Source organism: Trachurus japonicus, chromosome 19 (assembly GCF_045865225.1).
Source record: "Trachurus japonicus isolate A0001 chromosome 19, Traja_1.0".
NCBI classification, from domain to species: domain Eukaryota; kingdom Metazoa; phylum Chordata; class Actinopteri; order Carangiformes; family Carangidae; genus Trachurus; species Trachurus japonicus.
In genome coordinates this window covers 18,171,110-18,315,288 of record NC_140925.1, presented here as the reverse complement: position 1 = coordinate 18,315,288, position 144,179 = coordinate 18,171,110, and the positions used below count along the sequence as shown (strand labels likewise).

The following is a 144,179-nucleotide window of genomic DNA, read 5'->3' as shown; positions in this document are numbered from 1 at the left end:
TAACCACAAAGCCAAAAAAGATACTTTAAACTGACCCTGCACTCCACAAAACTCACTCAACCTTTCCCCCAAATCCTCTCTCAAGTGAAAAATTAGTGGAAATGAAGACAAATCCCTTACGAGCCCCTTTAACCATCCCCTCCACCCACCCCCTCACTTCTGGGCTGCTTTTTGCGATCACAAAACACGCACTCTTGTACTCTGTGGCTACACATCAGTACTTAACACCTCTAGCCTCTCCTGTGTATCCACACTGCCCTGACTCTCCTGTGTGTCTTTTCACCCAGTGAACGGAGATGCAAACCGCTGTGGGCCAAAAACACCCCGTTAGCTGAGAGAGAGTGAGCGACGGAGAGATAGAGAGACAGGGAGGAGAGGCTAATTGCTCTGGGTGAACAACTGTCTGGTAATACTCAACATTAAATTTTAAAGCCTGTAATAACTCTCTTCCTCCCCTGCTGTTTCTTGCGTTGAAAAACACTTGCTCGTGGGGTTACAGAGGGTCACGCTGGCCGATCAGCTGGAACAGACAAAGGAGATGCTGAGGGGAGACAGATTGAACTTTAAATGGTAATTCTACTTATTACAACTTGGCTCCTACACAGTGTTGGCCATCATTTCTAGTCAGTATGATAACACTGTATTAAAATGATTGCTGTGATCTGAGAACACAGAGTCATAGCGTAACGAAGACTGACATGTGCGGTTTGATTATTAAACAGGTGGTAAATAGGGCCAAGAGTTTGCTCAGATTTTCTGAGATGCTTTATGTTGAGGTAAAACTGAAATTGAGCATGGGAAAAACACAAAGGTCATTTTTGTTTTCGCATCACAGCTGTGGCACAAGATCAGTTAGAAGTTATCTTAAATGATGGTACATGAACTTCACTTTATAGCTACTTGGAGCTTTTCTAGTTGTATTGACCACTTGGAACGCTTTACAGGGGAAACCACCTTTGCTTATTCCAAAAACACTTCAGACCAACACTTTAGAACATATTAGATAGTTCATTTAGATTCCATGCAGATTTGCCAGGAATCGAACCACTGAGCATCTGATCTTATTTTCATTGTCATCACAATATTAAAGGGATAGTTCAATATTTTGGCAAATTGGCCCATTGCCATAATCCCTATAGTCATAGCAGTAGGTTCATTACCTTTAATTGTCGGTGCAAGTTATTTTTAGAACGGTGGGGCCGAGCCATGAGCTGCTCAGAGCTATGCTACGGAGGCTAATGGGATTTCTTCGTTTCCCTCATCAAATACACAATCCAACAACTCCAAAACGCTCTCGTGGACAAGTTGTGACCTGCACATTCACCACACTATGAGATAATAACGGAACGTTATGAGACAGAGTTGTTTTCGAGGCAATGCAGAGACTAGTTGCCGAAAAACTGCCCTCGACAGGAACAACTCATACTCGTAACGTTCCATTATTATCTCATAGCGTGGTGAATGTGCAGGTCACAACTTGTCCACGAGAGTGTTTTGGAGTTGTTGGATTGTGTATTTGACGAGTTTGATGAGGGAAACCAAGATGAGCCTCCATAGTGTAGCTCCAAGTAGCTCGCGGCTCTGCTCCGCCATTCTAGAAATAGCTTGCACCGACAATTAAAGGTAACAAACTACTCCTCAGACTATAGGGATTATGGCAATGGGCCAATGTTGAAGGCAAGGCAAGGCAAGGCAATTTTATTTGTATAGCCCGTTTTTACAAACAGTTTGTCTCAAAGGGCTTTACATGGCATCGTAACAACATCCTCTGTCCTTAGACCCTCACATCGACTGAGGAAAAACTCCATGGAAACCCTTTTAACAGGGAAAAGTCGGAGAAACCTCAGGGTGAGCAACAGAGGAGGGATCCCTCACCCAGGACGGACAGACGTGCAATAGATGTTGTTACAGACAAGAAAACAGTTTACAGTTTGTCACAGAATGAATTGAACTATCCCTTTAACATGCACGATAAGCACATTGCAAAAAGTTGCCTGAAATGCGATGAAAAAGTTTTATGTACCTGTAACCTGAGCCACACCGCTGGACTTAACATATCAACAACAATGGCAGACTTCCATTGGGTCCCTTGGCCGCACCTGAAATGCATCCATGCGGCATCGATCAGCTATTTGTACTGGCAGAACTTCTCCTTTTTAGTCGACTTAAAATGTTTGGAGTTTGTTTACAGTGTGCACGCTTTCTACTTTTTTTGGTGTATTTGTCTGGCAGCGTTACAGCGCCACTACAGGCCTGGTGTATGTACTACAGCTTATTGTGTTGTTCTCAAAAAGACATAGGAACTGTAAAGTTAATATGCACACCTGGATTCCTATCGTCATCGCAATATTGAACATGTCATTGCTCTTTGGATATTTTGCTGATATTGTGCAGACCTACATGATGAGTGGATGATCTGTACATTCTATAAAATGCTTTGGTTTGACATGTTTCATCACATCATACTCAGGCCTACAGAGATCATGATGAATCACAATGGCTTATAAATACACCAAAATAATTTATTTCTTTCTATCATCACAATATTTTCTGTTCAGTCCACTTAACAAAGAATGTCAGTAAATTTAACACATCCTGATTATCCATCTGAAACCAGTTGCTCTTCCCTTCATTTTCTCTTCAGAATAAGTCATTTTCTCTTCAGAATAAGTTTGGGACTTAACTACTTTTCAACAATGCCAGCGTCTTCAGTCATTGGTGATTACTCTGAGTGTAATGCTGTTAATGATACAAACCATGACTACAACTATGCAAAAAGACCTATTTTGTTACAACCCTTGAGATTCATTCTTAATCGGGTTGGTTTTCCACAGGCCTCCACAGGAGTTTTGTAGAAAATGCAGGGCTGACACTAAGTGCAGAGTCGGGTGATCACTCTGTGGGCTGATCACCATGAACAACTCCTTTCACATCGCCCACAGTCATTTGTTACTGCGTTAAAATAAACATATCTATCAGTCCAGCTTGAAGGCTTGTAACTGTGCGTATGTCTTTACAGCCAAAACAGCACAGCAGCTAATTCCAGTAATTTGTTTTCCCCATTCCCATAAAAAAAAAAAAAAAAAAAAAAGTGTAGTTATCGGAGAAATCAGCAGCTTGTTTGGAATGAAAATGTCCTCACTCTCTGAACATTTGGCACATGCTTGATTATCACCGCCACGCGTAATCAATCCACTCGTACCTTTTTATGATCCCCAAATGAACCCTTAACTTTTTCAGCTTTGTGCAAGACACTGGCAGAGAGCTGAGGGTTACACTGAGAAGGAAAACAAGCCGCTGTGGTTATCCCCCGAGGCGCAAACAAGCAGAGCGGGAGATTTCAAGGCAACCTTAGACAATTAAGATCCTCTTACTGATAAAATAAAAAGGGAACTCGGGTGGACATCATCTTAATTCCACAGAGTAAAATCAAACAGAAAAGAAAAGAACACTTTAAAATAGTGTGTGTTGGTGTGTATGCATCCCCCGTGCACTCGTGTCCACCAGGGACTCAGTGTGTGTCCACATGGATATTATCCGCTCCACTGACTACCCTCTCTCTCTCTCTGCTAAAATGTTGTTTCACAGTCCAACGGATGATCGAGTTTCCGAGCTCCAATCTGTGGTGAACAATGCGTTGCCAATAATAGCGTTCGCTTGAGCCTTGATACTAGCCCCCGTGAGTGCCAATGCCTAATTTTAATTACGGGAAACCTCTCGCTTCGCCAGCAGCTTTATCGTTTCTAATTGGCGAGGTTTCGAAACTAAGTTGTCTCCGCGTTGAGCAACACTTGAGGGTTTTTTGGAAGGTGCGCTGATAGATGTTTGGGAGCTTATCCTTAGCGTGTCCTGCGTGAATATTCCATGTCATTTCCAACGATAACTACGACAGGACGAGTTTTTATTTTTCCAAACATTGGATGGAAAGGATGAAGAAGAACTGCAAGGGTAGTTTCACTAGAGAAAAAAAAAAGAGATGCTGAGCGCAGGGAAGAAACTCATGATCATTAAGTGGACGCAGTGAATGCAGCATTATCTGAGGAGCGTGGAGTATAATGAATGACTGATACAGCGGAGAAGATGAGACCCCATGGGAGAGGGGAGAGAAGGGCCTGGGGATGAGAAGACAGGAAAATAGATTATGGAGAAAGAGTCTGAAGAAGGAAATATAGGAAAATACCAGAGGGTGAAAGGTGGAAAAACAGCCGAGAGAAGCAGAGGATACGGTGTCCTTTGGAAGGTCAAGAAAAGAAACGTTGATACGCTTTGCAGAAAGCTCTCCCTGAAATATCATCTGCTCCTGAATCTAAAGGCAGCGAGGATAAGAAGTCAAGAGAAATAAAAAGTGTGTTTCTGGACCCGCAGCTGCAGCGTCTTACACATGTCCGGCTACCAAAAGCCTACTGAAGCCTCGCTATAACAAGCGCCCAGATGATGAGGTGCCTATGAGGTAGAGGTGGAGAGAAGGAAAGAAGGAGAGGAAGGGCTGGATAAGACGACGGGATCAAAGTCAGATTCAAACCGGATAGCTCTCCTTAAACCCTCCCCGTCACATTAGGTCACCCTGTGAGCTTTCTCACCTTATGAATTCTCGTGGAGCGTTTTATGATTTTCTATGAATTCCACTCCGTGCCATAGCCACACCCTGACACAGCGTGCTGCAGCTTCAAATAGAATTTTTTTTTTTTTTGGAGCGTATGTCAAAGTTAGTATACATGCGTAACACCCATATAACTTCCACGCTCTCGGTTTGCTTTGTGTTGCCTTTAAATGAAAGCCCTCATATTTCCCAAAGGTGAGCTGCACTACGAAAGCCGGCACATATTAAGGTCTGATCCTCCTGGTAGCTCATGGACCCTGACGCTGACCCTTGCCCACCCTCCAGGACCGTGGGGATGAAGTTTGTCCGCGTTTGGGTATGTGATGGGGTGTAAAGCCTGCTAACCATAGAGCAAAGTTGGTCCCTTTATAGCCCTATACACTGAAGCCTTATAACTACATATTATAGTCTACTGCAGGAATTCCCACACATGTCTAGTGAGTTAAGAACAGAGTTAAACCCAAGTAGAGCTATTAGTTAGAAGACATGGTAACACTTTACTTGATGCCTATCTCTATAATGCATTATAGCCATACTTATGAGTTATAATGCAGTTATAGCACTGTATAACTATAGTTATAAACACTCAAATGATGATAATGGTTTATGACATGAATCATAACACACTATAAAGCATTGTATCGTGATTTATAAGGTCAGGTAACTCGCTGACAATGCCCACATCGATAATGCATTATAAATATAGTTACAATGTGTTATAATTGGCTTATAGATGTGTAAAACTACCATTATAAACACTCACAAATTATCATAAGGCTTATAAGCATAACAGATTATAGAGCATTATAACTCTATTATAATACTTGATCTTATAAGCCATTATAAAATGCTCTATAATGTGTTATGCTTATTGTTATAAAGCCTTATGGTAATTTAAGAGTGTTTATAATGATAGTTATACACATCTATAAGCCAATTATAACACATTATAACTATATTTATAATGCATTATCGATGTGGGCATTGTTAGCGAGTTACTAACAATTATAATGTATTATAATACCTGACCTTATAAGTCATGATAAAATGCTTTATAGTGTGTTATGATTATTGTTATAAAGCATTATGATAATTTGAGTGTTTGTAACTATAGTTATACAGTGCTATAACTGCATTATAACTCATTATAAGTATAGTTATAATGTGTTATAGAGATAGGCGTCAAATATAGTGTTACCAAAGACATAACTACATTACATTTTAAAGAAAGTGGGTGATATATATATGAGCAATGATAATATAATCAAATTAGGTTACCAGGCATACACACAGGTATATACTGTATAGGCTAGTTGTATTCATTGGCTTTGACATCTGGAAACTGTGTCTTCATATCTGACACTCAAGGATCATATTAAAAAATATTTCATGAGAAGTGTAATTGTTTGAAATAGTCAGGCTCTATCTCTCTCATGTCTCTCAGGTCTTGTTTTATAGTGTTATGTAATTGTTGCAGATACAGTGCAGTATGTTCTTATGCAACCGTAACACTTAATACATGCCGCCATTAGGCCTGTGTCTTGTTTAAGAGAGTAAAGGGGAGGTTTCTCCAGAGATTTCATGGTTGACTAAGGAAACAACTTTATATATTAGAATGATAGCATTAGCACGTAGTTAAATGCATTGCTGTGTTTAGTAAAGGCCTAACACCGTTGTTAACACTGCTGTGGTCCTGTCTTGTTTTAAATTACTGGGTTGTTTAGGTTCACACTGCCTAAATGCAACTGAACCAGGACATGTAAACAAAAATCACATGGACTCGCAAGTAACTCAGTTATTGGCCAGAGTTTTGTCATGTGTCATCCTGCAAAGAGTACACGTTCTGGCAGTGGGAGAAAACAAAACAAACTATCCCGATCACTATAAGTTTATTCCATGACAAACGAGCGATCCTGCGCTTCTGTTGTTGATCAGCTAACGTCTCCTTTGGTGCCATCCTGGATTCGCATTCAATTAGCGCTATACCTGCTCGCATAGGCCAAGCTATTTCTAATAAAAGACACTGCGAAAGCACTAGTAACCTTTTCCCCCCGTTGGAAGTGTGCTCGCAGATGAAGCCATCAGACGTGGAGTTGGAAGAAGACCTACAACATCTGGTGGACATTTTGTCAAGAGTCATGGCCCCTCTCCCTCTCCTTCTATTTGTTGGTTTTCTCCTCCTCCTCCTCCACCTCCTCCTCTCCAACCATTCTACCCGCTTTGGTCATGGGTTGCGCTGCTCCGTACCTCGCTGTTTGCGCAAGGAACCAAAGGGGAGAAGCTGGACTAGAACCTAAATGTGTGTAAGAAGGTCAAATAAATTGTGTCAAGGGTGTGTGCGTGTGTGTGCGTACGTATTGCCATGTTTTTGTGCGGTTGCTGTAGATGGCTGGCTTCACGCACCGTTCATTCATCACTATCCTTTTGACCCCTGAAAGAGGAATAAAATTATTTCTGACAAAGCGTACTCTTGAGGATGGAGCAAAAGTGCAGCGAGCTCAGCAAGCCTGTAGTAAAAAGGAAGGTTTCTTAAATAGCTACATATGTTCCTGCGTCATATCTGTGGATTAATAAGACATGAGCTGGATACCACTTAGAGCTGAGGCGGCGTAGGACACTTAACCCCTCGTCCCTGTTCTTACAAGTTGATCTCATTTTACCCCCACGGCCCCGGTGGTTTTGGATCAGCTTTATAGACCCGGCCCAGTTTAGCGAGGATTCATCTGAGAGGCACTGGCTTCTTTAGTCAGGACTGAGCACCATATATACTGAGAGTAATTAGGCTGAAATAAGTTTGTGAATATGTGACCATGTAAATATAAAGTAGTATGTTGGAGCATTAGGCTCAGTTGTGTAAAACTGATAATCAGCTGATTAAAAACATAACTACATCATAGTGTGCAATTACAGGACAAGGTTAAGTGTCCCTTCAGCTGTCTTCACTCATCAGAGCAGTAATCAATTACAGAACTGCAGAATTAATGACATTAAAGTACAAGGTGTTCTAAAAAATAATTATGTCCAGTATAGTATGACAGTACACCTCATTAATATATACCGGTAGACTTCTTTATCAATCAATATCCATCTCTCGTCATCAACTTAACCTGAGCTGTCAACCTGTCTCGTTGACTCTTTCCCTGTGAGGCTGTTCAAAGGATGCTACACTTTATTACTTCTCCCATGTCAGACTTGATAAATAAATCAGCCTCTTAACAGGCCTCATAGCTCAAACTTTGGAGTTTACAGTAATGAAACATCTACCTAAAAAGCTACTCCAGATGTTTCAGACAGCTGTAAACATGTACACCCCAACCTCCGCTTTATTTCTACGGTCTATCTGGGGTATCTGATCATTTAAACAGGAATGGTTTGGAGGAAGATCAACTCAATCATAGCAACAAGCTGTGTGACAGAGCTCGAGTACAACAGCATACCGCTCTTTCCTGCTCTCTCTCTCTCTCTCTCTACCGCCCACTCCACACATTTCTTCCTCAAAGTGCTTGCTCATGATAGGGACTATAGGGTTTCTCTCTAGCACATTGTATAATCTGGAACTTACTCTGTAAAAAGCCTTAAGATAAGGTATGGTTTGGTGCTACACAAATAGAATTGAACTGAATTTAACCTCAGTCATTTTTTCATTCATTTCATTAATTAATTAATGTACTGTATTCAATCTGAAATTCACCAATTTGAGCATGCAACAACAACAAAAACAACTCACAACTGGGGAAAGTTTCTTATATAGGACACTGTAGTTGGTCATGGTCACTATACGCGCGCACACACTCGCAGACACACACAAACGCAAACTAATCAAGCTTTCCGCTGCCTCACAGCAGCACCAATATCCTTGCAATAACAACGATGACCAATCCACAGCAAGTGCCCTCATAAAAAGCATCTTGACGTGTGACTGCTGATGGAAACTCTCTGTTCTCCTAATAGTCCTGGAACAGAACGCAGTGTCCCGTCCACCCTGAGGAGGAAAAGTCAGCGGAGGAACCTTTAAAGGTGCCTCGCAAAGAGGTTCCACAAAGGTTCCTCAGAGATGCTCGTTTAAAACATGGACCCTGAGTCACAGTCACGGGACCTTTTATACAGGAGCCTTAAAAATGTGTGTTGTTCTCCACTAAAACCTTGTTGTGGTGATGGAGGGTGAGGTGTTTATTAGCTTCCTCATTAAACACTCCCCTCTCCCACGCTCCCCAAACCAAATCCTGCGCACATCTCAGCCCGGTCCCTGCAGAATTGCCTCTATCTTCAGCCATAAACATCCTATTTCATGAGTGGGTGGGTGGGTGGGTGGGTGTGGTTGAAAAACTGAGAGTGGTGAGTGTTGCTTGGCTCAGTGTCGTATTTTCCAGTGTGAAGAAAACAAGTCTATTTGTGAAGTCGCCACAGGAGCAGAATGTACCTTTGCTACGGGAGCGCGTGCCGAGTCCCCATGTGTGTGCCTCTGTTGAGTGTGATGGCGTGTGTGTGTGTGTGTGTGTGTGTGTGTGTGTGTGTGTGCTTTTTCAGCAGCCTACTCAGTTGCTGGTGAGCGGTGGTGTTATTATTATTATTATTATTACTAAAGTTTGGTCACACAGACCTAACCAAAAATGTGTCATAATGTACACAACAGCTTCCAAGAATTTTTAGTGATTGAGTTGCTTCTTTTTACAAACTCAAATTAAACAAGACAAGTCATAAAAGGTGTTGAAATGAGTAATAGCATCCTCTCTTCCTTTTGCTCTGAACTCTTTCCTCACATATTGTGTGCGTGTGTGTGTGGGAGGAGGATAATGAAACAGAGAAGCCATAATTTAGTGAAACCATGAGATTGCAGGGATATCGACACGGCAGAAAAGAAAATCAAATGTCAGAGTCACAACGTCTCTCTCTCTCCCTCTTTCTCAGCCACTTTTCCATCAGAGGTATAGTTAGTACCGTGGGTATTATCCTGTGGCCACATCCCACAGCCATAACTTTGAGGTCCAGGGGCTGCTGTTTAAAATCGGACCAAATGGCACCAGAACCTAACGAGGCCAAGACCTATCAAAAAAAATTTTCCACTGCAGCTCCCGGGTCAATGAAGTCCAGTCAAGTAGCAAATAAATGTGTTCTGTTTGCTGAGAAAACTTTAATGACATAACGACAAACCTAACATGAAAGCACTTTAATATTTCATCAGGCTCCCTAAGTGTTTGCCCTCTGGTCGAGTTAAACAAAGTGGATTTAAGTTTTGTGATGATGTGTCATATCAAATGCCAAGTACTGTAATGTGAACTTCACAATGACACCTTACACTGATTTACAGTGGTTCCCCACCCATTATGCACACACTAACGCCATTAGAACACAGCAACAAAGTGTTCCTGGTATTAATCCCAAAACCTAACCAATTAATTTTTTGTCCTTGAGTTTTACGCAACACACCACAACATTGTCACATCATTAAAGAAAAAAAAAATCACTGACTTTTCATCTGCAAATGAAATGGGGCTGGAAGTGATGGTGTGTCGGTCTGAGTCAACATACCAGGGCCGATTTTTCCTCCACCCGCGATCGTACTGATAAGAGCATTGGATCAGAGGGAGCTTCTATGTGTCGTCCAAGAAGGTCTGGACAGACTAAATATTTTGTTATTTAATTTGGAGGACTTCTTGACTATGCAAACAGTAGTGCCAGGGGAGCAACAGACCGTGCCTTGTCTGAATGTACCATTGGAGAAGAGTTTAAAAGCAGCCTAGTATCACTTACAGCTATGTCCGTGCTGGATGATTCCTCACCTGAAGATTTACGTCATACACCGATGGTCAGTGCCAGTACAGGAAGTAGTGTGCTCCTTTCTCAAGCAAGCTAATGACTATGGGTTGGAGTGATGGATGGCCATGGATCTTGATGGACTTTCTTGCAGGAGACTGGAGTTTACTGGCCAATACAGCCCCAAATTTAATGTTGGGCTTTTCATGAACAGTTATGAGCTCGAAGATATTCACCTTGTCTTAACCATGGGATTTATATACTTATAATCCAAACCATGCTATGACCAGGGATTCACAAATTCTTATTGGTGCCAATACTGACCTGATTAGGTACTGTACATCAGGTATCACAAGTGATCCCCATTGGTATCAAATTTTTACTTGCGGTTTTACTTGAGGTGTAGGAATTTATTATTATGTGGCGCGTGGGAAAAAAAGCCCAGTCCATCCCTAACCTTAAAGGGATAGTTCAACATTTTGGCAAACTGGCCCATTGTCATAATCCCAACAGTTTTAGGAGTAGATTCGTTACCTTTAATTGTTGGTGCAAGCTATTTTTTAGATCAGCGGAGCAGAGCCACGAGCTGCTCAGAGCTACGCTATGGAGGCTAATGGAATTTCTTGGTTTCCCTCATCAAACTCATCAAATACACAATCCAACAACTCCAAAAATCTTGTGGACAAGTTGTGACCTGCACATTCACCACGCTATGAGATAATAACGGAACGTTACGAGATAGAGTTGTTTTTGAGGCAAATGCAGAGACTGCTTGCTGAAAAAAAACTGAGTTTGATGAGGTAAACCAACAAACCCCATGAGCCTCTGTGGCGTAGCTCAGAGCAGCTCACAGCTCGGCTCGGCCGTTCTAAAAACATCTTACATGGACAATTAAAGGTAACGAACCTACTCCTAAAACTATAGGGTATATGGCATTGGGCCAATTTGTCAAAATGTTGAACTAACCCTTTAAAGTACTGGTCATGCACAGATGATTGAGGTGAGAAAGTAAAGCACACGGTGAGAAAATGTTGCTACTATAAACAAAAAAATGTGGTCAATGACCATAATCAGGGGGTTTTCATAATCGTCCAATATCAGCATTCTTGTCTGGTGATAGGGTTGTTGCAATAACAGCCCTATATTAATGTGTAACAGTAGCCCACATTTGGAAAGCCTTGGAAGCTTGCCGGTTAGATTTATGATATAAATCCAAAGCCTGTAAAAAGCCCTGAAGGGCCGCTAATTAACCTACTTTGAAGGTTCTTAAAATTCAGCTGATGTTGACTCGACTATATTAAAGCAAGAGGGAAAACTTCCCATCATCCGTGATTTGACCAAAACAGTCACCGCAGTCTGCTCTATCAGGTTGCTGAGCTCCGGGACATTAACACTGGGATCACAGAGGATGGGTCATGACAGGCAAAAGTGACTCAAGAGCAACTGGGACGTGAGAAAAGCCCTGGAACAATTGAGCTGAAGTGAGGTCATTGATACGCTCCTATATGGTTGTAGGTTATGACCAGTGTGTGAGTAAAGTAATTGCAGACGTTGCAGTACATTACAAAGAAAAACTTATCAGTTTACATTACAAAAGGAAACTACATCACAATATGAGTCCTCACTCATGTTTAGTGCTGTTGACAGTCGTGCTGAAGGCCGCATTGTAAAACCATTAGTATATTCTAAATCAGTTATCCGCCTAAACAAGGCAAATCTGGAAAACACAAACTACACAATCCTGCTACCGAAGAGAAAATTAAACCCTTGATTCTGTTACAGGGGTTTGTCATTGGTTCAAACCCGAGACACCCCCTCAATCTGCCATGCGTCACTTCAAGGTCAAGCTGTCAAAAGTGACATCAGATGATAACCAAACATCGCATGCTGAATATGAATCATAGTGTTTAGTGTCCAAGGTGGAAAATCCTCTAGCACTAGTTTTGTGAAAATAAAGGTTCACCAAAAAAAAAAGAAAAAAGAAACATGGTCACTACCAAATTAAAATACATCCAAAGTGTGAGAAGAAATAGAGTGAGCAGAAAAAAACAGACATGTGATACAACATGCAGAATTACTGAAACCAAAAGGCTGCAAGACTCTTAAGTTTGACATATTCTGTCATCACATGCGGTCAGCGACAATGACCTCCCAAAGCAATTCACCAGGATTACTTCATGCATGTTTAGCAACAAAGTTGTTGCAGAAAAACCCGACACTTGAGCCCGAGCAGCAGGGGTGTGTGCACTATGGGGAAGCCAGGAGGGCAAATGCCTCTTCCTGTTTTGTTGGGGGGTCCTTTAATCACCATCCACAGTGACTGTCAACACAGTCTAGGCTGTGGGTATTCAGGGCTACGTTCTGACCCTACCATCTGCTGCCTCAGTACTGATCCAGATTCACCAGAGAAGGGAATGCTTTTCCTGTCCAGTTTTTACTGAGTGTGTGCCCACACTGCTGCTGCCTTCAGACTTCTGTTCTTGGCTGACAGAAGTGAAAACAAATGTGATCTTCCATCTCCGTATTCAATGTGTTGTGTATTCTGAAGTGCTATTCTGGCGATCAATCTTGTAAAGAGGGGTTAGCTGAGTTAGCGTAGCCTTTCTGTCAGGGGCGTTGTGCTATGATTTCTCACATCAACAAGGTGTCTCCTATTATTATTTCTGATGTTTAATATGAACATTAAAGGGATAGTTCAACATTTTGGCAAATTGGCCCATTGCCATAATTCCTATAGTCATAGCAGTAGGTTTGTTACCTTTATTTGTTGGTGCAAGCTATTTTTAGAACGGTGGAGCAGAGCCGCGAGCTGCTCAGAGCTACGCTATGGAGGTTAATGGGATTTCTTGGTTTCTCCCATCAAACTCATCAAATATGCAATCCAACAACTCCAAAACGCTCTCATAGACAAGTTGTGACATGCACATTCACCACGCTATGAGATAATAATGGAACGTTACAAGACAGAGTTGTTTTTGAGGTAAATGCAGAGACTGCTTGCCGAAAAACTGCCCGGTTTTGCATGAATTTACCTTGAAAACAACACTGTCTCGTAACGTTCCGTTATTATCTCATAGTGTGGTGAATGTGCAGGTCACAACTACTGTAACAGACAGATCTTTACAATGTCTGAGTCTTGGTTCATACAATTTACTTTTAATGGCCTTTATACAGTACGATGTGTCTGTATCCAAAGGAGACACTGGGCCCCTATGTGCTCAAGTCTGTGGCCTCTCCAGCCGTTTCCAAATATCCAACGTCACTCAAGTCTGCTAATTATTAACATCAATCTCCTTCACCATCAACCTGCAATTGAGAAAGCCATTACCTGCCAGTACTGATGCCATCCTGAACATTTCACAACTAGAAACTTTGACTAGCTTTCGGACAGTATGGGAAACCGTATTTGTCTGTTTTTACTCAGGCAATTTGCTGACAGCCTCATAATTTATATATCTGTGTGTTGTGGCCTTTGCTGTTCTATTTGTGCTGGCCGCCTTTAAGAGAAATGAATCCAAAAGCAGCTACACAAAAACAACATTCAACCTGTCATGTAGAAGTGCGCGATTGAGGGAAAATTCTGTGATGTGTGATTTGACTGAAATAGTAAATTGCCTTAAGCAGTCATTTTTCACCCACCTTGTTGATCCCTAGGACTTAAACTATTGGACTGGCAGAGGTGGGTCACGACCGGCTGTGACTCAGTGCCATTGTTCCTAGGGTGGGAAAGAGGAATAAGTGAGACACGGAGTGGAAAACAAATGGAAACTTTCTTTTTCGAGAGCCTTTTTCATCCTCATCCTATTCATCTTCCTCTTTCAGCCTGCTGCGGAGAGGCGTCTCATATATCTTAATGATGAGTATGAATTTGTTTGTGGAGCTACGTGGAGGTTTGTGGCCAAGTGGCGCTGCGGACTGACAGCGAGACTGACCCACTCAGACAGCTAGACAGATAGTCATCCTGCCCTGCCAATCTCACCTTGTCCTTTGAGAGGCTAAGGTTTCTGGGAAAATCCCACTCCGCTTGCTGCCCTGTCAGTTCCTTACAGCTGGCACGGGCATATGGATGGATGACAGAGTGAGGGAAAATGGGATCCAATGAGTTGGTAAGACAATGAGAGTGGGAAGGATGTGGGTGAAAGAGTGGATATGGTTTACTCCATGGGTGACTCTGTGATTGGGTATAAATTCCCATCTTTGGTTCCTTCTCACCTCCTCTAATTGCATGTTTTTTTCCCCCCTTTCCTGGATGTATATGACACAGACACAGAAACTCAATTAAAGCAGCTCAGACACTTCCCTGGCAAACCACAGCTCCTGAATGTCACTGTCTCTCACCAACACTTAAATCACCACAAGTGCAGGGGTCCAAGGACAAAAAAAAACACTTTACAACAGGATGCAAGCCCGGGAAAGCAAGGTGGCTGGAGAAAGCACTCGTGTTTCAGATTTCGCTTTACAATGATTTCTCTCGACTTCCGTACAAATTAGGTGCCATTATTGGGCTGACAAACCTGGGCATTCGCTCCAAAGGGGAGGGTCGGACTTGGACGGGCTGTCTAAACAAACGCAACAATGGTTTTTTATTGTCGCACTGGCTCAAACTCACCCACACGCCCCTGGCAGAGAGCGCACACAGCTTTCAGTGGAGCAGCCTGTCAGTAAGTATAAACTTGATCTGGCTGATTATGAACTTGAGCGGTGCTTTTACTGAGACGTGGTTGCACTTTTTCTCTCCTTTTCTTTCCCCTCCAGCGTGTTCTCAGCTTTGTTTGGAGAGGAGATAAAGCAAAAAGAAAGTGGCTGTCAATGACACAAAAGCGGTGGAAAAGGGCAGTTTTTCTGTTTATTGTTGAGCGCGTTCCAACAGTGTTTTCCTTAATATTACTCACATAATAGAGTTTCTTGGAGCTGCCCAGTCCTCTTTTTTTTGCCTTTTATATGTGTGAACAATGAATATCGGTGGCTGCCCAGCTATAACACGGCCCTCCCGGCTGGCACCATACATCCATCACAGCGCTGGCAAGTGGCTGTTTAAAGTGCAGCATGGTCGGTGCTGGAAAGCCTCTGGTTGTTAGTGGTTAACCCAGGCCTCCCCACGGGGCTTGCTGCTCACTCGTCATCCTGCCAGCCTCCCAGCAAATTGCATAAAGTTTCCGGTGTTAATGACGTAGGAGTGATCATTCAAAAATATAGGATGGCATATACACTTAATGGTGAGAAAGGGCCGTATTTTCCATGTTTTGATATTACTAGAAAAAAGAAGAAAAAAAAGATTTTCATGTTACATAGCAAAGTTTCCTCATGCAAAGACCCTGTAGTATTGTGGGAATTTCTCCCTCCAATGAAAATCAAATTTTTAACCTTATTGAAATTGGTAACTTGTTAATTTGTGGCGTTTCTATGTTGCACAAGACGTCTCATGAGTGAAAAAAGCACTCAACACCATGACTGCATGTTTCCACCTTGGAACAGCAGTGAACCAATGATATAAAAATTATGATTCAGACAGCTGGGGCTTCATGTCACAAACAGGAGGAACCAATCCCATCAACTTTAGAGAGAGCAGCCAAAATAAACCCCAAAACCTTGTCATGAACCACCTTGTACTCAATGTTTATCAAAACCTTGTCAGAGAACAAGAGTTTGCATTAGAGCAACCACTGACAGTTACAAGCTAATGGATGACATAACCAAATAGCTACACTAACCATGGTGATACATCTTCTAATCGCAGATATTGCTGCACATACAACTTCTGATTCTGACTGGGGCTCAAGATTCAAGATTCAAAGTGTTCATTGTAATTTGCACATTAGGAAACATGTTGCCCTGTTCAATGAAATTATTTATTACAATTAAAGAGCAATAATGATAAAACAAAATACAAAACTAAAAGCTAAACGCAGATAAGGGTAGAGGGGGAACAGTTGTAAGCAGTAGTAGAGAATGTTTTGTATGTGCAATATGCATATATTAATAAATAAATGACATACAGCAAAGCATATCCCGCTGGTGTTTTCTCTGCTTAACCAGCAGGATTCTATCTGCTCTTTCACCTGCCAATCAAGCACTAGCAGTGGTAGTGAGTGGAGCATGAGGCAGATCTAGAATTTCTCCATGAGAAAGCAGCACAGATCCAATGCTAGATTTCTATTTTTAACTAAAAGGTTAAAACCTCTTACCACTCCTATAAATTCTGTAATATTCGCCTATCCAAGGCGTACCCAAAGTAAATTGAATGCTGTTCTTGAACTGTTTGGAGAATATGGATGGGCTTGGTCTCTTTTGAAAGGTAACACTCTGAAGTTTTTCCCCAAACTGAAATAATCACTATAAGTGCTATTATCATTGAGTAATCTAAGTTGGAACACACTGAATTAGAATGTTTTTATTCTCGCCTGAATTTTTTTGTTGCAATCAGATGCCTGAAGATGAGTGTAGCTGAGAATTTTAGCTGGAAAACACAATGGGACCACAGCATGAAGCCTTACCTGGCCCCAGTTCAAATTTGATAACAATCCTGCTAAAAATTAGTATTTTACACATGTTTTTCTAAGTGTATATCTAGGCGTTTTCCTAAAATTGCCATTGAGAAACAATACATGCGCCAAAGTGCAGCTTTTGCAAAGTTACGCATGAAAATGGCAGTGCTGCCTTTTCCCAGGGACCGTGAATGCAGCACATCGTTTTTTTCGGAATTTCATTGGCTATTCAATGCATCAGTGCCATCGGGATCGGTTTCTATTGGCTGAAACCATTCAGCGCTGTCGGAGGGGATGTTCCTCATCAGACACAGCCACTCATTCGCTATTGCAGGCGGCAGCCGGGGACAGGGAGCTTGTGATTGGTCGAGTGAGCTGTCAATCGAAAGGTCAGAGCGCAGCGCCATTTTGTGAAGTGAAATAAACATTGTTTTCATGTAAACGCCGGACTTATGAGGAGAAATAAACGGATTTACTGGATATACAATGCGTAATTTCATAAGATGCAGCAGCGGGATGAGGCTATCTACCGGTACAACCGTGTGTTTTGGACTAAATACTTTACTGGATTGGATTTACTGGACTTTTCTGAATGTAACGACACTAAGTTTGTGGGGAAACCCTGTGATCCTGAGCCTGCCCTGACACAAATCGTGAGTTATATCGGCTTTTTACGAACTTTGTTAGCATGTTTATAGTCTGATTCGAGTGTTGCTGTGATGATTATATTTAGGAATGGTCGGCATATCTTTAATCACAAGAGTTTTAGCTTTCCAACGATATGTGGCATGACTATTTCAAGTGACTGGTGACATCCTCTATGACACCTCCCTGTTTAAAACCCCCCCGGGGGCCCGCGGGCGGGCCGTTGGAATGGTAACAACTGGAAATGGTGTGCAACAGGTGTTTATTAGATTATTCAAAAAGAACCAATTTCTATTATTTGCAATCCATGCATCCTGGTGCTATAAGGAATGATGGCGATTGCCTCTTGATAAAAGCTATAGCCACCATTGTCTTTATAATACAAGAGTGATTACATTAAAGGAGTGCACAGTGCAGTAATGACACAACTCCTTCAGTAAAGACTATATTACACTGTGATGTTTAACTTTTGGATGAAATTTCAGAATGCACCTAAAATGCACTATAACCTTTACAGGTGAACTTAATTTAACCTTATCTAAACTTTTGAATGCACATGTCCATTATTGTTCAATGTTTCAGTACTTCTTGAATAACATGCTGTTCTCTAACAAGGTGATTAACCACAAAAATCACAAGCACCGTCTGATTTAGTTCTGGTTCAATGACAATTTGCATACAGTCCTCTTCCCTCTCCCTCTCCTCTCCACATCATGAGACCAAGACAAGGCTTTGATCAAACTGATCAAGTTATTGAGACGTTGAGATTTTTGTTGTGCTACTGTATAGCCACCACTGTTGTTAGCTTTTGTTTGAGATAAAGAAATTGCCATTGCATCCTTCTACTTAAAAGGCCTGCTTTCATGATAGAATATCACTGTACATAGCATGAACTTTTTATACTGTAGGTATATTCTTGTCAAATATCCCTAACTTTTTGTGAGTAGTGTATGTACCACAATGAGAAACAAGTGGTGTTGATGACAGTGAAAGTGAAAGGCAAGTGAGAGGTGAGGGAGGCTGACTACTGCCCTGGATAAGATCACATGTCAAAGTTACACAACCTCCGTCTTCCTGACGAACAGATATTAGTGCTTCCTCTCCTTCTATCTGCCTGTCCTTGACTCCGTTTGGACTTCTCTCCCTGCACTCCTTTTTCCTGACTGAGCTCCTTTATCTGTTGTTTTCCTCCGGTTAGGTGTTTTGTGTGTGTGTGTGTGTGTGTGTGTGTGTGTATGTCCTGCCTTTTGTCTGCCAGCTGTGGACAGGAGCTTAGATGACTGACATTTACTACAGCGATTAGATACTCACTTGAGGAGGAAGGTTATGGAGTAGATGTGTACCCACGCACATGTGAATACAGTCATAATACACCTGACTAGAGAAGCCCTGCGATGCAAACACACACACACAGAGAATGTAAGATGCTCTGTTAACCACATGGAACCCACAAATTGTGCCACAGAGAACTGCAGAGTACCAGTTAAAATCCTAACGTACCACAAGGTATTGTACCCAGAATCCCCAAAGTGCTACACTTATTATGACCCACATGCACAACAATGTAACAGCACTAGCGGTTGTTGCAGTTTGCGGTACCTAATGGTTCTTTGTAAAAGTTTATGTTGATCGAGAGAGAAAACACACAGGGAAAACTTCTATCCCATCAGGAAGTATGAAGGCTCTACATACACACATCTTATCACCGGGATCCGACCCAGTGATGCTACGTCAAGCTCAGATGCTCAGTGAATTTATTTTCAGGGCCTATACCTCAGCCGCAACCACAAGTCCTGGCTGCAACACCGGACTTCGGTTTTATTACTTCTCTCATCTCCTCCAATTCCCTCTTCTTTTCCTCTGATGATTATTTCTCCATGCCACTCTCCTGCATGTGTCTGCTCTTGGGTATCAGCCTTTTTTCTTTTTTTCCCCCTGGGTTTTGGCTCACACGGGGCAGAGGGGTAAATGTTGCATGGTGTTTTTGTTACTGTGGCAAAGATGCCATTTAGCACTTGAGCAGCTATATTTCAAAACGCTCCATGTCCATCCTGGGGAAAGAATCATTACGCGAAGGACGGCATGCCGTATTTCTTAATTATTGATGATTCGGTTTGCATAAGTGTTTGCCATTCTATAAATCCAGGACTTACAGTAAGTTACTGAACAAGTGCCATTTTGTGTTTTAATTATGTGCTATCAATCATTGTGTTAGAGTGTGTGTTGCTTTTTGCCAGTGGTGTGTATCTCCTTCTCTCTCTCTCTCGCTCGCCGTCTCTCTCTCTCTCCGTGTCTCAGAAGAGCTGCCATCAAACATCGCAGCAGAGGTAGATTGTCTAAAGGGCACGACTCCCAAAACCACAGCGCCATCAGAGGAGAAAACCACAGGCGCAGCTGTTCAGACAGAACAGAGCGGAGGATATGTTTCTCTCACTCTCCTCCTCTGTCTCTCATTTTTAAAGACGGGCCTCATTAAATGGAAGCAAGGCCGCTCAGGTCCAAAACCAGAGAGAGAGTCATGCCCCTCGAGAGCGCTACGCTGCTAACCATAGCGTTGGCACGGCGCGATGTGGAAAACAAGTGAATCAAATGCAGCCACTGAGCTACAGCGAGCGTACGGAGACATAATATTACATGGTATTACGTGGGTTCAGTAACAAGGGATCAGCTGTAGCAACAGCAGGACTGCTTCACAAAACAGTGGCGAAACACTGCGTTACACTGGATTTTTTTTTTTAAACCACTGGGGTAAGTAGCAACCTGTGGAAGCACACAGTCAGGGAGAGGGAGTAATGAAGTCGCCTCGGTCTCACTTTCTTTTTCCAGAAACACAAGCAGTGGGACTTCTACAACTCGACTCATCAGTCCATCACTGTGGTTCAGGCTGAAACATCTCAACACCTCGATATCACCAAGAGGCAGTGTTGTCTTTTGTATGTATTTTGCAGACAGACCTGATTGATTGAGGTTACAGCTATTTAAAAAAAAAAAAAAAGATCATAGTACTCGAGTCTATCATTCATGAAAAACTAATGTCAGGATCAGACTACTACACCAATTCAGGCCGATTTTGACACAATTTTGTCGTGGTCAACAAATTTCCAGCGTTGGGCCCCAGTATGAAAATCGGAGACAACAAACAGATGTAACATAAATGATGAACAGCGATTTTTCGTCTAGGATGCTCCAACAAAAAGTCTAGCATGTTAGAATCTTTTGCAATTCTTCACCTAGTTTGACATCTCCTACGACGTGCACCTTGATATTGACCAATAGGATGACTGACCACTCTGACGCATTATTTACACAGTGAAAAAGTGAAAAAAATCGTGCAGTCTGAACCTGGCATAAAATGAACACACTTTTTTGACTTTTTTGCAGACCAGAGGTCACTGATGGTTCTACTAACTATACACTTTTACCTTACAGAATGCTTCTGTTTGTGATGCACAGCGAGGTAGGTCTGCATACACGGGTGGGAGACAAGAAGACGGCCAGCATCATGGAAATAAGTGAGGGAGCGGGATGTAAAGGAAAAGACGGTGAAGCGGTTCAACTGTAAAGCTTCTGTGTTCTAAACTATGAATATTCAATGAATATAGAATAGAGAATATACGAATTTAATTGATAACTTTCTAAAGCATTACAAGCAGAGGTGCAAATGGTTTGTACGTAAAAGGTCTCCTGAACTATTTCTGCAGAATGTAATAGTAGAGACTGGGACTGAATACGTTGCCTGCATCCTTGCTCTTTGTCACTCCCAACATCTTTCCTTTGTTGTGCATCAATCACAACAGTTCCTAGAGGTGCACTCTGCATCATGGGATCCCTCATCTGCCCTGAGTGACATCATGCCCTCTAAGTTTTCTGGAAATATGAGATGGAAAGGATGGCCTTTACATCAAGGGGGAAATTACAGTCAGAGATTCTTGTATGTGGCTGCACAAGTAGATACTCAAGTTAATCAAACCCCAGCACCTCTTTCAAACTATAATGATAATGAGCGGAGTAATTTACCATCCATCATGAATAAAAAGAAAATTCATTCTTAATTTTGAGGTTTTTCTTCAACTCCAAATCAGAAATGTGATGGCGTCATTATTATCTTTATTATTATTATTTGCATCATTAGTATGAGATCATAACCTCAACTGCTCAATAGCTGTAACCATGGCAAACTATAATATAAACCTTACATCATTTATTTGAGTTAGTTGTGACATTGGCATGACATACTATGGCTGTGTTAACTGCCTTAATGTGAAGGACATGGAGACATAACAGAGAGACTTGACTTTTTTTTCTTGTACCACAATGTAGTAGTGGAACAGTGCTTTGTGTTACTTTATACTTTGGGTATGCTGTGTGGTTTGTATTGAAAGACTTCACTGTAATCTGTGCTTGTATGTTGCCCAACTGGGAAAAACAAACATTTTATTTTTCTTCATTATTTCAAGGGCCTGTCAGTTATTGTTATTCAGATGTCGGTTCTATCTTTCAGTACATGCTGTCACTGATCAGGCATGAGCAGCAGTTTAGAGCCGAGTGTGTAGTCCTGTGATGTGGATGTAGAGAGGCACTGACCAGCTGAGACTGGGCGCAGGGGAAGGAGGGAGAGAGATAAAAAGACAGAGAGGGAGAAAGGAATGTGGTTAAGAGTCTGTTTGGTCACGCTCCATAACCAACAGCTTTAAACAAACATTCACTCTGCTCCTTCTCTAAACCATGGCTACCTGAGTCTGCAGGTCCTTTATGCAGCAAACCCTCTCTGTTTAAACTTCTGTTCAACATCTACATACACATGTCTAATGAGTTTTTAAATTTTTTTTTTTTACCTGTCTTCTCAAAGCATTGACTAACGTGTACCCATCAATAGTACCTTATCAAGCAGTGGAACAGATAACGTGTAAGTGTAAGACTTTTCGGTTACGTTATTGTGGTACACTTCTTCATATATGATAGGCTCAGATTGTTGAGAAACATAACTATACTTAACTTCCCATATTTCACACATTTCCTAGTGTTTATTTTAAAGGGATAGTTCAACATTTGGGCAAATTGGCCCATGGCCATAATCCATATAGTCTTAGGAGTAGGTTCGTTACCTTTAATTGTCGGTGCAAGTTATTTTTAGAATGGCGGAGCAGAGCCGCAAGCTGCTCAGCGCTATGCTATGGAGGCTGATGGGATTTCTTGGTTTCCCTCATCAAACTCATCAAATACACAAGTGGACAAGTTGTGACCTGCACATTTATGTATTATCAGATAACAATGGAACGTTACAATACAGAGTTGTTTTCAAGGCAAATGCAGAGACTGCTTCCCGAAAAACTGCGCCCGACGGAAACGCGCATCAGCGGTTTTGCATGAATTTACAACTCTGTCTCGTAACGTTCTGTTATTATTTCATAGCGTGGTGAATGTGCAGGTCACAACTTGTCCACAAGAGCGTTTTGGAGTTGTTGGATTGTGTATTTGATGAAGGAAACCAAGAAATTCCATGAGCCTCTGTAGCGTAGCTCTGAGCAGCTTGCGGCCGTTCTGAAAAAAAATGCACCTTGAGCTAAACGCTTAAAGCAGAATGCTGAAGGTCTTTGTCATCTGACAGGTCATTGGTTATGTAATGCCCTAATACTTAATCTCATCGTACTCCTAAAGGGTTTACCAGAAAGTCAGAAAGAGGCATTTTTTCTGCTTCAAAACGCTGATGAGCACTGCATGAAGGAAAAATCACCAAATGATCTGCATACATAAGGTGGTTAATGAGAGAATTACAACCATGCATCCTGTGTGACTGAATATCAATTTAACTGCAATGACAAATCATAAAAAAAGGCATGGAGGATAAAATACCACCATGTTGTTCACATTGGACAGATTAGATAATGTATATCACAGAAAACCAGTGGTTGTTGAAATATTAAACTTATTTCAAAGCGATCACACAGCGCTGCCATTAATAGAACCGTGTCTTGCTTTAAAAGTAAAATTCACAATAAATGGAGTTTGATTGCCGACATAAATAATGACATAGTGAGAGTCGGGCTGATCTTGGCGAGCTTGTGATCTTTTCTCAGTCCAAAATGTAGTTTCCACCTAATTTCCCTTAGATCTCAAGCAGTGAATTTCATTTCCATATTGCCATCCTCAATCTTTTTATGTTACCCTTTATTTCACAAATATGACAGTGTTAAGAAAATAATACACTGTAGCTGGCAATGCACCCATTCCTCGCAGACACCGAGTCCTCCCCGTGTGTGGTTGGGATACTTCAGTCGAGCTGAACAGCATTCCGCCCTGCACCGCAGATTGAGATCAGATAACGTCTGAGTGGCTGGTTAACGCAGCCTGTTTGGCTTCTCCTGCAAACAGGGGATCGGGTTTACATGTGGATGTTCCATCGCACGACTCCCTCGACAGGTTTGTTTGGTCACCGCGCTGCCCCCACGCACAAATATCTGGGAGAGGACAAGCACGTACACACAGACCATCTGCAACACGGGCATGCACCCACACACGTGTACACACACTCTGTAGCAACAAAGAAAGCAAAAAAAAAAGCTGGAAACCCACAATGTTGTCTTTAATGAAAACATCTCCGGATTGTCATGGCAACAGCCGTCGTCAGCCAAGGAAACTCAAACCACAGATTTCGCCATCTATCCCGTAAAGATGACAACTATTTATCTTGTCCCACATTCAACAGCAAAATGATACGGTATCAAATCTGGTCCACAAGTACTTAAAAGACTCAGAAACCTCAGCTAAGCTGCTCTCAAACACATAATGTCATAGCGGGTGGAAAATCAATTTTCGTTCACCCCTTAAATAAATCCTAGGGTTTTACAGCAGTGGTTCCAGTGTACAGGTAAAAGTGACTACAGGGAAATGTAGTTTCTGTAAAAATATGAATCCAGCAGTCATGTAATCACTTCTGTTGCATGTTTTCCCACTCATGTCTCTGAGGCTTGCACAGCTGACGCATTCTAGCAAAAGTTTGGTCTACCAGTGTGATCTCCTGGTGTACGTCCATGTCATGTCAGAGTTCACCTTTGTTTAACTTTGTTTTTCGAGTCCACGCAGTCGGCCAACACAAACATCGGTGCGCTGTGTCTGAGAGCTGGGAAGTCATTATTGAAAGGGATGAGTCATCATTACAAAATGCAACTTTGCTCTCATACACTTTTGGTGGTCACTCTGCTCCCTTTATTTATTTATTTGGCCATGTGACATCATGCAACATCCTTTTCCTGGACTAATTCCGGAACACCAGCCAGTGTGACCGAACGTAATCAAAGTGATGTTCACTACAGTTAATCACTGAAACCTCATTTATTGACTTGTCTGAACAGTAGGGACATGTAGAGCAGTGGAGATTGGAATTAAATGTGAAAACGTAAGTGCACATCGGCCGTGAAAGCCTAAAGCTTCTCATCTATCTGACAATGCGTGCCCATTGCCCTGCAAAAAGTCACACCTACATACTGTAAATTCAGAAAACATCTTAATTTATTTGACGACACATGCGCTGCAAACTGCACCTCACAATGCAACAAGATAATTTCCAGGGACACAAAAAGACTAAGATAGTGTTAGAAATACATTTCAGCTGTTTTGTGTCTTCCAATGTATTTTTCTTGAGTCACAGTGAATTTTACATGTTTCCATATGAATTGACATTTCATTTAATGTCCTCTTAAGCTGCAATGAGACAGTGTCTTGGCCACACCTTGCTCAGTGCCAGCACCTTCACAATTGTTGAAGTGTCTTCGACTTATATGTTACAGATGATGCAAACATATAAAGCCTCAGTTTTGTTTTGTTTTGTTTTTTAACTTGGTGTATGTTCTCACTATAGGGGTTAATATCGACATTTTAAATGGAACACAGATTGAAATAGTATCCTTTCATAAATACCTTGGGTTCTGGATAAATGACAGGCTATGTTTCAAACCTATTGATGAGATGACTAAGTCTTTAAAAGCAAAACTGGCATTCTTTAATAGAAAAAAGACTTATGTATTCCCAGAAATTACAGAAAGTTTTTGTTTTGTTTTTTTTAGTTATGAATTATGGTGATGTAATTTATATGCACTCCTCCTCTCCTGCCTCTACCCTTAATCTCTAAATGCAGTTCATCATTCCACTCTTCATTTCATAACTGGGGACTTAATACATTCAAAAAAGTTTTTCATATAGGGTGGCACGGTGGTGCAGTGGTTAGCACTGTCGCCTCACAGCAAGAGGGTTCTGGGTTAGAACCCACTGGCCAGCAGGGGACCTCTGTGTGGCGTTTGCATGTTCGCCCTGTCCAAAGACATGCAGGTTAGGTTAATTAGCAACTCTAAATTGCCCGGTGTACGTGTAAATGGTTGTCTATCACAGGGCTAACAGGGGTGAGATAGGTTTTCCTGCGACCCTAGTGAGGTTAAGCAATACAGAGGATGAATGAATGTTTTTAATATTGTATATTTTGTTTCATGGCCTGCTTGCAAAAGACAGGTTTGTCTCAATGCCCTTCCCTGTATAGATAAGGGGAGGTGGGGGGTTACCTTTCATTGTCGGTGCCATCTTTTTTTTTAGAGCAACGGAGCCGAGTCGTGAGCTGCTCAGAGCTACGCTACAGAGGCTAATGGGATTTCTTGGTTTTCCTCATCAAATACACAATCCCACAACTCCAAAAGCGCTCTCGTGGACAAGTTGTGACTAGCCCCCGACAGGAACGCGCATCAGCAGTTTTGCATGAATTTACCTCGAAAACAACTCTCGTAATGTGCCGTTATTATCTCATAGTGTGACGAATGTGCAGGTCATAACTTGTCCACAAGAGCGTTTTGGAGTTGTTGGATTGTGTATTTGATGAGGGAAACAAATAAATACCATTAGCCTCCGTAGCAAAGCTCTGAGCAGCTTGCGGCTCTGCTCCGCCGTTCTTCACCGACAATTAAAGGTAACAAACCTCCTAAAACTGTAGGGATTATGGCAATGGGCCAATTTGCCAAAATGTTGAACTATCCCTTTAATTATCAGAAAAGCTCAGCGCAGCAGAGAGAAAAGTAGTAGTGTTCGACAAATTGCAAATTAAATGTAGCTTGCCTGTTGTTATTCGTCATTTGAGTGAAGTGCTCAACAGTTGTGTAGTCATTTGTTACAGTCACATCATCTCTGAGCACAAATCAGTCAACATTGCTGTCATAAGCTGTCACTAGACATACAGCACAGCACCAGTCCAGTGACATGAGTTATAAACCCTTCGGCTCACTCATCTCAACGCTGGGTAAAAATGTGTTTTTCCCCCCTCAGATATAAAAGAAGTAGTTTGCATCACTGCACAGGAGTAGTGACACCATAGGGACCGAGGAATTATATAAACAACCGACCGTTCACACCTTTGTGCACCATACACAACACACTTGCGTCATCCGTTTATTAACAAAATGCAGTAGCAGCAGCATTTTTGGAAAGGACACACACTCCGGTGTTCAAACCCCATGCCATGCAGGTGAAAATTTGCCAGTAAAAGATATGAGCCCTCATTAACTTTAACAGGGCAACAACCCCCTACCCAGGGTCCCGCCCCCGCAACAGCGAGGGTGGGATTTTACTGGCCTGTTAACGTGACTGACAGCTCAACAAGGTCCGTCTGTTTGTCTGCTGCGATGCAACGGCTTCCATACTTCATAAAGGAGCATGACGACAGCGGGGTCAGTAGTGCCAGTGAATTACTGGCTGCAGATTATTACAGCATACACGTCGGTGCCAGCTGGTTGGCTATAAGCTCTGCGGTCATTAGACACGCATAGCTCACTCTCTCCCTTCTATCATCCGCCATGCTTGTTAAGTAGTGACGAAAAAGAAAACCAGTCGGCCATCACATAGACAAACAGCTAATGAAGTTACGTTCACAGCGTGGTGCCAAACCAAACTCACTTCTCTCATCTTTTCCTTCATAACAATCAATTCTTGAAAAAAATAATTGACGGTTGCTTCACGGTACAACTGCGTTGGCCACATCTGCATCATGAAGGTTTTTTAGTCACGTCCCACACTTGTAAGTCTCATAGGACACTGGACATTCCAAAACTGTGAAACTGTTTACAACATGTTGACAATTTGATCGACGAAAGAAACACTCCAAAGGTAAATTACGACCTTTTCCCTTTATTTATGTATTTATTTTCCTTTTTATATGCATACAGTAGTAATAAGATATAAGGTTTCTGTTTTTGTCAAATCACGTTGGCCATGTTTGGTTTGGTTCCTGGTCTTCAGGTATCCATCTCACAATTTAATGCCATCCAATACAGAAAAAGGTTCTGTCATATATGTGTGTGTAACCTTATTCCCTTATGTATCTATTTTCCTTTTTATATGCAGTAGTAATATGATATAATGTTTCTGTTTTTGTCAAATCATGTTTGCCATGTTTGGTTTGGTTCCTGGTCTTCAGGTATCAATCTCACAATTTAATGCGGTCCGATACAGAAAAAGGTTCTGTCATATATGTGTGTGTACTGCACATGTACATGTATTTTTAAATGTGTGCAGACTGCGGATCAAGGCTTCCATACTTGATACTTTAATGCCAAATGATTGAATATGAAATAATGTCCATAAATAGAAGCTGTTGTTGATTTGTGTCTAACTGCAGCTGTTTAGGATCTCTGTCTTCTTTCTTTGTGGTACATTTTTGTCTCATGCTTGTCATTTAATTGACCGTCTAACAAGGCGTGACGTCCAACAACAGTCACTTTATTTGAATGTTCTTATTTAGCAAGACAACTATCGATCACCTTCTTACTCTGGTGAGGGGGGCTATCAGCTCCCGGACGGGGCTCAGCCACAGACCCGTCTGTACGGTACGTTCCTGGCAAAGATTTTCCTCCTCCTTTACACACAAATGCCATTAAATATAGATTAACATACTCTGTTGCACTGTGCACCATGGGGATTGTGACATCCAAGTGTTTAGTGCATGCACCGTTAAGATTTTTGTAAACAATGGCAACAAATTTATTCCCCTGATTTATATCGTTCTCCCAAAACGTCAGATCCATTTCCACTAATGTCCAAACCATACAACGTGTCATGAACTTGGTAATTTTATATTCAGTGTTGACAGCGCTGTGCTAAGTGTAAAATCAATCAAATGGTGACAAACAGTGTTGCGGTTCATATTTCATAATGCCAGAACATGTGCCAAATGGTGTCAACATCGCGAGTGGTTCCTGTTTCCTTCCAGACTGAATCAACAATCCTCAACAGGAAGCACAAGACTTTGCCATTCAAGGTTTTTATTTCCCTCCCAGAAAGCTGGTCATACGGGTCAACAAAATGTCACAGGTGCTTCTCTGCAAACAACAAAAAAACCTAATGTAACCCCAACAACTGTTTTGTTAATCTTGTTAATCACAAAGTGAGATTTTGGTCGCAAAGAATCACCAAAAGCGTTGGGATTGAACAGAATGAGAACACGGATATTAACAATTTCAACATCACAGCTATGAAAGGAGATGATAAACACTGCCAGGCATGTCAGCGCCACGCCAGCATGATTCAGCAGTTTGTATTGTTGCAGGTGAAACTCTGTCTCACGAAAAGTGCAGACGCTCACAGTCACAGATAGACCTTTCTCACGTCTGTAGGATAATGATTAATGATGACTGAATTCCACTTGGTTGCCGTGGTTTCCGGGGGCCATATTGTGCACGCTGGCTCACCATCACACGGTCATGGTTAATGTCATTAGTAGGGCCTAACACCTGTGCTTTTCCTGCTATATTATAATTGTACTCCAATTTTTCATTTTCTGTGTTCACCAAAACGCCTCATGGCAACTTCCATTAGAAAAAAAGAAACAAAAGTCAAAAAAGCAGCTTTCGTTTGTATTTTACTGTAACATTGCAAACACTGTTGCGTTGCCTTCTGGTTTCATTTCTACTACTGTGGGTAAAGAAATCTGTCTCTGTTTCCCATCTAATATGAGTTTCTCAAGACGTATGAGGACCAGCTTTGTCTCTTATGGACTGACAGCAACACCTGATATTTATTGTTCTAATCTTGGTTTAAATCCTGCGATTATATACAGTCGTTGTCCCTGACTGTATGTAAGCATGTGTGTATACAGTCTTATCTGCACAGATAATATCCAGCCAAAAATAAAGGAAAAAGTCTGGCTCGGACCGAGCCTGGGGACAGATTTACACAGAGGAGATTTGGATGATTACACACCATGAAAGTTCTCAGTGATTGAGATTGGAAAATCACACTGGCCAATAAATCAAGTGTGAGACACAGTAGCCAGTGCTTAAAGCATGGACCTCACAAATGCAGCGTAATATAAAAGTAATATTCTATTAATGCTACGAGCAAATAGAGATGTCCAGATGTGGAGCTGTACTCATTGTAAGTTACAAAGGTCTGTGATATATTCATGGGAACGAGGCTGCACCGTTTCCAAAAGGAACCACTTCTAAAATAAACTTTATTGTGATGGATTTATCATCTCTGTATCTATTCTAGTGTTTTTCACGTAAGTGGATGACCAGATACTGTACATGTGAATGATACAATGAAGCAGGGATGAACTGAACACAAAATGTGAAGGAAGAAAACATTGTTTTGTGAATAGCCAGAGCTTTGGTCAGCCTGACACTCAGACTGAATCACTCTGCTTGTGGAAGTACATTATCTGACACCTGCAAAATAGCAGATATCACAGGAAAGACGAGGTCAAAGTCGCGTGTTTTGCATCGAGGAAACTTGTTCCTTATTCAACTGCCTCCCTGATCTCCAGTCTTTACTTTCTGCCTTGATACACTACTTCCTACACTGGCACTGCATGGTTACATTAGATGTAAATCAAGAGGTGTGGAATCAATGTGACACTGAATAACTACTATAGCTAAACCAACCTTATGTACCAAAGCTTTTTTTGTGATTCCATTCTTATTCATGTCAAAAGTTGTTCAACACAGAAAAAGAAGATGACAACACAAAAACATCTGGATACATAGAAACATTCAGAGGTTTAAAACAAGGACACTTCAACATAAGTAGCTAGAATTTCACTGTTTAACTCCAAAAACAAGAAACAGTGGAGTGAGTGAGGAGAGAGAGACAGATAGATATGTCTCTGGACTGATGAAGAGATTGATGGCCAGGTGATGGATGGTTGGAAGGAATTTAAAACAACCTAAGTCATATGTGGAAAAAAAACATGCTAGAAAGTGAGCAATAGCCTGCATTATGAAATATTCAGTCTTGCATGGCAGAATGTGAATATCCATACTAACAATGTTTACAATCATCCTCTGTGAGTTGCTTTGGACTAAAGAACCATTTAGGTATATATATTAAAATGCATTTTTCCACTGCATGAACCCATTCTAGATGTTCATTGATTGCAAATAAGCTGTTACATTACCTGCTTTGCATGAGCGGAGTTTATCGTTACATATTTTCCTCAGTTTTATGTAAATACCGGTGCATCGTGCCAACATAAACATGTACCATTTTACAGTCTTTGTCATCTTTATCTCAGCTTACACCAGTGGAGGGTGCAGCCAGCATGTTCTCCTTCTCTGATTAAGTCCTTACATGAGCTATTATTTCAACTCTTAATCTTTGCTCAGATGCTGCTGTTCACGTTACGGCTCTCGTTACGGTGATTCCTCCCCGTGTCTGTCTGAAGAGGCCGATTGTCTCCCGGGTGCGCTGGTCAGAGGCCAGCTGGCCGAGAGTTAAACAGCAGCAGCAGCAGCAGAAGCAGAAGCAGAGCAGGACTGATCCTGGGGAGCATTAACCGAACCCAGATGACCTGATTGGCCCACCTGAGCTGTGCGCTTGTGTGGTACTGTAAGTGTGCTGATTGGCATCGCTGTTTGTTATCTCTGTTTAATCGAAGCTGTCTGGTACACACACACACCTAATGTATAAGACTTACAAACAAAACAAAGTAGTTCAATCCCAACAGTTGCCCTTTGGGAATTTTGTAACAAACACCTTTGTGCAAACACGGCATATTGTAATTAAAAGTCCTGCTTACTGTATACAACACATTATAATGTTTTGGCAAACAGCTCACATCCCCTGGTCTCTTTACAGGGCACCCTGCAACCACTGCCGTGCACCCAGGGCAGTTTACGATGCATGGGAAAACGCAGCCTTGGCAACACAACCGCACACAGTGAACATAGCTCAGTTACATGTGGGAAATGGTGGTACACTCTGAAGTGTGTGAACAAAGGCAAAGCATGTGATACATGTACATGCAATGGGCCAGAAAAGACACTGAGCTATGAGATAGACTGCCATGACATCTTAGTACTTTGACTTTGGTAATCCTGTGGCTTTTTTTTTTTCAGCACTTCCATGACTTATAAACATGTGGTTTGTAGGCAAGGCAATGCAATTTTATTTGTATAGCCTATTTTTTCACAAACAATTTGTCTCAAAGGACGTAGCATCATAACAACATCCTCTGCCCTCAGATGATCGCCTGAGGAAAAGCTCCTAAACTGGTGAAAACAACACATTAGTAAGGCAACATCATCATCATCTATGGGTTTGCCTGAATACCTTCAAATGGCAGTTTTATCAGTACCAGTTGCACTTTAAATGTATACCCTATTAGCAAATGTTAGCACAGTCAACTATAACAGTAAACATGGTAAACATTAGCCTGACTAAGACCTCATCTCAGTGTAGATTGAATGTAAATGTAAATGTAAATGTACTTTATTTATACAGCCCTTTACAACAATCCTTTCGGAGTACCAAAGTGCTTTACATAGTGTAATAATAGAAAGAAAGAAGCAGAAATAAAAACAATTTTAAAAAAACAATAAAAAACAGTGAGAGCAATAAAATACAGCAAAGTCAAATAAGTTAAAATAAAATAAAATAAGATAAAAGTGCCATCGTGCTACTGGGTATTAAAAGCCATCCTAAATAAATAGGTCTTTAGCCTGGATTTAAAAAGGCCCGGGTCCGAGATGAGACGCATCTCGGTGGGGAGCTTGTTCCAGAGCCTGGGAGCAGCGACAGAAAAGGCTCGGTCACCCCAGTGTTTATATTTTGATCTGGGCACTTCCAGCACACGTTGATTCGTCGACCTCAAAGCTGAAATTCGTTCTGAGAACCACCTGTTAATTTTTTCGTATTGAGGCATGGTTTACGAAAGCTCAGAGCTGTTTATTGGGCGCTACAAATGTCTATCAAATGTGTCTATATAGCCAATCGCATCAATCATACCCGATGATGTAGCTATGTAGAGCAACAGAAATACGATGAGGGAAAAAAAGGCTATATGTTGCTAATTTTTCAAAATAAACTTGCGCTTTAAACTACTTAAAACACGCTGCATCGAAAGGTAAAGCGTCTGCTGCCATGTTGGATCGATAAACTATCAACAAAGTTGCTTCGGTGTGTCGCCATCGTCTTGCTGCCCCCTCACCCGTTCTGTGATTGGCTTTCTCGTTGAGGGAAAAATTGGGTCCATGGTTTCCAGGCTGACTTGCAGAGCGAATAAAATTGTGCGCAAGGCAGCATGGGTACAAGGCAGCATGGGTATACCCAGGCAAGGTAAACATGATAAATCAACAGAATTTTAGACTGTTAAACCTGTTAGTAAAGCAGGAAATAGTGTAGACTCACATAGCTGCTAACTTGGCTTTCTACTCGTTTTTAAACAGAGCTGCACAGCTTGAATGGTCAATATTGTGATGCTGACAAAAGCCACAGCTGAGCTTTTAAGTGCAAACAGAGATTTAATTTGCGGTACATTTTTAATTTCCAAACTCTTATGGTCTCTTAATTAGGGCCACGGGCAATCGCACCGGGCACTGGTCCCAACAGCTATGAAATAGCTGCAGGGACCAGTGCCCGGGCGAAGCCCGGGCACTACTGTTATTGTGTGGATTTTTTCTTATTATTAGGGCCACGGGCAATCGCACCGGGCACTGGTCCCAACAGCTATGAAATAGCTGCAGGGACCAGTGCCCGGGCGAAGCCCGGGCACTACTGTTATTGTGTGGATTTTTTCCTAGTTATTATTATTTTTCCACTTCCGGCCAGATTTCGATGTGCTACTAGTCCTGCAACTCGAAGAGTTGCAGGACATATTATATATCAAAACGTGCGTCCTGATCGGGATCGCTGTGCTATTACTTTTCTCAACAGTTTACGAATTTTTCGCGACGTAGTCGCGAAAAACTGCGCAAAAAATTTTGCATGTAAGTCAATGGGACGGGCGAAAAAAAAAGACCGAAAAAGACCAATCATTGGAGTTTAACAAAAGTCTACTGCTCAGGCATACTTTCACCTAGAGACTCCATTTAAACTTTAAAACAGTAGACACAAGTCTTGTGTATTGTCGTATTACTCCACGTTTTGATAGGTCATATAGTTTTTGATCAATCCCTGATCAATGACCATGATCATTTTTGGAGAAATTATGAGTTTATAATGGGTGTGTATTGCATGGAATGTTCGTGTCAGAGTGCGTGACATCATCGGTTAGAGTGGGAGAGAGTGAAGAAACATTCTGTATTTTTTCTGGATAAATTGCTACCACGGCCACAATTTACACTCTACAGACATAATTTTTTCAGAATTTGTAAGACAAACTTGTTATCTCTCATGTCATGTGCTCAAAATATCAGAGAGACTTACAGAACTTACAGAATCAGCCTCTGAGTGCGGCCACGTCTGTCCCTGCTCCTCATTGAGTCCAATACAAATATTTTCTGAGAGGAGCAGAACGGCCTGATGTTTTTAAAAACTGCCAGCGTCGCCAAAATATTTACTGTAGAAACACCAAATCGTACCGAAATTTTCAGTAAGTCCTTAGAGCAACGTTGATCTGTGTTTTGTTCTGATAGGAGTTACCGTTTTGTCATGCTAAGCCTAATTGTGAGGCCGGTTTAGAGGCAGAAAATGGCTGTTTTTCTCCACGTTTCTGTCTGTCTCAGCCTGCGGGGGCCCCTATCGCCGTGGTAACCTCTTTGATCCTCAGGCCAGGGCTCGTTAACTTCATAAACAATCCACCTGGCGCTCGTTTAAATGTTTATAAACACAGACACAGCTAAATCAGACTGACACAGGATGCAGCTACTAACTAACTATGTGTCAAGTCAGTCACACACACACACACAGACTCTAGAGCCAGCTTCATGTGATTACAGTCACACACACACACACACACACACACACACACACACACACACACACACACACACACACACACACACACACAGTTAACCTAATGTGGTTACAGCTCCTCCATATCAGTGCTTATAGAAAGATGATCATGTGTCTGTCTGATCAGCTCTGTCTTGACCTTAAGATCGTGGGTTTGATTCCCATGTTGACAGAGATGGCACAACCCGCAGTAGCTCCCGTGGCCCATTCAAAATTTCCCGAGAGGAAATTTTCTAGTTAGGGCCACGGGCAATCGCACCGGGCACTGGTCCCAACAGCTATGAAATAGCTGCAGGGACCAGTGCCCGGGCGAAGCCCGGGCACTACTGTTATTGTGTGGATTTTTTCTTATTATTCTCCTTCCTCTTCCGGACGATTTTCGATTCGCTACTAGTCCTGCAACTCGAAGAGTTGCAGGACAAATTATATATCAAAATGTGCGTCTTGATCGGGATCGGTATGCTATTACTTTTCTCAACAGTTTACGAATTTTTCGCGACGTAGTCGCGAAAAACTGCGCAAAAAATTTGCATGTAAGTCAATGGGACGGGCGAAAAAAAAGAGCGAAAAAGACCAATCATTGGAGTTTAACAAACGTCTACTGCTCAGGCATACTTTCACCTAGAGACTCCATTTAAACTTTAAACAGTAGACACAAGTCTTGTGTATTGTCGTATTACTCCACGTTTTGTGATAGGTCATATAGTTTTTGATCAATCCATTATCAATGACCATGATCATTTTTGGAGAAATTATGAGTTTATAATGGGTGTGTATTGCATGGAATGTTCGTGTCAGAGTGCGTGACATCATCGGTTAGAGTGGGAGAGAGTGAAGAAACATTCTGTATTTTTTCTGGATAAATTGCCACCACGGCCACAATTTACACTCTACAGACATAATTTTTTCAGAATTTGTAAGACAAACTTGTTATCTCTCATGTCATGTGCTCAAAATATCAGAGAGACTTACAGAACTTACAGAATCAGCCTCTGAGTGCGGCCACGTCTGTCCCTGCTCCTCATTGAGTCCAATACAAATATTTTCTGAGAGGAGCAGAACGGCCTGATGTTTTAAAACTGCCAGCGTCGCCAAAATATTTACTGTAGAAAACACCAAATCGTACCGAAATTTTCAGTAAGTCCTTAGAGCAACATTGATCTGTGTTTTGTTCTGATAGGAGTTACCGTTTTGTCATGCTAAGCCTAATTGTGAGGCCGGTTTAGAGGCAGAAAATGGCTCTTTTTCTCCACGTTTCTGTCTGTCTCAGCCTGCGGGGGCCCCTATCGCCGTGGTAACCTCTTTGATCCTCAGGCCAGAGCTCGTTAACTTCATAAACAATCCACCTGGCGCTCGTTTTAAATGTTTATAAACACAGACACAGCTAAATCAGACTGACACAGGATGCAGCTACTAACTAACTATGTGTCAAGTCAGTCACACACACACACACAGACTCTAGAGCCAGCTTCATGTGATTACAGTCACACACACACACACACACACACACACACACACACACACACACACACACACACACACACACACAGGTAACCTATGTGGTTACAGCTCCTCCATATCAGTGCTTATAGAAAGATGATCATGTGTCTGTCTGATCAGCTCTGTCTTGACCTTAAGATCGTGGGTTTGATTCCCATGTTGACAGAGATGGCACAACCCGCAGTAGCTCCCGTGGCCCATTCAAAATTTCCCGAGAGGAAATTTTCTAGTTATTATTATTATTTTTCCACTTCCGGCCGATTTTCGATGTGCTACTAGTCCTGCAACTCGAAGAGTTGCAGGACATATTATATATCAAAACGTGCGTCCTGATCGGGATCGGTGTGCTATTACTTTTCTCAACAGTTTACGAATTTTTCGCGACGTAGTCGCGAAAAACTGCGCAAAAATTTTGCATGTAAGTCAATGGGACGGGCGAAAAAAAAGACCGAAAAAGACCAATCATTGGAGTTTAACAAAAGTCTACTGCTCAGGCATACTTTCACCTAGAGACTCCATTTAAACTTTAAACAGTAGACACAAGTCTTGTGTATTGTCGTATTACTCCACGTTTTGATAGGTCATATAGTTTTTTGATCAATCCCTGATCAATGACCATGATCATTTTTGGAGAAATTATGAGTTTATAATGGGTGTGTATTGCATGGAATGTTCGTGTCAGAGTGCGTGACATCATCGGTTAGAGTGGGAGAGAGTGAAGAAACATTCTGTATTTTTTCTGGATAAACTGTGAGCACGGCCACAATTTACACTCTACAGACATAATTTTTTCAGAATTTGTAAGACAAACTTGTTATCTCTCATGTCATGTGCTCAAAATATCAGAGAGACTTACAGAACTTACAGAATCAGCCTCTGAGTGCGGCCACGTCTGTCCCTGCTCCTCATTGAGTCCAATACAAATATTTTCTGAGAGGAGCAGAACAGCCTGATGTTTTAAAACTGCCAGCGTCGCCAAAATATTTACTGTAGAAAACACCAAATCGTACCGAAATTTTCAGTAAGTCCTTAGAGCAACGTTGATCTGTGTTTTGTTCTGATAGGAGTTACCGTTTTGTCATGCTAAGCCTAATTGTGAGACCGGTTTAGAGGCAGAAAATGGCTGTTTTTCCCACGTTTCTGTCTGTCTCAGCCTGCGGGGGGCCCCTATCGCCATGGTAACCTCTTTGATCCTCAGGCCAGAGCTCGTTAACTTCATAAACAATCCACCTGGCGCTCGTGTTTAAATGTTATATAAACACAGACACAGCTAAATCAGACTGACACAGGATGCAGCTACTAACTAACTATGTGTCAAGTCAGTCACACACACACACAGACTCTAGAGCCAGCTTCATGTGATTACAGTCACACACACACACACACACACACACACACACACACAGACTCTCGAGCCAGCTTCATGTGATTACAGTCACACACACACACACACACACAAACACACACACACCACACCTTCATGTGATTAAAACACAGTTAACGTGCAACAGAATTTAAACTTAAACCATGATTTAATCTGGTTTTAAAGTTAAACCTTGTTGGTGTCACACACACACACACAGACACACACAGACACAGACACAGACACACACACACACACACACACACACACACACACACACACACACACACACACACACACACACACACACACAGGTAACCTAATGTGGTTACAGCTCCTCCATATCAGTGCTTATAGAAAGATGATCATGTGTCTGTCTGATCAGCTCTGTCTTGACCTTAAGATCGTGGGTTTGATTCCCATGTTGACAGAGATGGCACAACCCGCAGTAGCTCCCGTGGCCCATTCAAAATTTCCCGAGAGGAAATTTTCTAGTTTTATTTACTTCCTTGCTAATACTACCCAATTTAATCTTACTCATTCCCTTCCCCTTCTTTTCATCTTAGTTATTGCACATTTGGCACACAGATTTCACTTTTAGTAAAGCCTTGTTTCAGGATATAAACACGACCCAATCATAATTGTATTTGGGGGGGGAAAGTGTAGTAAATTATGTAATTTTTCTTTGCTTTCATCATCGTTCTGTTATCATCCATCGTCAAAAAAAAGTTCAGTGACCCTTGTAGCCCCCTGTAGCTCATTCTCATAACCAGGAACTACACAAAGAGTGTGAAGGTTGACTGATGGGGTTAAATGAAGTCATCGGCCATACATCATTAAATAAGATGTCTATGATTATTTACAGGGCTTTGTTACCATGTGGGCTTTTTATGGTTTCTGTTACGATTAACCATCAAAATTTTCATGTTTCCTGTGTGGATGTTCACTGATGACATCATAGTCTGAGAGTTTAGAGGTCGATACGCATTTTGAGGTGAGGAGGTGAACGTGTGTTTGTTGACATGCTGGCATGAGAAAGAAAGGTAACAGCAGGATTGATTGTGTGGCATGAAGCAGTCAGAATAACTGGGCTGGAAATTTGTGGGTTGTGAATAAAGAGAAAATGTTAAAAAATAATTTGCGAGGGAACATGTGTTGCTAAGGAAAGAAGGTAAACGGACCACACACAAAAAAACGTGCACATCGATATTAACAGGGTACTGCTAAATAGATGTGTCTTAAATTCTTAAGGATAAAGTGGGTGGGTGTATTGTCCAACAGTAGTTCATGGTAAATCAAGGGTTTTATAAAGAATCTGGCCTGAAATAAAACTAAATGTTATAGACAGCAGCTTCTTTCAGCCAAGAACATGCTCTAATCACACCTATAATTCTTATAAAGTGAACAGTGATTTAACCAGATTTGGCAGTTGTGCTCGCTCTTGTGGTTCGTAATAACTTGACATTCTGCTTGATTTTCCTGTGTTTTTTACTCTTGGATAAGCAAAACTACTTTGGACAAACCTTACCCATCTATCAAGCCAAAAGAGTGACTATTTAGTTTTAGAAAATACAATTTTGTATTGAAATGATAAGCATTGTCTAAAAAACAGTGGCATTAAACTGGATTTACAGGGTTACATGGAAACTGGGGCTCTCCCAGATGCCATGGACCCAACCTACACTTTGATAAGCCCACTCTGACCCAGCAGCAACTGTCCAATCATAGCATAGCAACTGACACTGGGCAAAGCAAGGCCCTCATATATGAAAGGTTTGGAGGGTTGAGTCCTTTATCCTTTCCAACAACAAAGCAAACAAAAAAATGTAATTATGTAAGGAATAGATTTAAAAATGTGTTGATCTGCCTTAATGGGACAGAGAAATCGGGTGGTACAACTGGTAGTGTAGGGTGAGGTCAGGAGCTCTGGGCAAAATAAGAAACAAAGCAGGAAGTTATTGTCATAATCACACACACACACACACACACACACACGCACACACACACACACACACACACACACACACACACACACACACACACTAGCCATGCTTTCAAAATGACTCTGCTTTTTCAGCATTTCAACCAACTTGTGGTGACAGGGCGAGACGTTGTCATTTCATCTGACTAAATCAGTTAAAACACAGATTAGAAATGACTGAGCCCTCGGCCATGAGCAACTTCTTAAAAATTGGCCCCACTATTTTAATTATTGCTAATATGTCTTTGAAAACACTAGCTATAGGTTTTGTGCAATATTAAAATGGAAACCTTGTACACAGTAATTGAGAGGTCAAGTAAAAGATAAGCCAATTTCATGAACTCATCAGTTAAAAAAAGAAAAAATCTTCTTCCTTCAAATAATCAGGTTACCATTTGAAATGTTTAACTTCCGTAAATTCAGGTGTGTGACACTCCCCAGTCCAGATAGTCCGGTTGCCATGGTGACTTAGTTAGCTCATATAAAATACTTTTTTTCTTAAGTCTTTTCCTTTGTGTTTTGACACTCGCAAGCTTTATTGTTGTGTTTGATTTTTACCATGTAGTCTTAAAGTTAAGAGTGATGACAGACTAAGCACTGAAGCAAAGCAGCTCAAATGAGACAGCTGTTTGTGAATAATAAATCACAAGCCGATAAAGAACATGTTTACAGCAGTTCCTCGGAAGGTTCTGTGACATTTGATGAGACTGGAACAATCTTCACACGTCACAGACAAAACCCACAACAACAGATCAGCTGGTCAAGGTCCAATAGATAGATGTGGGTGGAACTTTGAGGAAATAAACTCACAAATGAGGAACCTGAGTAAGGTGCAGCTAACGTCTTTCATGTCACATTTGCTGTATCATCTTTCCTGGCATGACCTGGAAACTGATTACACCATTGAGGAAGGTGCAGATAAGGCTGTCATAAAATAAATTAATGTCTTGGAAATACCTTATAAAGCCATCAACAACTAAGCAGAATTCCAGTATGTGTGTGTTAGTTACAATATAATCCACACATTATTTAAAAGGGATAGATTTACTTTTATAGACAGTCCTAAAGTCAGTGATACAGTACGCAATGATGACCTTTTGAGACTGAAAACTGAGTCAATATAATTTCTCTTTGTCACGAGCTCACACATTAAAATATCATTTAAAAACCACAGTATCCCTATGAGTGTAAGGGTTAAGTACAGGCCAACGAGAGTAATTTAATATAATTTGACATCTAACCCCAAATTTTGTGAAATTTAGTGCCAATTAAAGCTTTTATAATTTCACAATGGCTGAGATAATGCTTTTGCTTTGAAGGAGTTTTATATCGTTACTGCTGCTGGCGAAGCACAGGCACGGCACAAGACTTTTAGCCTCATCAAAATCGTTCATGCTTCACATTGTATTCTAGTTTGTCTCTGAATAGGACATTTGAAGTCGATTACACGCTTCAAACTGAACCCACAGCTGCATCTGGAGCGAGTCCTGGCACTGCCAAACATACACGCTTGATGTTTTGTGACCCATCACCAGTTATATCACCATGCATTACAGCTCATCCTTATTTCATATTGTGAAATAACCATTTAAAACTTGGTTGAAATGATGAACTGAATTTATATGATGTGCAATGCATGCATTGGAATGTTTTCCATACCAAATGTGGCCTAATTTAACATCTACACATCTTGCATTGTAGTGATCCATATAAATTCTGGTTTGGACTTTCCAAAAATGTAATTCAACACAGGGAATTATAATGAAAACAGATAAAGCAACTCCTTTTAGCAGGTAAACAGCCCATGTTAAGTAAGTCACTATGGCTGAGTAGTCAGATCATTAACCCTGCAGCAGAAATCTGTTTGTGGGAAGTCAGGATACAGTGGTATTTCCTCCACAGCTTTGTACTGCAAACATTAACTAATGATGTCATTTACAGTGTTGTATTATGAGAGGGGACAGAAAATGATTAGCCTCTTTAAGAGTTTCACCGTTGGCACGCTCCAAGACACACACACACACACACACACACACACACACACACACACACACTGCACTGGTATGTACAAAAAAAAAAAAGGCAGACAGCTGAACCGACCTAGCAAGTTAGCAGAGCTCTGTGACAAACAGTAACAAGTCAGCAAACATAGAGTGTGTATTTCACCAAGCCAAACTTCAATGACAAGCACGAGCCAGACAGCTCCCATCATTCTTGCCCACAGCTGTTCGACCTCTGGATGACCTCTAGGGGAAAGGTCAACCTCCCGGGGTCAAGTCTTACATTTATGTTCCTCCTGACACACACTCACAAACATGTCGGCGCTCAGGCGTACATGAGCAGACAACACATACTCATTTTTTTTGTGGGTCTAACTGTGATTCTGTCGCCCACTGAACTCTGGGATAATTTCCTCACACATATATTTTCTTTATTTTTATGGCCTTTTGTGACTTCCCCGCTTATAAAAGCACATAAATAACATGCTTTAACCCCAATGGGCAACACAGGAATATGGTTAAACAAACAGATACTTGTGACATTTTCATTCAGATCACTAAAATTTAAGGTTTTACAAATAATGATATAGCACTGGCTTTTTTAAAATACTTTTTATGGCTTAGGAAATTAAGTTAATAAGATCAAGAACTGTCTATTCTGGGCCGGCATTAGGAGATCAAGAGGCAGAAGAAAAACACTTACAAACATTTGCATATCTAGGTCAGTTTCCCAACAATAAATTCCTGCTGTATAGCTATTTCTCAGGATGTGATATGGGGGAGTTCATTATTCAAAACCCTGGTACCAGCTCCTACTGTAGGATATACTGTATGTGAGGGAGGGAAAAAAAAAAGGTCAAGCATCAGTGGTTGGCAGGATTTAGAGCTTCAAACATTGAGGTTTGGAATAAGACAAGAGGAAGCAAGACATAAAAATCAACCAAAAAACTACCATGAGGTAAATTAGATGGAACAGAAGGGAGGAGGAGGGAAGAGGAGGGAGGGAGGCAACAAGAAGGTGCAAGCCCCCGTCTTGCAATACTGTCCCTGCTCTGTGTGTTTTTACTTTATTTTGTTTTTGTATTTTATTTTCATAAAGAGAAGAAAAAAGAAAAAAAAGCGCATGACTGATTTCATCCGGCCCGGGACGTGATGTTAATTCAATCGGGGCCTGGGAGAAGAGCGGAGACGCAGTGGAAACAACCGAGAACCAGTCGAAGGAGGATGTAACATGCTCTTCTTTTTTAATAACCCTGTTGATCTTTATCTCCCGTTTCTAATGAGCTCCACCCGCGTCAGGTTACAGCGGCAGAAAGATGCCGCAGTCTACGTGGTTTTTCAGGGACAGGGGCTCGGTGGTGACTGAGCACGTTGGCTCTCCGTCAGCTCGGTTCAGCTGGTCCATGCTAAGCTCCTTTACTGGGAGGCTAATTACAGAGAAATCCCTGTTTCTTCTTTATTACAAACAGGGTCACTGCCTCGGGATGAAGTGTGTGTGTGTGTGTGTGTGTGTGTGTATGTGTGTGTGTGGTTTTCTACTGTGCATTTCTGCAAAGTCCACACACAGAGAGGACTGAGTGTTTCATGTGTCGGCCCTTAGCATCCGACCAAAACCTGTAAAACATGAACCACTGTGGATAAAGTTACAGTGTTGCTGTTATGTATTTGTGTATTACTCAGTTACAAAGCAGCAAAAAACTGTGAGCAAGTAGCTCATTTAGTTTTGGTAAACTTTGCTCTTCACTCATTGCACATGGTAATCTAAACCTGAATCTCATTAGAAAACACTGCCTTTTTTTCAAGCAGGTGATTACAGGTGTGTATTGCTGCAAATATTTGACATAAATACAAAAGTTTTATAGGAGCTTGTGGTGACTAGTGAGTCAAAATGTAGGGAGGACAACAGAAAACAAAACCACAGCGTCATGTTTTTTTTACACTAGTTGGCAGCTTATCTCTGAATCAATCAGCAAGAACAATGGCGTACAAGATTTCTTAAAAAACAGCCACAGCAGGTTCTGGGTGGGAGTGAACCTCGTGGGTGTGATACGTGTGACACGAAACCCGACAGTGCGACGCAGGGTGACGCAGCAGACTGGCGGCGCCCATCATGTCAGAGTTTTACACAACACCCTGTGATTTCAAAACGAAAACACACACACACACACAAAAAAAAACAAAAAAACAAAGACCCTGAAAATCTGGAATTATTAAATAATAAAACAAAAATGAAGTCATGGGTTATCCCATGATGGCTGTGGGAGGCTCCACTCACTTTACATGATGAGGGATTATCCTCATAGCTGCTGTGAGGTCTGCTGTTGTTGCAACCCATCTATCAAGAGAGAAATAAAGGCTCACTTGACTCAGACTGTCCATAGTTACGCCTTGATAAGAAATAGAAACATGAATAATTTTTGAAGTCAGTTGGGAAGGAATATATAAATAGTGATTTTTAGGGCTGTATCTAAAACAGAGATTGTCCTCATTTTTTTTTTTTTAAAGAGCCTATAGGTTATATGTTGTGCAGCTTATTATGACCCATTATGTGGCATCTAGTGGCAGGACTAGAAACAGAGATGCGGTGGTGTGATATAAAGAACACAAAATCAGACTCAGGACTTTCATGACTTTCATTATCTACGATGTGAAGCACTCTGTGTATTCGTACTGAGAAGGGTGCTATACAAATAAAGTACTTACTTACTCATGAAGGAGCGTGAGGTTCGATTCTTAGTGAGTTTTGACTGAAATCAGATTCAAGTGCTTTTACTTCCTAAAACAAAGAAAGTAGCCTAGTTTTTGTGCCTAAACCTAATGAAGCTATGACATTTGGTAAGTCACTACAGTATGTTTATTATGGTAACCATTACAACCAAGGTTCATTACAGGTGGCGCTGTAGGTTCAGTATTTCAGGTAATATTCAAATGGGTCATGTGAGAGAATGAAGAAACACCCATGTGGTTGTAAAAGATCATCACACTCCACACTCACATACAACCACCAATAGAAAGAAGTATATTGAATTGATATATAGTATGCGATCTGACCATAAGAGCCTGTCCTCCTATGCCCTCTATTCCTCTGCCTCCATGAACACCATCAGCACAGACCTCCCATGTTCTATGTCCACTGGAACAATGACGTCACTATCAGGACCATTGTGGAAGTTGACTACTAAAGCTCCCAAATAAATTCAAGAAGAGGCAGAACACCTCAGTTCAAGTGAGCACTGGGATCTGCACAGGGATTATTTGACTGTGGCTACGCCGAGTAACCCGACACCTAAGCCTGACCCCGGGCAGAGACAGATCATTGCATGATGGGAGACAGAAAAAAAGGGGTGGAAATTAGCAGGAGAAACACTATCTGCTCCCTTACAAGCTTCTGATAATCCTGTACATGTGCTCCCCACCAGAGACCCCACCAGACCCAACACAGGGGATGTGGATGGGGGTGAGGAGGAAAGAAAGAAACAAAGAAATAAAGAAAGAAAACACACACACACACATGAAAGAATGAAAGAGTGAATAAAATAAAGCAAATAAAAGAAAAACCAAAAAGAAATGAAAGAAGAAAAAATGAATTCAGTGTATGTGTGGTTGTGTGTGTGAGTATGTGTGTGGCTGAGTGTGTAAAACCGCACGCCCGGGTCCCACTGGTCTGATTGCTATGGAGGAATGAATTTGAAACGAGAAGCACACAGACTGGATGATGTGGTTTAATCGTCTATTAAACTTTTTAATTAGAGGCTTTTTTAAAGGATTGGACCGAGTCACTGAGACATTCTCTAACACACAAAACTTGATGTAACTTCTCCTGTCGTCCCTCTGCTGTTCGGGCTGAACGCCTAGAACTGGCCTGGATGCTGGACGTTGGCGGGGGGGATGTGGCCGATGGCACCTCCTATCACAGATTTTGAATTAGACCCATAATGCCACTGGTAGATGCACAATAATATTAGGATTTTACCCTGCGATCAATCATCACTCAGTTGACATTACTGTTGTTAGTGCTACTATTTTTAAAGGCAAAGAAAAATAATAATAAGGAGAATAATTGCAATAAATCACAGAGTAAAAACACCAAACCATAAAAGACTTGAAGGAAATGAAATTGTAAAACTGAGTATTTTTAAGAGAGATTAAAAAGAGGAAACAGAGCGAGTCTGCCTGATTTCATCTCGGAGGTCATTCCAGAGCCAAAAGTCCTGACCTGACCCCAACACTCAGCCTCCTCTGGTGTTTGGCCTTGACCAGAGAATTAGAGCTCTGCCTGAGGATGTCAGGCTGTGTTCAGCCTCATCAGGGATTTGCATGTCAGAGTTAAGGGTTTTGTGCATGAACTTCAAGTTTTTACAATCAGTGGTTGTTAGGCCATGACAAAGTGGCTCATAGCTGCACTTAGAGGAGCAAGCAAAATCGTATAATAGAAATAGAACACGTGCAATGATGAAAATATAAGTTACTGTTGGGAAAGGGTGTTGATGTGTGGTGTGCTGTACAAGTGATGGGAGATAAAATAAAACAATAAATGAGGTCAGCTGATTCTAAATTCTCTCTGGACAGACAGGTATTGATTTGCACTCTGCTAACCAGAAGGTGGAGGGAGACACATACAGTAACACACAGCGGCTGTCCAGGACAAGGTGCATGGCTGTAGAGGCCATCATACAGAATATGTCTGTTTTACAAGGAGAAAGATTTTAAGGTTGAGGGGAAATTGGTTGGTTTTGCAAACTGCATAATCACATTGGACATCAATCTTCCACGATGTAATTCCACAGAAATCAGGGTTATTGCATAGGCTAAACTCTTCTTTCTTTCTTTCTTTCTTTCTTTCTTTCTTTCTTTCTTTCTTTCTTTCTTTCTTTCTTTCTTTCTTTCTTTCTTTCTTTCTTTCTTTCTTTCTTTCTTTCTCTCCTCAAGACAAAGTGAAGCCTGCAGGTGACAAATCTCTGAAGAAGAAACAGCAAAATTTCATCACGCCATGAGATAATAATGGAACGTTATGAGAGCTGTTTTGAGGTAAATTTATGCCAAACTGCAGTTTTTCGGCAAGCAGTCTCTGCATTTGCATCAAAAACAACTCTGTCTCGTAATGTTCCGTTATTATCTCATAGTGTGGTGAATGTGCAGGTCACAACTTGTCCACCAGAGCGTTTTGAAGTTGTTGGATTGTGTATCTGATGAGTTTGATGAGGGAAACCAAGAAATTCCATTAGCCTCCGTAGCGTAGTTTTGAGCAGCTCGCGGCTCTGCTCCGCCGTTCTAAAAATAGCTTGCAGCGACAATTAAAGGCAACAAACCTATTCCTAAAACAGGGATTGTGGCAATGGGCCAATTTGCCAAAATGTTGAACTATCCCTTTAAAACTTGTTACTTTCAAACCACGTTTGTAGTATATTGGTTGTGACTAACACCTGTGCAACCCAGCAACATATGACACCAATAGGGAAGAGTTCAGTTCATGGCAAACTAAGCAGAGGTGTGAAACCTAACTCAAGGTCTCTGTTGTTTACACACTGCTGCTGTATTTCATCACGCCGCTGCAGATACACGTGCTTTTCCCTTCAGACAGGCTCTGCGGTCAGTTTCTAATCTGTGGATGTGGTGGGAAGTCACAATGGTCAATATTTGTCAGGCCGACAGCTAATAATCAATACTGACTCTGTTTTTCACACAGACAATAGGAGGCTCTGTTAAACCTGAGAGACGACCTGACACTGGAGTGGACACGTGAAGAAATATGAACCTGTGTGTTGTTGGGTTATATTTCAAGGGAGTAAAGCTGACAGAGGTGATAGAGAAAATTTGGGAGCTTAATTTGAGAAGAAATGTCACTGTATAATCAATTCAGATTTATTTTAATGCTATTTTCTTTTTCTTTTTTTTTTTTTTTTTACTTTTTATTCATTTATGTATTTTTTTTACCTTAATATGTGCAACATCTAAGTGCATTACAAGTAAGATGTTGTGTGCATTGTCGTGTTGTGGCTCCAGCTTGCAAGGCTGCAACGGCCAGAAAGAGTTGGCATTTCCACTGACTACATTCATCTGACTTATGTTCTGTTTTCAAATAGGAAATAACCAAATATTCATCAATGTCAGTACAAAAACAACTAATGCTGTTATTCTGCTGCCAGATTTTGCATCCCCGTCCATCAGCCTCAACTTTAAAACAAGTTTTATTATCGTGACTGATTGATGTACAAACGTAGCGTCATGAGTTCCTTCTGAATCATTAGTAGTTTGACTCAAAACTGACTTTTTTTTTTTACATGGTTGCAGTGATTTAGCCATGGAAAATAACTGAAACTACAAAATAAGAGCCTGTGGTCATACATACATGTTTTACAGAGTGTGGGAGGTGGCGCGGGTCACTGCTGTCATCAGTGTTGCATTAATACCCATGTACTTGTATAAAAGGTTAATCTGGTAGTGATTTAATCTATTTATTTCCTGCATCAGGCCAGCATAGTGGCAGGTAGGGTAAACCCATGTCTATCACACACTTTAACTGATGCACATTTGTCCAAATTTAAAAAAAAAACAGCAGGGAACAAACTCGACACACACCCTGAACCTTATTGCTATGAGGCGACAGCGCTAACCACCGAGCCACTGTGCCACCCTGTGCTGATGTCAGCTTCCAGGATCTATGAGTACTGCAGTCAAGTAGTTTCCTCCAACTGCCATTTGGCTGTTGCATCTTGCCTTCCATACAAAAAAAAAAAAAGAACTGAGTGAACTGCAACTTGTCGCAGTAACCAGGAGACAAATACATTCAAAACCCTGCTGGATTTCCTCCGAGTCTCTCATCCTCCTTCTGTCCATCCCCCTGCACGCACACCATAGGCGTGTTTGTGGAAGCTACACACACAAACACACACACATACACAAACAACTTCATAATCCCGTTTACACACATACACATCAACTAGAAACACCCATACTGTACACATTTATACACACGCACACCTCATAAAAGGTCAAACCACAAAACACAGCGCTGTGTTGAGTCATCACCAAAAATGGAAAGTTTTAATCTTTTCAGTCTTTTTTTTTATTTCATTATTTTTTTTTCTTAACACAAAGAACAAACTGAGGAATAGGAAGAAAAAACAGCAATAAAAAAACCAGGGCCATTTGTCATAGTTTCCCGCTGCCGGTAGCTGTGGACAGAATGAGAGAGTGGTGGCGGTAGCTCGGGGCATGATGGTGCATCTTAAACAGGGGAGTTCCAAAAGCAAAGAAGGTCGGGGGGGGGGGCAGTGGTGTGGCACCAGAACAGCACGCGGGTCTGGGACTGGAGGGACCGAGGTGGCCCCTGATGTGAAGCACATATAGCGAACGTGGAGGTGATAGATGGAGCTGGAGGCAGGATATCTGGGTAGTGTTGAGGTGTGTGTGTATGCATGCGTGTGTGTGTGTGTGTGTGTGTGTGTGTGTGTGTGTGTGTATGTGTATGTACATGTCTGGTCAGTGTATAGACGGGCTTGTAATGATGTTGGTCTGGCTGGACTCACGACCGGAGAACACAAGCCATTCGTTACACAGAGACAGTTACACACCAGGCTAAATGAGGCTTATCCAACGGTCTGGCTGGAGGTGTGTTTAAGGGTGTGTGTAGGTGTGTCTAAATAGTGTTTTTTTTTTCCTTTTTAGTAGAAGTGTAAAGTGTGTGTTCCTCTGTGTGTGTGTGTGCTCCTCCTCCATGTCACGTGAAAGCCGTCACAACGGACACTAACCTCAAAACCCGCATGACCCAAAAAAGAAAAAGAGTAGCCCTTGATGTGAGAGGAATCAAAAATTGAGCTCATTACTTTTTCCACAATGAGAAAGTTGTTTGTGTGACACTCCTAATTCTAATACGCGTGCATGGCCCCGCTTTTATTTGGAAATTTCTCTGGCTGTCCTCTTTACTCTTCTCAACACGCTAGGTTCTGCTCACTTTTTCTGAGCCGCATTTTCCAGAAAAGGCAATAAGTTTGACATAATTGACAATAAACAGAGCATAAGCAGATTAATTAAATCAGCTCAAGACAAACATTGTAAAATGAGCTTTCTTTTGGATGCGAGCAAAGAGACCAAAGAGACTTTCAAATCCTGCCTGTGTGCCAGTGACAAAAAAAAAAAAAAAAAAAAAAAAAGAAGCCCTTGAGTTAGAGGACAAAATTGATAACATAATGAACGACTGTACTCCAAAACAATAATCTGTATGGTCCTGGCTTTGCAGATGCTTTAGGCTGCAAACAAATTAACTTCTTGCCATTGATTTAGTCAAAAAAAAGGGGCTGATTCTGCAAACATCACTGCTTTTTTTTATCTTCTGTGTCCAATCTTATCCTCTTCTCTTAGTATTTGCTTTTTTTGAAAAGAAGGATCGCTTTCAGAAACACTTGGCTTCACATTCAGGCAGTTATATTCACACTTGAGAGCTGCCAGTTTAACCAAAGTCAAACAGATGTTCTGGAGACACTGCTGGAGCCCCCAGGGAAGTTTCATTCATTTTAAAGTTATTATCATCTAATATTAATATTTCATAACTTTGAGATCGCCAATAAATTGATAAAACGACCAGTGCCTTGCATAATGGTGCATCGCACATCAGTGGAGTATATCTGCAAGTCGTATTTCACATTAGTGCCCTGTGTCTAAGTACCAACAACAAAAACCAGAGAGAAGATTTAATATAATCTGGAACATCCAGGTTTCATTCATTTAAAAGCTGTTGTCAGTTTGGAGAATTCTCCGCAGCAGGATATAATACCACCAGGCAGGATTTCGCAGCTCTGGACAGTTATCATGGAAGCAATCAGTTTATTCTGTTTCTGAACAGTCACAAGGTAAACAGCAGGAACACACTCTAAACTTTTTTTTTTTTTTTTTTTTACAAGTGTGCACTTGCTTTTGTTGAGGCAGTGCAGCACAGTGATGGATGACAATTTTTATTTTTTTTGCCAAACAAGCCTGCTGGAGCCATGTGGTGGTCTCATTGAAATGATTGAGTGCTGTGTTTTTCCCATGCAGTGCTAATGTCGGACTGTAATAGTTTTTGTTCCTTTTATTTAATTTTACTTTTTCAGGATAAACAGAAAGAAATACGACAAGAAACGCAGGTCCCTGTCTGGAATTGAACCATGGATGCTGCTGGTATGTCGTGTGAGCAATAACTGGTTGACAATCAAGGCACAATAAGGATAAAGGAGTTGAGTTGAGACTTATCCTCTGGTCATCTCTTCAGTAACACACATCTAACACAGAGTAAATGAATGAACCCTAACACCTGCCGTAATCTGATATTCAAAAAGGACAGAACGTACCACTGTCTGTTTTATGTCACAAATTTATCAGGATCAAAGAATGTAAACACAGTTTTTATAAGAACTACAATTAAATCTGATACCTCCAGCTGCTGCGGTTATGCATGAAATTCAATGTTGCAACATGTGTATCCACATAAAAAACAGCATATATGAAGCAAACTGCATAACTACGCTGGGAATTCAACATCCATCATCCATTCATTTTCCATATGTGCTTTTTTCTTTGATGAGGACCAAGTACGGTGGCTGAGCTCAGTGCCCCACAGCTGAAGAAAACACATGTAAATAGAAAAAACACCAGATAATTCAGAAAACATCTTTGTCATTTTAACAACACGTGGGATGTACTCAGCAAAAAACATCATTGTCTGTCTGGTTGCATTGTGTCGTGTTGCAGTTTTGTTTAGTGTTTAGTGTGTATGGTTCCCCATTAGTCATCACCAGTAAAAACTATTCTTCTTAGGGTCCATTTAAAGGGATAGTTCAACATTTTGGCAAACTGGCCCATTGCCATAATCCCTATAGTTTTAGTAGTAGGTTTGTTACCATAAATTGTCGGTGCAAGCTATTTTTAGAATGGCGGAGCAGAGACGCGAGCTGCCCAGAGCTACGCTACGGAGGCAAATGGAATTTCTTGGTTTCCCTCATCCAACTCATCAAATACACAATCAAACAACTCCAAAATGCTCTCATGGACAAATTGTGACCTCCACATTCACTGCGCTATGAGATAATAACGGAATGTTACGAGACAGAGTTGTTTTAGAGGTAAATTCATGCAAAACCACTGATGTGCAGTGTGTATGGAGAGTCTTGTCAGTTTATATGTTTCCTAAGTTGCAGTTTGTTGAACTCTTTGTTGCCGCATCCCAGCATGCATCGCGAAGGAGATGGAGTAAACCCCAGAGTCGGCTCATGCTGGCGCTTTTCAATGCATGCTACGCCCTCTTTAAATTGTTTAGTGGAAGATCAATATTACATCAGGCTTATGTGAGCCTACATGTGTCCCTCTCATTAACCTCTCATCACTCTCAAAATGAAATCAGACTTTCTCTCTCTCTCGCCCTCGGCCCACGATTCATTTAGCCGTATTGCCATCCCTCCTACCTTTCATTCCTCCACTGCAGCCCCTCTCCCTTCCCTCTGTTTCCTCCATAATGATGTTAATAAAGTGAGCAGAATGGATTATCCAGATTCCCATGGCAGCTGGCCTGCCCTCTGCTCCGTCTCCTGCTCCCGCTCTGTTGACTGGGGAGAATCATTCACTTAGTCTTATCGCTTTACACCCATGCTATCTGAAAGCCTGCAAACACACACACACACACAGACCATGCAAACACATATATACTGATTAGTGGCATGTTTACACGGCCCTGATGGGAACACTGGGCGAAGTTAAGAAATGGGGAACACAGGGGATTTGATTTGATAGAGGGTTTTGGAAACTAAAGACGAAGATCAAGCCTGTTTGTAATGTAGAGGATCAAACGCAGAAGGTGGACTGAAAGAACGAGAGACAAAAAGAAAGAAAGGAATGAAGGCAGCATCCTCTAAATGTTTTCCAAATGTTTCCTCCCTAAACACTGAGGAGACATCAGTGCACAGAAACAGGCCCATATTCCCACCATTGGTCACGCTGTAATTGCTCTAGCAAACCTCTCTCGAATCTAATATAAACTAACGAGGCAGATCACTCCATCAGAGGCTAGCAGACGGTGGACAGTGAGCAGAGAACATGCTGTAGTTCCATTAGGACTGAGTTTCTCAAGGCTGTGGGGGAAAGAAAGAAAAAAAAAAACGAGGGGAGAGGTGGCGAGGGGAGAGGAGCTGGCTGGATGTGGAATTTGTATCCTATTTTAATAAGTTAAGCTTCTACACACCACATGCTTGTTCTTCATTACTCTCCCCCTGCGTCCCTTGTTGGTTGTTACCACAGTAACTCTGCCCGTAAAACAAGAGGAGAAACGCGGCGCGGGGTAAGATCGCATCGGCCAATGGAGGATTAGAGAGAGAATTCGCCGAGAAGCAGCTGCGAAGAGGTGATTTAGTGGTGCCGACCGGGATGCACCTCTCCCTTCCATCATTGCCCCGAAACGGGAAGAAGGGATCTGAAAACTACTGACAAAGGCCAGGCCAGCTGTTGTGTCTTAGAGCGAGAGAGCGGGCACATCTGGAGGATATCAAAAGGAGCAGGTAGTGTGATTTTCCCAGACATGCCCAACGTTATAGAGTAGTGGAGGAATGTACAGTGAGGACATTTACTCAAGCATTTTACTTAAATATACTTCAGTAAGTGCTACTTCATTAGACTATACACAAGATCTATGATGGATTACAAAGGGAGTGAGCGGCCGAGTATCCCAACTGTATGCTACAGCCGTTTATTTATCGTTCACATCATGATGTGATGATGCAGGGAGTTCTTTTACTATCTCAAACAGACTTGACAAAACAGATTAGCTGAGTTTTTGAACATTAAACTCAAAGTCTCAGACTGAATAAAACAACACATTGCTTTGTTTGTTCAGAAGTGGTTTCATTTTACAGATTGTTTGCAACATTTCTTGAATCTTTGTGTAAATCTCTGTTAAAGATTCAAGATATTCAAGATTCATTGATTGTCATTTTGCAGAAACATCAAAATTGCAAGCATATAAAAACGCAGATACAAAGTGCTCAATAAATAGAGGAGCTCAATAGATATATAAACATACCATCTACATATATCTATTTAAACACACAATAAAGGATAAAACGATTTTTCGCAATATTTTACAGACAAGGGATAACGCAAGGGGAGGTTATTGCATAGATGAACCTGATTTGAGGCCTGTTACCAGTCACACATGACTGTGCTGTTGCACATATGACTTCAGTATGGCACATTACCGATAGTGGTAACAGTTAGTGGTGTGTGATTGCTGTGTTTAGCAGCCTGATAGCAGCTGGGTAAAAACTGAACACAAGGTCAACAGTGCAAATAGACTACTGACAGCCTTGCCCATCTAGAATACACTGATCAGCCACAGCATTAAATCATATGACTGGTTTTATCCTTATGGCAGATGTCTTTGGCCTGTTAGGAGTTCATTCATGAGTTATTTTACATAAAGGTTAATTTATAGTTTGAATTATTCTCCACAGCTTCATTGCTTGACTCAAAAAAAGTAAATACATCAGTAGTGTACAATGAAACCTTTGAGTTTTCAAACTGAATTGGGTCCAGCAGCAGCATTTCCAAAAAATCTGAATTTTAGGCACTTGCAAACTCTCTAGTAATGTGGACACCACTTGTAACCATAGCAAAAGGGGATGTGTGTTACAACTAAAGTACTGTAGTGTGGCTGTAGACTAAACCTCTGTGTAGGCCGACTAGTATAGTGTTACATCTGTTCTTATCTGTTCTTGCTGTAAATCCAATTTGAGTGACGCAGGCTTGAATCAACAGTCTGAATTAGCTCATTTAAAGAGCACATCAAGCAAATGATGCACTCTCTAGCAGCAAAAGTCCCTTGTTAGCTTACTGCTCATTACTGACATTTGGTACGAAACTACTGTAACTCTGCCGGAGCTTCATGTTAACTTCAGCTGAACTTTGTAGGACAGTTCCCTCCCCATCATTAAAATCTCCTCAGGAACAGATCTCCTTACGATAAGTATAAGCAAGAGAAACAAGCTCTTTATCAAAACCTCCTAACCTTAAAGTGGCACTTTTCATTGTGGGACCAAGAGGGTTTTTAGTGTTGTTGCTACTTTAACTAATGGATCTGGACACTACTACTTGTGAGAAGTTAAATGGAACTCAAACACCTCTCAATCAGCTAATTCCCATATCTGTCCAACAGCTGATGAGAGAGCTAAACCAGGAAACGTTCTGCAGGAGCTCAGGCAACGGAGAAGTGAACCTTGACTGTTCGAGAGCTTGAATCATGAACACAATGGCAGAGGTGGGTGGGTGGGTGGGGGGGGGGTGAAACAGAGAGCACAAGTAAGAGAGGTATAAAATAAGATTTGTGAACGTAAACACAGTAAAGTGAGTAAGTCAGGAGGAGACGAGAAGGAAACAGAGGTGAGATTGTGGCAAAAGGGGGCACGAGGGACGGATGGATGGAGGGAAGGCAGACAGGAAAGGAGGCGGTGGCCAGTCGGTGGAAATGGGATGGAGAGAGACTGTACCTGAGAAGTGAATAAGCGCATTGCAATTCCTTAACACGGTTAGCCAGTTAGCTAAGAGGTGTGCCATGCCAGCTCCGAAAGATTCGTTACGGCCTCAATCAAGTCATCCACAGTCGAGCGTGCTGGCAGTCGGTGTGGAATCAAAATGGAAAAGTGCTTGATTGAGTTTAGAAAGGAATACTTCTTAAAGAATTAAGGATAGGAATACTTCTGTCTTTGTGTTGGTCACGGTACAACACTTGGATGTTAGAGCTCTTTTCACTTCGCTCTAACAGGTCAGGATGACGCAGCAGCCGGGGAGACCAATTACATTTAAGCAAAAAAAAAAACAGGAGGAACAACTCTTCCCTACAATCCTCCTCTTCCCGGGCTTTTTTTTCTTCTTCCCTTCATTCATTCAGTCCTCTTCTACTCTCGTCTTTCATACATCATCCATATGTCCCCATACATCTTTTTCCATTAGTCAGCGACTCTATCCATCTATCAGAAATATCTTAATCTCTTATCCCTGTCCTCATCGCCCCCATCTCGCTCCGCGGCGGGGCTCAGCAGAGCGCCACCGGGCTCAAGGCAAACCTAATTTGGACTCTTAATTTCTGTCAGCCCTGTTGGACACAGTCATGAGGAGGAGGAGGGGGAGGGGGAGGGAGAGGAGGGGTCTGAACGCAGCCCCGAGCGAGAAGAGGGAACAGTGCAAAATGTTCTTGCTCCTCTATTTTTTTCTCTACCTCTCTCATCGTCACTTTTTTTTTTATTGTCCCCCCTCGTCTCTCTCTAAATATGTTTGCACTCCTCTCTCTCTCTTTCCCTCTCTCTCGAGGTGCCACCTCCCCTCTCCCCCGACTCCCCCTCCCCCTCCCAAACTCTAATTAATTCTGCTGCGAATTAATTATCAGGAGGAATCTGCCCCAAAACAGAGGAGAGAGGGTTGAGAGCGGGGAGTAATAGAGAGGGGATCTGCATTAATCACCCCTCGATTCCTCAGCAACAGAAAAATGAAAAGCTGGAAAACAAAGGAGGCCACGGAATGAAAGAACAACACAACAAAAACACGATAAACAAAATTGTTTACTTCGCCCTCACCTCCGCAGCTGAAACCCCATGGGGATGTGATTAGGAAAACAGAGCTCTTTCTCTCTCTCTTCTTTTCCTCTTTTTTTTGTTTTAGTTTTTTTTTTCTTTTAATTCTGCCCCTCCTTTGCTCTGCTCTCTCCTCTTTGATGAAGTTGTGGGAGTTCAGAGAAGAAGCGGCGCGGCTGGGATATCGCCCGAGCACAAAGCACCATGGGAAGAGCAAACTTTGGCTCATCTGAGGAGCAGGAGGAGGAGGAGGAGGAGGAGGAGGAGGAGAGGGGCTGGGAAGGAAGAGGTGTCTGCATCTATGTGTGTGTGTGACGGCTCTCTGTGCATGCTTATACTCAGGAGTGCTGTCATACTCGGCTGATTAAAACTTCCAAAGTGAGGAATGTGAAGTCGAAGCCGTTCAACTGATGTGTTACCTCGTGCCAGATCACCTCACCGTGTCCTGCATGCTAATCAAGACGTTTGTTTAGCCGAAAACACAGAGGCTTGTCAAACTTCAGGGGGCCCAACAAACCAATGACTCAGTCTTGCTTATGTGCGTGTTGCTGAGGTAACCCAGACTCCCAGAAAGAGTGACAATGAGAGGGGATATGATGTCAGGAAGGCACAACCTGATTGGACACGTCTACGTCGAAACAATATTGCACTTTTTTTTTTACGTGTCAGATTTCTCAATTCTCAGCTTGGGTGGGAGGCAGAAGACATTTTAATTCCACTCTCCCAGATGGGTGGTATGTGAGTGAAATCCCTCTATCTGTGTGTATGAAGAGGGTGGGTGAAGGAGGGAAGGAGGAGGGGGGTGCTAGCCTTACTTACAATGAAGATGTCATCAAACCAAGCTTAGCTGCCCCCCCCCCTCCTCCTCCTGCTCCCCACAGACACATGTCCACACAGCAACTTGCCAACCCCACCCCAGAACCGAAAACACACAATACATTCACACACTCGGTTCCCTCCACGTCCGCGCCAAGCCCAGATCATCAACACAATGGCTGTTCCTCCCCATCGCAATAAAAGGGGGATTTGAATGAAATCCTAAACTGTGGTGCGCCACATAGGAAGTGTCCTGACCCACTGTCAGAAGGAATAAAACATGTCAGCCCGGGATGTCTCGGAGCACCGCGCAAAACACAAACACGGGCGCCTCCCACTCTAGTTCTCAGGGTGGGGACGACACCTTTTTTTTTTTTTTTGCTTTCTCCTCAAAGTCACACAGACTGAAGGGGAAGCTGCTTTATTAGCCAGCCCCCTCCATCCCTAAGTAGCACTGAAGAAAATATGAATTTAAATACGAGCAAAAAACCATCCAGACTGCGGTTTCCCCCTCTAGTTCATTTCGTTATGATCGGCTTTCCAAGCTGGAATAACTGCTGGCTATCACATGTTAACATCCGTCTCCTCATCCCCATAAAATTCTATGATTTGGGGGTTTGTTTCCTGTTGTTGGTTCAAATTACGATTGTAATGAAAAGTCGGCGCAGTCTGCATGGCAACAGAGTGTAAAAAAAAAGCACATCATCGCTCGATGTCATTATTTAACGCCGACGACAGTTCAAACGGCGTCTTTCTCACCTGGCCAAATGAAACAACACTAAAAGAGGAAGAAAAAAAAGCTACAGAGGGTGGAGTAATACACTCGCGCTCTGAAAGGCGCTGAAGCTTTCCCCCCTCATGGCACCTCCGCACAACCCGACACCTTCCTGCAGAGACTTTAAATGAGTGATATTATTATGATTAAACAGGGGCCAAATCTTGTTATGATTTGTGTTTGTGAGGTGATGCTTGGATAAACACGGTTCAAAAAAAAAAAAAAAGACAGAGTTTTGGATGGAGAGTTTCTGTGGGAATAAAATGCTTAGGCTAAGTGTTGCCAGCACATTACAGTAAATGACACTGCATGGGAATGAAAAATGCAGACATGTTACATAACTTCTGGTAAAGTTTGTACTTTAACTCCAGCCTGCTTCAAAAGGGTAATCATGTTTTGCCATGCTGGTTTGAATGAGGGGGATAAATACTGCTGGGAGTTTTTTTTCTTTCTTTTCTTTTCTTTCTCTAAATGTCAAAATATCAGCTGCACCAGTGAGGATTAAAATTTTAGTAGTGTTAATGCCTTGCACTCTTTTGTTAACTCTTTCAATCCTGACTCTTTTTTGATTAGTATTTGCAAGCTCTTGCACATTCACTACATGTGTCGACCAGACATGCTAATATCACAACACACTGGGCTGCTCAGCAATGCCTCCATGTAGTTTGTAGCAGGACATTCAAAGGTTTCAAACATATGGGAAATGTATGTAAAAGTGTTTCAGGTACATAACAGCCAATATGAGATTACATGCAGAAGGATTACAGCTCTCTACATGCTTTTGTTGATACAGATGGGATGCAAGTGTAATGTTGCCATGGAGTCAGTAACCAAGGTCTTGTGTTTTTTTTCAGCATATATTGGTCAATATTTTTGGCAAACCTGCACAGTGGTCATCATGCAGCTTTTGCTAGCAGCTCCTGTTTGCACTCCAATAACTGATGCACAAGTCAGAATCTGTGTACTTGTGATATATCTGCATAACAATTGATATTTTCCACAGTTTCTGCAAGTTCTGTTTTGTATAAAAATTACTTTATAAAATGCAGAAGAATAACTTTATGAGAGCAGCCATCGCTAACTGCTAGGGATCACAAGAAGTGTTGAGTTTGTAGTGACATGTGATGCAGTAACTTTAACGTGCCGAGTGGGAGCGACTGGAAATGATGTTCTGACCAATTCTAAATATCAAACCGAGGGACCGGCCTCTAATAAAAGTCTGTAATGTTCTAGAGTTGGAAGTAAATAAAGGTTAAACTATTGTGTATCCAAGGCAGAGGGTGTGAGTTGTGTGAGAGACAGAAAGACAAGAAATATAGAGAGTCCCAGTGGGACAGATTGGGACAGACCGACAGATTGGGTCCTTGCTGCCGGGGCCCAGCCTGTGGCCCTTCGTTACGCGTCACCCTCTCCATCTCCCTCTCCCTTCAGTTTTCCAGTCTCTCTCTTTTGCACTAAGACTGAAATAAAAAGGCAAAAAGCCTTAAAACAATAACAAACACAAGAATGATAGTCTGTCTCTCCTCACTTTTCTTCGAGTGATCATATACAGCTGAAATCACAGCTCAGTATTTGTCATTAATTTATGTGTTTGGTTAGAGAGGGTCTAGGTTCTATATTAATATTGTGAAAGTATCAAAGCGCTCAGGTCATGAAGAACTGCACACAGCTCATATTCAGAAACTGTGGTTTACAATGCTCCACTGGGACTTCTGTAACGTTGTGATGTCACAACAAAAACAGTCAATCAGAAGAGAATAGACCAACTAAAGCTCCAGATGTACATGTAAAACTATATTAGGATGGTTTGAGGTACTTAAACACAACAATATATCTTCTTATATAAAATGCTCACAATACAGGACCTTTAAATAACACATTTATCCTCACTGGACATCTGAGATACAGCTTCTGCTGGGAGCTGTAAGTGATACCGAGTTCAGCAGTATAATTACGTTAGCTGTGTGTTGTGTGTACAGAAGTGAATGTGAGGATAAGATTAGACATGATGGTGCAAACTGATGAGAACTGAAAATGTTTCAACTTTGGGAAAAATTGTAACTCAAGCCAGAGTTTTATGAACAGAGACAAGAGGGAAAAAAGGAGACTTAACAGAGAGAACTGGAGTTTGTGGTGAGTTCTGAGCTCGGCTGAACACAACACACTCCCTTTCCAGTAGCTAGCTGTCTTACAGCTAACATTTGCAGAGTTGAAGCAGAGTATTGGTTGTTCGGGGCGACACTCCAGTGGTCAAAGTCACATGGGAATCTGTGAAAGCACACCTTCAAAAGAAGATGAGGATCATGCGACAACATCTCACACAAAAACAGCATCAGTCAGGTGTCAAGCTGCAAACGGTTAACAACAGTAAGACCTTTCCAGACTACTGCTTTGCTCAGCCCAAATAAATTACACAAGACCACAGATTTCTCAGACCGCCGCCGCCGCCATCCGTCACTGCAGACACACTCCATCACACTCGGTGACGCTTCTTTTTTGGTGTTTAGCGAAGAGGCTTCAACTTAGTCTGGGCTTCTGTCCTCCACACAGAGGCCTATCGACACCGTTTGGAAGCGCGGATGATCGATGAGCTACTGCGTCATTCCCTCAGGGCGCGTCAGAACTGTCACTGTGTACCTCGCGCCAAAGCCCCGCCGACCGTCCAAAGACAATGTGATGCATCAGTCATCGAGCCAGATCTTTTCCCCCGGACAAGGGGATCTGAGGGCGGTACAGTACATTTTCCCCCCGGCTCTAATCCCGTCTCCAGCCATGAACCGTCAGCTGATCTCCTAAACGCAGGCCACATAGAAACCAAAGCCTCCTGTATTTCATCCCAAAGCCATGCCTGTCTAATTTAACTCACTCTATCACCCCAGTAATCAGACCGCTGCTCCCACACAGAACAACATGTCCTGTTCCCTCCAGATTTATGCCAACGCTACATCCAGCTACAGTGCATCTCAGCTCCCGGGCCGGTAGAGATCATCATGTTTCTACCTTGTGTCCGGGAGAACCTCTGTGGTCCCCGGTCCTGAGCTGGAACCAGCAGCGCCGTCTGGGAGGGGTAATGGAGGAGCTGCAGGATGAGAGACATCCACGCAAACTCAAACCAGATGGAGGGATCGACGGATGGACGAGTAGGGAGGAGAGCCTGAGTCATCCTTGTGCTCTCCTCATCTAATTCTGTTTGTTTCAGAGGAGACTCCAATGTATACTGTTTGCCTACTTGTTGTGTCATTCTATCATGGATCATCTCAAGTAATCAGTCAAAATTAGCCAGTGCACATTAGCGCATGGTGTAAATTGAACTAGTTTAGCCTTTTATTCTTTATTCTATATAAATATGAAGAAAACTGTGAAGGCTGCGCACATTCGTAACCTTTGTAGAAAATCCTCACTACCTCAGACCTTCTGCACCAGCATAAACCCTGTAATTACAGGTATTACTCAGGTATGCTTGAAACAAACTAGTGCATATTCAGTGTCATCCAACTACATCAAAAAGCAAAAGTGTTTGCAGCTGTTTTAAAAGGCCTCAGTCAAACACCAGGTGAAAAAGCATCGCGATGCACAAAGTATGATTTTTACTTTTGAAGAGTCCCTCATTTATGACGTGTTCTACCTGGGAAACGCAACAGCAAAGTCCGAGAAATCTGTGCTTGTGTGTGATTTAGTTGGGCCAAGCAAAGCAGTAGTCTGGAGTTTTCTCACTTTTACCATTTGCAGACTGACTTTCTGTGCAAAATGTTCAACATTTCCATTTAAAAAGCATCAATGTTGGGTGGTTTGTTCAGATAAAAAGCTGATTTCTATGCAACTTGGATCATTGAGCTGCCACCCCAAACAACCTGCGCAACTATACAAACGTTAGCTGTAAGCTAGCTGCAAAGGTTAAGACTGGATGAAGAAGATAATGCTGAGCATAAACATACAGGACAGACCTCTTATCCCATTTTAAATACCACTTAGGGATTGCTTACAAACAGAGAACTGAGACACTCATGAGAGATTGTTGTATGTTTGCATTTAAAGGGGAACTATGCAAACCAGTCAATCTTTCGCTGTTATAGTTGCTTTTATTCTCTAATGTGAATTTAGGACATAATTAAACAAACCTGCGTTTTACTGCATTACTGGGTGTATTTGCAGGACATGGATATTTCAACCTACCTTTTACTGCTTTTAGCTGATGTCAATGTGTCTAAACATTTGGTGGAGGGTTAGGGTCTGTCCTGAGGCCTGTCCTGTGCAATCACTACCATTTGTGTGTGTCTTTCAGATTTGTGCATATCAAAACACAATTTCTATATCTATATTACCTGAGCTCTTCCATGAGTACCTCCAAAAGGTACAGGCCAGTGATTGGTTGTACCGTACAACCAACCTAGACAAAAGCTGAGCCAACACAGAGCCACCATAATATTTCTGCAACCCCGTGTCCAAGAAATTATGTTTCTATAAAACTGCACAACAACATCAAAAACATGCCGTAGGAAACGTCATTGCTGGCTGGGCTATGTTCAGAGGAGGAGACATATTTTCTAAATGAATGAAGCGATACATTTATTAAAGCCAGTGGAGTCAGTAGGAGGTGGCTGGGGTGACGGCAGCATAAAGCACACCATTATCACTCCAGTGTCCCATCTGGACAACAAAAGAGCTTTTGGTTTGGTTGGTTAGGAAAAGATGTTGGTTCTGGTTAAATGTAGATAAACACATCGACATCGTCTGAGGTCACTAAATTTAACCAGACTGTGATCTTTCCATCACTTTCAACATGTGGTGTGAGTGTCTAAACAGAGCCATTAACAATCATTAAATCACTAACACTATGTCAATGTTATAATGCAAGATCAGATAGTTTGATGGAAGACAGATATTAAATAAAATTTATATTTTCCTATTGCTACTAGTACCAATGCATTTAATACACAATTTAAAAACATGACCATATTAACTTTAATCTGGTGACCCATAGACAATGTATCTCAAGTCTTTAGGAGTTACTGATACCTTATATATGTGATATTGTAAACGACACACATTTTATTTTATTTTTTTTGGTCCTGTCTAAACTGTATGAATACTAAACTGTAGGAATAAATATATATAAAAAATTAAGTTAAAAAGTGACAAGATCCTGAGCCACTGAGCTGACATGCCACTTGTCCTCACACACATCAGTGTGTGTCGGCGTTTCCGTGACGACAAGTAAACTTTGCGCCATTCGTCTGAGACAACTGTCAAAGCTTTGGCACCTTTTTCCACGGACGACGACGGGATACAACAGCGAAAAGAGCCAAATCACTGACACCTCCGAAGCTGGTGGAGACGCCTCATTTCAGTAGTAAACCTCAGTGATAGGCCGCACCATGACTGACTGGGGTTTGGAACATGTGTTGTTAATGTTTGTATGGGGTTTTTTATTTTACAAATCGCTGTCACTTCATGTAGGTATTGGCTGGTATCAGTTCTGGCGAGAAAACGCCTGTGGTGTGAATTGTCATATTTTCCCTTCTCCTCTGTCTTTTTCTTCTCCTGACATGCATTTTTCATTCCTCCTCCACTCGGAGAAGACGGCAGACGGAGGCAGGTACGTGGGGACGAGCTGCGCGACTCCATCACTCCATTTGTCACACTCTCCTCCATCCTACTAAATCTATCAGCGCACAAGCCAAGAGAGGCTGAGGACTTGAGCAGTCAAACATATATAGACCCATACAACTCACCTTGGAGAGAGTTAAGGAGTGACAGAGAGAGCCCGAGGCCGAAATGAAAGAGAAGAAGTGAAAAATAACAAGAAACATGACAGCTCTGATGTCATTCACCATTAGAAACCATTAGTGGGTTTGAATGTTCCATTGAACGGTTTCAAGTCAGTGTAGTGTGGGTGAAAGCCCATTGACATCTTACTATCACCCCATAAGTAACTTCACACACACTTGTGTGGATATTTAGTGGTAAATTGGGAGTAATGAAGCAGAAGTGGGGTCACAGTAGCTCTTTGACGAGCACAACCTCCACTACACCTACAGGGTCCCACGTGAACACACACAACATACACAGGCCATCACTCCGCCGCCACCTTGCAGCCGATGGCGTGATGTCGTCAGCAGCGGCCCATCCTGTTTTTCCCTTGGCAGCGTGCGTAGGCGTGTCAGGCTGAGGTGGCGCTGACCCGAGGAATGAAAGATGAAAGAGGGAGGTTGAAAAGAGCGATGAGGAGGGCTGGAGGAGAAGACAGACGCACACACAGAGAGCTGTCAGCGCCTTGACACGGCACTGTTTCCAACCTCTGGATTTCTCTCTTCTTTCTTCACGTCTCCGTCCAGTTTACCTGACGTCCTCTCATCTCAATGTGAACTTCGCTGTATTTCTTCTCATTCTTTTTGAACCGAAATATGGAAAAGAGAAGTGCTCCAATTCTATTGTGTTCTATTCATTTGTTTTCATCTTGCGGTTAAATGAGACACGACGAGGCCGAGCCCAGACTTAGACTGCATCTGACTGGCCAGTGGGACCGCTCATCCCGCCATCCCTGCTCTCTTTCATCACTCCTGACAATCATGGCCGGTTACATGGACCATTTGAGGTAAATGAGTTGCACAATAGACAGAGAGACAATTTCACCATGGACAACAAAAACAAACAGTCAGGGAAGCTGGCTCGATTTGCAACAGTCAAGGCACATTGGCATTCACGCATTCAGTCCTTTATTGATGTATGTAGGCAGAAAGCACGGCGCTGCAAAACAATCCAGTTTTCCAAAAACTGACCAGTGGGTTCAATTCAGCAAATCCTGATGTTCTTGTCCCTCTTGAATCCTGAACTATTGTAGCCTTTTACTTCCAGCTCTTCATCACATCACAAAACATTCCTGTGCCAAAAGTACTGGTAATAGTGCTGTCATCATTTTTGTATAAGTGTCCTTGTTTTGCTTCCATTTCCATCTGCTTTTTTTCTTCTAATAAAGTTAGCATACTGAATGGCTAACCTTTCTCATCAATTTCTGATACCAACTCACTGTAGAGTTGGGTACGCTGTAGATAATTAGTGTTGCTTAGAGGGTGTATCATAACCTCTTGTCTTGTAAACACAATGATGACGGATGTTCTTGGCAAGACTTTTACCAAAAAGGCAACTGCTTTTTTAGCAAAAGCAAATATCACATATAGCTCCTTTAATTTGCAGATTAAAAAAAGAAAAAGAAAGTGATCAGTAATGGGGACTAAAAGCTCTTCCAACTCCCCCTTTGCTGGAATACCCTGGAACAAAACATGTTATTTGTGATGAGACCTTTTAGGTTATTTTAAGGCATTTTCTTAATAATGACTACGCCTTAATGGCCCAGGTCCGAGTCCGGCCTGTGGCCCTTTGCTGCACGTCATCTCCTGTCTCTTTCCTACTACGTAAGAATGTGTAATGTTGAGCAGACTTGTTTGGATTCGAGGGGGGAAACAGCATTGGCAAAGTGAGTTAGTGAAGAGATTAAAAGAATGAAATCAAGAGATTAAAAGAATGAAATCAAGAAATGTAAGGATGAATTTCAGAAAATAGACCTTACATTTGCAAGAGCTTAAAAAGGAAGTTGGTGTATAAACATTGTAAAAATTGTCTTATGTTGCCTCACACTGAGAAAGATCATATAAATGAGTCCTAACAAAGAGCTTCACAGACTAAAATGGGTGAAACAGAGAGATTTGATTGGCTCAGTACCGGTATCAGCCAGTACTGGTATTCTGAGTATCACATAAATTGGTAAACCCCCTTTTCTTTACCATTGATGTCATTTTCAATAACATGTTGTACAAACCAGGTTCAACGCAGTAGAATTTACATCTAATCCTAGGTAGGCCACAGGTGCTATTGAGTTAAGAAACCATGATTTGAGTGTTCACCCGATGGCTGCCACTGTATGGGTGTAGGGAGAGCAGATGTGGGTCACCCTGGGCTCATATTTACATCAAGAACCAGCACCAAGACTAGAGCAAGCAGAGCAGAGCGGAGCCCAGCAGATATGCGAGCAGCCTGCCAGGACCGCAGCCCAGCCAGGGAGCTTTATAGGAGCTGGGTCTGGTTATAATAGGAGGGAGAGGGAGAGGGAGGATAGTTGGGGGGAGTTTGGTAGGGTGGGGGAGTTGGACAGCAGGGGTTATGTTTCCATGCCCCTGTGAGTGTGGATGATCCAAAACCCCATGTCTGTAAATGTCAGAGTTAGGAAGTATAATCCAAGACTGAAATCTCTATAAGCTGTCCTGTAAGAAGCAGTAAACCCAGACTCAAATGGAACTGAGATCTTTATCGAACTGTAGACCAACAAACTGTGCTACAAAGACACTGCTGTGCCACAGTGGCAGCTTTTCTGTGAGTCCTCCTTTATTCTGTTATCCCCCATCTACCTTTGCTGCTAATTGATGCCTATGCTGTTAAACAAAACTCCTGTGTTTCTATTGCATGCAGTTAACAAACCAGTCCTTAAAAGCTGACAGAAATAAAATAGTCAAGAAGAAACAACTATCTCATTTGGCCTCCTCAAAGTTTGAAGGGACCCGTTTGGCATGAAACATGCAGTTTGTCTCCAATATTTGACACAATTTTCATGGACAATGAACTCTTAGACAGAAGATAACTTTACTTAAGTCATTACCATTTGAGCATTTCTCACAAAATGTGACGCATGGGGACATGGCGATAAATATAAGAGAAACACGAGATTTATTGTATGACTCAACAAATACAATAAGAACAGATGAGTCATTTTGCAAATGTCGTTACTGCTGAGTTTGGATGCTGCAGGTCACATCTCAAATCCGCACCACAAATTTGGTGTACAGTGGAAATCTGTCTTCAGAGCGCTAGCCTCTGGTTCTCATTATTCTGAGGAGAGCCGATCTCCTGTGCAAGTCCTGCTCTGTTATACGCTTAGCACATTTTGTGAAACTCGAGCACAAACACTGACGGGAACTTCTAGAAAGGTGATCAAACACACTGATTGAACTGATGTTCTGCTGAGAGCCCAGTCACATTGGAGCTTCGAAACTCTTGAGCAACACTGAATGTGATTAGGCTTTTACAGTTCTTGTCAGACTGCAGGTTGGATTACATCTAACCTATGTGTTGTAGTTTATTGGCTTTGTCAAAGAAGGCGAGCTGGATGACAGAAAAACTAAAATTAGAAGGAATACATAAATGTGCGTTTATTTATATACTGGCCATTTAAAGTTGTAGAACAAAGTTGGGGATACAAACAGGCAGGTAATCCTTAAAGTTGATATACTGAAGAAAATTACATCAAATATTATGAGCTATGATCAGATTTGATTACACTGTTAAAGAACTATTCATTGTATCACATCAGAGATCATCAAGTGGTTGAATCACAATGTCAAGTTGATCAAGCTAGGAAACTCTTTGGGGTTAGTGGGTCCAGTTAATTGTCTTAAGTTGTGTTGACTTTTTTTCTATTCTATCTGTTACGTTTACTTAGAATTCTGTTGTGTTTTTACTTCATATTGTGAAGATTGTCCAACTTACAAACTCCAAGTAAAATTGACCTGCTCTATTAGGAATATTAGTTTATGCTCCAATATTGGAAATTATTAACGATGCTATTATTTTAAATTACATTATGTTAACATATCCATCACACGCTAAGAAAGCAAAGCAAACCAGCTGCTCTCGAACTAGAGGGCGAGAAAGGGAAATTGATCTCAGGAATCCCCAGCAAGGATTTTCGACCCCGGAGCCTTTTGGGAAGACCAGGGAGAACAAACAACATAACAACATGGGGTAGAACACAGTCAGACCGGGAGATTACTTCAATGTCTACATCTATTTACTGTACGAGGACTGCAGTGATTCTGTGGGGGATCAGCTGGATGTAATAAACTGATCAAAATGACATGATGGTTTGTAACACAAACCAGATTGCAGAAAGTGCTATCCAAGTGGCTTAACATGAGAAAAAAAATATTTAAGAAATATGAAAATAGATGAAGATGTGAAAGAAGCGATTATTAGAAACACAAGAAACCACACAGCATGAAGAGTAGGCAAAAACAGTCTATAAAAGCAAAGTCTGTGAAGTGGTCGAATGTGGCGACAAAATGCAGATAAAACGTTCTCACAGTGAAAACACCTGCATGTTTTATGATTCATCTTTGAACTTTATGATTAAAAGAATGAAAGAATTTTATGAAACCCTGTCAACGATGTTATGGCAGTCGCACTGTGCGAGGTTTTCCACACTGACGTCAACTATTTACTGTGGTGAGATCAGATGCTGCTGAGGATTTCTTTCCGATATGGATAAATTAAGAAGTACATTAGGATCACTAGTGGACTCTGTTGAAAATTAGACCATCACTTACAGGATTTACTGAATATATGGAACTCTTTAGAGTATTTCAGATTGTATAGCCTCAACGCTAGATTTGTTTTGGGTGCATTGGTTTCCATTTCACAAATGTACCCAAAACAAATCTGACATGAGGCTATACAATCTGAAATATTAAAATATTGTATATTCAATCCAGTCATAAGCACCTAACAGAAGATGGCAGCCCACGATGCTAGTTCTGAGAAAAAGGGACAACTATCAGAATCTGAATATTAGCCTTTAGCGCTTCTATTTTGAGGAACACCTATGATCTCAGACTTTACACTGCTTGATTCTCAAAGTTCTAGAGTTTTCTCTGTTGCCATGCGTGGCGTCTTGCTAGGAGTAGGAGGTGATGAGTGCCTATTGACAAGGGCTTCAGCCATCATGGCATTTACAAAAAGCTAGTACACCCTCTGGGCAGTGCTATGTCTTGAGGGCAGACTGGAGGCTACAGTGAGTGACAAGACGGGCCAGGGCCCCAGTGGAAGAAATGAAGTAAGAGACAAGAGATGCATTTGCATTGCTTTCCGACATCTCTAGGTTGAGTAAAAGATTGACGGTGACGGCAAACTCACAATGTTTCTTCAAGACCAGTAAGTAAACAGCTGTTAATGCCAACACCGGGTATGTAGAAATTGCAGTATTCTTCAAGTTAGAACCAGAATCACATTTATTTGCCAAGCATGTGCAGACATACAAGGATTTTGACTCACGTTTATCGTTACTCGCTAGTACACATACACAAGGACATACAGAGTCTTTTCTTACTATTTGTATATATTCAAAAGATACTCCAATTTTGTATACTAGACAGTAACTGGTAATACCACAGTCTCTGAAACGGGGCTTACATAACTTGAGTTGAACAACATGGGCAAGACTTGACCTGGGTTCCATCCGTTTGTAACAGCAGTTAGAACATAGTTTATTTGACAATTATTGGTTGAAGATGTAATGTGTGCGGTACTTGCAAGAAAATAAAAGAAAACACTATTCAAACTCAAGCAAATAAGCACACACACACACACACAGACACACACGGTCCAGCTGAACACATTATGCATTTTTTGGCTAATGGCTCACGTGGCTGGTGGTTAACCGGGCAGGCGTCTCCACCACCCCCAGTAGTGTCTGAGGAAAGACCACAACCACCATCTCCGCTCTTGAGCCAAACCTCCAGCAGCCTCAGGAGAGGGTGAATATTCATACGTGTGTGTGTGTATGTGTGTGTCTGTGTACACGGCGTGTTAAAAAAGGCCTGCAGAACCTCCAGCACCTCCCTCCTCCGAGCCAAGCCCCAATCACAACAAACCAGAAACAAACTCTAAATGGGGTTGCAACACGCTGCATGTTTTAGATCTCACTCCTCCCAAAGATCCTCAGGTTTTTTTTTTCTCTTCTTCCCAGGGGTAAAACTGAGTTACAGAGACCATCTGCTGCCATGCAAGTTAGATAACATTCCTACTAAAACTGAACCCCTGGCGATCCTAAACTCAGCCAGAAGATATACTGGACATGCCAAACTGAAGTAGCAAAGCGAGTGTGTTTGTAAGTGTGAGTGTGTGTGGGATAGGGACAGTGCAGAAGGGAATGTGCTGCTGGCGTTTGTGTATTATCAGTCACTGTCGCACTTAATGGACTTGATCAGTCACTCGCTGGGGAGATTTGTAGCCTGTACAGTAGCTGCCAGAAAAACCCAAAGCAACAAACACTTCCAGCAAAGTTTATTGTCCCGCATACAAACATACAAATTTTCTCTCAACATCATTCTGTCATGGGATGTCCTCTGTTATCATTTAGCAGTTCTTTTTCCTTGACCTATCAAATTGTCTCTGACATTTCATCTTGCCAGCCATCTGGTTGAACTAAGAGCTTGTCAGCACCTTTGCAGTAAAAGACCTTTAATCTGGCGTTATAGCCTTTGCAACTCCACCCTCAAGAGACAGTTTTTCCCTCTGCGCCTCTTTCTTTGTAAACTCAGATATGTGAGACAATCTGTGGTTCAATACACAATCAAATCCTCTGGCTCTGGAGAAGGCAGGTCATCCAATTATCACCGCTGTTTGGAAGGCTCCCTCCAGTACCTCTCTCCCTGTGTGATTTAAACAATGAACATGATGGATGTTCTTTGAAATGAAGCTTCATGTTTAGCAAATACGTGCTCTTCTGAGTTCAAAAGCTGTTCTATTGTAAAATATCTGTCAATTTTAATGGCATAACTGCACCCATTTGAAATTAATCTGGACAAATATTCATCAGTCAACAAGTTTAAGTCACTGACCATAAGATAATGGCCTTTAAAGGGATAGTTCAGCTTTTTTGAAGTGGGGTTGTATGAGGTACAAATGGCCATTAAGTACATTATCCTACAAGAAGTCCCGTCTCAAAATAATACACCAGTTCAAGAGTACGATATAAAGTGACAATTTACAATGCATCAACTGATTGGAAAAAAGTTTGTTTATGTGGAACTAACCAACTCACTCAGTACTCCACACAGGCAGGCTCCACAATGTGCCATATCACTCCGCCTCTTCCACACACACCGCTGATCCGAACAGCTGAACAGCGGAGTGATACAGCGCGTCACTAGTACGTACTGCAGATATTGTCTTTTATGGCCATTTGTACCTCATACAACCCTACTTCAAAAAACTTAACTATCACTTTAAGGGAAAAAAGTGCTGTTAACAGCTAACGTAGCCCTGAAAGTAGGACCTGTGTTAGCAAGGACACATAATTTCACTGTGCAATTTTCTGTTCTGACCCATAGACTGTCAATAAAGATGGGTGTAGCCTCCATGACATCACCCACAGGTTTCTGAAGTAAGGTCTGTATGATCAGAGTGATCAGAGCTGCTCTACTGATGTCATCTTGCCAGTGATTCACTTCCAGCTAAAGGTATAGTAGGAGTAAGGAAGAAAGAAAGACATTTTTTGTACCTGTTTGTAAACATTTAGTTTTGAATGGAAGTCTATGGGGAATTAATTGCTTTTGCAGCCACCCTCAAGTGGCCATTTGACGAACTACAGCTTCTGGCACTTTGAAGACGGCTCAGCTGGAGGTCATCGCTCTGTGTGACCTGGCAAAAACTGAACTCAGAACGCTTTTATTAGATGAGCGTAGGTAGAAAACGAAAGCTGAATGGAACCAGCACAGCAGCAAATTAATAAAAATGTCTCTACAAATTGCAAGAAATATGATCTTACTGTTGTACCATTTACTCATTTATTGGAGCATGTGTTTCAGAACAAACATTTAGTTGTTTATATTGTGTTGAACTATTATAAAAATCTATTCGTTCCCAAACTAAACACAGATGGGATGGAAATGCCATATCCCACCGTGCCAACAAGTTCTTCTTTTTCTAATTATCATTTAAGTAAGTTTTTATTTTTTATTTTTTTTCTATGTTATTGCGCTCCACCTACAGTTTCAACAATAAGACTGTCTGTAAAATCATTAATATAAGATTCAGAGCTCCAACATTTGACCATGTTTCCTCAGTTAACTAGAGGTCGCACCAGCTCAGTCCAGCGGTGTGACTAGATGTGGTCCTATTGGTCCTAATTATGTTAGAGCAACGGAGCTTTCTCTCACCGCAGCACCAAAGGTTTACAGGGTTCTCATTATACACTTAGCCTCTACTGTAAACCAGGAAACAAGGAGCCTGCGAGCTGCTGCTCCAAAACCACACAACTTCCTAGTAGGTTCAAAAAAACACTTTGTTCCTTTCCTTTGTCGTCCACTGTGATCACTGTCAGAAATTAAACAAATGTTTGACTCATTGTGGCACGCACGCACAAAAATCAAAATCGTGTTGTAATACTCTAAACTCTGCATTTGCTTTGATTTGGTTTAATGTTTTACCAATGGTTACGTTAAAATTTTGAATTCTAATGACATTTTTAAAAAGTATATTACTGTGCTAATAGTCACAACTGTCCTATAAAGGATGTATGTTTGCAAACGTACATTTTCTCAGTTTCAGACATGTAGAAAAGAGTGAAACACACTCTGACAGTCCTGTTGGAGTGCTCAGTGTTATTTTAAAGGATTGGTTCTGAAATTACAGCACATTCCAGTTAAATGCATATTCAGCCATTAATCCTCTTGGATTTCCAATGTGGTATAACACATCATTTAGAGAACACTTTCTTAACGAGTCTTACATCGCTTAAGAGCATATATTTTTAGCTGTTTGCCCCCGCAACCCTGACGGTGTTCGGGCCTGTGTGCCTTGACTTGTGCAGGACTCCTAAAAGATTCAACTATATGATACACATATCACAGTTTCCATTTGTCAGCATATACGGTAGCTTATCAGCGTCACAATTGCTTTAGTACCGTTGATAAAGAATAACTAAAAATGTAATAATGATAATGAAAACGAACAAACTGGCATAAAGTTTGTCTCTGCACATCACCGAGCCAAGGTCTTGCATTAGTAGAATTAGAGGGTATTTGAGAGCAGCTCAGACTAAGCCAAGAGTATTGGGCATACTGTTGAAGATTATAACCCGGTCTGCAGCACTCTGCAGTTCTGTTTCCAGCTCATTTCTGCAAAAGATGATAGTCTATTGGCTGAGCACCGCTGCACTAAGTGCCATGGAGGGAGAGAGCCGTACTCAGCCAAGTCCACTGGTCCACTGGCAGCAGAGGCTGGCAGGAGAAAGTCCCAGCTCCATACTTTAAACAGCCAACAGTAGATGATTGGTCTGGCAAAACAGAACCTCTCTGCCTAGCAAAACACATGGCAGTGCTTATGTTCTTAACCCTTACTCAGGTCCTACACTATAGCACAGCTTATACATGCAGGCGAAGGAAAGTGCATGGCTCAGACTGTTGTCCCTTACACCAGTGCAGGTCATTCCCGACGGTTTCTTTACAATGTTTGTGTGCGTCAGGCTGCGGGGCCGGAGAAGTCGACGTCTAATCAAACAAATGGTTAAAATCTGATCTGAGAAAATCTGAAAAGTGAATCAGGGGTGTGCTGCCAGCTCGCTGCTAGTAGCGTCAAGTTGTTCTTCAGCGAAAGTACAGAATGCTCGACTCTGCTTGAGCTGCTTAGTGGAGCTGTGAACGTTCTGAGGAGCAATTTAGGGGATCAGCATTAACTGAATCGTTGATGAATGATATGCACAAAAACAATTTTTGAATTCAAAACACGGCATGCATCTTGATGTGTCAAGATTGAAGTAACTGATCTGAGGATATGGTATAATTGTAGGTTGTCACAGTTGTATAAGTTGCAGTAAGTATCTCCCCTTCCTGAGCAGTGAGTGATTGCCAGAAGTGTTTTTGCAGATCATTGTGATGTCATGGTATAGTTGACCATTGACCTCCGAATTCTAATCAGTTTATCCTCAAGTCCAACTAAATGTTTGTGCCAGATGTACTGAAATTCTCTTCAGGCCTTCCTGGTGTATCACGTTCAAAAGAACCTCAGGTCACCATGACCTTGAACTTTAACCTTTGCCCAACGAAATAGAGTCAGCTCATCTTCAAGCCCAAGTGAATGTTTGTGCCAAAGATGAAAAATAAAAAAGCCGGCCCAAAAACTTCATCACTTATCATATTAATAGAGATGTATTTGCTTTAGTTTTACTTGATGAATTTGCAACAGGTCACATTTTTTCTCAATATAGCTGTTAGCATTCATCCTCTGAGCAACACCATCTGTACCAAACTTCATAGCAACATTCTTGGCCTCACGTTGGTGTTGGAAGAGAAAGGTCAGAGGGTCACAAAGCCAAGCCAAAAGCTTTTAAAAACTTTTAAACACTTTGAAACTTGGCTCCATGCAGGCTCCATCATTCAGCCGTGGAGGTCACACTTAAAGGGATAGTTCAACATTTTGGAAAATTGGCCCATTTCCATAATCCCTATAGTCATAGCAGTAGGTTCGTTACCTTTATTAGTCAGCGCAAACTAATTTTAGAATGGCGGAGCAGAGCTGTGAGCTGCTCAGAGCTACGGTACAGAGGCTAATGGGATTTCTTGGTCTCCCTCATCAAATAGCCTACACAATCCAACAACTCCAAAACACTTTTGTGGACAAGTTGTGACCTGCACATTCACCACGCTGTGAAATAATAACAGAACGTTACGAGACAGAGTTGTTTGCAAGGCAAATGTCTCAAACAGAGACTGTTTGCTGAAAAAAACTGCCCTCGACAGGAACATGCATCAGCGGTTTTGAATGAATTTGCCTCTAAAACAACTCTGTCTCGTAACGTTCCGTCATTATCTCATAGCGTGGTGAATGTGCAGGTCACAACTTGTCCACGAGAGCGTTTCGGAGTTGTTGGATTGTGTATTTGATAAGTTTGATGAGGAAAACCAAGAAATCCCACCAGCTCGCGGCTCGGCTCCGCCATTCTAAAAATAGCTTGCACCGACAATTAAAGGTAACGAACCTACTCCTAAGACTATAGGGAGTATGGCAATGAACAATTTGCCAAAATGTTGAACTATCCCTTTAAGATAATCTGATTTCTAGAAATGTAGGTCCCTTTGTTTGCCAAAACAGAGTCTTCCCAGTTTTACATTACTTAAACCTACAACAAGCCACTTGAGGACAATAGAAAGAAGGTGTGAACAAGTCACAAGATATCAGTATCATCTTTGACCAACTCCTGGGGGATTCATCTGTAACCATCATGTGAATGTGTCCGTATGCTGTTGGGTGCTGTGCAGGTGGAGAGCAGTGAGGTTTTTTAGTAGTTTCTTTTTTTTTATTCCGTTGAGGTCAAAAACAATACTGTGTGAGTAACAGTGCAATGTGGTTAAACTGAACCAAAGCTGTAAATTTGTGGTCTGGAAGGCTGCAACTCATAAAGCTCTATAAAGCATCAGTACGAGGAACAACTTTCACATTGTCACATTGTTATTCGATACGTTGTTATTATGGAAATATTGATTGTACATGATTTGATGTCCGTACATTTCACCAAACAATGTGTTACACTTAAGCTGCAGGAAAACTCCGGCCAAGCCTCTTTGTATGTGTTTCTCGCTCATATGTACAAGCTAATCACTTTCAGTTACCAATGGTTTGATATTCACATTCATGGAACCTTTGACTCATTGATGAAATGCGTCAATGATAACATCACAGTGAAGGGGGTAAAACTTTTCACTGTAGTTTATGGAAACACAATCAATAGTAGAATAAACCCTACGCATGAATGCAACGCATGTGCGGCGCAATCGATCTGTCATCCGAAAGGACCCGGCCTCCATCTGAGAGCAACACGTTCAACAAATTAAATGTGAGCATGGGGTGAAAGTGAAGTGTTCATTCAACCATTAACGGAGAACATTAACTCTGCACCTCCGGGTCAACTGTGACACCGAAGGCAGCTGCAGCACAAAAACTCCACATGTATTACAAACTTGATGTTCAAAAGAACAACGTACACTGCCAGATACACAAGAGTCTCGGTAAACAGCACGTCCTGACCGTAGTCCAAAACCTCAAGCCCCAGACCTCAGACCTTAAGGCTGTGCTCATGGCCTTAACATCTCTTAACATGCCGTCTTGAGACACAGGCAGAGTGAGTGAGTGAGTGCCAGACAATAAGAGACAGACAGACTGACAGGAAGGCAAATTGGTCTAAAAAATCCCCTAAAGCCGATTGTTACACAGAAGGAAGGAAAAGTCACAAGGAGAGGTATAAGAATAGATAGAGCCCGCAGCCTGTTTCACTGTGTTTTTGGCGCTGCGTGTTGGATGGAGGGGATCGGATTGCAGCGCTGAGCCGGGCCAGCCAGATTTCTTGGAGCGCCCGACGCTGCGTTCTGCCAGGATTGTGTCAATAATCTGAGGCGGTGGACTCCTTCCACCTCCCCAACCCACTGCCTGTTTATCAGCCATGCCAACATGCAATACAGCAGCGCACAAACATATGGAGGCAGAGACATAAGCTTGTTCACATTACAAACAAACTTGGTTGCATGTTTTTTTTTGTTTTGGGTTTTTACATTAACTAGACAAGAAAACAAGAGAATGCAAAAAAATCATAGTCTATACCTCCCTCCCCCACGTATGGAGCACATATGCGCCATAATTCAATAGTACACATTAGGTGTTGAAGATTTGCCATAAATTAAATTGCACAGATGTAGTCATTGTAAATTATTGTCGGTTGCATATGTTTATATAACCCCCATTCAGTCTGTTCGTATTTATATCCTATTTTTCTTTGATGTATCCTATTACTTATGGCTGGTGCAATAACCGTATTTCTCAGAGGAGATGATTAAAGTTTCATCTAATCTAAAGTAAAAGTCCCATTTCTACCCCATGCGGCACCTCGGCTGTCTGTCCAACTGGAATTGTTTGGAAAAAAGTTTTGCTCTTTTTTTCCTAAGCTGCCAGAAGTTACATGAGACGGTCTGGTTGGTTGAGATACAGCAAGGTTTTATGGAACAATATACTAATCTGCTCAGCTGTATAATATTCAGAGAAGAACCTCCTGCATTAGTTATGAAAGGGAGATGCTAAGTAAATGCATGAATGGGGACTTATTCAATAACACACATTTGATGTTTTGGATTTAGGTGTAACTGTAGCAGGCATATTCGTGCAAATCAGTGTGGCTGAACTGTGAAAAGGTACAAACGACAAGCTGTGAACTGCGAGATAATGTTAGATTGTATTACATAAGATCCACAGAGAGGCTAATTCGAGATCCTGCAAGATTCTCTCACACCCTTTTTTCCCTGTGATCACCGAGGACTGAAGGAGTCCGCAGAGGGCCAAATCTGGTCAGAGGCGAACATCCAATATGAACCGATGGGAGAGGAAACGCTGGATAACTCTCATAATAATAATAATAAGACTCTCAATTTCTCGCTCACTCACTTCCTCTCCCTCCATCTGTGTCTTCTCTCTTGCTTCACTGTCTCCTAATCATGTTTTCCTCACTTTTAACCCTCATCTGTGGTCAGTTTTCTCCAAATCTTTCATAACGCATAACAGATTTACATGTTGCATGTATAGAAGCTAACACTGGAGAACCACCATAAATTTCCCTAAAAACTATTAACTCTAGCATTTGCAACCAGTGCTCGAGAGGGCAGCCGGCAGTCGACGGAGGATTATCACTTCCAGACGCTGAAGGCATCACACAGTGGATGTGTTAGTTATGAATGTGGCTCTTTTTTAAAATGTAACCCTTGACCCAACAATGCAATGTAGTTAACAATGTCAAAGATGTGCTCCTTAGCCTCAGAATACAGCTGTGAAATGTATTCCTATGTATATATTTACTTTGATTTGCTTATTTTTGTTTTTTCTTTTCTTGGACTTTGTCTAGCTGCTGTATTTATGTTTAGCTGTAATTTCTATTGTACAGTGAGGTGCTGTGTCAAGACCAAACTAAACCAAACTAAACAATATAGCTTTAGAAAAGAAGCAAAGGGAACAGTACTGCAAGTGTTCACATTAGGATGAGATTCAATGAAACACAGAAATATGACAGCAGAAGAGGGGGTGTTCAATTCCCATGTGAAACTGACTGTTCAACAAAGCTTTCAAGGTTGTTAGGGTTAAGGTTAGCATTAATTTTAACCCTAACAACCTTGAACAATCCAACGAAGCCATGACCATTATTATAGCCACAATGACAAATTAAAAACAGTTAAAAATGTAAACATGGCAATCAATGTCCAGTATGCCTGCTGCTGTTGCTGCACTGTTTACAGACACACGGCTATGGCTCGTACACGGCTCGTATCTGGGGGTTGAGAAAAAGGGACCGTATGGTCAGTTTGGATATTTGTTGTGTAGTTAATACACTGCCTCTGTAAAATAGCTGGTGAATCCACCCCGACAGTGAGCTTGTGTTTTGGTTTTGGAGAGGTTTAGAAAACAATCCAATCCAAAGCTTGTTGGGTCTGTCATCCTGTCGTCCTGAGTGGACGAATACCAATTGTGGAGGGGTTAATGGTTAATTAGCATCAAAGATATGGACCAAAAAAGTGATGGCTTTTTTTTTCTTCTTCAAACCCATTTGCTCTCTTTTCTCTCCCTTTTTTCCTCTAAGTTTCTTTTCTGTCTAAACTGTGAAGGGATATCACATTGGGAAAAACACAAACTTAGAATGAAATGGTAACAAGCTGAAGTAGTTATGATTCATCCTTGCCGAGACATCTGGATCACGGCGGCAGATGGGATAGCGGGTGGGGACAAAGACCCAGGGACCTGAGCCTTCTGTCATGTCCTAATACTGTAAGCTAGAGATGTCACATTTAGCCCTCGGTCTGATCTGGACTGCTGGACCCCTCGGAGCTCTATTACCTCCAGTAAATTAGACAATAAGCTGCTCTAAAGAGATGCAGTAATTTCGTGCAACACATTGGAAGAGCATGTTTGGGGCGTGAGAATTTGATCACTCAATGACAGATTCAGCATTAAATGTGTAATTTTATATGGCATTGTGTATTATGAGGATAGTGAGATGAGTTATCACAGATGACATGAGATTACAGAATGCTTCAAAAGCACTGTCCCTTACTTCAAGCATTCCCAAGCAACTATGTCAAAGCAATAGAGATTGAGCCATCCAGCAGTATCCAGGCAATGGCACCAATTCAGGGAAATTCCTCAAACTGACTGCCATTGGCAACAAATGATATTATATCACCCCACTTGCAGTTTTGTTTCACTTGTTAAAAGGAAAATTACTTGTTTTTGTTGTTTTAAGACAAATAAGATGTGAAGACTGTGACCTTGATGGCTATTATGCTCTGTACAAGCGCCCACACTCAAACAGCTCGGAGACCCAAGCAGATGGAGTATAAGACCGTCGTCCAAACCTCAATCCCCAGACCTCAGTTTACACTTGGCCTTAAACTTCTTTAACGTACCATCATGAGCAGGAAAGAGAGAAGGAGAAGAAGTATAGAGCAATGGAAGGAGTAAGAGTGCAGGAGACAAAATGAGAAAACAAGTTATCAAACACTTGAGAGTTGAAGGAAATGGAAAAGCAGGCCAAATCACACCAGGTACTTAGAGTCCAATTCCGCCCGACATCCAACAATATTTCAACATATCGTTTTGATTCTAAGTCGAGATCTGAAGCCATTGCTGTTTTGATATTCACATGTACAATCCAGGACCTGTGTCCCCCAGATTCATGTAGCCACCCTCAATCCCCAATACGGCCTCTAATCCTGATCTACTTTCATTTTAGTACATGAAATCCTGTGTATTGTATGGCATAACGGTCTGATAAAGATGTGTTATGATTTCAGTTTGCAAGCTGGGTGCCATAATATCTCACACAGTTCTTCTTCTGATGTCTTTTGGCAGTTGGCAGTTGCTTTTTTGGTGCATTACTGCCACCGCCTTTTCTGGTGCATACACATCATCTTATGAGTTATTAATTTGCAGCAGATATGTTCAATTTACCATTCACCACAAACATCAAACTGTCATATGCACCATAAGAATATGTGTAACCCACACACTAAAGGGGCTCTCTCCTCTGCTGCCAAATAAAGGTTATTGCTGAAGGTAATGGTTGTCACCTACCAAGACCTTCAAACATTGTGGTCTTTGAAGTACAATATACAGTATATAAACCTGTTCTATTGTGCAGTCACATTATCTGCATTTTGTCCTTCAGCATTAGGCAGCTACAACTGTGCTACTTTTAACTTGGATCAGATGTTGTATTTGTTCAAATGTTATACTTTAGTAGTTAATTATGTGCTACCTGGTAGTAGAGTTGCCCATGCTGACAAATGGTCATACAGTATGCTACCCCCCTCTAATGTGAGCATGTATAGCTAGATTGAGAAAACCTTGTTTTTTGATGACTTATCATCTTGCTAACCACAATCATGTGACCTGTGATTGCAGTTAGGCTAAGTGCAGCCAGATAACAACTGTGTATCCTGGGAAAACCTGCTTCCTGTTTGAGAGTGATCTGTCTTTTCATCATTACTCCTCCCATCATTCAGTTCTGGCCAATCCCCAGTTCTCATTTTTTTTGTCTTGAGGTTCATTCTGGAGCTCAGCTAATGTCATCTGAGAGATCAACCCCCTGCAGATCCCCAGATGGATAGTCCTTGTTACCCTGATACCTCCCCCTCAAATTATTGTGTTGTGGTTAAAATGGAATTTATGTGGATGATGTGTCGGCTTCATCCCCTTTATTCTGTTTCCTTATAAAAGGTTAACTGTAAAGTTTTACAGTAATATTGGAGCTGTTTGAGAGAGGAGTTGAATTTAGGCCTCAGAGGGCTGCAGATCAGTGACAGCATTTACTGTCTGAAGAAATCTGAGCAGTTTCAGACCCGTGTCACACACTCACTGGGGTCATGTTTGTAACTTGATGCAAACGGGTTCTTCCCGGGAGCTCACTCTGCTCTGGAAGTAGCAGAGTTGCAGACTTACAGTAATACAAGTTTTGACCCAACTGCTAAATCAGTTTCCATCTTAAGTCCCTCATGGTAGGTCCTGCTCCTCTTCGACCAAGAAGTACCACTTCCGCCCCCAATGCCAGACCGGTGCACCATCCGCATCCCCACTCCCAGTCCCAGCCTTAATCCAAGTCTCAGTTCCAGCTCCTGTGTTGAGCTCCAGAGTATCCAAACCCCAGGCACAGACTAGGGCTGGGGTGGGCCCACTGGTTCGCCAGCATCTGGATCCAATCATGGGTGTTTGTCGTCGGGAATTGAATCAAATTAAAAAGTTTAATATTTAATGCGACACCAGATGGAAGCGGAGAGGGGAAAGAGGCCCTGCGGTCAGCACTAATATCCCCTTCTGAAGAGCCATGCTGCATTCCTGGAGGGAGAACCGCTGGAAATATGCTCACACACACACATACGCTGAAGTCCATACACACAGACACAATTAGTACATCGACACTGGCAAATGCAATGATGTGCTATACACACACACACATGAGAAATGCACAAAGGTACAACACAACCCTCTGGGCACAAATACAATGGATCTTCAAGCTGACCTGCCAATCAAAGGGACACACAGGTGATGAGTGCAAAACATATTCACACACACACATACACACAACTTGCTGAGTCATTTAATGCAGCTTAGTCACTGTCATACCAAAGTCTTTATCGTATAAACGGGGGAAAATGAAAAAGCAAAACTACAAGCTCATATATGACAATTATTAATAGTAGAACGTTACTCTATATTCCTCCTATATGCCTCATTTAAAGAAAACATAGCATTAATCTGTCAGAATCCAGTCAGTCACATGACGTATAGCTTTGTGTAAATGTGTCTTTAATTTGACTCTCAGACACCGACAGATCCTGTATATTCTCGTTTTGCGAAATCAGGATATAAATCTTTCTGACAAAAAAAGTCTCCAAAATGTCTTTTAATATAAACTTTTACCACGCCATTATATATTGGGTGTGGGCAATTTTACGCTTATTTAGGTTGATATTAAATGCTCCGAGGACAGCATGGCTCCAGCATTCAAGACCAAAGTCACGGTAGATTTGGTTTCCGTCATTTGTTACTGATGCGTTATATTATTTGTTGGGTTTTGATGTCTGTAGTGTCAATGCACACTACAGTATGCGCTTCTGACGTATCTTATTCTTCGGAGTGCGTGGGGGTTTTTTATGATTCTCTCCGGGGTCTATAAAACTGAAATAGACCTGACCTATACTCAATCGAATTAAAGTAAACTAAATTAGTTTTATACCTACAAAGGCATGAGGTCTAGAGCTGCCCGCTCTAATCCTGTGGTCTCCCACTGTCATAAAATCACTTGTGAGGCTTTGCCACTGATTAGGTACCATACTGCTATAGGGCATGTTGGATTTAACATCTGTTAGTGACCTGAGAGAAGATCTGAAATGAACTGTTATTATTATTCCATTGCCAGTTCAGTGCAGTTGTCATAAGGTGGTAATAGTAATAATTTGAGTTAGTGCTTGGTATTGATGCTTGTTTTATTGAGGATGTAAATTTATTTAAGGTCATATGAGTTAATAAAAGAGTTATTTTCACAATAAAAGACATCTACATCTAACTCAGAGTCGTCTTGCTGATTTGAACTGCATGCTCTTTACAGTTGGGTAGAGCTGGGCTAGGAGTTAAATGTGTTCAGCTCTAACCAAAGAAAAACATACAATGTATATGCTCAGACAGTCCTGAAAACTCCTGTGTGGATAAACCATCTTTTACAAAAATGTAATATGACACACGTGTGGTATAAAATGTTGTAGTCATATATGTTAATGTAAAGTTGATTTAGTATCTCAAAAATAAAATAAAAGTATTTGATTCTTACGTTCCTCATATTCATTTCACAATCCCAGGCATAGTGGGATGATTAAACTAAAGACAGTGGTCATAAATCAGTATGGGAAGAATATATATATATATTTTTTTTGTAACAATATACAGAATGTCTGCATGAATTTACATATTTGTATGGGCTTGATGAAAATGTTTTTTCCATGTGTATAAGATATGGAAATGTAATGAGGTATATATTATGTTAGTTTTGCATTTGAGATGGATGTCCAGGGTCACAGACAGTAATACATGAAGTGACATATTTGCAGTACGTTCTCAGACAATATACACTACAGAATTTGTCTTTACATCAACTTGTGTGTACTGTTGTGTGGTGCTTTTCCTCAGTGTTTTTCTCCAGATATGTAGAATACTTATGAGGTGTCAGCATATGTAACACAAAACATAAACAACAGGATATTAAGCTGAAACGTACAGTTTTTGGCAGTATCTGTGCGATATGTCGCCAGTTAGACCAGGATGTGAAGTGTACTGCAACACACATGCTTTGTGATTGAGTTGGCTCATTGTGCATGTGTGTGTATGTGAGCCTGATTAATGTAATGAGGATTAATTTCAGCCCTTCACAGAGGACCACCCTGAGTGAGACACAAGACTGGGCACCACCTGGTTAGCTTTCCCTCCCTTACACACAGCAACACTTTGTTCATGATGCAGGAATTTGCATAGCAAATCACTGTTACCATTACCAAGCCATCTAACCTCAGTGTGTGTGTGTGTGTGTGTGTGTGATACATAACAGTGCAACTCATCACAAGATACAACCCAAACTTCTGTCACCACTAGCTAATACATGCAGAGAAGCGCACACATGCAAAAAACCTCTGTGGCATTATCTCATTGTCATATGTTGTGTCAGCATCTGTCCAGCAGCTAACACACTCACACACACACACACACACACACAGTGGGAAACCCCATCAAGCAGCGAGGAATCTATAGGAGTGGTGTGGAAAGAGAGAGGCTGGGCTGCCGGAGAGAAATCCAGCAGAAGTGATTTCCATCCCGAAACGGTTCACTGCTGCCCGACTGCTCTCTGATCCCCTGGCGGTAACAATATTCAGCTGACATTTCACTGGAGAAACTTAATCCCCACCTTCCCCCTGCCAGCGATACCTTATTGCAGGGCTGGCACACACGCACGCTTCGATGTAAACCATCCACACATGCTTGTACACAACTGGAAAAACACAGTTACGGCTGATTCCCGTCCAAGTCACACCCTCTGACCGCCGATATTTTCCTCAATCATACATGTGATATGTTCCGTGCGGGTCTTATTGCAGATTTGGTCGATGCGCAGACAAAACAAGAGCAGACCATGTTACAAAAGCTGGGGAAACACTCTCCAAGAAGATCTCAAATAGCGATAAAAACATAAGGAAAGATATCTGCGCATGTTTAAAAGGGATTATTTAATGCAGCTGATAAAAGCCTTAACCTAAACTGAGCAATCACGCATTGAGCTCCATCATGAAACAATCGACGATAGCAGGATGTCTCCATCTGCCACTATTTTCATTTCTCTGGTGGAGTCGAGCCTCAGTAGAAGATTATGTCACATGATTGAAGGATGTCATTTATTCGCCATCAGTTTCCATTGCACTCTGTTGCAGTTTGTTTTCAATTGGGCTGCCAACTTTTCCATTTCATCCATCCATTAGCTGTACTGCAGATCCTTATGAGGGGGCTGGAGCTAATCCCTGATGACACCGGGTGAGGCCGAGGGCAAGTGCGAGGCGCACACTGGCCTGGACAGGTCGCCAGTCGAAGACAAACAACCACACACACTCACTTTCACACTTATTAACAGTAAAGTTGCAACTTCACTCAATGTGCCTGTGTTTGGACTGTGGACAAAAGCCAGATAACTCAAATAGAATCCACGCAGGCACAGGGAGAACATGTAAAGTCCATATGGAAAGATGCCAGGCCTGGGGTCAAAACAAAACTGTTGCTGTGAGGGGACTCTATCACCGTGATGCCCTCTTTCCACTTTCAGCCAAGTGTACAACATTTTATATTTCTATTTTTTGGATTGAGGATATTTATATTAATATTTTTAGATGGAATCTTGGTTAGAACAGAATAGAATAGAATATAACATTATTGTCAACAATCCATAGTCCATAGTGCAGTTTGGCATCAGCTGCCATACTACAGTACAGTGCATGACAGTGTTTATTGAGAGTTTAGTGCTGCGATGGCCTGGGGGAAGAAACTGTTTCTGTATCTGGATGTGTGTGTCTTAATGGACCGGTACTGTCTGCCTGAAGGCAGCAGCTGAAACAGGTTATGGCCAGGGTGAGTGGAGTCTATTGCGATGTTGGAGGCTGATGGTTTTTTCGGCTGTGCAGATGATCTGCTGTAGGGCCCCCTGCAAAAATAATACTGAAGAAAGACCTGTTGATATTGAGATCATACATAAAACTGACATATTAGGGGCTGGATCTGATTTGATCTGATTCTGTATCTTATTTTCATGTCATTGCGATATCTCATGCATGATAAACACATCACAAAAGTAAAACTGAAATGTGATAAGTTTTATTTACAGGCACCATACCTGTCATACCTGTAATCTGAGCTACACCACTAGACATAATGTACAATAACAAAAACAGCAGACTTCCGTCGGATCGGCATATATGTTCCGGCAAGACTTCTCGGTTTAAGTCGATTTATAATGTTCGGAGTTTGTTTACAGCACGCAAACTTTGCACTCTTCTTCTCTGTTTTTGGTGTATTTGTGTGACAGCGCGTCTAGAGGCCTGGCATGTGTACTACAGCACACTAAGACATTTTTAGAAAGACACAGGAACTGTATGGTTAAAGTGACAAAAGCAAAGTGTTTTCACACTACATTTCCCATGAGCCTCCGTGTGCATGGTGAAATTCTTGGACCGACGCAAGACGGACGAAAGCGAAAGCATTTGCTAAGAATGTTTTCATTAATCAAGAACAAAAGTGAGAGGTTCGAAGACGATCAGATACTGTCGTAGTTGCGACCATAAACAATGCCAACTAGCGATCCGGTGGCATTATTCCCATGACCTACCGGGCAGCGTCCGGGAAACCTGGAAACCAGGAAATGCTGGGTGAGTGGCCCACTAGATTAGATTAGATTAGATTAGATTATAGTTTATTTCATCCTGAGGGGAAATTCGTTCGTCACAGCAGCATTTAACAAAGGAAATAAAAACAAGACAGATAATAAAATACACAATTCATAAAAATACTTTAAGAAGAAGAAGACAAAAGGAGAAAGTGCTACGGTGCTCTCTACCTGCTGGGCAAAGTAACAGATTAAAAAAAAAGTGCTTGCTGGTAGACAACTATGGATAAAAAACAATTTAAAGTGCACGGGAGATTTCAAAAAGAAGTGCGACAGACATTACATTACATTACACTACATAATAATATCAAAATAACAAATGACAAAACTATATATTTATCGAAAATGAACCCATTAACAAGTGTGGGTAAGGTAGATTCATCCACATTAATATGAGACTCTTTTATAACCAAAAGCAAACTTCTGGGGCTCTCTTTAACTCTTTCCATTGACGAGTTAACTCGTCACAGCGTGCCAAACGTTCAGGACCATTGACGAGTTAACTTGTGAAAACCGTTTTTTTTTTTTTTACAGATTATGATAATAGACACTCTCAGGTACTCTGTGTGAATATGGTAGTCCTCTGATATGTAAAACTGTTTTAAACTACAATCAAAACATAATGGTTTTTATAAACTGTGTGATCTTGGTTTTGTCTGAGTAATCGGTCTCCTTGAATGCTGCTCTGGGGACAAAGTGTAGCATGCTGTACTGTCGGCTACTTTTTTTTGGCCAAAAGCGACTAGCGACAAATCTAGCGTAATTTCCCTGTGCTGTCACAAACGTTTTTGGTTTAAAGATTCGGACCTGAAAGCCCGTTATCTCTGCTGTTTTCAACGTGCAGCGGGCGCTGTGAGCCGGCCACCCTCGCCCCAAAGCACTCACCGGCGGCCAGTCACACAGTAGTGTCACAGAGCTGTCTCCGCTGCGGCACCGCTGCACTCCACGCTGCAGCACCCCCCAGATTGGCCTACAAAAACACTTACTTAGCCGAAGAAATGATTTGGGAGACATGCCACACTGCAGAGGACCGGTAAAATGAGCGGATTGCCACTTGACACAAAAGTGCATTTTTCTCTGAAACGTGAGCGGGAGCTCCGTTTTTGGAGAAACCGAGCTCTCTTCTTCTCCTTCCTACTCACGAACAAAACGGCAGAAAAACTTGCTGTTTTTAGAGGAGTACGTTGGAAAGCGTTTGTTTCTAGGTTATGTACAGAGTTTGCTTCGACGTGAGAAAAAAGGTAAACATGCGGTCCGGAGCGGATCTGCTGAGCAATTAGTGCGGTCGCGAAAGAGTTAATATGCATAGTGTGCTGAATATTTGCTTGTTTATCGCAAGTCATATCATCATCACAAAGTATAACAGTGTTATTCGACATCACACATTTTGCACATCGTGCAGGCCTATCCAACATTCAAGATGCCTTTAAACTCTATGTAGAGCACTAGAGAGAGATGCAGGACACACACACATACACACACACAACCCAGGCAGTGTGCTCCTGATGTACATTTCATATTTCAAATGTAAACACCTCTGATTGTGTTGTGAACCCCTGGGACTATATTGGTGCAAAAACTTCACGGTCAGTGTTTTAAAAGAGTACCACATTCCCATTTGTGCAGAGCTGTGACTAGAGGTAGTGGATCTGTGTGACTGAATGAGACAAGCTGAAAAAGATCCAATATGCACACTCAACTTTCCCCAGATAAATAAAGGTTAAGGGAAAAATCAAACAGGTTTTCATTGCTAAAATTTAGGGTGCGTGATTTGGGTCTGGCACCTCAGCATTTTCCGATGTTTTCCACTTTGGGAAACACTGATGAATAAGTTCCAATGTGTGAAATTGGGAATATTTAACAACTTGAGTGGTAAAGGCAACTACTACTGTTGGACACAGTAATCATGATTTTTTTTTTTTTTTTTTTTCGTCGGCTGGTGTGTGATTCACCAGCTGGTCTTCTGATTGCTACACGACTCCAAGGCCTAGAGCTGGGTGTCACATTTAAGTCCTACTGTTTACATTGGAGTATAGACTCAGCCATGTGGGCTTCACTGCCACCGTTATAGAAGAAGCAGTAAAATAATGGAAAAAGGTTTAACACAAGTGTGCGGTTATATATATTTGCTTGTGTGTGTGTGTGTGTGTGTTTGTGCACGTCTGCACGCTCTTAAAATGTGCATATCCACTGCTCACGTGTGTGTAAAGGCATGTGCGAGTGTGTAGAGGCATGTGCGTGCATGTGTGTGTGTGCGTAGGCGTTCGGTATGCCTGCCAGTCTGGGGTTCTCCTGGCAGTGGAGGCTTCCCGCTGCAGCATCAGAGGTGACGAGGTGCGAGGGCGTACACGTACACACACAGACACACACACACACATGCACACGAAGGGTTTTCCTCAGTCTCATGCCAAAGTAGAGAGAGGAAAAGACCAGTGTGAGGTGCTGGGAAATAAGCAGCATTAAAATAGTGAGGGCTTTTTCCACTGGCACAGTCCCACATATGGCGAATACACAGAAGTGACAGGTGACTAGGCCTGGCGTGACTTCTGTCTACACACACACACAAACTGAAAGCCACACAAACACATGACCCTCATACGCATTCAAGCTGTAAAAAAAAAAAGGCATAAAAAGATACATAAACATAAGCATGGGTTGCAGACATTCTATACTAGCAAAGCACAACACATGCATCAACACTCCTGGTGCCCACATACTGATAGACGCACGCTGGGGCCGTTCAAATACCTTCAGATTCATCGTTAACACACTTGAGTTCACTATTAAGGAGAAAAAAGTGATGTTTTTCCTTGCCATGTGCTTGGGGTTTTGGCTTGTGTTTTTGTGTGAAGTGTTCCACCATGAATTTGATTTATTCATTTGTTCAGGGAGACTCTCTGGACCATGTTGTCTTTCTTGCAGCTTTCCTACTGCTTCCATTTTATATTCTGTATGGTTCCGGTAAGCAATAACAGGCCATCATGTTCTTATTGCTCTCCAGTGTGTCTTCTTAGCTTGGCAAGCTACTAACCCGGCTAGTCGCACACAAACACTAAACTGTGCTCACATACACTACACAGGCACATGGGCCCTTAAAATGAACACCACGCATCCAGATTTACAGAGGCAGATTTACTGACATGCGTCACTAGGAACTAAGCAAAGTGAATGTTAAGAAGCCTTAAACTGTCTTATAATCAGTGTTGTGAAAGTTCACACCCCTACCAGAGCCAGCTCAAAGTTCAGTTCACACAGCTGAGAATGAACCAGTTTCAACTAATTTCTTGTGTTTTCTTGAATGAGCTGCTCCGCTCCTTTCAGAAGACCCTTCCCCTGCTCATCAAACCCCAATCACAACCACATTACTGGACGCGACGGTAGAAAACGCAGACAGAAATGACTTTTAAAAGCCAAGACAAACCAATGTGAGTATATGTTTTATGTGAATATGTTGCGAGTTTGACTTAGGTGGAGGAACTTTGCAGCTGTTGGCCCGTAGTCGTACCTTTTCTTAATGATTTCTTGTGATTGATCCATCTGGTCGGATGCTGCAACTCAAGTGCGTCGTTTCAAATCCATTGCCAATGTGGCCGATGTTCAAACATGTTATTTTAGATATGAGTTGTTTTTTTTTTTCACTGGACTATTTCCTCATACGAGACCTTTAAATGTGCATACAGACTGGCTTCAGCAGTACTGGTACGTCATGTGCTTTGAACCTTTGGGTGTCATTGTGAAATATGGCTCAATTTGTGATGTGTGATGTTTTTTTTTGTAGTTAGTAAATGACTTTTTTAACTGAATTACTGCAATCAGATGTGGTGATTTATCATTCAGTCAACAAATGGCTGGTCATTTGGCACGTTTGCACAACACCAAATAAAACTATGTGGACTGAATTGGCGTTTAAAGTCAACTGAATGGCCTTTCTAAGTTCAAACTTCCAGTAGGCTATATCTCATTTAAAAATGATACCATGAGACAACAACTGGCTGATGCTACTACAACTTAAACCGTGGATACATTTTATCGATTTGGCGGCAATGAGACAAGCAAACATAAAACACCTAGCACTAAAATATGATGATGTCAGCATTCAGTTGGAGTTGTGTTTCTGGCTATACAAAATTTATGTTTTACTATCCTCCAGTGTCTTAGGGAAAGATTATGCTAAATGCACTAGCTAACTTTCCAGTCATCTATTTGTTACTGGCCAGGGATTGATTAGTTGGTTTATCAGCAATATTTTAACAACTAAAAGCTGAACCTGAACCATTAGAATGTTAAAATTGCTGTCCAACAAACCAAAACAATAAGCCAAAAATGCTAAATGGTCAGTGAGTGAATAGTGCTCATTAAAGATAATTCCCTATGGCGACACCACTACAAAGTCTCATTTAATACTGCACACCTCTTATTGCAAAAAAGATGAATACGTGAATGAACTAACTAGGGCCCGACCGATATGGATTTTTTGGGGCCGATGCCGATTATTAGGGGGGGAAAAATCCGATAACCGATTAATCGGCCGATTTTTTTTTTTTTATATAAAGTTTTACAATTTTATTAATTTAAGTAATATATCTACATATATTATATAATATATAAATTAGGGCTGCCAAATTTTCATTGGTGAATTGGTTGCAGGAAAAAACAACAACATTTGGAGTACTGTCTTGTCAAAATTAAGTCAAAATCAATGACTGAACTGTGAAAGGCTATAGGGCTTTTATTTTGAAGGGCCAGATACAGGAAGTCATGACACGTGACACTTTTTTGTTGTTGTTGTTGTTTTTACACGGCACGGCGGTCTCTCTCTCGCTCTCTTTTTTTTTTTTTTTGAAAAGCGACTTTTTCCAGTGTTGTTCCAGACGTTTCTGGTTTGTTGACTCCGACGTGGAAGCACGTATCACCGCTGTTTTCAATGTTTAGCGGGTGCTGCCGCGAGCCCCGGTCCCACAGCGCTCAGTGTGTCACGGAGCAGAGACATGATTGTCCCGCTGCACTCAGAGACCCGCACCGCCGCCCCCGCCCCCCACACAGCCTGAGCTCAGTCACTCACCCTCCTCATCCACTGTGTTTATTGATAAACGGGCGTAGCTACTGCCGGTAATAACTGTAAAACCCGACTGGCTTGTTGAATCTTGGACCCAACACGGCCGGAGTCACGAGCATTAATTAATTAATTCACAACCCGACCGCGGTGTAAAAAAAAGAAGAAAAAAAAAGACAGCCAGCAGCAACACTGGTTTTGAGACAGTTAACAGTTAATCAAGTTGTTAATAAGCTGTGTGATGTGTGTGAGTGACAAGGCTATGGCGGAGCGTGTCCTGCTGCAGATCAGTCACTCTGCTGTGCTGTGAGGTGGTTAGTGGATGCAGTTGGATGCGCCCTCTACAGGATAAATAACCTAATGTCGGGGGATCTTTTCAAATGGGGGAACATTTTCAAAGTAAAACCAAGTCTTATTCCCTGCATTTTATTTCTGAAAATATCGGCGACAATCGGCGAGTTTTGGCCGATTACCGATTATTCTCATACGGGCTATAATCGGCCGATTTAATCGGCTCGCCGATAAATCGGTCGGGCCCTAAAACTAACAAAACTATTCAACTCGAACCAGGAAATGTTTATGCTAAACAAGGAAACACTATAATTGTGTTTGATTTACAGTGTACGATATGTACAATGGAAATGAAGGTGTCACTAAGCAAATACCAAGAAATGAGCTGCAGTTCGTCTCTCACCTACATGAACAGCAGAACTGCTGTCCGATAAACCAAAACGATAAGCTAAAAGATGCTGAATGGTCCTAAGAGCGAAGGGAAAGTGCACAATAAAAGATAATTCCCAATGGTGACATCACTACAAGTGTTTCATTTACTGTAATACCACTTATTATTGCAAACGTCTTAGCAGGATTACAACACCGAGCTTTTACAAAGTGAAATAATTTACACCAAAGTAGACAGACTGAACAATTGAATTGGCAATGATAGCCTTGGCTCTCATTATTGCTGCCTTGGACCACCCAGCTAATAAAGTGGATGTCATGCTTGGCAGCAAAACAGGTCAGCTACTTAGCTGGCGGCTGTAGGCTAGAGGTTCAGATAACAGTAACCTTTCCCTCCTGGGTTAAACTGATCCTCTGGATGAAGCAAATCCTCATTAATCATTGATTTAAAAAAAAAGAAAAGATTAGTATTGATGTTGCTGACATGAGTGGAGGGCTGTCCTTGTGTGACTCAGCCGCTCGTCCCCGATATGTCTCCATACGTCCCTGGGTGGTTGTATATTTGGAGTTCCTAACTTCCCATTACCTTACCCAATTTGCCCATGGCTGTGGCTCTTGTGGCTCGGTCCACCGAGGACTGACTCAAGCGCTGAGTTAATTTCTGCCTCTGGGAAAAATGTCTCTTTATGTATTTAACCCATACACATTACACAAACATGTAGAGTTGATGTTCACAGCGCTGGACATCATACGGCCATAAAAAGTGTCAGCCCGTAGCAGGGCACTGGCTTCACGTGTGAAAGCCAGCAGCAGACGGTCACAGCGGCTGTGCATCATTCATCCAGCACATAAAGCAATCAGCACCGAGCCTGCACCAGGAGATCATCAGGAGCACGAGACATGATTCAGTGGTACCATATAGTTCTGCCACTCCCTGCGACATGTGTGTAGGCATGGCTGTGTGTGTGTGTGTGTGTGTTTGAGTACCTGAGCGTTCCCACTGATTATCCCACCAACAATAAAAACAGCGGATACAGTGATGTAATATATATAACCATCTTCAGTTTACCATGAACGACGCTATAACCTGTCGTAAGTTTCCATACATTACAGAGAGGGAGGGTTGATGCATCAGGAAAAAAAAAAAAAAAGGCACGGAAAAGGAAAAGGGACAGGGAGAACCGTGAGAGAGTGAGCTGTGTCGCACAGACAGACGGGCAAGATGAGGAAAAATCCTGCAGACCGTAAAAAAAAAAGAGTTCAACAGTCCATCAATAATGTTTTTTAGTGTGGAAAGACCCAAAAGTTGGAATCCACATAGTTTGTTTGCCATGTCTGAGTGAAAAAATACTCTGTGTTCTTCATATTCATATTTCTTTTTATTAATATTTTGGCAGGACATCACCACATCACTCCATATCATGACATTTTTTTTTCTTTTTTTCCTTTAAAAACAAAAAAAGATTATACAAAGACAAACTTGTCTGCCACGGTTTCTGACACAAAAACCTCAGCTTCCACAGACAAGATGTGACTTCCAGAGGACAGCCAGATGTTATACATTATGAATATCAATACTGTAGTAGCCATATTTCTAATTTTTGGTTAACTGCCCCTTTAGTTCCTTATCCAACATGCTGTGTTTTGTCTTTGATGATTCTTTACTATGGGTGATATGTACCTGGGTCTACACCCCTTTGCAGGCGTTCCCACCTCCTTTTACTTTATCCCTCCCAATAATTATCATAGGCAGGTGTGTGTGACCAGGTATAGCAACACAGTTTTCGGTATGAATTTTTTGGCCGTATTGCTGTTTTTTTAAATGTATTTTCTCATTAAGGCATGCCATTGGGGTCATGCAAAAAAAAAAAAATTGTTAATAAATAATTACCGTTCATTTTGCAATGCTGCTTCTGATTTTTTCTGGTCTGGACCATCCACTGGAATGAGTGCGACTGCTTAGTTTTTTGCCTGAGATCGTAAAGGCAAGGTGGATTGGATTCACACAGCCAACATGACCCTCAGCTGCATGGTCTTCTCTTGGCCTTTTATCTTGTCAATGATTGACATTAGACATTTCCTTGAATTATGACTGTGTTTTATTTCAGACATACAGTATGTGTCACTCACGGCCTATTTGGCATGGAAGTCTGTAAACAGAGAGATCATGAGCTCAGTAGGTGGCTGGGACCTCCCACACATCAACAGGTTTACAAGTAACTATGAATGGCTTTGTCTGGGTGAAGTGGTGGTGGTCAAGTCAGAGTCAGTGATGTGAGTTAAAGAGCAGGAATCAAACAGGAAGACTTCTTTTCAACGAGAGGGATGAAAGTGTAAGGTTCAATTTTACATCACAGATACAAATGCTTCATTACTTCAACATTTCAAGGGCTGGGTGGTTTGCTCTCCTCTCAGGAGGCTAATTAGCAGAAATGGTTGATATGAATCTCTGCACTTTTAGAGGAGAGACTGGCCTGGTAAATGTTATATTACTGCAGGAGCTGATAGCCAACTTTTTTTTTTCATGGAAATAAGGTAATATGTACAGTCAAATTGACAAAATAATCTGTGATTTTCAGGCTCCTGAGGTTGAAATCCATGTGGTTTTATGAGCTGTTCCCTCAGTTGTCATCTAATGATGTCATTAGTTTTCAAATTTGCATAATACCACCCCTACCTGTGAGTACCGGTACCGACAGAGGGGGCGAGATAGGGCAGGCTCATTTGCATTTACAGGGGCAGGCACTGAAACCAGTTGTTCTGAACAAGACTATTTTGGGCGAATGAAAAGAGTGGTGTGATGTTTGATCCTTGGGGTATTTTGACCGAAGCATGTCACAGACAAGACACCTGGGAACTATTTTAATTTGAGGAAAAGGGGCATAATGTGTCTCCTTTATGTTATTATAGAAAACCTGGGGGAATTGAGCATTGTAACAAGTAGGCCTACTCTGGTACCCCTGCAAATAATATAATATCAGCATTAGAAGAGCTCACTTTGTTAATCTATCTGACAGATTAATTGATTGAGTGATTTGTTTTTATGTATTTAGTGTTGTATGATTTTATGGATCTTGAATCTGACAATAAACAATGATGATGATGATGACTGTGCATGCTAGCAGCTCACACTATTACACCTGTACTTTTTCTTCCTCTGTTACCTCTCAAAATCAAATCAAATCTAAACACTAAATGAGTCAATCAATATTAAGTTAAGTTGACACTTGCTCTATCCACTATATTATATACCCATTTCATCTTTGGCTTCTTTGGAGCAGTAGAAACAAATGGTCAGTGTAATAATATTGATATGGCTATTATGTATCCAGTAAAACTGAAATAGAAAAGAATGAAACAAAATTAGCATTCTTCTGAAGTCATGATCCTGGCCACCTAACAATTGTAATTCCAATATGACTTACTCTTAGCCCTGTTTTTGGTCCCTACCCGCCCAGTTCCTGATTAAAAAAATAAAATAATAATATTCAACAGTTCATTGAGGGTGAATATAAAACAAACAAACAAAACCAACCCCTTTTACTTTGCCATATTGTTTCATCATTTGATAGTAGATGATAGTACATATTGATAGTACATAATACTGATAGCCACTTAAAAGAAACTACTTCTTTTTTTTGTCAGCACATTTCAATGGACCTATTATTAGTAAGAAATATTGCAGCTTTGTATTCACCTAACAAGCATCATTCAGTGGCGGCGCAGGGTGGCCCGTGAGATCCTTCAGCAGCAAAGAGAATAATTGCAGTGTGATGCAGCAGCGGTGAGGGTGATAGAGCGGTGAATATGAGTCACGCTGGTTTCCCCCTCGGTCATTATACTGTCATTGAAATTTCACTTGAAACTCAGGCGCAGTCGCGAAACAGTCCAGACACTCATTCACATACAAGTTAATACATTACTAATTATGGTCTACGCCCACTGTACAGACGGCTGAAGTCACAGACAAGGCCATAAATGCAACATCATGTCCAGCAGTGGCCATTGTTGTTCTTCACACTTTCATCTTGCATCTGTGAAGTTTCAAAGCGCATAAACCGCTTAAGGCACAGACTGACACTGCCATTATTCAGTCAGAGTTGCCAATGAGCACTATTTTCTGCCGATATTCAATATCTTCAAATTTGAAAATTATTGTGCCAAAGTATCATGTTATTTGCTGTATTTCTGCCTACTCAGAGTTTCTTGGCAGGACGGAAAAGCCTCTGAAGCTACATTTATACCATTACGTACCGAAAACCCCACTGATATGAAAATAATAATGCCTGTGTTTATAATAATAGTCTTCTATACTTGTGAGGAACTGGGAGGATCACTTTAGTTTAGTACTTCCCATGGGCTAGATAAAAATTTATACCATGTAGTTGGCAAAGAAGCAAATTAATGGCATGGAACATGAAATGTACAGCATATGGACACGTATGTGCACTGCCCCAGGACCTAGTAGCCATCAGGGGCTCATCACACACTGTGTTGAGTCATAGTTTCATTTCTTTTTTTTTTATTGCCCTTATATGTTCCAAAATAATACTGAAGATATTATTTCTACCCACCACTTATGTTGTTAAGATAAGTTTTTACTCACTGCGGCTCAAGTTCATTAAATGCCAGCAGTGGTGATGTACAGTACAACTTAAGGCTAACGTTAGCAGGACTGGTTATATTCTCAACAGAGAACAGCAAAGCAAGGAATAGGGGCTTCTGCTGCAGTGTCCTTGTTACATTTCATCATGTGCAGGTCAGTGTGTGTTTGATGATGATGACCATGTTGCCATTATCACTGATGATGAATGAAGACTTCTTTAGAAGCTGCCATCCGTTAAATCATACTTTGTAGAGCTATAATGACTTTTTTGCCATATTTTATTCAAGAAAATGTAGCAGAACAGCGTACAATACAAAGGCATGGGGCACAAGGCATTTTAGTAGTGGTAAAAAGGGAAAAATAAATGCATAAAATACGTATGAATAGATAAATAAATGAAAGAACGTAACAAAATAAGTAAAAGAAAACATACACCTACATAAATATAAAATAAGTGTACAGCATAAAAATTAGAATAGTCCTAGAATAAATAAATGATAAATGAGCAAATATATAAAGCCAGGACAACTGCTACACCACCTTTATAGCACCCACCTCCATATGCAGTGAAGGTGGTGGTGGGTGACAGACAGGCAACAATACAGCAAATAGTCGGCAAAACAGCAGTCAGGATCAGAACATAGCTCTTCTGAAAAATTTCCCCTGCAGGAAGTCGATACAAATAACTAATTAACGGTTGCCAATGAGAGTAAAAATCTATGGGATGACTCTCTCAAAGATTTTTTTTTTTTCCAATTTATTAGTGCAAACTAAAGCTATTTTTCCAGATGTTTGATTATTGGAGAAATCAGGGCTGTGGTGGTTTGAGTCCAGAGCAGCCTGTTAGAGTGGAGCTGATAAATATGCCTGCTGCTGTCCAATGTGCTGATCAGAGGCAAGTTTGGAGAGTGGGAGCTGCACAGTGAGCTTCTCAATAGTGCCAAAGCCACTGTCTGCAGTATTGCTTTTGTGTGTCCATGTGTGTGCGTGTGTGCAGACATGGGGACATACCAATGCATGCCCGCATTTGTTCAGGTATATTCTAAGGTCTCCTGCAGCTTTCCTGGCAGTTGTGAGCTCCTCTTCCAGCTCCCAGCCGAACACAAACATGTTGTTTGACTGTTGGATTTATATAGTGTTTGATTTTTTTTTTTCCTCCCTCCTCATAGGAAGCACATGTCAAGATCACTCAACACGATATTGCAAACCAAAACATCCCATACTCCGCTCTTGGAATTTTAGGAATTAAAATTTCCCCTGCACGCTTCACAGGAAACTGTGGCGTCGCCTCTCAGGGTTTGCAAAGAGGAGCTTGTGGCTTCAACTTTGACCCCTGCTGATGGTCTGACGGACTGTCAGTCTGTCAAGGAAGCACACAGATGAGTGTTGAGATATTTATTTAGTCGACACTCTTTATTGCATGGACCGTAGTGCATATTTCTAATCCCACCGTAACTTCTCATTGAGAGAAAATATGGAAAACTGACGAAAAGACAAAGGGAAAATGTTAAATACAGAGATGCTGAAGAGTGGATGGGGATGAAATTGTATGAATGGAAAACAATGGAATACACATTGGTGGCAATTTCTCTGCAGCATGATTGAAGAGACTTTTCTTGGAGGACCTTCAGTAAAGCTCTCATTCTCTTTCCTCTGAGAAGTTCTCACTAACTCCCAGTTGTTTTCTTAAAGAAGTGATCCGCCAAAATACTTCATCGCAGCAATAACAGAATTATGGCTGACGTCAACAAGAATTGCACTCGAAGTGTAGCTGGTGTGAGTTATTCGCAGTGTTGAAAGATTCGATTCTTAAAACTCAGTTTCCGTTTAGGATTTTTTTTCTCATACTTGACGTTAACGAAGGACATAAAACCAGCTGGAAAAGAAAAAGGGGTGGCAGTTATTTCTGAGGGAATCTATAAATTCTTTCAGCCTGTGCGCCGTTTAATGTCTCAATGTCTCACTTAGTGTTGAGACTAACTGCAACAAAACATGGAGAGTGGTTTCCCATGATCTTCAATTGACCTAAAATCCATGCTTTACCCTGAAGCTTTGGACTTTGGACATTGCTCAGGATGCTTTTGCATTAACACTGTAATAACGTGCTCAATGCTCTTGCAGACCAGCTTCACTTTGCCTTCCTCTATGTCTTTCCACTCGCTCAGTGTTCATCCACGTTTACCATGTTGACGCGGTCCCACAGTACGAGCCCTCTGCTGCTCTCTGAACCAACAGTACATTACAGCATGTCCTTGGAATGTCCTTCATATCAAACAGTGATAAAAACACCAGACACAGAACCAGGCCAGAACTATTTTAGACTAAGTAGTTTACCCAACTACAAGACGTCAACCATATGCTGGGAATATCAGGTCAAGAGAGTACTAAGGTATGCGATTCTATATAATCTAATACAATTTCAATTGTAGTTTGTAAATATCAACTTACACAACTATTATCTTGCATTCAAGGGATAGTTCATCCAAAATTCAAATTTCACTCAGTTTCTACTCACCCTCATGTCGACTAAGGATTGGGAGAAGTTTCAGAGTCCTCCGTGCCTTCTCTGAGTTACAGCGGGGCTCCGTGCAGCACTGCATGTCCATATGACGGTAGCGAATGGGGCTCACTTTTCTTCATCCAAAAAGACACACCAAAAAACATCCAAATACCTCCATAGTGCTCGTCTGTAATGTCCCTCTTGTATTTAAGCCCCAACATGAGAAATTGTTCCGGAAAATAATTAAATAAGTCTATATTTTAAGCTTGTTTGTAGCGGAAGCTCCCAGTTCACTGCTTTGCCTGTGTCTGAAAATATCGCACGATTTACACTCAATAGCGCAAGATTTGCACTGACAGCTTAAAATATAGACTTATTTAATTTTTTTCGGAACAATTTCTCATGTCGGGGCTTCAATACAAGAGGGACATTACAGACGAGCAGTATGGAGGTATTTGGATGTTTTTTGGTGTGTCTTTATGGACGAAGAAAAGTGAGCCCCATTCGCTACCGTCATATGGACATGCAGTGCTGCACGGAGCCCCACTGTAACTCAGAGAAGGCACGGAGGACTCTGAAACTTCTCCCAACCCTTAGTCGACATGAGGGTGAGTAGAAACTGAGTGAAATTTGAATTTTGGGTGAACTATCCCTTTAAAGTTCCAGTGTGTAATATTTGGCAAGGTTTATTAGCAAAATCTGAATATACCTACTACCAATCATACCTGTCAAGTATCCCGTTTTGGCCGGGAAAGTCCCGTATTTTACCCCTCTTTCCCGCCGTCCTCCCGTATTAGTATTTTCCCGTAAATCTCCCGTATTTTAACCCGCGTTATTAAAAAATAATAATACCCCGGGCCAGTCCCGGCGGCACCCCGGACTGGAAGCTGCTATTTAATTTGGGTTTTGGTTTTTACCTCGGAGTGGCCAACTCTCTATTCATCCTATCTTGGTTAGCGACGATGAGCGTGCTCGTCGTCACTATGTGCGAGCACACAGCCCAAAGCCTACATCACTGCGGCACTGACTGAGGTCCTGCTCATCAAGCTTGTAACGGCCGACCCGCGGTTGTTGAAAAAAAAAAGACTTGTATTTTCCGCGCGAATACGCGCGGCTCGAACCAGCGCGTCCACACCGGCCGAGTTGTGTCGTCCATGCTCACTTAACCCAAAAGAACAGCTAGGCAGCCCAGTCCAGAGAGCAACAGAGAGGAACAGAGAGGGACAGCAGAGTAACAGGTGTGTGTGTCTATGTCTGTAGCCTACCTGCTGTAAAAGACAGGGTAATTCTATAATTCATATAAGGCAGAAAATCTCAGGACATGTCTGCTCCAATTATTCAGCAGTATAAAGCTAAAGCATGTGGACCTTCTGTCATATAGATATCTGACAGTAGCTCCAGCTATCAAAATACAGATGAGAATAGGGCAGAAGTTGTGGAAGAAGACAGTGTGGCCTGAAAGAGGAACATGGTGAAGCAGAGGAAAGGGGGCCTTGAATGGCCGGTCCAGGCCAAAAGATTTTAAAAAATTAGTTTTGTTTTTGCCCACCAGCCACAGCTCCACACTAAACCAGTTCTAGGGGTCTGGGGCTGAGTTCACTTTAATACACTTATGCCATTCTTGCAGTTACAATGATAGGAACCTCAGTACTGAATCTGCTTAAGAAAAAAAAAAACTGAAGCAAAGTTGTCTTTTCCCTCTGTTTCTCCTCAGAGTACTACACCAGAATGCCTCATTTATGTGTTGGAAAAAAAAAAAAAAACATTATTGTTGTTGTGACTATTGAGGTCAGGCACACCTGGATTAATCAGTTTGTCCAATAATGGCAGACGGGCTGGCTGAAGATCTGGAAGTAGTGCAGCTGTGCATAAAGCCAGTGATTTTAGCTTTCTTGTCTTAAAATGTAAGGGATACTGGAGCTTGGTTGGGGTGGCAGCACTGTTCGCGGCGGGTGCTGGAAAATTTCCCTTATTTTCAAATCCAAAACTTGACAGGTATGCTACCAATGGATATACAGTATTTGTATGTGTATAATCACTTTAAACCAACACTAAGGAACTTTTCAACCTTCTAATATTTTCATAACTTTTGTGATGGTACATCGACTTACAACAGGTTGAATGACACCTCTGTCATGGCCTGAGGGGGTCTGTATCGCATTCACTGGCACTAAGCAGCTTTGAGGAGCATGGTAGGAACCCGGCTCTCACTTAAGTTTCACTTTCACTTTCGCGAGTCACGACGAGGAGGGAGCAGCAATGCGGCACCTTTCCGTCAGATTGTGTGTTTACTGTGAAATGATCCGCTGGTAACAGAAACTTAGTTTGGACGTCTTCTTTTAATTTCCATGCACCGGGAGATCAGGATGTTTACGGCGCTACGTGCTAGTGCTCATGGGAAATGGAGTCTTCCTTCAGGCAAAACACTACCGCTTTGGGCCACTGGCGCCACCAAACTCAACCAAAACAGAAAGTTCTTTAGTACTGCTTTAAAATAAAATCTGTTTGGTTTTCGTAGCCTTATAATTATTTTTTTATAGCAAGGCTTTGCTTAAAAGAGTGTCGCCTTCTTGCAACACCATGTTTGTACGGCAGCCCGAATGGAAAATCCAGCCAGCCAGAGAGCACGCTTTGTGAGTTTTTACATGCGTAAATCAACAAAAGAAGGAGGATGTTCATGAAATACTCCCAGTCGTCCCACTCATGGCAGACAAGTTTTTTTGTCCTTGGAGGCCACCGTCACTTTGCCGACGGGAGGGGTGAGTGCAAGCAATCAAGTGAGGGCTGCAATCTAGAATCCTATTTTACACACTGGACCAATATGAATTGAGTTTTGTAAAATCATTCAAGCACCTCAGAGGATGTTTTTGTTTGTTTGTTTTCAGTAACCAAATGCAAATGCACCCAAATGGATCTCAACATTCATGATTCACAGATTGTCCTCAAACAACTATTCCCTGACTTTCTTCGATCATTACAACGTGATGTGGTTTGGGGTGAAATGTCTCAACAGCTATTAAGAGTGACTGCCTTTGAATTTTATCCCATAACCAAACAAAGATGGCAAACATGGGAGCTTTCTAGCCATCCCTCCTGCTCCCTCTGATCTGCCCCACACACACCCCTCTATGCACCCATAACTCGCCCTGCCCCCTTCTTCTTCTTCTCCACCCTTCCCTCCCTCTCCATCTGCATTGCCCCAATTAATTCCCAGTCGAACATTTGGCCATCTCAGTGGTAATAACATCTGAGCCAAACAGACCCAAAAAGCATGACTTTATGAGCTGTGACTCTGTCCGTCTCCATCTCCGAGCCTGTTTAAGCTGTGATCAAGTACATGCATGTGATGCTGTGAAGGCCACTAAACAAACTCTTTATGTTGGAGAGCAGTGGTCGGAACATTAGGGGGGAGGTGGCTGAACAGCTTGGTTGTTGATTGGAAAAAGCTTAAATGATACAATGGCCTGCACTTTGATGAGCGTCCACGCCATGGAAAGATGCAGGATTGTAATGTTCGGCTCCAGAAACATTAGAATTAGGATTTTTTTTTTTTACTGAAAAATGACTCTACAGTGAGACAACAGAAATTAAAACCTTTCTTTACAAATTCCCATCTGGGAGTTGCTCCAGTGCAACCGCTTTTTCCTCTATTATTCATCCGAGCAGCTGGGAATAGAGACGATCAGGGGATCCACCCACGTACTGTATGTCCCAGGAGCTGGGTTGTGCAAACACGTTGTACAGAAGCAGAGTGAATATCAATAGGTAATAAAATTCACACTTGATGTTATCTCTAATCTAAATCTGCCTCTGTCTGGTTCGCTTTTGTTTGCTTTGCCATTCTCCATCTCCCTTTTGTTCCAGCCAGGTGTTGCAACGTGTCTGCACTTCCTGTTTCAAATTAAAAGCCCTCCTCAGGGTCATGCAATTATGTCATTACTGTAAGACCTTGTAGCTGTGGCAATAAAATTGGAGTCCAGTATATAGAGTAGAAACACAGAGTAGACAAGCTCCAGGAGAGAGAGAGAGAGCCTTAGTCAACCAGAAACCGAATTACACTTCCTCACCAAATGTGAAAAATATATGAGTAGCTATTAGAGAAACATATTTCCCAAAATTTTAATTACGTAATAACAAAATGTTTTTTTAAATTATCAGATGAGGAGAACCTGCCCATCCTGCTGGGGGAAGAATCAAAGAATAATAAATTAGCAGCAGTCCATGTCTCTGCCTGCCATAGACTGAGGGACAGAGAATGACACTCGTCAGCTGAAACACACAGTTGTTTTGTTCTTTGTATACTTTATACTGTAGCCTATACATTTATTTCTACAGTAATCACAACACTATAGTATATATATAGTATACTATAGTATGTTTTCCTTAATTGTTATCATTATTTTTAGATTCCAAACGCTTTGGCAATATGTACAATGTATGTCATGCCGATAGATAGATAGATAGATAGATAGATAGATAGATAGATAGATAGATAGATAGATAGATAGATAGATAGATAGATAGATAGATAGATAGATAGATAGATAGATAGATAGATAGATAGATAGATAGATAGATAGATAAACTCGCTGCCAGCACCTGTGGAGGTGGATGGAAGCAGTGGTGATGGACAGGCCTCATGCTGATGGCTCTCCAGGCCTCTTCATGACTGTCAGAAGTGTGAGCAGATGGATAAAACGAACACACACATGAATGGAAGAAAAAAAAAAGATGCACATTGTGTCATTGACAGTGTTTGTATTCTGCATCTCCAGATGCAGCTGAGTGAAGGGAAATACTGTAGCACTGATTATATGTGTATGTGTGAGTGTCAGTGCATGTGCGTGTGTGTTTCCATTTGCATCCAGATGCAGCTGAGCGAACAGGAAATGTGGTGTTAACTAGAGTCTCACTGCAGCGGCCCACAGGTTAAATGGTGTCACACTCAAAGGAAGGGGTTAAACGGAACCACATGGATGCATGCACACACACACACACACACACACACACACGTACACACAAACATATGCACATATGTACAAATTATACACAAGAAAGAAAATACACAGATGCTCCCTCACTGAAAGTTTTGGAACATACTGTGTACACGTTCAACACGTGTGCATGTACATGTGTTAGAATGCAGATGTTTTCCCTATCTCTCTCGCTCCGTCTCTGTCTCATACACACACGCAGCATTCCAGCATTATATTCTGTCACTTGGCCTCTTCCTGCGTCTCTCTATTGTCTGCTTGACAGGCTGGCCCAAGAGTGTGCAAGTGTTAGTTTTGTGTGTGTGTGTGGGTGTGAGGGTACGGGTTTGCCTGCATGCGCGCCTATGTGTGTGTGTGTGTGTGTGTGTGTGTGTGTGTGTGTGTGTGTGTGTGTGTGTGTGTGTGTGTGTGTGTGTGTGTGTGTGTGTGCGTGCGCTGCAGCCCGGCAGCTGAAAAACCTCTTCTGCTATGTATTAGCGGTTTTGTCAGAGCTGTGTGTTTGGCCCTGTTGCCACGGCGACAGACCCTGCAGACGAGCTCCAGGGCTACTCTGTTAGCGTTAGCGCTGTTTATGATGGCACAGAGAGAGGGAGCGAACCAGAGGGAGAAAAGCAGAGAGCGAGATACCGAGAGATAGACAGAGAATGTCAGACGTGGTTTTCATCAATCAGCCATTATTTTTATAATTTGTTTTTTCCTTTTTGTCATCTCTTTCCCACCCTTTCTTCTCACTATAAACATCTATTAACATCCATTAACTCTGCTCTCTTGACCAAATCAGTTCAGACTTTTCTCTGCTCCTCTCCTCTGTATTTTCTCCCTGTTGCTGTGATGCAGCAACACTGGTAACTTTTTTTTCCTTTTTTTTCGTACCATACTAATCAAAAATATTAAAAAATACATAATTGCTTCATCCATCAACAAGCTGAAAAATTTAGTTTTTCCAGTCCATTTGCCACTTTTCGGGGTTGTCGGCGTGCGCTCCAGGCCTATTAGTGATATTTCCAACAACAAATGAAGGATTCAACTTGCATTTAACTTGGACTCAACTTTGGATTTTGGCTCCATGGTATTTTTTCAAGGACGTTTTTTATCCCTCAAGGGGAAAAAAAAGAAAACGAAAAAAACACAAGTTTCCTCTATTTAGGAGGATTTAACATTGCCAGGATGGTGCAGTCGTGTAACAGGTGGACCTCAAGACACACACACACACACATCTAGTTTGGTAAATATTTTCCTGGCTTGTAGTCAGTTATGATTGATTTTTAAAAAGAGCCACAATGTCATTTTTAGGCTTTAATAGATTGATCTATATGTATTTAATTATTAGGTTGATGTGATTTTTATTAGGCTACATATCCAGGGTTTTGTATGGTGTGCAACACCCAAGGGTGTGTGCAGTCATTTCTTATGAGGCTCTGGACGAGCTTTGTCAGAACTACATGATACTCATTTCTCAGACTTTGTCAATGAGGAAATGACCTTGATTGTGCCATTAGTTCTGTCTTTAGTTAGTTATGCTTAGGCTACTCAGCTTCTGCTGCATTGACCATTCTGTGTTTAACTACTTTCTCAACTTTATTCAAGTGCATTAGGCTACTATATCGTTGGAATAGCGTAGGCTATATGAATCGGGTCTACACCATTTCAAGAGTCCTTTCTCCAGGTCGGCTCACCATCACTTTTAGGTAAAACTCTGTATGGTCTGAAACAGCTGGCAACTTTTGTCACTGAAAAATGAAGCACTCGAACTCTCAAATCAAAAGTGAGGATCAAATGTTCTGTGATTTGTTATGAATCACTAATTACAAGCAAGGATTAACTTTGTATGATGACACAATTTTGTAAATACTAAAATAAATATTATCCAGGTTGATAAAGACAAGCAACGCAAGCCTATTTAAATGTAAAGTAGAGCTAGTAGGAAAAGAGCACTAATACCTCCAGCTGGACTGACTGTGTCATATCACAGGCTGGGGAGTTACAGTAAAGGGCTAAGCTCTAACTGGCTCAGACTGGTGCAGCTCTTCTCCAGAGCTGTCTTCTGTGATTAGTTGCTTCACTAGTCATGCTGCTAAATGACACATTTCCATTTGTTTATTTCTGTATAGGTCAATAGCAATAAATCACACATTTGTTTGGCGACTTGTTACCGTTTATTTTACAACAGGTATTAAAAAAGTCACCATGCAAAGTCATCCATCACAGTAAAAGCTGAGCAGCCTTTAAGCTTTTTTTTTTGTTGTCAAAGTTTAATGCAGTGGCTGTTGCACTGGCACGTTCCAGGACGAGTCAGCAAAAGCCAACGACGAGAAAATATGGATCGTGTAAAATTGACTGGTGCAAATCACCAATGTCAGAAACACAAAATAGTGCCCACAAAAATAAAGTGGACTACACTACCGCCTATGACCAGAATAGTCATGTTCTATCATTGAGTTACTTATGGATGGAATAACACTGAAAATAACATTTTTGCCTGGGATCCCCCCTTTAGTCCTCGTGGGGGTCTTAAACACAATTTGGAAAACCACTATTTTAGGCCTTTTTAGGAGATTTTCCACACTATATTTATATGTTCACCTTTGAGTTATGAACTGCTTTGCTTTCAATTGTTATAAAATATGTTTTAAACTATTATAACCAACTATTATAGTACACTTTTATAAATTATGCATTAGTATAGGATATTTTCATTTCTTGCATCCTGTGTGGTGCAGGGTTCGTTAGATCAGGGCCCGTTACCAGGTTTCATTAGGATAATCAAGATTCCAAGGGAGTGGGGAGTTATGGGAAAACTGTTATCTGTCCAGGACTGATGACACACACACACACACTGAGTTGCAAAATTGAGTGCAATATTATATTCTTCTCAACATGCACAATATTCTTGTGAACATGCACAAAAAACACAAACATCCAAATACAAATATGCATGTACTCAACACATTCAAATTAACCACAAACACACACACACCCATACACACACACCATGGGATCCTTGTTGCACATATCCAAAACACTAACCACAATGTTTACCCACCTACGCTCAACTGTAGCCTGTTACCACGACAACGTCAGCAGCCATAACTCCCTATATTGACTGAAACGATCATTAATCTTTTCAAGTCTCTCCCAATGGGCCAGTAATGATATGTTAGTATTCCAACCTCCTAGCACCACAGCGTTGGTGGACTATCACCCACCAAATGAAAATATGAGGCAATGGCATGAAGAGAGAGAGAGAGAGGGGGAGGCTTGTGATCAGAGGGTTGCCAGTTTGAATCCCGGGGTAGCGGGGAAAGTCTGACTGGGGATCGAGCATGTTCCCCATTCCCTCAAAGACTTGCACTGGGGACAGAGTGGAAATAGTGAGTCTGGATTAATGGTCATTTTAGTGACCACTGGTGATGAGAGATGAGGCACCGTAATTAATCATCATCTGGTGAGTCTCTTTCTTCACTGAGGGACCATAATAACAAGCCTTAAAAGATCTATTGATTTTATTTTCTTTTATATAGTAATGTAGGTCAGGTATTTACAGTCTTCATTGAATGTAATAGTTTTTTGTTTTTTTTCCCCCAGTTACAGTCACTCATTCAAAGGCTCCAGCTCCTTGCTTATATTTCAACAGCAGTGACAAGCAGCAGCAGCAGCAGTCTGACATTGGACGGAGCAGAAGTGGAATGATTCCTCTTCCAAGGCAGAAAGGCCTGCTGTCCAAATGACACATGGAAATGCACTATTGATCATAGATGTATTGGAGGAATATGGATCTGCAGAGACACCAAGTGACTTCCTGGTGCTAGTTTAATACACAGTGAAAGTCAGATGAGAAAACTGCTGATAGATGAGTGATGAGTGGTTTGGTGACTATTGAAATGACTCACTAAGCTTAATCTAAAATCAAGTGATCTTGATTGGCATGTCGTAGGAGACTCTGGACAGGCATGTCGAGTATGAGAAGCAGTTTGATAAATACAGACAGAACAAGGACTGATGCCATTCACTCAATTAAATTGAGATGGTTATTATGTTCTTATCTCCGATTTCAAGAATGGTGTTAGACTGAGGACTTTGTCATTTTCAAAAGTTTTTGTCAGCTCTCTCCAGGTTCTAAGAAGTCAAAGATGTGGATGATGTGTTAACGTACAACTGTGATCCTGTGTGGTGCTGTGTGGAGTTTGCATGTTCTCTCTGTACTGTAGGCTAAAGTCAAGGAAAGTGGAGAGAACCCATGCAGGTGCAAAGACATGAACATTATGTTGATTGGAAATTCTTAAAAGTGCTTTTAAGTGTAAATGTGAGTGTGTGTGTGTCAGCCCTGTGATAGACTGGTGACCTGTCCAGGATGTATCCCACCCTGGCCCTGTATCCGCTGAACTGGCTTCAGACTGATTGCCGAAAAACTTCCCGAGGGGAACTCGTATCGGCGGTTTTGCATGAACCTAGAAAACAACTCTGTCTCGTAATGTTCCGTTATGTTCCGTTATTATCTCATAGCGTGGTGATGTGCAGGTCATAACTTGTTTACAAGAGCATTTAAGGAGTTGTTTGATCGTGTATTTGATGAGTTTGATGAGGGAAACCAAGAAATCCCATGAATCTCCGTAGTGTAGCTCTGAGCAGCTCGTGGCTCTGCTCCGCCGTTCTAAAAATAGCTTGCACCGACAATTAAAGGTAACAAACCTACTCCTAAAACTATAGCGATTATGGCAATGGACCAATTTGCCAAAATGTTTAACTATCCCTTTAAAATTTGCTGGCAACAACTATGCCTAATGAATTTAAATACAAGGGCCTCAACCTAATCCTCTCCTCTCGGTCTGAGGGTCAAAGCCTCCATTAGCCACATAAAGCCTGAGCATCACTAACAATAATGTTGGCATGGAAATATAATCTGCTGTTTCATTTTCCGTGCATTAATAATATCAGGGGGGAATGAATCCAGTTTGACTCTCTAATGCTGCCAGTAAAGAATCCATCAAGTCACTCTGGCAGAGTTTTATTCCAACACTGATTTGCAAATCTTGCATCTCAAAACAAACCACTCATGGCATATTGAACATACCCGAGGCTGCATTCTCCATCCGCTCGCGCCGCCCGATCGACCGCAGCGCCGTGTTTGTTTTGCTTGCACGCTACGCAAAAGGCGAAGATAAACACACAGCGTTGGGAAAAGTTACATGTGATCGGTTACTAATGCGGCATTTTATGGTGCACAAATATGTCTTGATACAGGGTGGAGGTGTCGGCTGCGGGGTTCGGGGGGCGGGTTGTGTAATAAGCACATTTTCATCTAAAACCATAATGACTTTGGGCTGGAGCGAGAGGAGAGGAGAGGAGAGCAGGCCGAGGGCAGGAGGAGGCGAAGGGCAGACACAGGGAGTAAATCAAACCAGGATCTCGTGGCTCCAGATCTCAGAGTTTAAGTGAAATTGATTTGTTACATGTTTATCTAAGACCAAATAAAACACACACAGAGCGACAGAGATGCATTGTAACGGCTTTGGACGATATGGTGAAACCTGATGGATGTTTTTCACATGGTGCCTCTTCTCTGTAAGTGTCCCTCCCTCTATTCTTTCTCTTTATCAGACACAGAACGGGTATAAAAGAGTGAGGAAGTCAAATCCTGCACTCAGACTGTGTGTGATATTAGCTCTCAGCCTGCGGGGGCCTGTAATCTCAGTGTCCATATGACTTCACAGGCTAGGAACTTGCTGTTTTTGCAGCTCATGCGTTCTTCACAGAGCTTATGTACATAATGATAAAAGGGGGGGGGAGAAAGAGAGAGTCTTCGCCTGAGTCTATACACATGTACAGTACATGCAATGGATTATCAGGTCCAGTGAGGTCAAGTGAGTTTTGAAGTTTAGTTGAGTGTTTAAAGGAAAAAAGACAAAGGAAGACACAAAACAGACATTCAATTTTACCAATCCCTACTGTCTGTCTCAGATTTGTAGATTTTACTTTTTAAATCTGTTTTATATCACTTCTATCAGTAGTCTTTCTTGTTTTCATTTTAGTTCAACAGCTTTTTGCATTTTCCTAATTTCTGCATTGGTTTTACTTTAGATCACATATGTTCTAAGGAAAGTGCTATACACAGGAAATTTTAAAAAATTAAAATTTCATTATTATCAGTATTAGAAGTAGGAGTAGAAGTAGCAGTAGTAGTAGTAGTGGTGGTGGTGGTGGTAATATTGCAAATACACAGTGTTTGCTCAGCCAACGCTGTGCATGGTCACAAGAAAAGATAGCTACAGTATGTAGCCATAGCCTTAGTCCTACTGTTTGGAAGAGGAGAGTCTAATACTTACGTGACAGCCGCCATCACACAAATGATAGTAGTAGCTTTGATAAACTAACATTTATGGCTGATATTTGGCTTTTTGTTCAATTTCTATGCCAAATAGCTGTAAAATTGCTAGAAAAGGCTTGAATTTGTATCAAAATTCATCAGAGCCTGATAGAACTAGAAACACGGTTGATGAGAGCACTGTCAGACAAACAAAACAGTAAAACAGTAAACTGTAAAAACTCATTTGTATAAAACTTTGAGTCTTGCATCTGTAATCACTAATATCTCTGCCGCATTTCTGCACACATGCCCAATACACCATCAAGATTTGTACAAATCCATGACAGTGACAGAAATGCAGAGTGAAGGAGATAGAGTGAGCAGCAGTACCTCTTTACCTCTTTCCATCCAGTCAGTTTTTACTCTATTGGAAGTGGAGCTCTGTGAAATACAAAGTCTTACTTTTTTCTTTTTTTGTTATGTTTTTTTTTTCTCTGCTGAATCCTCCCACTCCCACACCCCCTCCCCCTCCCTCTGACGTCAAACAAGACAGCAGCAACACACACTGCCTGGATGTGCCTGCCTTACAAAACTTATTAACACATGTCAAGAGTCCCCTACCCATAACAGTTGTGTAACACCGGTGGATTATGTTATGTTTCTATTTTTGCACTGCTTTGGCTGCAGCCAGTCTATTACACAATAAAAACCCACCCTTATTTTCATTTTGCTCAAGTTCTACCTCTATATAGCCCACACTGCACACACACTGCATCCCCTTAATGCAGTGTGTGTGTTAGTCCTGTACCTATGAAGCTGATGCAGTTTTTTTAAGCCACATACAGTAATAGCACAGTAATAGGCTGCCAGGTAAATTCAACTTACATTTAATGTGCAGTGTAGAGTCGTCTTTAACTGCTTCTATTCAACATCACTTTTGAATCAAAGTGAACAATGATAAATCATAAGGGAAAAAACAGACATTATACACTGATTGAATCCAGATAGAGGAAAATTAAAAAAAATTGATATTATTCAGGCAGATACACTGAATAACAGCAACCACAAACTCATACAAACTGAATACACTCAGTGATCATAAAGTGCACGAAAAAAAATCATTAAAAAATTATGATGTGGGTTAATGTTTAATCCCATTTTGACATAACTCTGTATATTAATCTATGTTTTTACTTGTGACCCAAGTTAACCTGCGTCCGTGCCCAGGTCACCGATGTGTCGTCTCATCATCTCGGTGCGCCTTCAACCTGCTGCACACCAAAGACAGGAAGTGAGCACTTCAAAGAGCTGAACTGAAAGGAGGAGCGTTTCCAGAACTTTCCAGGATGCTCACTGGGTGACAGGCTTTTTTTTCCCCCTTTTCATCCCAGGAATAGAAGAGATAACCAGCTATGTGCCAGGAGAAGCTTTGAGGGTCTTGCCAACGTACACAGAGATCAGAGAGAGATGAGTCCTGTTTCAAAAGGAAAGAGAAAGGAACCTCCATGGTGAGATGTGACCTAAACCTCCTCGCTGACTCATGTTACCTCTTGCTAAACCGAAAATGCCTCTGCAGCAGATGGTTTCCTTCAAGACATTCAAAGATGAAGACAGTTCAGTTTTAAAGATCTTTTCTAAGTCTTTGTGATCATTTTCATATTAAAGATATTGTGAATTTAGTGCTTCTTGTTTAATAAAAAAAATGTTTCAAGCATTATTCAGATGAGGGGGAAAAAAAGAACATAAAATAAAGATATTATATATCCCTGAGTCATATTTACAATTTTCTGTCAGTTTATAGAAATATCTCTACTACAGTAAAACTTCAAATTCGCAAGGATTTATTTAAATATGAAGCCAGTTAGGACCTTAGAGGAAGTATAAAGCCAATGTTAGGCTATACGCAAACTACATGATGGCATGAGCATGACCTCAACATCACCACTACTATACTGACAACTTGTAGTTTGATTTAGCTCCTACCTCTTCTACAAAAGATTTTCCTCTTATAAAGTTTGCAGAAGCAGGAGTATTTGATATCTGCAAAGTCATTTAGACATAGAAGCTTTAAGGAAACATGATTTGGCTATTTTCCGATGTATTTTTTATACTCAAGAATAAAAATTGAAATTGTACTCGGCTTCTTAATTTTATTAACCACAGACCTCAGTTCAGTCATTTAACCGAAAACACATTAAAAAAGAAAAGCCCATAGACATAAGAACAAGAAGTGTTAAAATGCTAACTCTGTTAATATATTTCTGTCATAATGATTCAGATACAGTAAATTAGACCCCTTTTACTGGGGCACAAGCCCCTGTTTAAATGAGCTGTGCCCCATTATAAATGTCAAATAGGTGGTACACTTTAATGCTTAAAGAAAATACACAAATTCAGCTCAGGCTGACTTGTGCCCTAGTAGAGCTAATACAATTAATTACAATGTTGGTATGCACATTTAGACAGACAACAGGAGTTTCAGAGGAGGCACAAGGCTGTGTATTTGTTTCCTCTCTGAGGTCACTTGAGTGTTTGTGGGTGTTTGCATCCATACGTGCATGTATACTGTTGTTCTTTTGCATAATGAATACATAAAGATTTTTTTGTTATTGAATCCGAAAATAAGAAAACTTTAAAGGAGACATATTATGCCCCCCTTCCACAAATTAAAATAGTTCCCAAGTGTCTTAAAGACACATCTGTGACATGCTTTGGTCAAAATCCCCCAAGAATCAAACATCACAGCTCTTTTCATACTCTCAAAACAGCCCTGTTCAGAACAACTGGTTTCAGTACCTGTCCCTTTAAATGTATATTAACCACTGCTTGCCCCACACCACAACTTATACCGGTCCCAGGTAGGGGTGGTATTATGCAAATTCAAATCATAGTTACATCACTGGAAGACAACTGAGGGAACAGCTCCGTAAAACTTTAAGAGATCAAGCCACTGGGCAGCAGGTTTAAGGTTTCTTTTACGTTTAATGAGGTTGACTGTTGACAAGATCAACTGAACCACTGTAATGCAACATAAAGCCTTAAAAGTCAATCTACAGTACAGCACATGTCCCGAAACTGTGGTGCTGGTAAGATGTATTGAGAGTCTACTTCGATATGAAAGTGAATTGAAGGACTATAGCTTACATTTCCTCCCTGTTGACTTTTCAACAGCCTCCCGTTTTAATAGGGACAAGCATGACTGCTTACGCAACTTCTGGCCACATCCAAAACATGAAGACAAACACTGGCTCTGTTAAATCCCACTCTGCTTATTTGTCCGCCCAAAGGTCCATTCACTGTCTTTTCTTTTTATTTTCTTCCTCTGCTCTCTCTGATCCTCACTCATCTGCTCTGGTAACAAAGCAGGTGCAGCTCGATAGTTCCTCCGCACTGTGCAGATCCAACAGGATGTGACAGGGCCAATCCATACGCAACAACCGCTTGTGTTCATCACCCCCCATGTCATCGAGCGTCCAACGTGACAATATCTTCGACAACTCCCCACGGTGCAACGCTGAGAGTTCCACTCCCTCGGCTCGTGCTGCAGGTTTATACAGCATGTTCTCTGCGGTGCATGTCAATCAGCTGCTGGACTACACTCAGAAGCACTTTGGGGATCTGGAGTCAATACCTAATGCTGGAGGACTCTGGTGCCGGGTCATCTTCATTATACTGCAGCTGCTTATGGGCAGAATGGATCAGCATAGGAATAAAGAATTGCAACTTGAACCAATCAGCAAGAAATGTCTTAATAGAAATGGTCTTAGTCTCATTGCAATAACTTTTTGGATTGCTGTGGGAGACATGTCACCCAGAGCTGTCAGTCAGTCCCAAATTCAGATTGAAAGGCACCACAGGAACTACTATTCTAAAATGTTACATGAAGCTGGAAGGCATTGAGAGATATTGAAAACCTTGTGTAAAACTGTGTTATTCTACAAAAAAAGTCAGTGTAAAGTGAAACTTGTTTTCTGAGCATCATTCTAAATTTTAATGCTCGAAAATTTTATTTAGTGTGTGAAATTCGGTTTTAAAATCATGACAAAACCAATAATAATACAAGCTCTCGGGGCGGCGTTTAGCTCTGCAGGCGGCCCCGGTTCGAATCCCGCACATTTCTATGTGTGTAAAGCACTTTGTGTTGCATTTCCATGTATGAAAGGTGCTCTATAAATAAAGATAGATTGATTGATTGATTGATTGATTGATTGATTGATTGATTGATTGATTGATTGATTGATTGATTGATTGATTGATTGATTGATCAGGCAGCCCTTTCCTGCATGTCATTCCCCCTCTCTGCCTCCCCATTTCCTGTCTCTCTCTCCACTGTACTGTCGATTAAAAGGCAATAAAAAGCTAAAAAAAAATATACTTAAAAAAACCAAGCAGTTCTCAGCTCTGGAAGCTCTCAGTGTGTCTGCTGCAGGCACTGAAGCCCCACCCACTTGCTGAGCTTCATTAAATCCAGCTGTGAATCAAACACCAACCAACAACGTTAACGAATGCTAACTGTCACACCATACCCGAGCAGCTACAGGTTTGACAACGGTGATCCTCATAGTCATCGCTGCATAGCCTCCAAGGCTCCAGTTGCTAGTGGTAACCAGCTATGGGACCGACGCTCCAGTGCCTCTCCGGACTGTCACTGAGTCGAGCCATTAGGGGCAGAGTCATGGTTAGCTGGGATTTATCTACATCACCATATCCCTATTTAGTCCTACCCAAAAAAACATCCTTGTCCTGAAAAACAGTTTCACTCTCAAATTCCACAGTTCAGCTCTATATAGTTATCAATCTTGTCACATGTTTTCAAGAACCATATTCTAACATATTATGTTTTCAATCAAATCTCATATTTCACTTCACACAGACTTTAAGGTCTTTATTATCACAGATAATAAAGAGTGTAGAAAAAAACAAACATTCAGTCTAATTCCAGTGGGGTATTAGCCTAGAAATCTAGACGCACCCTAGCGGTAGCAAAAATATTTGCTCCGTAGGTGGGTCTAGAAACGAGCCGTAGGAACTTTTTGAGTCTCGAACACCGATTGTGTTCACCAATCACAGTGCTCTATCTGTTTAGAGAGTCGTTGGGCGGGCTTAACGCGATGGCAACGTCGATTTTAATTGGCTTGTCAGGCTAACGTCATCCTGCTCTCTGCTCTGATTGGTCGTAGCGCTACCCTATTGCGTGCAGAGGCAGTTTGAAAGACAGCCTTCATCCCGCCCCCTGGATTGAGCCGAGGTCTACCGGTCGTTGCCAGACTAGACATTTTAGTGATATAGTCTGGCTTGTCAGGCTGTGTGGAAATCTCAGTTTAGACACTTGCACTTTTTGACATTTTAATTTTTACTGCAAATTACTACTGGTTCTAAATATCAGCGGTTTCCTTGATTACTAATAATCGGTATCTGCCCGAAAAAAGCAATATCGGTCATAAAACCTTTAGAAACATACTTGCATCCGACATGAATCCTCATGTTTGAATGTCTCATAATGCATAAAACTGAGTATGAAGGATGGTGAATGCAACATTTTTGCATTGGCACATGAGGAGCCTGGTCACCACATGTGTAGTTAAAGCTCCATAGATTAGTTACAGAATGTATAAAAATACATAGGCCTATACTGAACTCAGGTATAATATTTGCAGATACACAAAAGAATCTGTAAAAATATTATTTACTTTTCTGAAACCCTTGAATTGCTCTGAACAGTACAGTGAGGTCATTGCAGGCCCAATAATTCTGTCCAAGTCTGACAGCTCTAAATGTCAAATTGCTGACCTTTTTGCCCCCCCGTTCTAATACCGTCTCCTTAAAGTCAGAGCGGTGACGTTCAGATTCGGAGCTCAGGTGGCAGGAGAGAGTTAATGTACAGCTGAGGGTCTGAAACAACAGAGGACCGTCCCACTCTGAGCCGTCCAAACTCTGACTTATCGCACTCCAGCGTCTAACAATGCAGGAAACGAGCCCAAGCCGGATCCAGCTGCCTCTGTTACATTAGCCACTTATGCCATGGGCTCTAATACCACTGTGTGTGTGTGCGTGAAAGTGTGTGTCTGTGTGGAGGGAATTTGAGAGTGGGCTTTAAAAGTCCTAAATCTCTTAGTGCTCTTATGACCAAACTGTTCTTTGTACTATTTACTCACCACACACACACACACACACACACACACACACACCAACACAGCTCATGTACACATCTACGCAAAATGTCCTTTTACCAAACACTCTGCGAAACTTCACTGGCACTACACACACACACATCCAGTAGATACAGCTAAACTGTGTGTTTGAGTTGGCTCCACAACAGAAGAGCACAGAGCACAGAAACACACAAGTTGCTAAAACAACCCAGAATTCCTCTCAGGGTCCCACAGGGAAAGATGGAGGAATTGATTTAGGACGGAGGCTTTGTGACATTAACTATTAGTGATAACGATGATCGTTAACACTGTAAACAATTTATTTCACTGTTACTAATGATCCCCCACTCCACTGGTGCCTTAAATCAACGAAAAGATGACATTAATGAGAGCAATCAGTGGCAATAAAACTGTATAACTCATTCTGAAACACCAACTTTTGAATTTAGAGCAGATTCTCATAGATTAGTTTAGACATACTGAATATTTATAATCAATAAACCATTTATCCAACGCCCAGATATTTTCACATTACATCTAACATTTACTGATTATTTAACCATGTGGAGTTAACACTTGTCTTGAACACATCTTAACCCTTAGGTTGCTGGATGCGCCACAACGCCGACATTTTCACAGGTTATAAAGTTGATAGGAAAAATAAACAGTTGCCAGTTTAAACATCCAGATGGATTACATTACAGCTTTCACAACTGCCAACACACATTTCTTGAACCTCCACTGCTTTTCTCCAAAGCTGTAAACACAACCTGGTGACCCCCCCACCGTCTTTCCATAAACACGATCTATTTCAGTTGCTCAGATTTCATCAAAAATGACTCTTCTTCCTCCTCTCAGATTGTTTTCTTCATCGTTTCTTTCAAAATTTGAACCTTCACCTGGTTCGATTTTAATCTTGTCACCAGCAAAACAGTGGGAACAGTTTTGCGTTGTTGTGTTTAAACCGTGACACCTGCGCTGTAATTGCGTTTAATCCCACTAACCTGTGTTTACCATTATGCATCACGAGCGCATCAGTGTTTTTTGCGAAAATGTGTTTAGAGTTCTGCAAAAGAAAAAGCTGAAATGAGATCCGCAATTTGTGTCTAACTGCTGAAAATTGTTTATGGTTTCGGCAAAAGAGTATTTGATTCAATAAATGGGGTCAGGCCACCAACGATTTGGTACAGACAGTGGAACTTAATGTTTGAGCAATTCGGAAAATTGACTCAATTTGCTCTAAATGACTTTATGTCAGTCAGATGATGTTACCCAGCTGATATTGCTCCACTTGTTTCCAGTGCAGCAGCAGGTGAGTCTTCAGTTTTGTTGTCGTATCTACATAGAACTTAAAATCCTTCCACACTTTGCTTCTCAGATGCTTTTTAGCGCCGATCTGCACGGTCTTTCTCATTGCCGTCCACCACGTTCCATTTGATTATTGTATTAGCTTTGCGAACCGATACGTCAGTAACGCTGCAACAGGTCCCAGATTGCAGTGAGATTTTTTAAAGACCACATGGCCAAACAGTCTGTTGTGCTTTTTGGACAGTAAACTCAGTTTTGATATATTTGATCCTCTCGTACATTCAAACAAAATGAACAAATTGAATTTCAAAATTCAAACATCATAAATTAATAATGACAGGCCTAACAACTCCTAAGGGAAATATCTGGCTCTTTAGCTGCTCAACACTGGGCTGTGTTCACCAGCTGCTCTCTGTCTTTCTGAACTGATGAGAGCAATGGGAGTAAACTGAATACACTGATTGAGACATCCTATAGGAGCTGCTAATACTCTGTCAGTTTATTGGTACAAAAACAACTTATGTAACTCACCAACACTGAATTGATCTTCGATGTAAAATCATCAGAACATCGATCAGAGCTGCTTTAATTATTTATCTTCATGTATTTTTGCAGATACACTCCTTGTTTGACCTCTGACATTTGCATGAAGTTGTCAGTCAATCCATAGCTCCAGCTGGGGAGCGATCTGCAGGGACTTTACAGGTTTTATAAGCTGAATGCAGTTACATGTGTTTCCTATTATCTGTTTACTTTGACTACTTGTTTAGTATTTCTCATGGCAGTGAAGAAACATGCGCACCTGCATGTTCAAAACACCAAAAAGCAAAACTTGTAAGTCTATTACACTTAATCAAATGCATGAAAATAAAAAGGGAGACACAATGAGAAAAATCTGTCGACCTATGACCTCTGCATGTTTACAATCCTGGCTACAGCCATGTTTACATTGTTGCTGCATAATTTCAATTGAGAGTGAAATTTACCGTGTGGGGGGTAATAACGATCTATTTGATTATGAGAAAAATGAAAAAGTCCATAAATGTGTATTTTATGCTAACATAAATAACACGAAAAATTAGATTGTCCTTGTGTTTGTTCATAATTTGAACTCTCTGTTCTTGCGGTTTGCCGTTTTGGCGCGCCCTCGCATAGACTCCACCGAAAGCGAATGGCCCGATGCGATGCGTGTGACAGATATTGTTTAAAAAAAAAAGAAAGAAACAGAATCTTACACAAACACTTTAATAGTAACCAAATGGCGACACATGAGCGGCGCTGTCCTCTGCGCCTTTGATGATCGCTCTCGCAGCTTCGCCGGTGTCATTAGTGCACTGAGTCAGTGCAAAGGCAACGTCGGCGGCGGGGATTTGCGGTCAGGGGGAGGAGGCGCCATTAGCGAGGTGACACGGGAGGGGACGACCATATGGGTGATAGGGGGACAGGACGGAGCTGGTTACAGTTAAGTCATCGGTCGAACCCCTCGAGGGGCCCGCGTCTGGATGTGAGATAGAACGTGAGACGGAGGCAGAGTTCGCCAACTAAAGGATACGATTTAAACATATGTCATACAAGGACATGTGTTGTGTGTGTGTGTGTGTGTGTGTGAGAGAGAGAGAGCAGGGAGCTGAGGACTGCAGCCCTCTGTAATGTTTGTTATTGTAGCACATTGTGCTTTTTTTCCTCTCCCCTTCTTCCATCTCTGTTCTCACTCTCTTGATGCTTCGTAATGAAATCCATCCATCCCAATTAGGAGGTGTCGCAGTCTGTTGTGGTGTGGGAGCTCTAAAAATGACTGTGTGCGCGCATGAGTGTGTGTGTGTATGTGTGTGTGTGTGGGCGGCAGTTAGCCTTTTGAATTGGAGCTTTACATATGACAAACAACTGTACTAATGTGTATACAAAATGGAATCAAATCAGGTCAAAAGCCTGGTGTACATATACAGCACTCAATGTATGCATGTGTCTACCCACGCATGCTAGTATTTACACACACACACACACACACACCCCCAGATCAATCACCCCAACACATGCTCCAGGAGAGTGTTTTTGTTTTGAGAGGAAGAGGGGTTAATTACTTACATTCTTCAATCGGAAACATCTTTCCACCTTCCCCCCGCTCTGACTCTTCAGCTTCGTTTTTATTCTACACTCTAAAAAACAGCAGGTCCAGCTGGGGTTCCACGACTGAAAAACATAACTTTAAAAACGTTTGTTTGATGCAAATCGTTTTCTAAAGAGGTTTCACTATTGATGTATCTTTGAACAACACGTCACAAATCTTCTAATGGACAGTAATGGAGGCTCTTAATGGAATCTTTTTCTTAAATTAAAGATAGGAAAGAAGATCCATGTCAATGTGCATGGATTCTTTCCAAAAGTTCATGAAGCTGCTACGAGGAGGGAAAAGTGTTTGATGGGATTTGGTTACAATCTAAAGAGCGAAAAAGACGTGCCTTTAAATTCATTTTTCCGTTGAACTTTTTAGAGTGTAAGATAATGGTGAGGGAGAAAGAAAAAGGGGGGGGTGAAGAGGAGATGAGGGGGTTAAAGTCCCAGGGAGGCTCAATGGGGACCAGCTGCAGGGTACTGGGCAAAGGCCAGGGAACGTTCTGGATGGATAAAAAGAAGACGAGATACCCCCAAGGGGGGAGAGGAGAGGGGAGAGGAGAGGAGAGGAGAGGAAAGGAGAGGAGAGACATAATGGAGGTTACAAGAACAAGCAATACTGTGGATGGCTGGAGAGGAAAACACAAGAAAAGAAGTGAATATACTAATCAATGAACTTTACCAGGAGATGTAGGCTAACACAGAAGCCGTGACTGATGAGTGGAGAGTCATTGGTTCTGATCAACCAGACTCATGTTGTATTCAGACAGATTTCTATATTGATGAGACTATGAACAGAAGATAAAGAGCAGAAAAGCGAAAAAGCCAGTTATTTTAAAACAGATATATGGAGAGTACTGAGGTAAAATGGACTCAAAAATTGATTTAAATCAATAGCCAGTATCCAGAGCTATGTAGATGCAGATGCAGCTACAAGGTTAGTAATGGGTGTATGTGGTGTACCAGCTCTACTGTTAGCAACATTAGTATTGCAGCTAAGCAGCAGCATATGAGGACTTTCAGAATGGAACAAAACTGTGCTGACCAGCCACAACAATGCACTGCAATGTCCCACTGTGTCTTTCCACTGTAATGTTAACATGGTGCTGGTGAAACTTGGAATATCATTCAGGATGTCCAGTCATGTGAGAAATAGATCCATGTGACTGAAGGTTTATCAGTCACTCCAACACAACAGCAGTTGAATTTACTCCGCTGCTATTAAAACTTTCCAAAATTGTGAAATCCAAGCGATTTTTATCTTTCTGCGCGACGTCCGCCAGGTAAACACTACAAATGCAGCGTTTACGTTATAAGGTAATCTACCAGGAATGTGCACATTTCTGACCGGCCAGTCCGGTGTTTTGCAACAGCTACAGAGCTGTTCGAGGCCTTGAGCTCTTAACCTTTCAGCTAATTCAGTGGAGCTGCCCAGATGCCAAGAGGAAAGGACTTGAGCTTTACTTTGCACATTCCAGCGTGGGATGACAGCAGGAAAGTTTTGAGGGGAAAGTTTGGTTTTCGCCCGAGGAGCAGAGACAGATGTATTCTAGTCAACAATAAGTGGATAAAGATAAAGCCATCTCGGATATCAGCAAACACATAAACACGAGCACAGGCGGTCGCATCTCAGTTGTGTATTATCACAGCCGCACAGAACTGAAGGTTCATGTTCTAAAAAATAAAAAAAAGAAGAGGTATCTCTGTATATCTAAACACCTTTCAGAAAAGATATATGCTGACGGTGCATAACAGTGTGGCTAAAATAACTGTTGGTAGAAACAGAACAATAGAAAAAAATATATATATTAATTACCACAACTTTACTGAGAGAAACCTTTAGAAAAACATTTAGGTTTGGAAGAACAAAAGCAGAGGAACTGATGGAGGGAGAGCTGCCATCGTCCTCTCCTGCACTTTAAAGCACTGGTATTAGTTAAAATGTGAGCTGAGTTGCTAAAAAGCATTGATGAGCATCTGTAATTTAGTGGAGCACTGCTGCCATCATGTGTCAGTAATGCTGCAAGTACATTGAAGTGAATGGTAGAGGTGACTGGACCCTAATCACATGACTTGTATTGTAAATGCTGAGGGATTGTATAGAAAAGAAAAAAACACTGCAAACGTAATGTTTTCCAAATGATAAATAAGAATAATTTTAGTAACATGAACCCTGTGTTTATTTCATTGACTTGTCATTTCTTATGGCTACTACCGTCCTGTGTATCACTTTATAAGAATAGTAAAAATGCAGTTAAACGTATGACAACAGCACCAAGCTGTGCATCTGTGAAGTTCTTGAGGCTGATGTGGTGCTGTTACAGTATATTGGATTTACTCACTGTATATTGCATTATATAATATAAACAACAATCATGAGCTTCCATGGGGAAGTGTGAACAAAACCTGAATCAAATAGTTAAGGCTCTGTGGTCTAACTGTCTTCTGTTAGCATAAAATGACTGCTCCTTCAAAGTAGCTTTTCAACAGATAAAAAAAAAATATTTTCAGCTCGTTGGAACATGAACATACGTAAACATCGACACTTGTGATGACAAAAAGATCTAACTGCATGACAGATGTGGTTATTATTAATTTTCACTCAATAAAACTGTAAATCGAAAGCAACTGGACTTAGTTATTTGTCTAGGAAGACGTCTCACCTCTCATCCAAGAGGCTTCATCAGTTCACGTATGCATCTGACCAGGCTGGGACTGGTCCGATTTAACCTCCTTTGAAATACTATGACCTGGAAAAATGAGAATATGCACCGGCTTATTGCAAAACTGTTCATTGTTCTGTACAGAGTAGAATGAATCTCGTCTGAGACTGATTTATTTTCTAAAAGTCAACAAAATCTGATGGCTCAATCGCCCATGCCCGACAAGCATGTGCTGGGATCAGCTGCCACAACCTAAAAACCTAGCACTGCTGCCATCTAGTGACACATGTTTGTATTGCAATATGTAAAAAGATGGGTGAGTCTCAGAGGACTGTCTCTTCCCATAACTACCAACCTATATCTTTGTGACTAATATCACTGCCAGGGAAATGTTACTTTTACCACCACCAGAAAAACATCTACTCACAGGCATCAGCTTATCTATCATAGAAAAAACAAGCTATTATGTAGTAGGATGGACTGAGAGCTCAATCTGTATCTCAGACAAGCCACTGCACCAGCTCTAACTCTGCCTGAGGGGATCTACACATCTCTGACTGAAGAAAAACTACACTTGTGAGAATGTAGTAGCCGACACACCAACAAAATCTGCAGAGACACTAGATATTGGCGAAGGATGCATTCAGCACTGTGAACATGCAAGTACAGTACATGTTTTTGAGAGGGAGCTTTGAAAGCAGGTGAGACACAAAGTCAAGATGAAAAAAAGAGATATGTAGAAACTATACAGAGCTAACTATGACATCACTTCTTCACATCCTCCTCATGTAGCATTGAGAAACTGTCACAGTCCCATGTTGGATACTAAACATCATTTACTATATCGCATTAACCAAAAACCACATCATGTACGCACACATGAACACATCCAGTCCAAAATGTGTGCAAGCTACAATTATCAGTATTTTTCATAATAACCAATCAAATGAGCATGTGTGAAGGCAAGGGTCACTTAAGAGCATTATTTTTTTGTTTCCCCTCAACAGATGATTGAGACCGGAACAGTGCTAAAACAAAAATACAGACTAAATATTGGGTTTAATTTTTGAAATTACCTTCTGTTTGAGGATTTGAAAATATGGTTCGTATGAGTCACATCAGCTTCAGAGAGAGATTTAAATCTTGAGTTTTAATCTGAGGCATTTGACATAGTCTGATTGAAAGACCAAGAAAAAAACAAATAACATCTGGTAACCATACTAACTAACCCTATGCATCACCTCACAGCGTTGAGAAAATCACTTGTATAGGTTGAGACTTGCTGCAAAAAACAGCAGAACCCTCGAGGTTTACATTTACACCTGCCATTTCTAGCACATGCTCACTCCTTTAACCAGACACCATAACCAAAAGGATTTGACAGTAAAGTTGGCAACGTGTTGCTGGCAGAGCTGTGGCTGCCAAGAATCAAAGTCACAGTTAAAATGATTAAATTACCATAAATAACAGCCTCTAACTACAGCCAATTGCATTATGTTTACTGAGATGGATTATGTCTCTCAGTGAAAGCTCTTTTTTCATAGTGCAGGGATTAGCAACAGCAACCGGCTGCTTCTCAATTGTGAAAAGTGAGTCCTCGTTTCCCCAACTTGTGCGAGGAATTTTAAAAATAACAGGAAAGGCAAAAGAGGAAATAATGAATTAAGGGTGGTTATCTCTCATATTCTGTTGATTTTGTCGTAAAGCATTACTAACAAGCAGTGATGTTGACGGTGTAGACACGGAGCTTGGTGCTGACAAAACGATTTCACACACTACTCACCTTGTAATTGAAGATGACCTGGAAAAAAACACCACATCGCAGACAACCAATCATCCCTCCACAGCGCACAGCATGGTAATCAGTCAGAAGACATTGTCAGGAGTGAAGAGCCCTGTATGAAGCTGAATCTGAGGGGATGTTGTGTCAGAGTGAACGCCACAGCTGCTTAAAAAGCCCAAGGGACACCACAGGACATGTTTCTAAAGAGAGGCTAGAGTACATGAAAATAGAGATAGGCTGTATGTGTGGACATATGTGTGATTAATCAGTCTATGAATCCTTACATCATTTGATCAATACAACAATCTAAAATAAAAACAAATCTGAAATCACTTTGACACGTTAGATAACACACTTTTGCATCCTTCTACTGAGTTAGAGACAAGATAATCTCCCTCAAAGATACACATTTTGGCAACTGACACTTCAAACAAACAACCAAGACCCAGCATGAGAGGAGACAAGCAAGACACAGAATGATGGCAACATAACAGTGATAGTTACCCCCACCTATATTAAAGTTCAAGCACAACTCTAAAACAAAACTGTCGTTCTTGGGCGCAACCACCAAGCAAAATGTCATTTTCAGGCGTATGCACGAAGCAAAAAATGTTCACAATCTCAAACAAATCTCAAACCCTTCAATCAAACCACCAAGAGCCAGCCTTAGAGGAGACAAGTAGGACACGGGTCACAATTTGTCAGTCACCGCCACGTTTATCCAGTCCAAGTGCAACTCTCAAATGAAACTGTCCTTCTCAGGAGCAACCACAAAGCAAAATGTTCAATGTCAAAAAAGAAATGTCACTTTCAGGCAGAGCCACAAAGCCAAATGTTCACAATTTCAAACAGAAATGTCTCGCTCAGACGTACCCAACACAGCCAAATGTTCAATGTCAAACACAAGTCATTTTCAGGCCTGCACAATACAAAGGGTTCACAATCACAAAACAATCCAAAAGAAAGAAAGAAAGAAAACGCATTTTCAAGCATATAGCCTTGGCAAAACAATATGTTCATAAACTCAAATAACATTTCCTTCTCAAGTGAAACCACAAAGCCAAATTTTCATTTTTAATATATAGCTGAATGTTCTTTTTTTGTTTGTTTTTACAGCTGAGAGTACTTGGAGGATCTAACCGCTGACAACAGTCTCCACAGTTGTGACTTAGGCTACCTTGAAGGCCAGAAGTAACTTGCTGCTGCTCAGGTGCTTCATGGTGTTGTAGCTCCAATGATCCGCGTGGGCCCAGGCTCTATAATCCACAGGATGAACGCCACGATTAACTCGACACGACGGCGAACTTTGTTAAAAAAAAAAAAAAAAAAAAAGGCAGAGATAGGCTAGGTGCTGAGGAAATGGAACCTTCTGCTTCAATGCTGGGCCGCCATCTTGGCTTTTCACGCACCTCTTTTAAAAACAGGTGTGATTATTGAGGGGACGCCATTGGCTGGGGCTGGACGTGTGTATGTATTAACGGCGGAAGGGACAGAAGATTAGGGGAAACTTTATTGAGCCATTTATTTTCCTGGCAGATCGCTAGTCTATAAGTGTGACTCAGCTACATTTTCACATAATGTCCTAGTGCTCTTTTAGCTAAGAGCCAACTCTGCCCTGTATTGCATAGGCTATGACTGATCACCCTGGTGAGGTTTTAGTGGTGCGTGTCTGGGCTGAATATGTTCCAGTTACCAACATTTCAGTTGCACTCTCTGCTTGTCTCTTGGGCATTGAAACAGAGCTAGAAAGTTCTCACGGACATTTGGGCGGTTGGATGGGTTATCAAAGCATCTGATATGAGTGCACGTTTTTGTGACTTATGTGCTATTATCATCATTATCTTAACCTGAACTGATTTTTCCTTAAGAAGCCTAATCCTCTCAACCCTACTCACCTCCAATCTTCACATCCAGCGCTCATGAGCTCATGTGTGTCCTCTCCGCAACACATCCATATCTTTAACTTCTCTTCTTCCCACCACCACCACCACCAGTGTCTCCATGCTAAATGACTGCGCAACACATCCATATCTTTAACTTCTCTTCTTCCCACCACCACCACCACCACCAGTGTCTCCATGCTAAATGACTGCTTATACCTCTTCCTTTTTTTCTCTCTTTTTCCTTTTGTCTCATCACTAGAAATAAGACTCTAACATAGCTCCATTTTGCTCTCTTAATAAATAAACAATAAAAGCTTACCCACTGACTCTTAATGAATTCTGTCCTGGTTGAAATAATGCAAAAGGGACATTGAGAGTTTACTTGTCATTGAAACTTGTTTAATGGTTGAATACTTAAGTTTCACTCAACGCCCCCACTAATTATCAAGGCCATGTCTCCCAGTTTTATTGTTTTAACAAATTCTCACAACATGATTAATTTCTCCATGATCCAACTGTGTGCAGCTGAGAAAAAAAACATGTTTGTTTTTGTCACTGTGTCACATTAAAAAACCAACTGTAACCCCAGAAATACGAATACAAATTACTTTTTTAATCCCCAAAGAGAAATTCATTTGTAAATCAGCTCATCGACCATTTGCAGAAGTATAAAAAAGCCTGATGGCTGAAGGTACAAAGGATCTTCTTTCTTCGTTCTGCAGCGAATAAATCTCTTGTTTTTGTTATTCATGTTTTCATGACCTTCAAGGCAGTAGATTCAAGAACCAGTTCTCCTTATCAGATTGTTCTGTCATATATCTAGTGGTGCCATGTTCCAGCTAAACCATCTTTTTTCAGTTTGTTGGATTATTTATAACCCGTGCATTTCTCGGTTCTCAAGTTCAGTAACCTGCTCCGGTCCAGCTCTTCAGTTCCAGCTGCACTCCGCCAACTCCTGTCAACCCTCTGCTAACGACCACTCAGCCACTCAACCTGCTTCTCGACACCCCAATCCTGAACTCCAAAACACTCCAACAAACAGCTTTTCCACCATTATGTGTTTTTTTTCTACTTATGTCATTTTCTCTTTTGTTGGTCCAGTTTCTTTTTTAAAAAGGGGGGTGCAGAATTGATTCTGTATAAAGGAAAAAATTCTAAAAAGCTGGAAAGACACATTATTTTTACTATTTCCTAGGGAACAGAAAAGGTCCCAGAAAAGTCCCCAACCAATTTGAATGGAAATAGCCTTTTTAATTGCATAATTGCATTTTCTGAAGTAATTTCAGCACTGTGTTTGTGCAACAAACAACAAATTGATAAGCTCTCTTGAAGGTAAGTAACACATTTTGAAAAGGTTTTTTTTGTTTTAAAGTCGTTGTACACTGAACATTGCTCGTTTCAACCATCTTCCTGTGCAGACCAATTAAGCAATGAATGGAATGTTCACTGAAACGCTCGAGTTGGGCCTCTGCAGTTTAAGCAATAATCATGGTGTCCGGTCACTATTCTGGTAAAATGATAAATGTCTGTAAATGTCCCTCAATTACATGATATTTTATGGTTTCAGTCTATTGTGTCTATGTTGTAACTATTGTATTCCACAGGCTTCTTCCCAGAACTGTAGTTATGGCTTTAATCATACAGCAGAGCCCCGGCGGGCTCCCAAAGTGACACCTAATTAGATTTGGTTCCATTAATGTAAAAGTGTCCCACAGTGTCATGGTGTGCTGTCTGTCATACTGTTATCTCCACTATGTAATTTCAATGCCCATTTCATCCTATGCATTGAACCAGGATAAAGTCATCACACATCCCTATGTCATTTTTCAGAGTTCTATAGAGGGCCGGGAAACACCTCTGAAAACATATTTGAGCGCTATTGTCATTTCCATGTTTTAGAATCAATATACCGTGTGGTGTGTTTCAGCAACAGGGTGCTGAAAAGAAATGGAGCCACTCACCCCGTCTGTAATGGACCTCGCTCTGAGAGTGTGACTCATCATCCGACCTACAGCCGCCCCGCTCTCTCTTGTTTCATCAGATTATTATCAGTAATGATAACCTGCCATCACTGTTTTTCAGCTGCCGTGTTTTGAAGAGGGTTGGTTGGTACGGGCGACCGTGTCACCTCACCTTCTCCTTGCTGGGGTGAAACAAATTGCCTGCAGTGCAAATGGAAACAAGCTTAAGCGTATGCAGTTGGAATTATCCATAAACACAAATCCACAGGTATGGGTTTAGATCTTGAAGGGAGAGTGCACTCTCATATTGTTTTGACACTGTGATACCCACTTGAGATGTAGAGCTTTTCTAAGTGACTCTGGCAGATCAGATATTGGCTGTGGAGATTTTGTCCTAATTTGTCCTTGGCTAGAAAGCACACTTTATTTTCGATCATCATTGATCTTCTGTCTGTCTCATTTCTGCTAAAATACCCACCACAAAAGCCTACTAAATCTCAAAGTGCTTCTATTCTCTGTGCTAGCAACTCCTTGCATCACATTCACACTGCCCCACGCTACAGGGCCACCGTGTTATTGCTCAAGGGCACCTCAGCTCTAAATGCTGAGGAGCATAGAGACTCTGCTCTTCCACATTTTTCTAGCTGATGACTGTTCAAGCAAACATCAGCTATCTGTATATCCACACCTACACACACCCACACTCACACTCAACTGTATACACTCTTTAGATACCAGCAGATACATTTATAATCTCACCAGTAAGAGGCGCTGTTCTCTTTCTATTCCTCTTACACAGGGTAAATGATATAAACTGCACTTATATAGCACTTTCTCACAGGATAACAGTGGATCAATATAGTATCTTTGTCACACTACACTCTGGGGCTCAGTATCTCACACAATGACACGTCTTCATCCCGACTGGAAGGGCTGAAGACTGAACCACTGACACTTTATGTTCATTATAAACTTAGTGAGTTTTCCCTTATGCACTGTTTGAATTTATTGAATCAGATCATATTATACTCTGCCATTCAAAGTTATATTATGCTGTATTTGCTGAGTGTCCTCAAACTTGTCATGAATTCAGGAGAGTCGGATTACTCGCTGTACAGCAATATTACCAAACGACAAATTCCCTATCATTTGTTCATTTGATCATTTGATATAACAGGAGGGCCAGTTGTGTGTGTGTTTTGAGTGCAAAAATACCCAGACACCCAGATTTATATGGTGCCGGGGAATGTCAGACATTAAACAGAGAAAGAGACTGAGGTCAGATCAGATCAGAGCTTATTTATGGAGGTCAGGTGAGACATTATTAAGTAAATCAAGCTATTGAGCTATGTCTTGTATATAAGTGCATTCAGCTGCCTAGTACATTCAAGTATTCATTAAGAATCTACTGTTGAATTTCTCTTGCTCAGTTTAATATTACCATATTAATATGTATTATCTAAATTTGACATCCAAGGAGCATGTTGGAAGTAAGTGTTTTCACTTATGCTTTGGAGTGTTTTGGTAGATGTATTGATGAAACAATCTGTCTGATTAAAGGATGGGAAGCACGTCAAAGATTTTCTGTGTATCTCGCAGATGTTGCATATGTGCATGAAATATACCTATTTTTGTCAAGCAGCTGTCTTTTCTTGCGTTGTTACAATGACGCAACATAGCATAACAGTTTTTTTTTCTCTCATCCAGATGGAGTGTGTATGGACACTTCACTTAAAACAGCTCTAATCAACATATCTGTATTGACACTGGTGCAAGTGACTATGTTTCACTCAGCTTCAGCAGCTGTTTCCAGTAAAACGTTCAAAGAAACTCACTACATGAAATAGTTGAGACATAAACAGAGCTGAATGAATATTCCAGCTATTGTTCTGGTGACTCTGTATCTGCTGATGTGTAGATAAAACATAGTTTACGATGTTGCCATTTTATCACCTTTATAATTTGTCAGTATTGCATTTACAGGTCGTTCCACTGTTGCCTAATGGCCAACAAAAGTTACTAAAAGCCACTTTAAGTTCCACGTAACAGATTGTGCATGTTCCATCGTTCCTTCTCAAACACGAGCAATTTGTACACTTTCACTTTAGATGAGTTTAATTGGATCTAACTGGGTGTAATTACGCTGGCCAAAGGCTACACAGCTGTTCTGAGGAGAGTGTGCTGATTTTAAGCAACCCTCTTTATGTTAGGGAATGATTCATGAGAAAATTGCCATACTTAAAGAGTGTTTTAACCACTTGACCATGTGTCAGAATGAACTCTCAGCTCCCTGAGTTTGTTTCTGTGTTCAGAAAAGTCACTACAGCAAGTATAGGTCCAATTAGGTGTGATAAGATGTTTTATCAGGCTGCCGTGACTCTCGCACACGCTGCTTATGATGCTTTTTAGTTTAGATAATGAAGCCTCCGCGGTCACTATACTGTCTGAAAGCGTTGACTAAAAGCTAAAAGCCGAAAAACTCAAAAAAAGACAGAAACCCAGCCAATTAGCCCGAAGCACGAGCAGCAGCATCCAGGCACTGATGGCCTCAGTATAACTTCCTCACAAGCTGTCTCGCCCATGTGTGGCCAAGGAGTGTGTGTGTGTGTGTGTGTGTGTGTGTGTGTGTGTGTGTGTGTGTGTGTGTGGTGGGGGGGGCATGCAGCACTTTTATGAACGTGTGTGTGCCTGTAGCAGACTGCTCTTACACACCCCCGGCTTCTCTTTATCTCAGTCGTGACCATTTGTCTGTCTAAAATTGAGAGTACTCCATGAGTCATAGTGAGTGTGTGCGAGTGACACAAGAGGAACAGAGATGGAGAGATCATGGGTGCTGTTTCGGTGTGTAATATGTTTGTGCTTTGTCTCTGGAGCCCAAAAACTCAATAGATAACGCCCATTAAATAAAGCTTTAATCAAGTGAAGGCAGCAGAACCAGTCCATTATTCCATTACGGCTCAGACGCAGAATTCTGATATGTTGAATTTATAATCTGCTCGGTTAATAGCACTATCCAAAGAGGACTGACCTTTCAGAGAGAGGTAAAATTAACTTGACAGGGGTCTCTAACAAGCCTGTGGATTCATACTTTTAAAAATGTCACCATCGTAAACCAGCACAACTGACAGAATTGACTTACTTTTTTTCTCTTTTTCTGTTCTATACTTAGAATTAACTACATTCTACTCCCCTATGGTCCACTATAAAACCACAATACAGTATAAGACACTTGCACCACTTATGGGGTCAGTATTCTTCAACCACACCACATGTTGAGCTTCTGTCTGATGATTTTCATGACGTTCTAACATGTAATGACCAGTCGCCTATGGAGGTGGGAGAGTAATAACTCTCATGTTCTCCTCTGCCGTTTCTCTCGGGCAGCCACTCACATCACTCACTTTTCATTTAAACGAACAAATGCCGGGGAGAGACTGTGAAACCGTGCGCTCTTATTCCCATTTGTGTGATTACTGCGTCTCACCCCTCTGCATGACGTCAGGATTTTTGCTGCACCAGTCTTGTTCAGAATGATTGTGGATGTTTTTTTGCCTTCCCAAGTGGTCCCACTTCACTTCATACAAACTTGTTTTCTTTCAAGCAGACTCACTTTGCACAACAAGGAGGTGTGGTGAGTGAGGATAAGCATCTCTCAGATACATAACTGAATATTTATCACACCACCGCTATGATATAATTCCAGTATGTCATGTTGCCATAGCGCTGGTGGGGATACTGTATGCTGCAAGTGAGTGGGTTGGTTGTGCGTGAAGATCTATAGGTGATGCTCAATAGCGGAGTATTAAACCTAATGATGAAACACAAGGAAAATAACAATGGGTGCCATGGAGATTATTTAGTTAAGAGGATCACTTGAACATAAATCACTGACTGAGTGCACAATCCAACATAAAACCACAGCCAGCACTAACAAGGCTAATGAGTTAGGTTGCAATAGGCCATGATGTTGATACACACAGAGAGAATTCAAACAGTAAAATACAGTCAATAAACACATGGCAACTAAATATTAAAAACTGAATTGTTGTCTGTGACCTCACTCCTTCACGAGTAGAGAGTGTTACTCCTCACAGATGTGCGCTTGATAAATTAATTTGCGATTATATCCAAGTTGCTGTTTGGAGGTAGATTCCTGTGAGAGTTTAGTGCACTAACAAGTATTATGTGGACTGACAGGTTTGATGTTGCTGCAGGGTTGAAACTGACCTTTGTGAACCACAGGATGTTACAGGGACACTAAGTACCAGTTTCTCTAGCAGCATCGTTCTCTGTGATCACCTTTCAGAAAGTTCATTACATCATGAAAAAGAGACAAAAAAGTTCCTGGACTCCTTTTACAAACTCCTTCTCCATGTCACCCATCGGTCATTGGTGCTTCCGGCCAATTCCACTAGTGATCTTTCTGTCCATGTTCCTCAGGCCACTAAGTCCCTGCTGCTGTTCTTTAAATATCAACTCCATATTTCTATTGTACACCTACTATTGTGCTACCTGCCATATCCATAGTACCACCTGGACCTCCAGGATATTCATAGTAGTTCAATTAAAAGTTTCCATTAACCACCTGCTGCTCTGCTCCATTGCCAACGGTGCATAGACTCTTGGGAGGATCCATTCATTCCAGCTCCTTTACTGTTATTAGAGATGATATGCATGTTGGTATTTGACTTTCTTTCCATATAGTAAGTTGTCAACAAGAAGCCAATTGTTTTAATCTAGATAATGCCGTACCAGGCTAGGGAAGTGTACCGTACTCACACTAGCCATAGAATCCGGACTTTAGGGGGCAAACGTGCTTGGGCACGGTACTGTAGAGTGAGTGCACCCTAAGACACCTAGGAACTATTTTAATTTGTGGAAAAGGGGCATAATATGTCTCTTTTAAAGCATGGGGACAGACTGCCAAGGTCCAATTTGTTCAACTCTGGAACTACTGTACCAGTAAAGACAAACACAGTTCAGTAATTTGTGCTCCTTAAAGGCGGTTTGTTGAACTTTCTTTTATTTTGGAATCAAAACTTTACGAGATCGAAGTTGTTACAAGAGAGGTTTTTAGCTTGGTAAAAGTCGCCTCCTTGTGCCATGTGTGGGAGTTGGGGGCACTCACAGTCTGAATATAGCTATAATAAGCGTCATGATGTCATATGTCACACTGCCTCCTGCTGCAGATGAAAGTGCAGCCCTCAACAGCTTCAGATATGGATTTATATAAAGAGTTTAACTAATTGAAACTGTTTTTCTTCGGTAACACAACACCTACAGACTCCCACACATGGTTGTCATCTATCTTTGTCTCTTGACAGAATCAAACTGAAAACCAATGACATTCTTCCTCGCCAATACCCATCTTGCATCAGTCAACTCTTTATTCCCTTCATTTAGTTTTACTGTGTGAATTTCTTTTCTGTTGTGAGTGTTGTAATTTTCCTTTTGTGTCAATCTCTTTTAATTCTTTTTTTTTTCTTCACTTCCCCTGATAGTTTACATTGTATCACTTCATCCTTTCTAGTCATTTGTCCCTACAAGTGAAGCACTACGTCTGACTTACTGATGTGATTGTGGGGGTGGAGGACCTTACAGACAGAAGCAGGGGAACTTATAACAGAAACATTTTTCCCTGGTGAGCATGAGTGGGTGACAAGATGAGACAAAGTTTACAGAGGTAAGAGACATGTTTTCTCTGTCTTTAGTGCTGCTGCACTTGTTAAACAGTGTGGGCTGTGCTGTGATGCTCTTTTCCTGTAATTTTAAGGTTGGAGTGGGATAACATTATTGTGAGATTATGTCATATAATTGTGTAAATGTGGATTTGTTCTTTACACTTTGCATTAGTGCTCTTTGATTTACTTCTACAATTTTCTGTAATGTTTATTTCCCTGCATCTTTATGAGGACCTCTCTCTCAAGTTAGATTTTGGCAGAGGTAACCACCTGTTTTTTTGTTTTGTTTTGTTTTTACCAGCAGACGCTCTTGATTGGCTGAGCAAACATTCACTCACAAGGCAGCCTGGGATCACCCTTTCATATTGAATGTCTTGACTGAGGGATGATGCCTCAAAATTCTTGCCATATTGAAATGGATCCAACCGGTAAATGTCTTATGTTTCATTGTATATTCTCATGATCTATAAAGCATAATATGATGGTGATGGATGTTAAAGGGATAGTTCACCCTAGAATGATATTTCGCTCATTATCTACTCACCCTCATGTTGACTAAGGGCTGGAAGAATTTTCAGAGTCCACCGTCCCTTCTCTGAGTTACAGGGGGTCTTTGCGTAATTGTCCCGAAAAAAATTAAATAAGTCTATATTTTAAGCTTGTTTGTAGCGGAAGCTTCTCGAAGCTCCTCTTCCTGGTCCGTCCAAATCTCGCGTGATTCGCAGTAACCGCACTGACGCCGGCGCAAATCACGCGCGATTTGGACGGACCAGGAAGAGGAGCTTCGAGAAGCTTCCGCTACAAACAAGCTTAAAATATAGACTTTTTTTTTTTTTTTCGGGACAATTACGCAATTTGGGGCTTCAGCACAAGACGGACATTACATACGAGCATCATGGAGGTATTTGGATGTTTTTTTGTGTGTGTTTTTTTACGAAGAGCTCTGGTGTCCCTTTGCAACCGTTGCATTGAAATGCACTGCTACGCCAAGACCCCCTGTAACTCAGAGAAGGGACGGTGGACTCTGAAAATTCTCCCAGCCCTTAGTCAACATGAGGGTGAGTAGATAATGAGCGAAATATCATTCTAGGGTGAACTATCCCTTTAAGCTCCAAGATGATTGACATCAATCACTCTCCCTCTCTGTCAGTATAGACAAGGGGCTGTTATCAAGTGCTAAGAATCTGTGGTCCTACTCTAAAATTTAAGAATAAAAGCTATTTATCAACTTTCTCAAGTCTAAGAATCACTTCATTATGATGTTCACTTTGAGAATGTCTCTTATGGTTTTCCTCCATGCTCACACTGTGCTTCAGGTTCAGTTGAAAAGACTGAACATGTCTAGCTTGATGCAGGGTCAAGAGGTATAAGTGTAAACACCTGACATTGTTACCCAGACTGCATTGAGACATAAAAACATGATGGCCTCAAGTGATTTTATAAAAACCTGAATAAAGAGTGTTTTTACTGCAGTATCACATCCATTTAACTGATGCCTGCGTGGCTTAATAGTTGGGTTTCCCTTTAAACATGACTCCAGTCACAACACTGCTGTTATGAAATGAAAGTGGAGGAGGAGATGATCACCAGGGGAGGGTTACATCCTGGAAGTGTTCATCAGGATGTAGGTGGATGGCACCATAACCATGGTCGACAGGGCATGATTTGGCGCTGGTCGCAGCCAGATGGGCTTGACAGCATGAACCTCAAGGCAACCGTCAACCTGCCAAGGCTCGTATCAGCTTTCCTGTCCTTCCAACAGCCTCTCTCCTGGAAGGCCCCTGAGCCACGCAAGAGCAGCGCTGCAGGTGCAAATTTTTTTTCATGTGTCGTGACGGTCACTTGGGAGTTTGGACAGACTGTGTGCTGGCTCGCTCCCAACAGACCAGCAGAACAGAGGAGACAGAAAGACTATGGTGTTAGCGTGACAAAGTGAAAAATCACAAGGATCCATGCATAATACATCCCTACTACTGTAAATATTTCTTTAACTTCCTGATCTTTTACTAAACCTTCCTCTCTTAAGGAAACAAAGCCACAATATCTGCAGATCAGATTACATTAACATTAACACTGTTCACTTTAATTAAGGTTTTTGTGAAAGATGTAAATAAAACAATACACTAGAAGAGTGAACATTTTCATTCTATATACTGTAGTAAATTAAAAGTATGAATTAGTATAGGTTTACTTTATGTGGAAAGACACACTGAAATAGTTGACTTTTTTGTGCAAGCTCAGTGTGGTGTAGTTGTAGTATGAATTTATTTTGCCCACAATTATTTTCCGTATGCTTAAAGGGATAGTTCAACAAATTGGCCCATTGGCATAATCCCTATAGTTATAGCAGTAGGTTCATTACCCTTTTTTGCCGGAGTAAGCTATATTTAGAACGGCCGAGCGGAGCTGCGAGTGGAGCTATGGAGCCTCATGGGATTTCTTGGTTTCCCTCATCAAACTCATCAAATACACAATCCAACAACTCCAAAACGCTCTCCTGGACAAGTTGTGACATACACATTCACCATGCTATGAGATAATAACGGAACGTTACAAGACAGAGTTGTTTTCGAGGTGAATACAGAGACTGCTGGCTAAAAAACTGTCCCTGAAGGCAACGCGCATCAGTGGTTTTGCATGAATTTACCTCTGAAACGGCACCGTCTTGTAACGTTCCATTGTTATCTCATAGCGTGGTGAATGTGCAGGTCACAACTTGTCCACCAGAGCATTTTGGAGTTGTTGGATTGTGTATTTGATGAGTTTGATGAGAGAAACCAAGAAATCCCATGAGCCTACGTAGTGTACTGTAGCTCTGAGCAGCCTGCTGCTCGGCTCGGCCATTCTAAAAATAACTTACACCGACAATTAAAGGTAACAAACCTACGGCTATGACTATAGGGATTATGGGCCAGTTTGCCAAAATGTTGAACTATCCCTTTAATGTGCAAAAGGACTGTATGTGTACATTGATATACATTATTCATTGTGCATATGTATATTGTTTGTTTTGTATGGTTGTGTGTCTTCTCCTAATGATCCTCAATTAAAGCCACAATAGACAAGATATTTAAATGTGCATTGCAATTGTAGTGGAGCGACAACAACAGTGAATGCCTGCTTACTTGTCCTTTTCATAACAGTTTAATGTGACTGGAGTGGGTAAATATAAACTAACAATAGGCTGACTGTTTAAGTGACGTCACTATACCCAATTGTATGTCTTTGTAATTACTGATCAAATGAAGAAGTTTATTATTTAGTCATGTGTTTGATAAAGACAAAATGGGAGGATCTCAAACTACTGTACCTTGTGTTAATAATGCAGTTTTCTACATTAATGTTACTTTCATAGTGTAACTGAGCTGGCTGATTGTATACAATCATGCTGAAGAAATGACATTCTCACAGCTATTTTGTCTGATGTCAAAGTTTTACAGTACAAGTACTGCTCTTTTTCAACTCCTCCATACATACAGTACTTTCAGTAAAAGTATGTAACTCTCATAATCATCGCTGTTATAGTTCACACACGCCCCACATTTTAATCACAGCCTTCTGCAGTGAGACATTGTCGCTTTTTATTCATCTCACCTCCTGATAAACAATCACCAGCTCCACTGACCCATAGAGGATCTGCCTTTATGTGTCCATGTGTGTGCAGTGGGTGGTTTTTGTGTGGAGGGGGTACAGTATGTGTGTCTGTAGCTACATGCCTATCTTCAGCACAAAGCTCCTCATTGTTACAGAGCGCGAACGGGTGACGGCAGCACAGCGGACAGTAGCGTGTAAGATCTTTCTATAGCTCTCATCTATTCCTCCTCCGCCTCCTCTGCCCTCCCTCTACACTTTCTTTTCACTGTGTGTGTGTATGTGTGGAACCTCTCACACTAGCCATTATTGAAGACTGCTTTCTGTTATTAGGATGACCTTCCTCTACAAATGGAGGCAAACACACAGCAACCTGTGCCACGCAAATAAGCCTTTATGCTACTACGCCAAGGTAACAGCACAAATCACCTTCAGCACAAGTGCTTTCACAAGTGATCATGTCTACAGATTAAGAGGGTTAAATCTCAGCCTTTGCTTTACTCCTTTGTGGCTGTGACACTGAGAAAAAAAACCTAATATCGCAGTGGCAGAGGGCATTCAGTGCAGCAGAAAGTAAACAGCTGACGTCTGGAGGAGGGTGTTAGGTCACTTTGGGACATTAACCGCGGCGGTACGAGTGGTAAAAGCGAACCAAACACGTCAGACAAGATTCATAAAACATGACTAGCGTTTTTACTGCATTTTCCTCTGCTTCTTTGAACACCTGGAAATGCTTCACAAAGGCTGAGCATCAGAACATCGAGACAACAGACAGCGCTAATATAAACAAAATCCATCTATAAAGAAAAAGGCTTTTAAACTGAGTCTGAGCTATTGTTATGTTGCAGAGGAAAACATAGAATAAGATAGATGGATTGAATAAAACAGAAAAAGTAGTCTGACCTTCAGGTGAATTTGCTTTCAATCCAAAAACAATGTGCTTTCCACTTGACTTGCTGTGTATTGCTAATTCGCACTGAGGCACTAAACCATTAAGTCATCGCCAGCAACAGACAGACACACATATTTCATTTAAAAAGATCAGATTTTTTTCTTTTGTACAGAAACTGAACATAATTTGAACCACAGACCTGCTCTATAGACACCAAACTCATAGAACTGTGTAGATTCATGTTCATGTATGGTTCCACTTTATAAATGTCTCTCATTGAGAAGCTGGGCACATGAGCCTCATTTCCACTTCTATAATGAGCCATTAATGGATGAACACACTCACTTAATCCACCAGTTTGCATAAAAAATACACACAAGTCTCAAGCTTTCAAGTCCAGTTTTACTCCATTTAAAGGGAATACAAATGTCTAAATTAGGCTGCTAATCAGGTTTATTATGACTCTGTGCTGGAGGCAGGGCTGGTGGCATTATGTTTTTCAGTTGTTCAAACTTGTTTGATTCAAATGCTTTCCTGGAGCCAAGAAGAGACTGATTAGATTTTGGTGGCCAAAGGTCAAGGTCACGGTGACTTTATGAGAAATTATTCAATGTGAATGCAACATTTCTTCAAGGGAATCCTTTCACATTTGGCACTGACGTCCACCAAGAATCATGGACTCACCGATTAGATTTGGAAGGTCAAAAGTCAAGGTCAGTCTAATTTCACAATATCTGAGACTTCACATGTCAAAATCTTGTCACTAGTCTGAGTGACAGAAGCATGAAAGCAAGAGGATGTAATACTATTACTGTAATATGATAATATTATCTTTCTTCAGTTTGGGCAGAGCAGGAACACAGGGATAAGGCAACAGTTGCCATCTGAGCTGACGTTCTTTCTTGACTCTTGGAGGCTGATTTAGTTTAAGCATCACAAAACATCTGTGGTAAAGTCTAAAATAGAAGCTCAGCCTTGAGTTGTCACGGTCAGCATGGTAGTGTTTAGTTACCACACTTTTCATTTTGAAAGCTAAACTAGTAGCATCATTTTCCAGAGTGTCAAATGCTGCACAGCTCCTGAATGAGAATAAATAATGAGTAAAACATTAACAGTGCCTTCAGTAAAGATCAAATGATAATTATTTGACACTTGACTCTTCAAATAAATTGTGCAACCCTTGAGGGACCTATTTAAAGCTGCATCTCCTTGTGTTGTATTAAACTATTAATTGCAGCAGGTGATTAAAGTTTAATTGACCCATTTCCTCTGTTGACAATTTGACGTGCCATGTCATAGCAGGAAAAGTGCAATTAATTACGCATTTTTAATGGCTGCCATATGCTTCGTTGTGCTACTTTCAGTGCGCCATTATCGTTAATGCCGGCTCGCTGACATGGCATGCTGGGATATTTCACTGGAACATTAATGCTACTCCGTGCACTCACACCTGTCCTCATGCTGCCATGTCAAGTCAAAATGCCCGTCGTGAAAAAGACTTGTTAGCACACACTGACTGAAACCAGGTGTGAAGGATTTGGAGCATTGTGTTGTTGGAGTCTGTGCCAGTAAACGCATCTCATCTCTACCTGTCCACTAAGGTCACAGCCAGTGGATTTCTAAACAGTAGCTCCTATTCAATACCCTGGGTGGTTTTTCTCACCAATTTGTGATTTGTCATCGTTGTTGTTTCAGTGTCTAGGTGACACTGACATCCAATAGTGGCTCACAGTCCAGAGTCACACCAAATAATGGTTTTCATCCCTCTGACAGCTATAACCCAATGCCCTTGATAACTTCTGGTACAGCAAATACTGATGAGCACTATACCTGCAAAGAAGTATCATTAAAACCTTTGAGTGAAGTTGTTAGCAGGGGTGTCTCTAGACACTTTGGAGGCCCTGGGCAAGAGGTGACTTGGAGGCACCTTGGAGGCCCCCCACCCCAACTCCAGCCACAAACATTAACTGTAAATTGATCCAAAAATCCAAGACCATTGATGATTCAATTTTGCATACTATACACAATGTTCTGTGTACACAGCCATTGGCAACACCATGTTGTCATTGATATTGACCATTGTCAGCCGTCTCTGGGGTTCCTTCAAACTTGGTGTCCTACGCAATTGCCTGGGTTCCCTGCCCCGTTGTAACGCCTCTGGTTGTTAGAAAATCAGGCTTCCTGAGCCAGCCATTATTAGAAGAACTACATAACATATTGGGTTCACTGTTCAGCATAGTGGTTTATGCTTGAATATTAGCTCCTCTTAGCCTTTGCCACTGGGCTTCACTGAAAACGATGGTTCCATCATTTGAGGTTGAAGTCAACTAGTGAGATTAGACCTTTCCCTCAGACCAGCTGTGCCTGTGAGATACCGGCCAAAAAATCGGACATGGGGTAATTACAGCGCATCCTCTGGACCGGAACATTTCACAGCCTCAAGAAAAAGAAGAAAATCCTGGAGAATAAAGATCTGCACATGCACATGCAAGCGCCTTCACCATACAGTAGTGCACTGTGTGACCTATTACCAGTGATACGAGCTGTCCCCGGGGACGCAGTTGGCTCATGTGTCCCCACGGTCATTGTCTGAGAGATGAAAGGGGGGGTGTGAGTGAGGGGACGTATACAGTATGGAGGGATTTTAACAAGGACAGTGACCGTGACAGGGCTGGCTGCCGTGCTTTTGTGGAGGGGGAACACTGATGACGCACATAATGTGGAGGAACAGGACGAAGAGTGAGAGAGGAGGCCTGTGTCTAAGTTGAAGCCCTGAATATGAAACATATTGCTGTTGCCATGTTGATGCTTCTTTTTTTCTTTTTTTATCCAGCAAATTAGACATCATGGCTTTCTGTGTGTGTGGTATTGTTTGTCAACTCTCAGGATGATGAATAATGTTACAGTTTTAGGGGTCAGACATGGGAGGAGCCTGATTTTCATTTTAATCAGGAGACACTTTTGTGAGACGAGGTTTCCACCTCACGATAATGACATTCCATCATTGCCCTTGAGATGGAAATCCGGCACAGCCTTGTGGAAAGAAAAAAAAAGAGACAGATTTGTGATTTTCACATGAGAACAATATGTGTGACAGCAACTGTGAGAGATGCAGAGAGTTGACAGTCTGACATGCAGAGTGCGTGGCACACTCACAGTTTGTGTGTGTCCAGCCAGGCCAGGAGTGAGAGCAGAAATCAGTGTAGAGAGGCATGTTATGATAAAACATGTAATGATTTCTGCTCCTGGAAAATTAACCGCCGCACTTTGAAGCTGCAGCCTGCAGCGGACCGAGAACAAGCCACTACCTCCAACATCTCAAATTCCTCGTCACACTAAATAATGAATTAATATCAGTGAATGAGAGCGCTCAACACTTTACCTCACCCCCTCCCCTCCTCCCTGAAATCACTCTGCCGAGGGAGCCAATCGGAGTCTCGCATCCCGTCTACCACTCCCCTAGGCCCCTCCTCCCCCTCCTCCGTGATTATATAGTCTATGGACATCGGCATCACAACACACACACGCGCGCACACTGCGTTGGTGCTGCTGCTGAGAGCAGCTCTGGAGACTGTTATGAAAACCCATTCATGGACACTGAGAATACGAGGTGAGTGGCTCCACTCTGCTGCGCGTCTCTGTGACAGAGGACATTTCTATACTCTTGTTCTTTCTCCTCTACCTTTTTGTTTTTCATTTCACCCTTTTCCTGTATGTGTGTGTGTCCTGTTTGAGTCTGTGGCTCAGCTGGCACGCTCGCTCAGTAGTTGTTTTTTCTTCTACGTCTTGTCCTATTTTCCCTCCTACTCTCTATTTTCAGCTCCACTCTCTTTTTCTCTCCAAATGCAGACACATGCTGGCAAGTGTTGAGAGCAGCAACAGCAGCAGCAGCACCCTCCCCGGCACTCACGGCACCAGAAGCAGCTTTGGAGAAACCCCCTCCTCCGTGGCGTCATAAGCATCAACAACAGCAATCGTCGGACGCACGCTGAGAGGACCGCCGCCTCTGACCGTTTCCAGCATTTTTAATCCAAGGGCAGCAGCTCCAGGATGGGCTGCTCCTCGGGCCGCCAGCCCCCAGCCCCCGTCCTGCATCCGGACCTGGACTGTGGCAACAACAGCGAAGCCAACACTTTACCCCAAGACTTTGAAAGCCAGGGTTTGAACGGCCTTGGGGAAGGAGGAGAAGAGGAAAGGAGCAATGGAAGAGAAGCGGCCAAGCCTCCGGAGACTCTCCCCACGCTGGAGCGACTGGCCCAGGCCACGGGCGGGACGGAGAAGTCCTGGTACCGCTGCGTGTTTCCATTCGGCGTGATATCCCTAGTGATCGGCATGGCCGGCACCGGGGTGACGTTCAGATTTAACACGCTGCTCCAGACCAAAGTGGTGTCGGTGGCGTTGCTGTGCACCGGGGTGCTGATGCTGCTGGTGGCGGCCGTTTGCTGGAGGGCCCACAGACAGAGGAGAAGGAAAAAGAAAGAAGGTGGATTCTTCACCGCCGACCAGGGCACTTTGTGATGGAGAGAGGACTGAGAGTCAGATCCGTGTCGGTCCTGACTGAGAACTTCAAGTTGGACTTTTTGTATGAAAACGACTGAACAAGTACAGTAGAATCAGATGTAGAGACATCAGAGCTTTTCTGCTCCTCGTTAGGGCAGAGGTTAGAAGAGCTGGAAATGTTATTGAGCCAGGGAATTGTGACAGCGATCCAGTATTCAGAAAATGCCACTTAAGGCATCATCACACAACCTGAGCAGATACACAGGGTATAAAGTATGCGTCACACCAATAAACCCCCCCCCCCCCCCTCTCTTCTGCTTCTCCATCCTGTTGCGGGTTCACCTGGGGATCCGGCGGAGCACAGAGCGGAGAGCGCGTTACAGATCATTTCTCCAAGTCTGGCCTCTTAGTGTCAGGGAAAAGTATGAAAGATAGTCACCTCAGGAATAGTTACTCACCTCCTCCTGATTCACTATCTGCAGTTTGAACATCAGCGCACCGTCTCCTACAGAGGCATGTGAGATAGGAAGTGTTACGGGCGGACGTGTCTATCGGAACAACACTCAACAGTGTTTGTGCTTACACGTTCTAGGCAAGGTGTATTGCTGGGGTTTTTTTAGGAGGCAGCAGGTTTTCCCAATGAAAGAGCTGTAATTGAAAGAGAAGCTCACAACTACAAGTGCAAAAAACGAGGTCGAGGTAAATGAAACATGACTTCCCCACCCTGCAAAACCACTGTTGAGGTGCCCTTTTGCATGAAGGACACTTAGTCCCCAACTGCTCCGATGTGGCTGCCTATTAGGCAAAAAGTACCAAGTGAGAGGTTGTAGGGAATCAGGTGAAATCATGCAAAAAGAGTCCACATGCTCAAGGTTTTCTTTTTTCTCCCCCGAGAGTGACTAATCCCGTACACATGCAGCCACTTTTTCATGTGCCTCATGTTTCTGTCTCCAGCGCAATCAAGTGTTATCATGCACAAAGGTCAACACCTTTCCTTCCTGCTAGTTTCCTTACCCTTTTTTTCGTGTTTGATAACCACAATCCAGCTGTGCCGGATCGATAGAAATCACCGCTCCGGTGAGGTATTAAGCTTTCGGAGGTAATGGTGTGCATTTTCTGTCCCCGCCGATGAAATTGCTTTTCCTCCCCAGCATTTCTAGATGACTTGTGCAATTCTATGACAGGAAAAATCCCATCACACACACACACACACACACACACACACACGCCTTAGTGAGCACAGACCAACAAAGACAAATCGCATAAAAGGCGCCGTACGTCCCCCACCTGAGTCCTCTGATCCTTGCCCCCCCACCACCACCACCACCGCCGCTGCAGGCAAACAGAGGCGACACACGCTGGACGTTTAGGTCTGTGGAGTGAGGGAAAAATCAATTCTTCCTTTCTTTGCAAACTGCATTCTCCGGCTCTGCGAGGAAGGATTTATGCTATTGTTTATACAGACTGGATGTGAGAAATGGACATCGAGTTAACTTCTCCCCGGGGGCGCGGGCTTAACCGGGTTTAACCTGTCATTCCTCGTAGATCAAGTTAGCTCTCCTCACTTTTAGCCGAGGAGCCAAAATGTAGCATTAAGTTAGCCACATTAGCTTAGAGCCGTGTGTGGTCCTTAGCAACAGGTGATGTGATTTTAAGGAAGACCCAGCAGCTTCTCGTCAGCTGTAGCGACATCTCCGTGTTTTGAATCTGATTATACGATGTTTACTAGGCGTCACAAGTGGTCCAATTTCTTGTGCATGGAGTTACTACAGTCACTATGTGGAGCTGCAACTGTAGAAGTGTGTGTATGAGTGTGTATATGTGGGTACGTGCGCACCAAAGCTACACTTGAACATTTTCGGGGGGGTTTTCCCCTCCTGCACCCGCCTCCGTGTCGATCATGAGGTGCTCTCACAGTTTGCTCCTAACACCTGAGATCATTCGAGGCAAATCCCTTTCAGTATTGATGTGTTCATTTGTGTGCGC

At 41.7% G+C, this 144,179-nt stretch overlaps 1 protein-coding gene across 1 annotated transcript; it reads left to right on the top strand.

The window, feature by feature from the left end:
• The first annotated feature begins 141,210 nt into the window (after window positions 1–141,210).
• LOC146967799 (transmembrane protein 100-like) lies at window positions 141,211–142,701 on the top strand. Its single transcript, XM_085761048.1, has 2 exons — window positions 141,211–141,303; window positions 141,543–142,701. The coding sequence occupies exon 2, from the start codon at window positions 141,744–141,746 to the stop codon at window positions 142,209–142,211; it is 468 nt and encodes a 155-aa protein (XP_085617174.1). The 5' UTR covers window positions 141,211–141,303; window positions 141,543–141,743; the 3' UTR covers window positions 142,212–142,701.
• Window positions 142,702–144,179: the final 1,478 nt, after the last annotated feature.

Coding starts and splice junctions, on each gene's coding strand:
- LOC146967799 (XM_085761048.1), top strand. CDS start 141,744: ATGGGCTGCTCCTCGGGCCGCCAGCCCCCAGCCCCCGTCCTGCATCCG.